A 144,179-nucleotide genomic window follows, 5' to 3' on the forward strand; every position below is an offset into this window, starting at 1 on the left:
ATGGAATGCCGCCGACGTAATGTTGTACGATCACTTCAATCGTTCTTTCTGGGGTAAAATTCGTGCTTACGGCCCTACATTTTCTGACGATCTCGCCCATCTACGGGCCATGTTGAAAAATGTGTCCGATATGTGCATAGACCCTGGTAAAAAATACTTAAAAGATAAAAGAGTAGAAGAATTTATGCTTAAACCAAACTCATCAAAATACTGTCAGGATTTGATACGTAACGACGTCCAATATACGAAGCTCATAAGAAACGGAATGGTAAAACGGGCACGGGCACTAATTTAGAAAGTTCTATCTTTGAAAAAAAAACAGCCTGAATATCTAAAAGATTTAGCCATGAAGCAAAAAATGATATATTATCTAATAGACATGTCAATATACGACAAAAAAATACCCTTACCCGGAACAAATTGCAAGAAATGATTTTTCAACGGTTTTTTGTACTATTTGACCTAAGGAATAACCAACTAAAAATCTACCAAAATCCGCATCCGGAAAAAATGTTATTTTTATGATGGTGTCCAAGATGGCCTCCATTCACTGAAAATGCATACAACTGACTCATTATCCACCCTAGAATTCTATTTCGATTCGTATTCCATGGTCTAGGGGGTAAAACAAATGTTGATACCGGCTAGAGTAAATTATAAGCCCTCCAGTGTACCTGGGAAATCCAATATGGCGCCCAAAATGGTTGCCGTAGGCTGAAAATCCACAATTCATCTAAGTGGCCTTGATTTGGCTTTATTCAATGATAAGGGTGAAGTAGTACATTAGAAAAGTGGTCTGGTGTATCAAAAAATCCAAGATGGTTTCCAAAAATGGAGTTTAAAATGGCTGTTGATGATTAAAATGGACATAGTTAATTTCATATCCACTTAGGACATAATAATTTTGGTGTCTCGACCATGTTTTCAATGGTCAAATAAGACACTGGGACAAATGATAAGGACAATCAGTGGTCCAGTATGTTCAAAAATTCAAGATGGCTTCCAAAATGGAGTGTACAATTTTTGTTGCTACTTAAAAAACCGACATAGTTTGCTCAATATCCGGAAATATGATTGTTATGTATATACCATGGCTAAATGGCTCAAATAATACATTGTCGCCAATAACAAGAAAAGTCATCGGTCTGGTATGTGCAAAATTCAGCGATGGATTCCAAAAATTTATTCTGAAATTGCTGCTAATACTTAAAAGCGGACATAGCTTATTTCATTTTGGCCTGGTAGATGTGATTTGATGCCTAAACCACTGGTTTCAAGGGTCAGATAATATATAAGGATAAGTTACAAGGACAGTCAGTGGTCTGGTATGTCAAAAAAAATCGAAGATGGCTTCAAAAAATTGATCTTAAAAATAGGCTGCTGATACTTAAAGCGGACACAGCTCATTTCATATCGGCCTGGGAGGTGTGTCTTTGGTGTCTAAATCACCAGTTCCAAGGGTCAATTAATACATAAGGGCAAGTTACAAGGACAGTCAGTGGCCTTGTATTTAAAAGAAATGTATGTTGGCTTAAAAAAAAAATTGATTCTAAATTGACTGCTGTCACTTTAAAAAGCGGACATAGTTTATTTCACATCAGCCTGCGAGATATGATTTCGGTGTATAGAATATGGTTTCAAGGGCCAAATGATATATTAGGACAAGTTACAATGACAGTCAGTGGTCTAGTATTTAAAGATGTTACTTATGACGTGAATTCAGAAAAATGGGGTGTAAATTGATTATTAGAAATATACCTTGGAGGCATGATTTTGGTGTAGATACAGGTACACTAGAGTATAAAGGGTCAAGTAATATATTGGGTTAAGTTGAAAGGACGGTCAGGTGTCGGGTATGTCCAAAACATCGAAGATGGTTTTAAAAATTTGGGTTTTAAATGACTGTTCTACTTGGGGATATTATTTTGGTGTGTACACTAGGGTTTCAAGGTTCAAAAAAATACTTTGGGACTGGTTACCACTATATGCAGTTATTTATTTTGCCTTAAAATCCAAGTTGGTTTCAAATTATGGGTTCCAAAGTGACTGATGTTACTTAAAAATGGACATAGTTCAAATAATAACCACTTGTGATAAAAAATCTTTGTGCCTACACTTAAATGGGCTACACTTCGTAATTCCGAAGATTCGTTATTCCGAAGTTTCGTAATTCCGAAACACGTAAATTGCCTATACCTCGATGTTCGTTAATCCGAACATTTGTGGCGTTATTCCGAAGGTTCGTCTGTCCGAAAACGAAATTAGGTTCGTTATTCCAAAGGTTCGACAATCCGAAAATGAAATAAGATTCGTTGTTCCGAAGGTTCGTCAATCCGAAACGAAATAAGGTTCGTTGTTCCGAAGGTTCGTTAATCCGAAAACGAAATAAGGTTCTTTAATCCGAAGGTTCGTTAATCCGAAAAATGAAATATTCGGTGGCAAAGCCGGGAAAACCGGAAGGTTAAGCGTGGTGGAGGGGGGGGGGGGGACTCCGTTGTTGTTCAATTTTTTATGAGAATGTGGAGGCAAAAAGGAGCAAAGTAAAGTAAAGTAGAGCAAATCATTTTTAATTTTACCTTACTAAACAATAACTGATAAAAAAAAATCCAAATGGAGATTTTATAATCTAAAATGTATATTTTAAAAAGGGTATTTCATTTCGAAAAACGGCACATTTAATTTCGAAAAAACAAGGGAATTTTCGATTTTGGGAAAAATGGTATTTCGTTCCTATGGGGATTTGTTTTTCTTTTTTTTATTAAGACCCCAAACAACCCTTTTTTTGCTGGGGCGGGGCAAAAATCCATACCAGCCATCGAAGCCAGCTTTTCTAAATGAGGGGGGGGGGGGGGGGGTGGGGACTTGTTTCACATAAAATAGTGTAAGTATATAATATACACATTTAATTATACAGATGTGGATCGAGCTTTCGCCATAAGGGGTGGGAATTTCATTCACTTTCCCCCAAAAGGCTGCTCAAAGCTGATTTTTTTTTTCTTATAGGGGGAGTCCGAACAGTGACTTCTTAGCTTTATTCTCATAAAGATAATTGTTAATAATCTCATAATCCCTGATTGGATATTGCGATCGCCAGAAGCGAGCTAAAGTTTATCGAAATTTCGGGAATTTTGTCGAAAAGAATTAGCATTCTGAGCAATGTTTGTGATTATGAACAAGACGCGCATGAAACTAACTAATTACTTTGAGCGCAAAGTGCGAGCTGAAATTTGTGATAAATTGTCATCAAGAGTAGTTTGTTAGAATTCATATACATATACATACTAATGAAAGTGCAAGCACACTGTGCCACCTGATACGTTTCGACGATCAGACCTGAAAAGGAATATTTTGAAAACGTCATGGATAACATGAATAGAATAAGTACTTCAAACGAACCTAATTTCATTTTCGGATTAACGAATTTTACTTCGTTTTCGGACTAACGAACCTTCGGACAAACGAACCCCATTTCGTTTTCGGACTAACGAAACTTTGGAATTACGAACCTTATTTAGTTTTGGACTAATGAACCTTCGGAATTACGAACATTCGGAATATTCGAAGATTCGGAACAACGAAGCATCGGAATTACAAAATGTATGCGCTTGAATGCATTGGGATAAGTTATCATATTGTTTCATAAGTTGTTAGCAGCACCTATTCTTATGAAATTTTAACATCCACCATGGTTTTTTTTAATGTAATACAATACCATCCATGTAACTTGTCCGAATGTACTATTTGACCCTTCATATTTCTTACAGATAGATATTGTAGAACTCTGACCCTTATGATATAAGTGGATTTAGATGCCTTTTTCGAAAACCCTCTTGGATTTTTTAGGCAAACTAGACAAGTGCATATCAATGTAATCAGTCCAAACGTATTATTTTAACCATGAAGCCATGGTGTGGACACCGAAATCACATCACCTTGGTGAAATGTAAATGAACTATGTGAATTTTTTAATTAACAGCAGTCATTTTGAACTCCGATTTTTATAAGCCACCTTGGATTTCGACATACTGACTCTCCTTGTTACTATTTTTTTCTGACTTGTAAAACCATATTATAGACATCAACATCATATGCCCTTGACGGATATTGCATGAACTATGTCCATTTGTAAATACCAGCGGCTTATTTTTACAATTTTTGTTGAGGCACCGTGGACTGTTGGACATTGTTGACCACCCATCGTCCTTGTAACTTATCCCAATTTATTATTTGACCCATTTAACCATGGCAGAGGCACAAAAGTGAATTGTGGATTTTTTAGCCTACGGCAGCCATTTTGGGCGCCATCTTGAATTTTCCTGGTACCATGGAGTGCTAATATTCACTCTAACTTGTATCAAAGAATTCGTTTACCCACTGGACCATGGAATATAAACGAAATAGGATTCTAGGGATAATGAGTGAGTTATATCAGTTTTCAGTGAATGGTGGCCATCATAGACGCCATCTTGAAAAATAACTATTTTCCCGTATGCGGATTTTGGTAGATTTTTAGTATGTTATGCTTGAGGTCAAATACTGCCAGAAACAGTTGAAAAATTTTTTGTTGCAATTTGTTCCGGTTCAAACCATATATTGACCCGTCTATAACCGCTACAGGGCGGAATGGTTAAAGAAGCCGGTGCCCCTTTTCAATACCCAACTACTTAGATTGAGAAGGAAAATACTGCGTCACCTTTAGCTCGTCCTGACCTTCTTCTTCCCCTTATGAAAATTCTGGCATCGCTTCTTTTTAGTAATACTCTCTAAATATAAACGAGGGAAAATCCACTAAAAAGGAATGAAACTCCACTCGGCCAGGTAGTTAAATGTCGGACAACCCCTTTTCGACTGAGAAAAAGAGTGAGCACTATATCATTTTTTTTTGGAAAGAGTGAAAGTATTCCTATCCTTTCAGAGTGATACCAAACCTAGCCTTTTAGAGTGGTACCAACCATTTATATTAAAGAGTGATGCCTTACTAATTTTGTCGCATTTTTCACACAAAGTAAATGATGTTGGCAAGGAATATTGACTGTTGCTAATTTGTAATTCAACCAAGTTTAATTTACGAGATTTTCAATTTAATTCAAGTCAATAAATTATTTATCAAATTCTAATAAAACATACATAATATTATGCAATTGTGTAAAAGATTCAGTAAGTTGAGCAATTAAAAATATTTGTAATAGTACAAAATATTACAAGATACAAAGAAAAACGATAAAGAAAAGCACAGTAATGGAATTGAGCAGTCATGAACCTAAGATTTGAATGTCGAGATGACCACCCTTGATGTAGTATATTGCATTATAATTAAATCCATTTTGAGTTAATTACTTTAAACATGAATTAAAGAATTCATGAATAAACTTGAATTTTAATTCGTCATGAGGACGAATTAGGTGATCTGTCTCTGATTTTCATGATCACGAATACAATCACGATATTTATCGAGATATATGGTCATCATAATGAAAACTGAACTTTTATTATGAAAAGAACATGTTGAATACTCTTGAAAAGAGGGAAATGAGAAGAATTGTGAAATAGGTGTAGGCGATACACATGGCACATGTTATATTAAAAGTAATTTTAATATATTTTAGTGTGCACAATTTTTTTTATATAAATTGTAATGGTCATAAAGGACCATCTGTGAAATGTTAAAAAAAAAGTTTGTTCATTACGTGGAGACCTGAATTTGTATTGTAATCATAGTTAGAGGTTACATGACGGGCCTTTGTTGGGGCAGTTGCCCCATACTGAAACACCGTAATCAAGACTTGGTTGTATAGACGATATATATAAAGTATTAAGTAAAGTTTTGTTTAAAAATTTTGCTAATTTGCCAAGGTAGTAAATCTTGTAAGCAGTTGATTTGCATAAGTGTCTTAAATAGTCATTCCACTTTAAATTTTATGTATAATAATGCCCAAATACCTGATAGAATGAACTTGCTCAATGAGTTCATTATCAATATAGATATTAAAACATTCTGTTGACTTTGTAGAAATTAACATTGTCTTCGTTTTACTAACATTTATCTTAAGACGATTTTTCTTATACCAGTTGTCTAGTGTGTTTACCGTATTTTGTAAATTTAGAGTAACATTATGTATATTATCGCCAGTAACATAGATAACTACATCATAAGCATAAATAGAACATACAGAATTGTTAAGGCCTTCTGATATATCGTTAATAAATAATAAAAATAGAACAGGAGCAAGTACACCGCCATGTGGTACACCTACTGGTAATTCTTTTATAGAGGAGTTTTTACCTTTTGAAGAAACATGTTGTTTTCTTTCAGTAATATAGTTAGAAAACCATTTTAATTGTTTGTCATAAATACCATATTTCTCTAGTTTAAGCAAGAGTAATTCATGATTAACACAGTCGAAACATTTAGAAATGTCAAGAAAGCATGAGCCAATTAATTCTTTATTGTTAAGAGCCTTGTGAAAATCATCAATTACCCTGTGAAGGCAGGTGATATTAGAATGGTGAGGGAGAAATGCATATTGATCGACTTTGATCATTTCGTTCTCTTTAAGATAGTTTGATAATTGCAATTGAACTTCTTTTTCTATCATTTTAGACACGTGGCATACTACAGATATAGGGCGATAGTTTGTAATACCATCTTTGTACCCCATGCCCTTGTATACAGGGATAGTGCGGGCAATCTTCCAATCACAGGGTATGTCACCTGTAAACAGACGAGCATTAAAAATAGAACATAGAGATTCATATATATATAGGGAGCAGCAAGTCTTAGTAACTTAGTATCGAAATCCAGTATGTCGAGATGACTGCTAGTATCAAGACAACTCAAATAGTTTAATATTGTTTAGATTTAATTTGTTCAATTTCAAAAGTTCGAATACAGTTGGGGTGTTTACAATCTAGAATATATGAACTATCAAAACTCTTAGATATTTCTTGCCTATATTAGTGAAATAATTATTTATAACATTGCAGTTAATATTACAACTCTCCGAGTTAACATTTTATTTGTAACTTTGTGCAATTTTATCCAAAGTGTTTTTGAGTCTGAGTTATATTTATGAGTGATATCATTAAAATGATTCTGTCTAGTTTTTTGTTCTAATGAGGTCAGTAATACGATTTCTCATTATACGATATTCTTTATTAATTTCATTAGAATATTGTAAATTAGATTTATTTTTTAAGTAATCTCTTTTATAAATCATCTTCACAATATCAGGTGTGATCCAAGGGCATGTTTTATTCTTTACGCGTATTGTCTTGATAGGAGCATACTCATTATAAATATTGATAAAGTCAACCTTCCATTCGTGCCATGCATCAGTTACAGATTGACTCTGATATTTCTTTTTACTAAGAACATCCGAATTTTGAATGGCTGAATATTTTTTTCTTCATCGAAGTGTTTATAATTACGAGAACGTTTGGTTTTGTGTTCATTAATGGTAGACTTAAAACTAATACAAGTAAATACAAGATAATGATCACTTACACTTATTTTGGCAACATCACTCATGACATGTTTTTCAGGCATGGATGATAAGATGTGATCGATACATTTGGATGATGAAGACGTCACCCGAGTAGGTTTGTCTATCATTTGAGTAAGAGCAAAAAGATCTTCAATGAGATTAATAGGGTTAACACTGTCATTGATATCATGTGTGGTAGGATAGTCAATATTTAGATCTCCAAGTATTAAAATTTCTTTCGATTCAGATGAAGCCTTTTCAATTGTATCGATCATACCTTTCAAAATAATCATTGTTTGCATCTGGAGGTCTGTATAAACAACATATAAGTATGTTTTCAGATGATGGTGCTTTTAAGTTCACCCAAACACTTTCAACAGTACTATCATTTAAATCATTTCGTTCGTCGATTGACGATGAGTTTTGGCGAAAATACACACACCCCCTCCACGGCGACCGTCAGCGCAGTCACGGTGGAATATGGAGTACCCATTTATCAAAATTGAACTGTTCGCAATAAACGGAGTTAACCAAGTTTCAGTTATACAAAATACATCAAGATTAAGTTTGTTGATTAAAAATTTCAGTTCATCCATTTGATCAAACAATCTGCAGGCATTTAGGTGGGCGATTCTCAATCCTTTAGTTTGATTTAAGAGAACAGCACAACGATCATACTCAGTTTTGTAAGAGTGAGATGAAATATTAAGTGTACTTGTCTCTTGGGAAGTCTACACTTTGATCGGCAATGTTATCTTGGCCGATGTTCTATGTGTTATACCATCTACAGAATTTAGCTTTATGTCCAAGTTTATGACAGTTAAAGCATTCGATTTCTTGATCGAATCGGCTATTTTCGTCCTGATGGTTTCTTTCACCGCAGAAGTAGCACCCAGAGTATTCGCCATTATGTTGCATAGAGCGTTATGTGCGTTGCCATGGTTCGGTGGATCGCTTGTCAAACTCGAGTGGGCGTGGCACATTAGGCAACGGTGGTATCCTGGAACGAATCCGATCGTTACTAGACAGAGGATTTCCGATCGCAGCAATATCAGCGTAATTAGGTTGATGACGAATGGTAGTAGTATTTGAGATAGGATTAGCAGTATAAGTTTTAACATAGGTGCTTTTAAGTGGTACTGTTATATCTGAAGATGAGATTCCATTGACATGCTGAGACAGATTTCCGGCAAATACAGAAGCACCTCTCACAATTAGATGCACTCCATCGATACTTAAATGATTTGACTCATCAATATTCTCATTGTTGATGTAATTCTAACCCTCATTTTCAGCTACTTTAAGTAGAAGACTATTCGCAAGGTTAACCTTTTTCCATAGTCTCACATTCATTTAGCCTTCTATTTATGATAGAGCTGATGGTAATTGTGGTAACCGTTGGGCATTTCGAAAGTATTTGTGAACCCAAAGATTCTACCTTCGTTGCAATGCACATAGCATCGTTGATAGGAATGTTATTACCGCCAATATGGAGGATTACATCTTTTACATTATGCTTGTTAGCAAGGGATTGTGTTGGATCAAAAATATCATCGATCTTAGTTCCACTAATAGTTTTACAGATGACCTTTATGGAACTGGACAAGTTTGATGGTTTAATTAGTGTGTTGGCTTTCATTCTCTCCTTGTTTTCTTCGATGTGCTTAAAAGGGATTATTTCACTTTGTGAGCAATTTAAAAAATATATCATATTGCTCTTTGAAAATGCTATGAACATTTGACTAACAGCTCAAAAATACCAATGTGAAAGTTGGGGATCATATCATATTCGGGAAGTGTTTTTAAAAACTGAAAATCTGAGGCAATGTTTGAAGAGAAAAATGCACTTCTCGACGGTTCATTCATGATTCTGTTTCCAATTTAAATTGATTTGCATGGTTTTTTTGTTGTAAGGGGTAGGAATCGTTTTTAATTTCATCAATGATTGGGGTCAATAATTCTTTCCATTTCTCTGCCATATAATCCGTTCATGACATCTTTCAAATCATATCACTTTTCTTGTTCAATTTTCATTTCTTTCCCGCTCTTTTCTTCTCTTCTTCTGCTTCCCCTCGCTCCATCCGTAAATTCTTTAAAGTAAAAACGCAGTCTGATTTTTTTTTTACACAACCCTGATTACTATATGAACCTTACCTGAAGATAGTGTTATGTGTTCTTTTCTGGCTCGTTTACCTGAAAACCTGTAAATTGGTTATTAATTTTCTTTATACATTTTTTTATGAACCCCTCATTAATTCAGCGTATATGAAGCATTCTTTACCTTCAATCTGGCATTGTTTATATCCTCATGATAACATGTTCATTTCGGGAAAATAATGAAAAATGAAATAGTGTAAACATTTAAATTTGATTCTGAATTTTAAACAAAATTAGGCACGTTATTAATCACGAAAGTTCCCTTTTCTGCTCGATCCAATCACTGAAACATTCAAATTCCATTGAATAATTAGTCATACATCATCACCACAACCATCACATAACAATACACTTGAATTCGTGTATTTTAAAACAAATACTTGTGAATGAGCATAATTGTATTTCCGTCGATATTGAAAGGCCATCTCTAACAGGGTAAGACCCCCCCCCCCCCTCCAACCACTCTGGATATTTTATCGTCGGTCAATATGCGCGACTGTCGGGAGAGAGGGAAAATAGAAGGGAAAAGGATGGGGAAGAAAAAAAAAATGAAAAGAAAAGAGGCTGTGGGACAGACGCCTACCGGAAAAATTATAAAACTGTTGGGTCACGAAGGAATGTTCCATTACTCCATGTATATAGGCTATACCGACAGTGATTATAATAAACTGTCACACAGGGCTGTTCTAATTAACTGCTTCATGTTCCGAGAGAGATTTGAATGTATAGGTTTTAGGTCTAATTTACGTACAGTGATTAAAATTGCCCGGCCGTATGTCCCAATCGCCAAAATTGTTAGATCGCGCTTCGCGCTCGCATCATATTCATTCAGAGTGTTCCATTATCATCTTCACAAGTTTCTTACGTGTTGGGCAGCGTTTTAAAAAAATTCCCTTTCAGGTCAGTAAATTTAGCTCGCGCTACAAACAGCTTGTTCTTTATTGTTTTACAACGTCCAGTCGTGATCAAGTATTTATCACAAAATATATTGTTGAGCATGATACACCCTTCGTATTCATTATTACAAGAAGTGCAAAAGGAATGTCCAGTTTTTATGTCTACACGTAAAAAAATAGCTTATTGTGCTTCGCGCTTGCACTGATTTGTTTATTGAGGTACATATAATTTGATATTTACATTAAAAAAAAAACCTGCTTAGAATGTAGTAGTCGGGTCATAATATAGAAAACTTCAGCTCGCGCTATTCGCTCGCATTGTTTTATTGAATATCCACCATGTCAAGAGTGGCGTATCTAGAACAAACGAGGCCCGGGCAAGTGCTAAAATCGCACCCCTTTCAAAATAAAGGTCTATTATATATATACTCTGCATTCGACCAGTCAAAATAAAACATAATATTCTAGTCCGGGTTTTTTTTTATCATGAAAATGATGCGTATCTAACGTGAACAATGTATGAGAGCTAAGCACGTGCCTATTATTTTCAGTATTAAGATCTTAAAAGATCTTAAGGAATATTCTGAGCACTTTTTGTAATAATTAACATGATGCAGATCCAGACAATGAACGCAAGCGCGAAGCGCGAGCCGAAAATTATTGATATTGAGACGTACAATCGGGACATTTTTAAAGTTATCTCACGATGCGTACCTAATTAAGCAATTCATGCAAGCACGAGGGGCGAGCTTAAAAAAAATTAATATTGAGGGGAAATTTTAATAATAATGATAATAATGATGATAATAATAATAATAATAATAATAATGGTGGCTACTTATATAGCACACAGGTCCACCTTTCGGTGCTAATGGCGCTTCAAGAAATATAAACACAACACCCAACAACAATAGAAAACGAAAAAGAATAGAATTTGAATTCTCCTGAATGTTAATGGCAGATCAAAATTTAGTTTTCAACTGGGACTTGAATGTTTATGTTGATGAAAATTTGGCGTAATTGGATAGGCAATTGATTCCATAGCTTTGGTCCTAGAACAGAGAATGTATGGTCCCCCCATTTGTGTTTTGTTCTGGGTGTCTGGAGCAATAGAGCATCAGATGATGAGCGGATACTACGTGAAGGCTGATATTTTGAGATAGAGCTGCGGAGATATGTGGGGAAAGAGAGAATAAATTGAATGATGTATTAGTAAAAGAATTTTAAAGGTGATTCTTTTATCAACAGGCAGCCAATGTAGGGACTGTAGGATTGGCGAGATGGAGTCATACTTTTTAGTGTATGTTAGGAGACAGGCAGCAGAGTTTTGTAGACGTTGAAGTTTTGTCAAATCTCTTTGTGGGAGGTTACAGAACGATGAGTTAGAAAAATCTAAACGGGAGGAAATCAAAGCATGGATAATTTTAGGGACTTTTTGTAGGAATTCATGAAAAGGAAAGGTATCTCATCGGGGTAGGCCCTAATGTGAGCGCGAAGCGCGAGCTGAATTTTTGTATATACATACATGTATATCCTCACCTAAAAATGTCTAATGGAGAATTTTTATCTCCTTTATCAAAATCAGAGCGTAGTTAGAAGCTTTGACAAACCAGAAAAATTATATTTCCGAACTGTTTGCAAGAATTAATGAAAAGTAAAACAAAAATAAAAAATAATGCAAACTCGTAACTATAGATAAAAAGTTATGACATTTGCGTTTGAAAAGGGATTTTTTTATAAAGAGTGTTTGTTGGAATTCATCGGGAGAATATAAGTATATCACTAATCAAAAGTTGCACGAATATTCATCCCTGGGTAAAGAAATGCAAGATTATTTGTTACGTCGGAAAGTGCATTAATGGTGCATAGAACGGGGGTATTAATCACCGTCAGCGGTATTCCTTTTTTCAGCGTCTTAATTCCTTTGGTTTTTCTCTTCATTGTTTGTTTTCCTTTTCTTTCTTTGCATCCCTCTTCCTTTTTTGCAACACTGAAAGTGACACCCGGGGCACGTGCCTCCCTTGCCGCCCCGGCTAGATACGCCATGCAAGAAAGTCCACTTTTCATGTCGGAAAAAAATATCAGCTTGCGCTCCGCGCTCTAATCGATTGTTGAGTTATATATATAGCCATTCTGTTCATGGTTCCATTGCTTTTAATGTCTTGTTTTAGGTCTTAATCTAGGGGAAAAAATCACCTCGCGTTTAATTCTCTAATACCACGTTTCTTCTTTAAATAAAAAACGGACTTGAACTGTCCAGTTTTTAGATCTGATTTTTTAAAAAATAATCAGCTCGCGCTTTGCGCTCACATTAATTGTTTGATTACATACTCATCCTTTATATGATTTCAAAACGTAATTAACATGTTCAGTTCTCAATAATACTCATATTGTACATGACAGAAAAAGTGCTTAGAATGTCCGAGTTTCGGGCGGAAAATTAGAATTTCAGTTAGCGCTTCATGCACGCTCGCATCATAAAGTTATGCTTATATATCCATCCAATTTATGGTTGAGAAATGTGATTCGAATATACATTTTTCAGTCCGAGATATTGAAAATATACAACTCGCTATCGCATTTTATTGATTGGTGAGATTTGTATTACATGTACATTCATGAGTCACTGCAAAACGAATACTTTTGTAGGTGTGTATATTAAAAAGTACTTCTGTGTTTCGCCCTCGCATGAATCATTTCGTTAGATACGCATCTTGTTCATGATTACAATAACTGCCCAGAATATTCAATTCTCAGTTCTAAATAAAAATACACAATGAATTTAGCTCGCATGTGATATATTTAGACCTTATGAGATAAGGTAAGATAAGACTGTATTAGAACTTCGATATTTAGTTTAATAGGTTAAGCCCTCCAATATATAAATGAATAAATACATAAATAATAAAGTGAATAATGCCCCCCAAAAAGAAGAAAATTTTATTTTGGCGGCCTATCGGGGAAAGTGTGAATGAAAATAATTCACACCCCTACCTTTAACTGATGAAAGCCTGTACTGCCCCTGGGCCCTCGGTATGGCAAAAGAAAATGTGACTGAGGAGAGTGTTGAACACTTCCAAGACTCATGGTCGTAGCTGACGTCGTTACACGTTACCGATATACTAGCTATTTTAGCTCTTGTCGATGCTCTGGCGGCTGCATCCCGAGCGAAGCGAGGAATTTCCTAATTCGCAAAGCGAATTAGGCCTTCGCTCTCTCCCTTGCTTAGCCATGTTCGCTCGGAAAGCAGCCGACAGGGCCTCGAAAAGAGGCAAGGGCTATACCGACAAACATTTTGAACATTTACGATGGAGTGAAGCTCGTGAGCAAAAAATAAAAATAAATAAAAAATAAAATAATCACTTTTGAAAATGAACACCACTTCTCCCCCCCCCCCTCTCTCTCTCTCTTGCATGGTTGTGGAAGTTCGTAGTGTTTTTTGTTTGCGCGGGGGAGGGGCTCAAATAAAGGATTATAGGTATGTTCGTTTTGATCACACGAATCAAGCAGTAATTATAATACATGGGTACCTTGAGCACCTAACAAGATGTGCTATATAAATCTTATATTATTTTATTACTATTATTATCATTATTTATAACAAATACGCTACTCGCCCCTTCCACTTCCCTCGTTTCCATTTTTTTTAGGGGGCCGCGGGTAGGCATAATTTGTAGCGTTCCCGCCCCCCTTTCAATAATTTTAACTCTTTTTCATCGTCCATTCTGGAGATATACGATTTCATCTCTCCGATCCGCCTCGTCAGTGTGTAAATGAAGAGAGGGGGTCGCTAGCAACCAACCTCCAACCTCTGACAAGACAAGAAACGGAAGAAGGAGAAAAAATAAAGGACCTTTTAATATTAGAAACGAAAATGTCTGCTATATGTTCTCGTTTGTCTTTTTTACCCTGTTTATATTTCATAATGATGTAATGATGTTCATTTCAAGATTTCAAAAATCACGACATGTTCAGCCCCCCCCCCCCCCCCCCGTGTCCAGGGTTGCACTTTGTAAATAAGAGAATTCAACCTGGTCACACGTCGTTTTCATATCCTTTCATTTTACTTCTCTCCCCCAATTGTCTTTCTTTCGTCATGTTTGTTGTGTTGTAGAACAATATAGTGGACTCTTTGACGTCGAAATAAGAAGATTTGCAGACTAACGAAGGGAATGGGAAAGGTAGCGATAAATGGAAGCAAGGGGGGGGGGGACGCCCTCCTAAATTTTAGATAAGTGGGGCAGTTACCCCTTAAAAAGGAAGAGGGAAAGAAAGAACGAAAAAATAGAAAAGAAAGGGAAAATGTGGAAATAAGAATAAGAAAAAGATGAATATTACGAATTTACTAAAACTAATAATACCAAAATAGCAGTTTCGACAAAGGAAAATACTTAAAATTTAAAGCAAAATAATCATACAATCAAAAATAAAAAGTGTTTTTTCCGCACCAAAATGAAGGTGTTTGAATCAAACCTGTACATTACCCCCATATAAATCTTGGAGTTGATTTAGCACCCCCGCTTCCCAGGGCCATGTGCATCGGTGTTTCCACATATCCAAAACAAACTTCTCTAAATTATATACATTTCCTAGAATTTTTTGTTTGATTTTAACAAAAATCTTACAAAAATGTAGCCAGCCGAAACTTGGTCAAAGTGACCAAAATTAAGGAATTAAAACCCTTTTATTCACGCCCTTTTTTTAAAGATCAACAAAATTACAAAATGCGAGCGCAGAGCGCGTGCAGAAAATTTTCAGCAAACAGTTATGTTTAATTATTGTTTACTTGTAATCTTCGAATTTCCCGAAATTTCCTGCATGGATTTGTTTCATTCGGAATCTTTCCTGGAGAAGGTCAAATTTCCCGGAATTTTGGGAGGAGTGGAAACACTGATGTGCATCACGGGAATATCTTTATATAACCCTTCATAATGCAATGTTACCGATATACTAGCTATTTTAGCTCTTGTCGATGCTCTGGCGGCTGCATCCCGAGCGAAGCGAGGAATTTCCTAATTCGCAAAGCGAATTAGGCCTTCGCTCTCTCCCTTGCTTAGCCATGTTCGCTCGGAAAGCAGCCGACAGGGCCTCGAAAAGAGGCAAGGGCTATACCGACAAACATTTTGAACATTTACGATGGAGTGAAGCTCGTGAGCAAAAAATAAAAATAAATAAAAAATAAAATAATCACTTTTGAAAATGAACACCACTTCTCCCCCCCCCCTCTCTCTCTCTCTTGCATGGTTGTGGAAGTTCGTAGTGTTTTTTGTTTGCGCGGGGGAGGGGCTCAAATAAAGGATTATAGGTATGTTCGTTTTGATCACACGAATCAAGCAGTAATTATAATACATGGGTACCTTGAGCACCTAACAAGATGTGCTATATAAATCTTATATTATTTTATTACTATTATTATCATTATTTATAACAAATACGCTACTCGCCCCTTCCACTTCCCTCGTTTCCATTTTTTTTAGGGGGCCGCGGGTAGGCATAATTTGTAGCGTTCCCGCCCCCCTTTCAATAATTTTAACTCTTTTTCATCGTCCATTCTGGAGATATACGATTTCATCTCTCCGATCCGCCTCGTCAGTGTGTAAATGAAGAGAGGGGGTCGCTAGCAACCAACCTCCAACCTCTGACAAGACAAGAAACGGAAGAAGGAGAAAAAATAAAGGACCTTTTAATATTAGAAACGAAAATGTCTGCTATATGTTCTCGTTTGTCTTTTTTACCCTGTTTATATTTCATAATGATGTAATGATGTTCATTTCAAGATTTCAAAAATCACGACATGTTCAGCCCCCCCCCCCCCCCCGTGTCCAGGGTTGCACTTTGTAAATAAGAGAATTCAACCTGGTCACACGTCGTTTTCATATCCTTTCATTTTACTTCTCTCCCCCAATTGTCTTTCTTTCGTCATGTTTGTTGTGTTGTAGAACAATATAGTGGACTCTTTGACGTCGAAATAAGAAGATTTGCAGACTAACGAAGGGAATGGGAAAGGTAGCGATAAATGGAAGCAAGGGGGGGGGGGAACGCCCTCCTAAATTTTAGATAAGTGGGGCAGTTACCCCTTAAAAAGGAAGAGGGAAAGAAAGAACGAAAAAATAGAAAAGAAAGGGAAAATGTGGAAATAAGAATAAGAAAAAGATGAATATTACGAATTTACTAAAACTAATAATACCAAAATAGCAGTTTCGACAAAGGAAAATTCTTAAAATTTAAAGCAAAATAATCATACAATCAAAAATAAAAAGTGTTTTTTCCGCACCAAAATGAAGGTGTTTGAATCAAACCTGTACATTACCCCCATATAAATCTTGGAGTTGATTTAGCACCCCCGCTTCCCAGGGCCATGTGCATCGGTGTTTCCACATATCCAAAACAAACTTCTCTAAATTATATACATTTCCTAGAATTTTTTGTTTGATTTTAACAAAAATCTTACAAAAATGTAGCCAGCCGAAACTTGGTCAAAGTGACCAAAATTAAGGAATTAAAACCCTTTTATTCACGCCCTTTTTTTAAAGATCAACAAAATTACAAAATGCGAGCGCAGAGCGCGTGCAGAAAATTTTCAGCAAACAGTTATGTTTAATTATTGTTTACTTGTAATCTTCGAATTTCCCGAAATTTCCTGCATGGATTTGTTTCATTCGGAATCTTTCCTGGAGAAGGTCAAATTTCCCGGAATTTTGGGAGGAGTGGAAACACTGATGTGCATCACGGGAATATCTTTATATAACCCTTCATAATGCAATGTTATAAGGAATATCACGAACATGCTATTGAAATAAAAATAAAGGATTGAATATAAAATCGAGAAACTTTTCAAACTCAACTCTCTGCGTTTACTCGCATTTCTTTATTTTATTCTTAAACTTTATATGCCCTGTCGCCGAACCCTGCATGTGTCTTTCCACATTTCTTAAAAATCGGATTAAAGTGACATTTTTAGATTGGTGACTTCATATTTTTTGTATACAAAATACCATTTGGACGTCTCAGGATTCTGGAGTTTCTTGGGGCTTTGCTATCTATGCCTAGAGAAATGGGAAATAGAGAGGAACAATAAGAAAGGATATAAGAAGAAGAAGAATAAAAGTGAATGAAATAAGGAAAGAGGAGCGATTTGAAAACAGAAAAAATTGAAATCATTATACAAAAAAAAATTCAATCGCGAATATATTATTAAAAAAATAAGCTTGCGTTTTACATGCGCTCTTATCATTATGCAGCAATGTTCCAGAACAGTGTTTATACAATGCTTCGTAAGGTCTTAATTTCAACAAATTTCAGCTCGTATAGCGTATAATCTTTATACTTACCATAAGACCGTATTTGGTTAGAATGACCCGATTCAGCTAGCTCTTCATGTCAAAATATTAACAATTTTCAAACTCGTGATTCGTTCTCCGCGCTCGCACCATTCTGTTGTATAATCAATGCAATTTAATAAGTTTGAATCTCGGGTTTTCAGTATTTTTTTTTTCCAAGCAATATGCTAGTTTATAATGACAATCCTCGATCCTGCTAATTGTTAATATCATAATAAGTTGGGTGTGGATCATTTGGTGTGTGTGGGTTGAATCATATTTTTACACTCTATGAATCATGCCAAAATTTTAAACGATATTTTATTTATTTTGTTATGAAAATGCTAACACGCATTTACGAGAACAATAAATACAATCAAATCAAATCAAATTGTTTAAGATAACCATACCCTGCGTGATTACCAAAGTGAGTAGAATGACCCGTTTAAGATGTTCATGTATATAAAAAAAAATTCGCGCTCCTATATTTCCTTTCAAGTTGAAATATAAAAATAAACATTACCTTGCGCTTCGCGCTCGCATCATTAATTTAGGCCATTGTAGGTCCATGATTTTAAGAATAAAGCTACGATGTACTTAGAAATTCAGACTTTAGTTGCATGTTACATCCCCCCTAAGTGATAATAATTATTTATCAGCCGATGTGGAAAAAATGTGGATGGAAATATTTCTTACCACCCCCCGAAGGACGTAAAAATATACATTTTGGATTGGTGGCGGAAGATTATGCTTCAACGCCGCCAATCCAGAATCTAATATTTTTATGCTTTCACCGCCGGCCACAGAATGCAATTATTTTTATGTCCTTTTTATCCCCAGCATATACCTTTATATCATACATATTTTATGCTGCACCAACTCTTTTTATTATAGATATGTTCTTTACATTGGTTGTTGGGCTGTGCAGTTATGTGTTGGAGGGGGGGTGGAGATAAACAGATTTACGTTGTGCAGGGGTGGATCCAGTTTTTTCTAAAGGGAGGGGGCACAATTTCCTGAGAAAATTTTGACAAGCAAAAAAAAAAAAAAAAAAAAAAGTTTTCATCTAAAAATTGAAGGTATTTCGCCAAAAATTTGTCAAGCAAAAAAAAAAGAAGAGAGGACATTGCGTTCAAAGGAGGAGGGAGGGGTGCACACGTGGGTAAAATATGGCATATTTACCTTACAAATTTTGATTACTGCTCTCAAAAAGGGGGGACGAGACGGATTTGCATCCCCCCCCCCCCCCTTCCTGGATCCGCCAGCGCAGTTGTGCTCGGCCCGTCAGAGAAAGCCTTAAATAAATTAAATATTATAACCATGTGACTGCACAATTAAAAATGAATGTCCTGCATTATGTTCATTTTTCGAGCGATATGGGAAGAGTCTTACGTAATACCAAGTAATTTGCATACCCACATAAACTATGAAACGTTCATGCATGGGATGAAGCCACCCTTCCCTCAGCCATGGTCCATGCCTCAGCTCACGACATACGCAGAGCTCGAGAGACCACATGTCCTTATTCTGATCTCAAGTACATGTATGATATGTTCTGGATAGCACATATTTTTTTCTAGTGCTACACTTTCGATTTATCTTCATGTAATAAGTACATCGACCCAAATTTGCCACGTTACTACCATCCCGGCGAGGAGTCGGTAACTCTGCATTTTTCTTATGTTAGATGGTCTGTACGTATCTTTTGTTGCGCTATCAGAATCTGTTTTTCTTCTTTTATAGTGAACTCTCTCTGCTTCGACCAGAACTGGCAAGGCACTACCGAAGCGAGAATTTACACAGACGGGCCAGCAGAACATGCGCTGCATGTAATGTTTACAATTCTCAATGCATGCCGGCCGGAGCGGCCCTGCCCCCAATTCACTGTTGGTTGATTGACAGTTCTCGCTTGCGTGTCCGTTAAAATGAGTACGATCTCATTTTATTTTCAAATCGGGAAGTCACAGTAATTTATCACAATTTCCCACCTACTAACAACTTTTCATCCCAAATAAGGATGATTTCCAGGGTTTCTTAGAACAAATACAAAAACTCATAAACATATTTCATCTCAATTTGAGAATTTTTAAAATCAGCTTCTCACAAAGTTAAACGATCCCTTTAATGCTTGGTGATTTTTTAAAGTCATTGGGCAGCGAATTCAAATACACTGGTCTAAAAAAGACGAAATAGTTTTTTGCTTATAGAGTACGGGTTGGGGGTAGGTGATAACAATTACGTTGTCTCGTCGGGTAATCATGTATGGAGTAGTTTTTACAGAACATATTTGAAAAAAAATGTGGGGATATCACCTTTACTTAGTTTATACATAAATTGGGCTAGATGGAAAAGATATAAATAATTCACTTTAAGAATATTATTTTGAAAAAAGGGACATCTGTGTATGATCTGAAATGAGTTTGAAAAATTATTCTAAGGGCCTTCTTCTGCAACAACAGTATCCTTTGTAATTGTGTTTGGATTGCACAACCCCATGCCAAAATGCCGTAATTAATGTATGGTAATATTAATGTATGATATAATGTAATTAAAGTGATAGATGGAAGAAAATATTAGAGTTTGTTAATAATTCCGATGTTTCTTTAAATCGTTTTGCATATATTATCAATGTGTGGTTTCCATATAGTTTATTGTCAATAACACCCAAGAATCTGATCTCTGATAACTCTGATTAATTCAGCGTATATGAAGCATTCTTTACCTTCAATCTGGCATCGTTTATATCCTCATGATAACATGTTCATTTGGGGAAAATAATGAAAAATGAAATAGTGTAAACATTTAAAATTGATTCTGAATTTTAAACAAAATTAGGCACGTTATTAATCACGAAACTTCCCTTTTCTGCTCGATCCAATCACTGAAACATTCAAATTCCATTGAATAATTAGTCATACATCATCACCACAACCATCACATAACAATACACTTGAATTCGTGTATTTTAAAACAAATACTTGTGAATGAGCATAATTGTATTTCCGTCGATATTGAAAGGCCATCTCTAACAGGGTAAGACCCCCCCCCCCCCTCCCACCACTCTGGATATTTTATCGTCGGTCAATATGCGGGACTGTCGGGAGAGAGGGAAAATAGAAGGGAAAAGGATGGGGAAGAAAAAAAAATGAAAAGAAAAGAGGCTGTGGGACTGACGCCTACCGGAAAAATTATAAAACCTTTGGGTCACGAAGGAATGTTCCATTACTCCATGTATATAGGCTATACCGACAGTGATTATAATACTAGTAAACTGTCACACAGGGCTGTTCTAATTAACTGCTTCATGTTCCGAGAGAGATTTGAATGTATAGGTTTTAGGTCTAATTTACGTACAGTGATTAAAATTGCCCGGCCGTAGGTCCCAGTCGCCAAAATTGTTAGATCGCGCTTCGCGCTCGCATCATATTCATTCAGAGTGTTCCATTATCATCTTCACAAGTTTCTTACGTGTTGGGCAGCGCTTTAAAAAAATTCCCTTTCAGGTCAGTAAATTTAGCTCGCGCTACAAACAGCTTGTTCTTTATTGTTTTACAACGTCCAGTCGTGATCAAGTATTTATCACAAAATATATTGTTGAGCATGATACACCCTTCGTATTCATTATTACAAGAAGTGCAAAGGGAATGTCCAGTTTTTATGTCTACATGTAAAAAAATAGCTTATTGTGCTTCGCGCTTGCACTGATTTGTTTATTGAGGTACATATAATTTGATATTTACATTAAAAAAAAAAACCTGCTTAGAATGTAGTAGTCGGGTCATAATATAGAAAACTTCAGCTCGCGCTATTCGCTCGCATTGTTTTATTGAATATCCACCATGTCAAGAGTGGCGTATCTAGAACAAACGAGGCCCGGGCAAGTGCTAAAATCGCACCCCTTTCAAAATAAAGGTCTATTATATATATACCCTGCACTCGACCAGTCAAAATAAAACATAATATTCTAGTCCGGGTTTTTTTTTATCATGAAAATGATGCGTATCTAACGTGAATAATGTATGAGAGCTAAGCACGTGCCTATTATTTTCAGTATTAAGATCTTAAAAGATCTTAAGGAATATTCTGAGCACTTTTTGTAATAATTAACATGATGCACATCCAGACAATGAACGCAAGCGCGAAGCGCGAGCCGAAAATTCTTGATATTGAGACGTACAATCGGGACATTTTTAAAGTTATCTCACGATGCGTATCTAATTAAGCAATTCATGCAAGCATGAGGGGCGAGCTTAAAAAAATTAATATTGAGGGGAAATTTTAATAATAATGATAATAATGATGATAATAATAATAATAATAATAATAATGGTGGCTACTTATATAGCACACAGGTCCACCTTTCGGTGCTAATGGCGCTTCAAGAAATATAAACACAACACCCAACAACAATAGAAAACGAAAAAAAATAGAATTTGAATTCTCCTGAATGTTAATGGCAGATCAAAATTTAGTTTTCAACTGGGACTTGAATGTTTATGTTGATGAAAATTTGGCGTAATTGGATAGGCAATTGATTCCATAGCTTTGGTCCTATAACAGAGAATGCATGGTCCCCCCATTTGTGTTTTGTTCTGGGTGTCTGGAGCAATAGAGCATCAGATGATGAGCGGATACTACGTGAAGGCTGATATTTTGAGATAGAGCTGCGGAGATATGTGGGGAAAGAGAGAATAAATTGAATGATGTATTAGTAAAAGAATTTTAAAGGTGATTATTTTATCAACAGGCAGCCAATGTAGGGACTGTAGGATTGGCGAGATGGAGTCATACTCTTTAGTGTATGTTAGGAGACAGGCAGCAGAGTTTTGTAGACGTTGAAATTTTGTCAAATCTCTTTGTGGGAGGTTACAGAACGATGAGTTAGAACAATCTAAACGGGAGGAAATCAAAGCATGGATAATTTTAGGGACTTTTTGTAGGAATTCATGAAAAGGAAAGGTATCTCATCGGGGTAGGCCCTAATGTGAGCGCGAAGCGCGAGCTGAATTTTTGTATATACATACATGTATATCCTCACCTAAAAATGTCTAATGGAGAATTTTTATCTCCTTTATCAAAATCAGAGCGTAGTTAGAAGCTTTGACAAACCAGAAAAATTATATTTCCGAACTGTTTGCAAGAATTGATGAAAAGTAAAAAAAAATAAAAAATAATGCAAACTCGTAACTATATATGAAAAGTTATGACATTTGCGTTTGAAAATGAATTTTTTTATAAGGAGTGTTTGTTGGAATTCATCGGGAGAATATAAGTATATCACCAATCAAAAGTTGAACGAATATTCATCCCTGGGTAAAGACATGCAAGATTATTTGTTATGTCGGAAAGTGCATTAATGGTGCATAGAACGGGGGTATTAATCACCGTCAGCGGTATTCCTTTTTTCAGCGTCTTAATTCCTTTGGTTTTTCTCTTCATTGTTTGTTTTCCTTTTCTTTCTTTGCATCCCTCTTCCTTTTTTGCAACACTGAAAGTGACACCCGGGGCACGTGCCTCCCTTGCCGCCCCGGCTAGTCCACTTTTCATGTCGGAAAAAAATATCAGCTTGCGCTCCGCGCTCTAATCGATTGTTGAGTTATATATATAGCCATTCTGTTCATGGTTCCATTGCTTTTAATGTCTTGTTTTAGGTCTTAATCTAGGGGAAAAAATCACCTCGCGTTTAAACGGACTTGAACTGTCCAGTTTTTAGATCTGATTTTTGTTTAAATAATCAGCTCGCGCTTTGCGCTCACATTAATTGTTTGATTACATACTCATCCTTTATATGATTTCAAAACGTAATCAACATGTTCAGTTCTCAATAATACTCATATTGTACATGACAGAAAAAGTGCTTAGAATGTCCGAGTTTCGGGCGGAAAATTAGAATTTCAGTTCGCGCTTCATGCACGCTCGCATCATAATGTTATGCTTATATATCCATCCAATTTATGGTTGAAAAATGTGATTCGAATATACATTTTTCAGTCCGAGATATTGAAAATATACAACTCGCTATCGCATTTTATTGATTGGTGAGATTTGTATTACATGTACATTCATGAGTCACTGCAAAACGAATACTTTTGTAGGTGAGTTTATTAAAAAGTACTTCTGTGTTTCGCCCTCGCATGAATCATTTCGTTAGATACGCATCTTGTTCATGATTACAATAACTGCCCAGAATATTCAATTCTCAGTTCTAAATAAAAATACACAATAAATTTAGCTCGCATGTGATATATTTAGACCTCATGAGATAAGGTAAGATAAGATCGTATTAGAACTTCGATCTTTAGTTTAATAGGTTAAGCCCTCCAATATATAAATGAATAAATACATAAATAATAACGTGAATAATGCCCCCCAAAAAGAAGAAAATTTTATTTTGGCGGCCTATCGGGGAAAGTGTGAATGAAAATAATTCCCACCCCTACCTTTAACTGATGAAAGCCTGTACTGCCCCTGGGCCCTCGGTATGGCGAAAGAAAATGTGACTGAGGAGAGTGTTGAACACTTCCAAGACTCATGGTCGTAGCTGACGTCGTTACACGTTACCGATATACTAGCTATTTTAGCTCTTGTCGATGCTCTGGCGGCTGCATCCCGAGCGAAGCGAGGAATTTCCTAATTCGCAAAGCGAATTAGGCCTTCGCTCTCTCCCTTGCTTAGCCATGTTCGCTCGGAAAGCAGCCGACAGGGCCTCGAAAAGAGGCAAGGGCTATACCGACAAACATTTTGAACATTTACGATGGAGTGAAGCTCGTGAGCAAAAAATAAAAATTAATAAAAAATAAAATAATCACTTTTGAAAATGAACACCACTTTCCCCCCCCCCCCTCTCTCTCTCTCTTGCATGGTTGTGGAAGTTCGTAGTGTTTTTTGTTTGCGCGGGGAGGGGCTCAAATAAAGGATTATAGGTATGTTCGTTTTGATCGCACGAATCAAGCAGTAATTATAATACATGGGTACCTTGAGCACCTAACAAGATGTGCTATATAAATCTTATATTATTTCATTACTATTATTATCATTATTTAGAACAAATACGCTACTCGCCCCTTCCACTTCCCTCGTTTCCATTTTTTTTAGGGGGCCGCGGGTAGGCATAATCTGTAGCGTTCCCGCCCCCCCCCTTTCAATAATTTTAACTCTTTTTCATCGTCCATTCTGGAGATATACGATTTCATCTCTCCGATCCGCCTCGTCAGTGTGTAAATGAAGAGAGAGGGTCGCTAGCAACCAACCTCCAACCTCTGACAAGACAAGAAACGGAAGAAGGAGAAAAAATAAAGGACCTTTTAATATTAGAAACGAAAATGTCTGCTATATGTTCTTGTTTGTCTTTTTACCCTGTTTATATTTCATAATGATGTTATGATGTTCATTTCAAGATTTCAAAAATCACGACATGTTCAGCCCCTCCCCCCCCCCCCCCCCGTGTCCAGGGTTGCACTTTGTGAATAAGAGAATTCAACCTGGTCACACGTCGTTTTCATATCCTTTCATTTTACTTCTCTCCCCCAATTGTCTTTCTTTCGTCATGTTTGTTGTGTTGTAGAACAATATAGTGGACTCTTTGACGTCGAAATAAGAAGATTTGCAGACTAACGAAGGGAATGGGAAACACTGATGTGCATCACGGGAATATCTTTATATAACCCTTCATAATGCAATGTTATAAGGAATATCACGAACATGCTATTGAAATAAAAATAAAGGATTGAATATAAAATCGAGAAACTTTTCAAACTCAACTCTCTGCGTTTACTCGCATTTCTTTATTTTATTCCTAAACTTTATATGCCCTGTCGCCGAACCCTGCATGTGTCTTTCCACATTTCTTAAAAATCGGATTAAAGTGACATTTTTAGATTGGTGACTTCATATTTTTTGTATACAAAATACCATCTGGACGTCTCAGGATTCTGGAGTTTCTTGGGGCTTTGCTATCTATGCCTAGAGAAATGGGAAATAGAGAGGAACAATAAGAAAGGATATAAGAAGAAGAAGAATAAAAGTGAATGAAATAAGGAAAGAGGAACGATTTGAAAACAGAAAAAATTGAAATCATTATACAAAAAAAATTTCATTCGCGAATATATTATAAAAAAAATAAGCTTGCGTTTTACATGCGCTCTTATCATTATGCAGCAATGTTCCAGAACAGTGTTTATACAATGCTTCGTAAGGTCTTAATTTCAACAAATTTCAGCTCGTATAGCGTATAATCTTTATACTTACCATAAGACCGTATTTGGTTAGAATGACCCGATTCAGCTAGCTCTTCATGTCAAAATATTAACAATTTTCAAACTCGTGATTCGTTCTCCGCGCTCGCACCATTCTGTTGTATAATCAATGCAATTTAATAAGTTTGAATCTCGGGTTTTCAGTAATTTTTTTTCCAAGCAATATGCTAGCTTATAATGACAATCCTCGATCCTGCTAATTGTTAATATCATAATAAGTTGGGTGTGGATCATTTGGTGTGTGTGGGTTGAATCATATTTTTACACTCTATGAATCATGCCAAAATTTTAAACGATATTTTATTTCTTTTGTTATGAAAATGCTAACACGCATTTACGAGAACAATAAATCAAATCAAATCAAATCAAATTGTTTAAGATAACCATACCCTGCGTGATTACCAAAGTGAGTAGAATGACCCGTTTAAGATGTTCATGTATATAAAAAAAAGTTAGCGCTCCTATATTTCCTTTCAAGTTGAAATATAAAAATAAACATTACTTGCGCTTCGCGCTCGCATCATTAATTTAGGCCATTGTAGGTCCATGATGCTAAGAATAAAGCTACGATGTACTTACAAATTCAGACTTTAGTTGCATGTTACATCCCCCCTAAATGATAATAATTATTTATCAGCCGATGTGGAAAAAATGTGGATGAAAATATGTCTTACCACCACCTGAAGGACGTAAAAATATACATTCTGGCATTGGTGGCGGAATATTATGCTTCAACGCCGCCAATCCAGAATCTAATATTTTCATGCTTTCACCGCCGGCCACAGAATGCAATTATTTTTATGTCCTTTTATCCCCAGCATATACCTTTATATTATACATATTTTATGCTGCACCAACTCTTTTTATTATAAAAATGTTCTTTACATTGGTTGTTGGGCTGTGCAGTTATGTGTTGAAGGGGGGGGGGGGGGGGTGGAGATAAACAGCTTTACGTTATGCAGGGGTGGATCCATTTTTTTTTTAAAGGGAGGGGGCACAATTTCCTGAGAAAATTTTGACAAGCAAAAAAAAAAGAAAAAAAAAGTTTTCATCTAAAAATTGAAGGTATTTCGCCAAAAATTTGTCAAGCAAAAAAAAAAGAAGAGAGGACCTTGCGTTCAAAGGAGGAGGGAGGGGTGCACACGTGGGTAAAATATGGCATATTTACCTTACAAATTTTGATTACTGCTCTCAAAAAGGGGGGACGAGACGGATTTGCACCCCCCCCCCCCTCCCCTTCCTGGATCCGCCAGCGCAGTTGTGCTCGGCCTATCAGAGAAAATCTTAAATAAATTAAATATTATAATCATGTGACTGCACAATTAAAAATGAATGTCCTGCATTATGTTCATTTTTCGAGCGATATGGGAAGAGTCTTACGTAATACCAAGTAATTTGCATACCCACATAGACTATGAAACGTTCATGCATGGGATGAAGCCACCCTTCCCTCAGACATGGTCCATGCCTCAGCTCACGACATACGCAGAGCTCGAGAGACCACATGTCCTTATTCTGATCTCAAGTACATGTATGATATGTTCTGGATAGCACATATTTTTTTCTAGTGCTACACTTTCGATTTATCTTCATGTAATAAGTACATCGACCCACATTTGCCACGTTACTACCATCCCGGCGAGGAGTCGGTAACTCTGCATTTTTCTTATGTTAGATGGTCTGTACGTATCTTTTGTTGCGCTATCAGAATCTGTTTTTCTTCTTTTATAGTGAACTCTCTCTGCTTCGACCAGAACTGGCAAGGCACTACCGAAGCGAGAATTTACACAGACGGGCCAGCAGAACATGCGCTGCATGTAATGTTTACAATTCTCAATGCATGCCGGCCGGAGCGGCCCTGCCCCCAATTCACTGTTGGTTGATTGACAGTTCTCGCTTGCGTGTCCGTTAAAATGAGTACGATCTCATTTTATTTTCAAATCGGGAAGTCACAGTAATTTATCACAATTTCCCACCTACTAACAACTTTTCATCCAAAATAAGGATGATTTCCAGGGTTTCTTAGAACAAATACAAAAACTCATAAACATATTTCATCTTAATTTGAGAATTTTTAAAATCAGCTTCTCACAAAGTTAAACGATCCCTTTAATGCTTGGTGATTCTTTAAAGTCATTGGGCAGCGAATTCAAATACACTGGTCCAAAAAAGACGAAAGAGTTTTTTGCTTATAGAGTACGGGTTGGGGGTAGGTGATAACAATTACGTTGTCTCGTCGGGTAATCATGTATGGAGTAGTTTTTACAGAACATATTTGAAAAAAAATGTGGGGATATCACCTTTACTTAGTTTATACATAAATTGGGCTAGTTGGAAAAGATATAAATAATTCACTTTAAGAATATTATTTTGAAAAAAGGGACATCTGTGTATGATCTGAAATGAGTTTGAAAAATTATTCTAAGGGCCTTCTTCTGCAACAACAGTATCCTTTGTAATTGTGTTTGGATTGCACAACCCCATGCCAAAATGCCGTAATTAATGTATGGTAATATTAATGTATGATATAATGTAATTAAAGTGATAGATGGAAGAAAATATTAGAGTTTGTTAATAATTCCGATGTTTCTTTAAATCGTTTTGCATATATTATCAATGTGTGGTTTCCATATAGTTTATTGTCAATAACACCCAAGAATCTGATCTCTGATACATTTTCAAGAACGGTGTTATAAAAAAGGAGATTGTCAGGTAATGTATGCGTTTTATTACTAAAAAGCATATAATTCGTCTTTTGCAGGTTAAGTGATAGTTTATTCGCCTTAATCCAATCAGTTACATGTATGCGTTCAGAGTTCAAAATTCTTACAAGTTGATTTGCGCTATCATGAAAAAAGAAAATATTCGAGTCGTCAGCAAACAGTATAAATAAGAGTAAATTTGAACTTCTTTAATGTCATTGATATAAGTAATAAAATGAAGAGGGCCAAGTAAGCTACCCTGAGGTACTCCGCATGTGATATGAAGAGTGGAAGAAATAACGTTGTTAACCGATACGAATTGAGAACTATCTGTTAGGTATCTCCTGAACCACTCCAAGGCCTTCCCCTTAATACCATAACAAGAAAGTGTATAAAGAAGTATTTCGATTTCGTGGTTGATGGCATCGAAGGCCTTGGAGAAGTCCAGGAAAATACCAACATTATAAAAGCCTTCATCTACGGAAGTAGTGATTTTATTGATAAAAGACAGAATTGCATGTGAGGTGCTTTGATTTTCGCGAAACCCAAATTGAGAGTTCGAAAAGATATTGTGTTTATTAAAGGACGTACTTTCAAGTATTTTAGATTACGAGGTGAGTAATAAAATAGGACGGTAGTTAGAAACAAGTTGATTATCGCCTTTTTTTGTAAAGAGGGATGACTTTGGTTATTTTCATGAGATTAGGTACTTTGCCTGTGTTCATAGAAATATTAAATATGTGCACCAAAGGATCGACGATAGTGAAAATAATTTTCTTCAGTAGGAAGTTAGGAATACTATCAAAATCTTGGCTCTTCTTAGTCTGCAGATTGTTAACAATATTAATAATTGATGCTGTGTTGATAGGATTGATAAATATAGAGTTAGGGTTTGGGTTGTCAAGAAAACTGTTGAATGATTTATGAGTTAATGGGACTGTGCTTGCCAGATTGTTTCCAATATTGGAAAAAATATGTATTAAACTATTTTGCAATAGGTTGTTGTCATCGATGATTGTATTGTGTGTTTTTATTGTTGATATAGTTGAATTCTTATTCTTTTTGTTTAATGCACCATTTATAATTTTCCAAGTGTTCCTCATATCATTTTTGTACAAATCGAGTTTGGAGGTATAGTATTCTTTTTTGCCAAAACGAAGTAAAGAAGTAATGTGTTTGTATATGATGTATATGTAGAGCGGGATTTGTCACTTGGTTTAGAGTGTATTTATAGTACAGGTTGTTCTTTGGTTGATTGATCTCAAAAGTGATTTAATAATCCAAGGGTGGAGTGGGACTTTTTTATAATTTGATTTTCTGTTAATAGTAAAGGAAACGTGAGTATCTACAAAAAAGATGTTAATTTGGAAATGAAGAAGTTGTAAGCGTCATCAACGTATGTGGATTAAAGTCTGGTGTATTTCAGTCATTAATTAGATCGTTTATAGTGTCATCAGTTATCTTTCTATCGAATGTTTCTTTTTTTGTAGTTTCATTTGTAAATAACTAAGCAAAAATTGGAAAGTGATCAGTGACGTCACTGAGGATAATGCCGGCTTTGGGGATTTGTTGAGTTATATTGCTAAAAAATGTTGTCAATTAAGGTGGCCGAGTTATTTGTAACTCTTGTCGGTTTAGTGATAAGCGGTAAAAAAAATGAAAGAAACAATTCAAGAAACTCTTGCGAGGTGCTGTTAGAATTGCAATTACTAGGTTGATATTAAAGTCACCCATGAAGAAACAATCTTTATTTTTCAAAACAGGATTTAATGAAATTTCATTGAGAGATTCTAAAAAAGCATTAACATTTGATTGAGGAGGTATATAAAATACACCCAGTATTAAGTTTTTACCTTTGGGGTTTGTGACTTCAACAAACAGGGTTTCTAAAACGTCGTTTGATATGGTCATATTAGCTATTAAAAGTATAATCGTATTGTTGGGGTATGTAAAGAGCGACACCACCCCAGGTCTTTAAGTTCAAATGAATTTTTGGTGGGGTTATTTTTCCTTTACTATTTGCATGGAATGTAGGGAATGCATAGCAATATTTACCATGAATGAAATTGTCTAAAAATATGGAAATCAGTAATTGGACGCATGTTCACTTTCGTTTCATCAAGGCCACTCCCTCGCATCCACCATGCTTACAGTCTTATAATGAAAACAATGAATTTTACGAAAACTGATTCAAATTAAAAAGAAATACTTTTTTGACATTGATAGATTTTGCCTATTTCATAAAACGAATATATGCTCATCCTCGTTGATGTGCAAATTACAGAACCGATTATCACACATACTCGAATTTCTTTCGTATTTTGTTGTTTGTTACATTGCACATGACATGTATACTGTGTATTAAAGTTTTCTCATCATTTTGTTTAACAAATCAATTACCCAATAACATTTGGAGTTGCCATAAATGTACACAATTGTGATTCGACGAAGAGTTTCCCTGTCATCAATTCTGCAAAATATTGATATAATGAAATGCAACTAAAATTAAAAAGGAATGTAATGTGAGTAAGAAAATAAAGTCTAAGTTGCAGACCCTTGTTTTGTTTGTTTCTATAACTGTTTTGAAAAAAAAAAGGAAATTACTCTATATATTCAATTACTTTTTTTTATGTGTACTTGACTTTTAACTTATCCTCTTTCCCTCCCACCCCTGCCCAAATAAGTGCTAACATTAACTTGAAAATAAAAGTAATAAATCAAGGAGATTTGATAAATACAGGCCTGAATATAATTTCACATGAAAATAAAAAGAGATTAAAGCTGTGTTCGGAACAGGGAAGGAATAGGATTTAAAGAAAAAGAAAGAAAGAAAATGAAAAAAATATACCCCCCCCCCTCCCAGAAAAAAAATAGTGGGTTCTAACCAGTGTCCTTGCACGCATCTAAAACGATACGCTGACGGCATTCGCCACAGGCCGATTTATTCCCACTTCTGGGTTTTTAATTGCATATAAAACGTTGGAAATCCGTGCACCGCTGTTGACCAATCAGAGCGCTTCGGCAATTTTACTGAAGTTCCAATTTTTTTGCTATGGACATGGTTTTTTGTGGTTCCTGAATTTGCTACCTCACAAAATTTCATGATTTTTGTTTAGTCGTGAAGAAGAATGTCTACACTTTATATTGGTTATTATATCAATTTGACGCAAGTGTGATTTCTATGCGAAAATATGCTCTGTTTGTTCACATATATTTCTTGAGAAAAATCATTTTTTTCTAAGCTATATCGATCACCAAAATACGTTAAATGTGCAATCTATTTGACTCTTAAGAAATTTCTAACTTTTATCTACAAAATCAGACAAATTTTAAAACGCCGATCGGAAAGATCGTCTTCACAGCTCATTGCGTATATGCATTAAACCACGGATGGCTATAAATACCGCTGAATAAAATACTTTCGGACGGGCTGCGCACTGACTGGCACTGTAACGTTGGATCTACCTCGGCTCGACTAACGTTAGCTTGATCCATGCTACCGATGCACGTTGTGTCCGACCGCTTTAAAAGGACGAAATTACACACCTTCATATATTTATTTAAGACGTACTGATGGAAGTACTTTAGTAATCCCCACCAGTTTTCTGTAATAATCTTAGTAAAACACCTCTGTGTATCTCTACCCAACTAAATATAGCAACTACTATCACCATGATCACATACCCTACAGTTGAAGAGTATAATAATTACGAACATTGGACGATTGATTGATTGATTCTTTATTTCCATGCAAAAAATAAATCATACAACAGAAAAATATATTGACAATATATCACGGTAAAATAACAATAAGCAATCATTGCATGGGAGGGAACAGTCATAAGCACAAAGGCTTGAAAAGGACGCCCCTCAAGAAAGACTACGGCCCTGATTAAAATCAATGTAAGTCATATTTAAAAATTACAGTAAAAGCAGGGCCAAAGGGAAAACACATCAAGCATGTCAAGAATAAATCAAATGATAATAACACACCAGCCGTGTATCGATTAATATTACTATGTTTAACATAGATACGTCGTATAAAATGATACAAAAAATAAAGTATGCAATATGATGAAACTGATGATAGAACAATATCTTAAATCAAATAAGTGCTAATAATGGAATGCTTAAACTCAAACTTAAATTTGTTCAATGTAGGAGCACCACGTATTGTTAAAGCTATACCATTCCAGGTATCTGGACCAGTATGTCTTATTGACCTATGGGCTATTAAAGGCAGTTAGTGGATTTGATAAATGTAAATTTATTGAGGTTCTCGTAGGATAATTATGAATAAATGAATTGAAAAGGAACATATGATCAAATGTTGTTGGTAATTGGCGACAGTGAAACTTAAACATAAACAAAGCAATTTGAAATTTATGTATATCATCAATTTTTAAAGTCTTGAAACGGTTAAAGAGGGGACCAGTATTCTCATAAAAACCAGCGTCGGCACACAAACGAATAGCTTTCTTTTGAAGTAAAAGGATATGGTGATTTTTTTATTTGAATGAGCCCCATACAATATTGCAACAAGTGATATGTGGAAGTAAAATAGAATTATAAATTGAGAGTAATGCTTGAGGAGGTAAATAGTGTTTAACTTTAAACATTATACCTATACATCTTGATACAGACGTCAATATTTTAGATACATGGTCATCCCATGTTAAAAACTCATCTAGAATGACACCTAAAAATCTCACATTATTTTTTTGTCCGATAGAAATCCCACTTATCTTTATTTCTTCTGTATAATGATCAGCTATTGTTTTGGAGTTCGTGAAATCAATATTATATGTTTTTTTGGAAATTTAAAGACAATTTATTACTTTGGAATCATGTGGATATTTTGGGCAATTCATTATTCAACATTTCAAAAAGCATTCTTTTATTCGAGTTTGAAGAAATAAACGAGAAAACGCCACCCTTTTTGTTTCTGTTAGATAATTCAGATTCAAGCCACTACCTCCTTGTAATATAGTAATCGTAAATACTGTTCGTTTCTTCATGATGATAATGGGCTATCAAACCTTGTTTTTTTCTTGGAGGTCGTTGCTTTTGAATGGAGTAATAAAAAGCGCCGTATCCTTTCAAGCTTCAGTGAACAAAAGAATGTTATCCATAGTTATAGATTCATCGCTTTATAAAAGGTAGACATTACACACTTTTATACATTTATTTAAGACGTGCTAATGGAAATGCTTTAGTTATCCCCTGTTTTTTGTATTAAGCTCAGTAAAAACACCTCTGTACATCTGTACCCGACTTAATATAGCAACTACTATCACCATGATCACATACCCTGCAGAGAAAACCCCACTCCTTCCCTTTTTTTAAGATTCAAGCCACTACCCCCTTGTAATAAAGTAATCTTAAATACTTTTCGTTTCTTAATGATAATAAAGGGTTATTCAACCTTGCTTTTTTTTTCTTGGAAGTTGTTGCTTTTGAATGGAGTAACGCCATCAATTATCCGATAGACGTTTGTAAGGCGCCATATCATTTCATGCTTTACTGAACAAATGAAAGGTTATATTATCCATGAGAATCGAATCATCGCTTTAAATATGTAGACGTTTCAGACTTTCATCTATTTCTTAAAGACGTGCTAAAGACGGAGTATACATAGACCTATAACGTTCAATACTTACCGTATAGAAATGGCGCGAAACGTATTTTCGCAGATAATGGTATTTGCGTGTCTGTGTCATCTTGTTCAATTAGGTAAGTAGCTGGGTCTCCATAGCATCATGCTATTTTTTTGTTATCGTATTACTTGTATTGGCTCATGATAACTGACATTTAACTAAAAAGATATTTTCATCAGGTATGATCTCAGTGCGAACCTGAATAGTTTGTCGGGTTCGAATAAGCCAGGTCGGAGTTCCATTTTGCCCATGATCAGAAGATTTTGCGCATGATCAGAAGGACATTTGTACTAAGGTGACATGGTAGTTTAATATTCAAGGACATAAGCACCATCTTTGACGTCATGATTATGTTGGGGAATTGTGTTTTTTATTAGATCCCCCAAAACAACAATGCGCCCACTAGCGACTGGTATATCACAACTGGCCAAGTGCATTGTTTTGACAACATGCTAATGCATCCAAAGTAGAAATGCAACGAATACATTCATAGAGTGTTCATTGGTATGCTATTGTCGTCTCCTCGGACCGGTTGCATAATTTTTTTCCAAAAAGAAAAACTCTACCAAAATAACCAAAAACTATGGCAAATAAACTTATTCTTTTTGGAAATTACACATTAAAAAAATCTGGCAAAAAAGTGGCCAGAGTTTTTTTTATGGCAAACTTTTATGCAGCGGGCCCTTGTTCTGTGCAATATTTGCATCCTGCTACGTAAGGCATGCTTACATAATACCTTGCCTATCAAAATGAAAGAAATAAAAGGTTATTTGACCAAAATTGCCCATTAAGTAATTCCGAACTGGTCTATTAAAGTCTGCAGGAAAATTCACAATTTACTGAGAAGTTAATATGAGGCTCCTTAAGTTGTGATAACTGCTCAGTGGGAGGGGGAGGGGTGGTGTCATGAAACAAGAATCAAGAGTACACATTAACGACAATAATCATAATAACTTAGTCTTATATAGCGCTTTCCATGAGATCAATATCAAAGCGTTTTCAATGAGAAAAATATGAACAAAAGTGAAAAAATACTATAAAAACAAATTTAAAATGACAAGGTCACCATGGTAACTGTAAATTAAGGTATTTTGAATATGCTGTTTTCATAAGATAAGACTTTGAATTGGATCTGAACAATGTGATATTGGGGATAGAATAAAAGGGAGCTGAAAAAGAATCCCAAAGACATGGGGCAGAGCTTGAAAACGCCCTATCACCACAAAATAGTTGTTTTACATGTATGTTTACTGTTAATAGATATTTTGATTTGCAGAACAAAGAGACCTGCTAAGATTCTATGCAGAGATTATTTCAGAAAGATATATTTACGATATTAACAATTATTTCTCTGATAATTTGGTTTTCAAAAATGTCAGCAGGTTACATGATAACTAACACTGTATATTTTGTATAACAGGCTTAGTGCGCCATTTAAAAACAAATTTAATACTGCACTGTATTGGTTATATAGTAGACCGGCAAAAACGATTTTTTTATACTTTGGACGGCAAAATTTGTTAATTCTTGCTAATGCTTGGCATCCCAGCTAATAGTCTTGCAAAAATACCTAGGAATAGCGTACAGCCGGATGCCAAACGCACTTTGGCGTGAAAGTGTCATTTTTAGCATAAAATCTGAAAGAATGTCGAAAATCACGCATTTTGATATTTTGACGGATTATCATCATACTGTTTATTATCTTTGATATGCAATTATTTTTATTTAAAGTTTCAAATTAAAAGTCTCATAAATATGCATTTCAAATTTGAATATTACACACAAACATATGGCGCAGTGAAACATAAAACCGCGATTTCCTCAAAATAAAAGTTTATGAAAACTATCAATAGTTTGAAGTTTTTTACGCAACTTAAATTCTTAGATTTAAATGCGTTTATCCCTCGAATGTATAACAAATGTCCTAATGCCACGATTATTAAAAGAATTTTCAATTAAGATGGAAGATATCTCATTTTATGTAATCCAAAAGGATACAATGTGCATTTAACCAGATGCGCATTTTGAAAGAAAAATTGAAAATACCGTACATTATGTACATAATTACATGTAAAGCGAGTTTTAATTACATGTATAAGTACACACTAAAGCGAGTTTTTAATTGAACAGCACAATTTGTCAATTCTTTGCATCCCAGCTAAAAGTCTTGCGGAAATACTGAGGAATAACGGGCTGATGCCAAGTGCACTTTGCGTAAAAGTATCATTTTTAGCGTAAAATCTGAAAGGCTGTCGAAAATCACGCATTTTGACCTTTTGACGGGATTTGTAAGAAATTTGGATTCCTTTGATATGCGATCATTATTTGGAGTTTCAAATTATAAGTCTACTAAATATGCATTTCAATTTGGAATATTACACACACATATATGGCAATATGACATTTAAAAAATCGTTTTTTACTAAAAATAAGTTTGTGAACACTATCAATAGTTCTAAGTTTTTTACAACTTAAATTCTTCGATTTAAATTGGTTCATTATCTAATGAATATCGACCGTTTCTAATGTCAAAAATATTAAAAGAATTTTCAAGTAAGATGAAAGATATATTTTCCGAAAGGGGACATGCAAAATTTATCGGGGAGGGGGGGGGGGCATTTTGAATGTAAAATTGAAGATACCGTACATTACAAATATAATTACATGAATAAGTACATACTTAAAACGAGTTCCAAAATTTATGGCCGCAACTGCCTTGGTGCCAGGTAAAAATGGCAGAGGTAATAATGGCAGAGGTAAAAATGGCAGAGGTAAAAATGGCGGAGGTAAAAATGGCATAGGTAAAAATGGCAGAGGTAAAAATGGCAGAGGTAAAAATGGCAGAGGTAATAATGGCAGAGGTAAAAATGACAGAGGTAAAAATAATCATAGGTGTTTCTTAGGTATCATTCTATCGACCTGTTTTGAAGGAGAAGTTCACCCTTACACAGGGTTTACTCCCGGGGTTTACTTCAAAATAGCAGAAAAAATATATCGGTGAACGTTTGAGAAAATCCCATCAAAGATTAAGAAAGTTCTTATGAATCTTATTTTTTTTATCTGTGACGTCATATTCTAGCAGCTGCCACGTATTTCATGCACCAAAATGTATACTTTTAAATTTTTTAATCAGTGGGTCAAGATTGCTAAAAAAATTATTTCAGGAGCGGATGTAAAATGATTTGTATGTTAATATACTTGAGGTACAATAAAAACATTTTCATTTTTAATGACATTTCATTGATATGTTTTATTACACCATATATGGGGAAGAACTGCTCGCAAATGACGTCATCATTAAAATATAAAATTCTAATAGCTTTTTAAATCTTTGATGGATTCCCTAAAACCCCCACAAATATTGTTTTAATTATGTTTTTCTATTTTTACAATAAACTTAAGTTTATGTCAGGGTGAATTTCCCATTTAATGAATTAAATACAATACTTGGGATCCAAAGTGTGCTTCAAATTTGAATATCAGAGGAGCGATTTGACGTGAGAAGGCCGTGCATGAAAGTCGAGGGAAAAAAGGAAATACCAACTCAAGTGTTATCAATTTGGTGCAGAAGAGTATGATTTTAAGATGTTACCCTTTCCATTAGTTCAACATTATAATTCTAATTTTCTTCTCAAAACATTTCTTATTTAATCTACTCTACATGGATAGGGTTTTTGATTTTTTGCATTGGGGTAAAAGACTGGTCATTACCGCTTTCATTTATACCTCTGCAATTTTTACCTCTGCCATTTTTCCCTCTGCCGTTTGTACCTCTGCCATTATTACCTCTGCCATTTTTACCTCTGTAATTTTTACCTCTGCCATTTTTACCTTTGCCATTTTTACATTTGCCATTTTTACCTCTGCCATTTTTACACCGAGCCACTGCCTCTGCCCCCCCCCCCCTCCTCCACTGCCTAAGGTCATGTGTAGTGTCCGAAAGGATTACATGGAGCTGAAAGTATCCCGTTTTCAAGTTAATATACCCAAAGCATTCTGCTCTTGATTCGAGTGTATACTTTATTTTGGTTTAGCGAGATAGGCACCCAACACGGGATTACAAAAAGATGCCAAATAAATTTTCAACTCGAGCTTCGCACTGGCAGTAATAAATTCTAAGCAAGCAACCAGAGGACCGATGGCTTAAGGTACTCTCCGAGGGACCTATAATGAGGATTGAAATGCCTTACTACCGTTACTAGTAAGGCATTTAAATGCCTTACTTGGCACTAGCGCACCAAGTGGGAATCGAACCCAAGCCACCGGAATCCGAAACCCCATCACTACCGATTGGGCTATCGCGCCTTAGAATGTTTCGTTTCTAATTAAAAAAGCCAGCTCGGCTTGTACTGGCTTTTTTTTAACAGATACATAACATTCTTTACTTCAAAATGTTATCAAAATGTCCAGTTTACGGATTGGAATATAAAAATCAGATTGCGTTTCGCGCTCGCGTCAATAGCCTATATATTATTTTTAAAAATATGTATGAAATGCCCCGTTTTCATGTCATAATATTAAGAATTTCTGATTTTTTTTTTACATTACAATTAGATACGAATCATGTTCATGATTACACTTTTCATGGCATATACAAAAACTGCTTGCGCTTCGCGCTCGCATTATTCAAATAGGCCTTGTCATATACTTAATCATGCTTGTGAGAATAAAGCTAATATGTACTTAATAATAAATACTTGATAAATGAATCTATTTTGGTACCCCCTGAAAAATACCAAGCCCCGCCCCCGTGCTCCTCTGCTGACAAAAGCCTAGCTACGCTGCTGGTGAGTGAGCTGACTGACCAAGTCTTTTGAACAAAAGCCTTAATTTAGGGAAGAATTTGTGTTTATCAAGAAAAATGTTTTAAATTACAATATTTTCATTCAATTGAGGTCATAATGAATATATATATATATATTTATATATACTGAAGTATAAAAAAAACTGAAGTAAAAAAATAAATAAATGAATGACCCCCTCCCAAACAAGCTTTCCATTATTTTGCTTAATCTGTTGTTTAATGATTTTTCTTGAATTATTTGGGGGCAAGTTTCCCCCTCCCCCTCACTTCCATGCATCTTTCATCAAAAGGCTTACGTCAGTGTCCGTAGCTCATTTTCTCAATTCTAGAATGTAGAAGGCATTGTTTTATGCAACTACGGTCTCTTTATCAGTTAATTAAACAGTTCATTAGATCCGAAATTAAAATAGATCGGTCAATAACCATTTGCATGAGCTAAGAGTTTTCATCTGTGGAGAATGGTGTTTGAAATACCAAAAAAGTAGGTTCTTAAAGTTCACATTTTAATTCTTAAAGCTCATTTCATCACATGTATTGCCATGTTGGGAAATGCATTCGTACGACCATTATGACAAACAAATCTAAAGGCTAATGACCAGCTTCCAGCGCAGATAGTGTAATATATAGATGGTCGTACAACTGCATTTCCCTAAATGGCTTTTGCAATACACACACGTATGACATGTATGTCCAGGGCTACCCAGGGTCGGGCTGTCCGGCCCCCGTCTTAGACTACGATATATAACAGCATGGACCTATGATAATAGGTATGGCCAAAGTTCAGTGACTCTAAATGACCTTTAACCTCTATCATGTGATCTAAAACTTGTGCAAGACGATCAGTAATACCTGAATACTCTTATAAGTGTCATTATTTTTTTATACGTTCAAACTTATAATGAAAAAAAAAAAAAAAAACGTAACCTCGGTTAAGATTTAAAGGTTGATATGAGGCTGTTATATCGAAACTACCGTCGCCTCCACTGGAAAAGTGGCCCCTTTAGTCCTGCTCTGCTATGCAGGCGAGATAAAAATTAGGTAAATTAGATAAATATCAGACCTATTTATGAATATCGCCACAGGTAGATTTACGTTCAGCACCAATTCAATCGCGGAAATAGCAAGAAGATCGAACTCTACAAAAGTAAACATAATCCTATATAAGATCATGACGAGTATCGCACTGATTAATATTAGGATATAATTTTTGTGCAATATAGATATAATATTGTGCGCTTTTTTAATTAGAAATGCGCATCCGATAAATGTACATGTACAATGTTATCTTTAGCATACATAACATAAAATGATATATCTTGCATCTTATTTCATTTTTTTTTTCACTATATGTTACATGACAAGCAATTATTATGTATTTATTCGGTTAGCGCTAAAATGGACGTAAATTGAGATGCGGAACACAAGCATTATACTATTGATAGTTTTCACAAACTATTATTTTTAGTAAATCACGCTTTTGTATTTCATAGTGCCATATATGTGTGTGTAATATTCCAAATTGAAATGCATATATTGTAGACTTATAATTTGAAACTCCAAATATAAATGATCGCATATCAAAGGGAATCAAAATTTCTTACAAATCCCGTCAAAAGGTCAAAATGCGTGACTTTCGACAGCCTTTCAGATTTTACGCCAAAAATGATACTTTCACGCATAAGTGCACTTGGCATCCGCCCGTACGTTATTCCTCAGTATTTCCGCAAGACTTTAGCTGGGATGCAAAGAATTGACAAATTGTGCTATCCAATCAAAAAGTCGCTTTAGTATGTACGTATACATGTAATTATATACTCGCTTCAGTACGTACTTATACATGTAATTATGTACATAATGTACGGTATTTTCAATTTTTCTTTCAAAATGCGCACCTGGTAAAATGCACATTGTCTCCTTTCGGATAACATAAAATGAGATATCTTCCATCTAAATTGAAAATTATTTTAATATTTGTGGCATTAGGATATTTACTATACATTCGATGGATAAAAACATTTAAATCGAAGAATTTAAGTTGCGTAAAAAAACTTCAAACTATTGATAGTTTTCACAAACTTTTATTTTGAGGAAATCGCGGTTTTATGTTTCACTGCGCCATATGTTTTTGTGTAATATTCAAATTTAAAATGCATATTTATGAGACTTATCATTTGAAACTCTGAATAAAAATAATTGCATTTCAGAGATAATGAACAATATGATGATAATCCGTCAAAATATCAAAATACGTGATTTTCGACATTCTTTCAGATTTTACGCTAAAAATGACACTTTTACGCAAAAATGCGCTTGGCATCCGGCCGTTCGCTACTCCTGGGTATTTTTGCAAAAACTTTAGCTGGGATGCCGGGCATTAACAAATTTTGCCGTCGAATCTTTATCTAGAGCACTTTTTGACGTTTGGCCGGTCTACTAATATGGTTGTAGACATCATATCCCATTTTTTCATGCAACTTGTATCTCAGTCTCCTTGATAGACTTGTTCGTTTAAAAACCTCCATGATTATGTCGTCTTGGATAACCAGTTGTGTTTTTTAATCCTATGAATAGTTTTTTGGAAACCACTTCATAATCATAGCTTGTATATTTTGTTTTGTCTACTTTATTTACCAAATCACCTATCTTTGTTTAGATAACACTGATATTAAGTCATCACTTTGCCACATTCCCTTTTTTTTTGGGGGGGGGGGGAGTTGGGGAGGATAAGTGTGTAGGTTTTTTTTTTATTATTATGGTTGTTAATTTGTTTTTTGTGTGTGTGTAACTTGTGTTTATGTGATTTGCATTCACCTAATAATCATTTTTAAATTTTGTGATTTATTTCAATTTACTATAATAAAAACAGAATAAAAACAGAATAAAAAAATAAATAAAATTATTTATCTTGTTCACGATATACAGGCAGTGCTCAGATACTTATTGCAGACGGAGGCACTATCCTGTTTGCCCCCATACCGCGGCCCGTCACAGAGAACACCATATTCGATGCCGAATTCAGACGCATAAGTCTTTTCAAATCTAGTGCTGTAACAGCTCTTGACTATGATCCCATCGATAGAATGGTGTACTATGTGGATGTGACTTACAAGGTCGTCGAACGTATCAACCTTAATGGCATGGCTCGGGAACAGATCCATTATTCCTACAGTAAGAATATATATATATATATATATATATATATATATATATATATATATATATATATATATATATATATATATAAATGAAGAGTAGAGTAGAATCAAAGTATACACTGTGTTGAAAAACTTTCGGCCTGGCCTTCTTCAGTTTTTATTTGCTAAAGAAAACAAATGAAATCATAGAATAAGCAACAGAACGTACATAATGGTAAATAATAGCAAATTAAAGACAAAGCAAACATTTGTTATTATTTACCATTATGTTCGGTCTGTTGCTAATTCTATTATTTGCTTTATTTTTTTTGTTTAGCAAATAAAAACTGAAGAAAGCCAGGGTCGATAGCATTAAAACTTAATCATGTTAGTGCATACTTTGATTCATCCTTGATTCTACTCTACTCTTCACACTTATATTAGTCCAGTAGATATGTGAAAAAGATGCTCAAATCTGGCAGAAAGTGTGAAATTTGGCAAATAGGGGTATTTTGAGGCACTGATTTCAAATATTGCCGGCCCCCAGCAATTTGACCATTTGGTCGGCGGCTAAATGGCTGCCATCTTGAAATCTAAGATGGCAGCCATGATATATTATTGCAATCATTTTCTCGAAGTTATGGTATTGAAATTTAGCATTTACAGTGTAGGTGTAGTTTAGGGCACTTATTTAATAGTCTTACCACCAGGTCAGCTGCCATCTTGAAATCTAAGATGGCCGCCATGAAAATCACTCAAAGTCATTTTCTTGAATTTTACATGTGCTCTGAACTTTGGCAAATAGAGTACCTATTTTGGGGTGCTGATTTCAAATATTGCCAGCCACAAGTGATCTGGCCATCAGTTCAGCGGCAAGATTTTTTTTTTTTTTTAAATCTTTTTCCCCTCCACAGGGATTTTATTGGCAATCAAAAATCAATAGGTACAGAGCACAATGAATAATACAATCACTGATATAAACAATGAACTGACAAGTATAACAAAATAATTTTACATGTTGAAGTCAAACAGTAAAAAGATTTTTCAACCGAAACCATCTTTTGTCAAATCTGCGTTGTTTGAAATTAAGTTGGGCAATGTATTTCTCATTTTGATAATAATTGATTATTGAGGATTTAATGATACTGAAAAGAGGAATTGTATTGTTTATTTTACAATCATATACAGTTTTTCTTACTATAATAAAAATACAATTAAGTGCACAATTGTTTTTTCCAATAAATCCGAATATTTTATTTTCATCTGAAAAGTGTAGAGTCTCACTGGTTTTGGTCCTAATCCAAACCTCTAACTCTTTCCAAATGTGATTAACATGCCTGCACTCCGAGTATAGATGCAAAACCGTTTCGATTTCTTTTCGGCAGAAGGTGCATTTGTTTACTGAAACTAATTTCAATTTGAAAAGCAAATCATTTGTAAATAATATACGTTGCACAACCTTATATTGAAACCAACGCAATGTTACATCAATGGTACACTGAAAACCCAATGAGCAATAGGATTCCCACCTTTTATCGTTCAGATCAAATATGCACTTCCATTTAAGAAAGCTTTTGTTTTCTGTTTTTCGTCGTTTCAATAGAATGGAATAAATATGCGAGCATCCTTTTTTATGTTTAGTAATAAATGATAGCACATCTGGAATTAATGGTTGGGGGATTCTATTGAAAGTGGACCTTTTGTAGGCTTCCTTGATAGCAGCACACAGTGAATGATAAAAAAGAAAATTTGACTGGACATCATAAAGATCCTGAAAATCTTTGAAAGATAAAAAATGCCCTCCTTCATCCAAAATATCATTAATGAAACGTATACCCCTTTCACTCCATTTCTTCATATATATTGGCAAATTGCCTATTTTTATGTTATTATTCCATAAAGGATGTGAAGGTATATTGACATGATTATTATAATAGATAGTTAAGAAATTACTATAAGCAAAAAACATTTCACTCCAGAAAGAGTTATAGGTCTGTTTTGATAATTCTCGAAAGTAGTGACTACCCATATATGTCATATACAAAAGAACATCTTGTAGTCTTGGCAAGGATAACGTAAGAAAGCTTAGAATGTAACTATCAATTGATCCGTTTACAATTCTCCTAATCCAAGAAATCTTTAATGATTGACAGTGTGAATATATGTCTATCATTTTAACCCCACCGTTTAAATATGTTTGGGACATTTGAATCCTACAAACTTTGTCCGGTTTTTCCTCCCATATGAATTTGTAAAATAATGAATTTAAATCCTTTAAAACTTCGTCACTAGGATTCGGAAGAGACATAATGAGGTAATTAAGCTTAGAAACCAACAAGGATTTAACCACAGTTACTCTTCCTAACACAGTTAGATATCTTTTTAACCATGATGTCATTTGACTCTTTATTTCTATAATTTTTTCGTTGTAATTATATTGTACCATCTTCTGCAAATCCGTACAAAAATCAACACCTAGATATCTAAAGAATTCATCAAATACCCATGTTAAATTACGATCAATAAGTATCTTGTCTTTTTTGTTTTTATTTAGCCCTATCCAAATCGCTCGTGTCTTATGAATATTTATTTTTAATCCAGATATTGCAGCATATTCATCTAAAATATTTAATGCGATATTCAATTCCGAAGCGGTACCGTTTAACGTGAGTAAAGTATCATCCGCATACTGAATCAATTTCAAATTTTGTTCAGATATCCTTATTCCATTAATACACCTTGTATTTCTAAATAAAATTCCAAGAATCTCTGCACACAAGAGGAAAATATAGGGAGATAATGGGTCCCCCTGGCGACAACCTCTTTCGATTCTAAATCTCGGAGTGAGGTGTCCATTTACCACAATACAAGATTGAATATTTTCATAGAAGACATTAAACCATTGTATAATCGATGGGCCAAAATTAAAGTATTTAAAAACTTTTATAATGAAGCTGTGAGAAATCGAATCGAAAGCCTTTTCGAAATCGATTAAAAGCAATAAACCGGGGATATCGTTCACATCTGTATACAAAAGCAAATCATATAACAGTCGAATATTTTCACCAATAAACCGGCCCTCCATGAAACCTTTTTGGTTCTCATGTATTAAAAAAGGAAGCACCTTTTTGAGTCTATTTGCGATACATGCCGAAGCTATTTTGTATGTAACATTCAATAAAGATATAGGTCTCCAATTTCGAAGATAAAGTCTTTCTTTTTTATTTTTTGGAATAAGAGATATCACACCAAGTTTCTGAATCTGTGACATGCTACCTGATTTAAAGGCAAAATTTAAGCATCTAAGCAAAAAAAAGTTAATATCTTTCCAGAAATGTTTGAAAAACTCGACTGTATACCCATCTAGTCCGGGAGATTTACAATTCTTCATATTTGACAATGATTGATATATCTCCTCTATAGTAAGCTCGCCTTCCAAAGATTGAGATAAACAGTCTGTTAACTTGGGTACATCAGCATAATTTAAAGAGGTGTTCAAATCAATATCAATGACCTCGTTCTTTCGATACAATTCTGAATAAAAACGTAAAATCTCTGATTGAAGATTTTCCTGAAGACAAATAGTTTTATTTTCGTTATCAATCAGTCTATTTATTTGTTTGTTCACTGCATTCCTTTTTTCTAAATTTAAGAAGTATTTTGAAGGTTTTTCACCAAATTCCATCCATTTGACTTTTGATCTCATCTTTAGACCATCTATCTTTTCTTTTCTTATCAAATATAACTGAACTTTCTTGTTTTCCAACATCTCAATATATTTATTTGTATCATGTCCATTTAACATACCAATTTCTAGGGCTACAATTTCTTTTTCTAAATCATTTTCTAAATCACGCATTCTTTTCTTTTTATTCACAGAATATGAAATCGTCTCACCCCTTATTAAAGTTAATAAGGTGTCAAAAAATAATTGGTCATTAACCATAAATTTACAATGCTCATAGTTATCGTGCGGGAAGTTTATATCACCGTCACGTTTTACAATATAAGTTTCAACAGTTTCTGCAATTAGCTGTCTTATTCTACATGTATAATCACCGTCTTTCAATAAGGAGTTGTTAAATTTCCAATAACCGGGACCGATTTTGTCACGATTCAAACATAATGTTAGGTTTACCCATGAGTGATCTGATCTGTAACCAGGTACTACCTCTGTACTGTCAATTACTGATATTAATTCTTTTGATATCAAAAAGAAATCTAATCTGGCAGCCTTGTAAGGTGTAGGCTGACGCCATGTAAATACTGTATCACTGCCATGCAATTCCCTCCATGGGTCAATCAATTCTAAGTTAATCTTCATCTCGTCAACCCTTTGTTTCGCTTTGGGATTATTTAGTCGGATATAATTGTGTGTATCTTTTTCAAAATCCTGAACCAAATTCCAGTCACCACATATGATTGTAAACGGGTTGTTGAAATCCAATATTAAGTTCTCAATGTGTGCATAAAAGCCGACATTATCCGTGTTAGGACCATACAGTGAAATCAAAGTAATACTGTAATCATATAACATCATATCTATAGCAACAAAATTTCCATCATTACATTTTTCAGTTCTTATTACTTTCACTGGTACATCATCACGAAATAAAATCACAACGCCTCTTGCGTTTGATGTTTTGTTACTAAAAAAACAATTGTTTCCCCAAAATCTTTTTATATCATCTTCTTTATCAGTGTTAAAATGTGTATCTTGTAAACAGCATATATGATAATTCTTTAATTTCAATAATTCAAAAACATCTCTTCTCTTCACTGAATTGCCTAAACCTCGGCAGTTCATTGAAACAATCTTTATACTACTCTTCATAAAACTGTTTTTTCTTTATATTATAAAAACCAACAAATCCTGTGGAGTTTATCCTTTCTTTAAAAACAGAACACGACGTTATTACTAAAATAATAAACAAGCTACAAATACAAAAGTGGTCTCCACTTCTCCTGAACAATGACAAAATACATATATAATAATTCAAGATAAGATAAGGTGGCCTGTTCAGTCGTGGTTTTAGCCTAGACTTATAGGCTCGAGGCAAATAACCAACAAATACAAATGAGACAAAACACATAGTGATCCTGGTGTAATTACACACAGTGTTCACAATTAAAAACATTCAGATAGAGGACTGATCTTTACTCCAAAAAAGAGAGCAGGAGGATTTATACTTTCTCTCTTTTTAAAAAGGTATGTAATAGCCATACTAATATCATAAGTATTGAAATAAAAACATTAACCGTCTTCTTGGTCATGAAAATATTCTGTTGATGTGTCGATGATGATCATAATCTGTCTTTACATTTATCTCACTCCATTTGGTTTCCTCGATTATTTTTTGACACATTTTACCTTTTGGAATGATTCTATTGTAAGTCTGTCACGCGGAGTGTTTTCAACGGTCCTGGACTATCTTTAGCACCTTCCTTGTACTTAATTACTCTGGGAATGGAGTTAGGTATGAACGCAAACTTTCCTTCTTCTCTTAGCTTCTTCACTCTTATCATCAGCTTTTTGTGCTCCTCGCGTGTATCCGGATGTACATCATCGCTAATTCCTATTTTCTTATCTTGTATGCGGACGTCCTTCAGCGCAGCACTCCTTTTCAGAATCTTTTCTCGGTCGTTGAATCTCAGTAGCTTCACGTGAATGGGACGGGGGCGTGCTGTTGCCATGGTTGCATCTCTTTGTCTAGATCTTCCACCCGGCGTTCTATGTGCTCTTTCGACCTCTACGTTGGAAACATTCATATGCGTATCGAAGAATTCCTTGACGAAATGCGAGCAGTCATGCGCGTCACCTTCGACTCCCTCCGGAATTCCATGGAGTACGACGTTATTCCTCTTGCTCCTATTCACGAGATCAACAACATTCCGCTTTAACTCATTTGCATATTTCACATCCGCTTTCATTTCCTTCATTTCTTCAGCGGCAAGATGGCTGCCATGAAAAACCATATCAAAATATTTTTCTTGGATTTTACATTATATATGACACCAAAATCTGGCATACAGAAATACGTGGCACTGATTTTTGCCGGCCACCAGCAATGTAACCACCGGGTTTCGGCAGAATGACCGCCATGAATTAAAAGCAATGATAGTTGTCTTAAGTTTTATATGAACTCTGGCCCTGAAAGTTGTCATATAGGCATATATTTAGGCACTGATTATTTTCAGACCCCTGCTTGGTTGCCATTTTGAAATACAAGATGGCCGCAATGAAAGATAATTTGCTCGAGTCTTACGTATGGCCTGTAACACTTTGAATTTTGAGAAAAACTTGATCTTTGCATCCTGGATCAATGAAAAAAACATAATAAATAGGTGCTATTTTGAATTCCAATATGGTTACCAAGTTTGAGTGATGTACAACATTATGATGGTGAGTAAAACCCGTTGTATTGGCACTGAAAACAAATCCAACACAACCACATTTTTGTCCGTTGCAAGGATTATAATACTTTGACACCCTTAATTGCTGATATAGATGTTACATAAGTATGAAGCACCATAAATACACAAACAAGCTAGCTTCTTCTGCAGTTACACATTTGAAGTGGCTTTGGTTGAGTAATAAACATCCGGAACAATCATTTTCTGTTGAGAGGCTGTATATTATTTCTTTGAGTTTTATATGATTCTTTTTTATTTGCAGTATTAAACTTTGACATATCGACGGAGTGCGGGGTGTTTATTTTAAATGTTGCTGGCCCTCAGCGATCTGATCCCCTGAGTCAGAAGCAAAATGTCAGCCATCTTCAAATCCAAGATGGCTGCCATAAAAAAGATCATTGAAAAAAAAAACATTTCATCTAGTATCACGTAACGTATTATTTCAAAATTTGGCATCTAGGGATATTGAAATTGCCCCCAGTAATCTGTCCAATAGATATGCTGCAAAATGGCAACCATCTTGAAATGTAGAGAGGATCGACTGTCATGAAAATGCATTAAAATCATTTTCTTGGTTTTAGATAATTTGAGGCACTGCATTTTTGACACACAGGCAGGTTTTTGGCCTTCTGGTTTTAGAATATTGCTCCAATAAGTGCAATATTCTATTACAAATCGACATGAAGAAAACTGCTCCAGACTTGAAGTACTGATGGTTATATAGTGGTATAATGATGATGATGATGAAATTGATATTAATGATGGATGATGATAATACATATTTTATTGTTCAAAACAGAATTCAGTAACAGAAATGCTCCAAAAATTTATTTTGCCCATATCCTGTAGATCGTGAGCCCGGCAGCAACTTAGCAGCGCAACATCGGACTTTGCTCTATCCCTTAAACAGGGAAGTTCACCCCGGAGAAAAGTTTGTTGTAAAAACACAAGAAAATATGATATAAATATATTGGTGGATCCATCAAAGATATTGGTATTTTAAGTTTTTTAATTTGTGACGTCATATACTGTACGAGCAGCTGTCCCATTATGTTGTGTGATATAAAGTGCATAAATGGTTTATCATGGGTATTTTTTTTTCTGGAGCGGGTGTGACATTATTTGTTTGTTGATATACTGAGGGTTCAATAAAAAAGTACCTTTTTTTTAGGACGCTACATTTCATTGACTTTTGTACTATAAGAAACATGGGGGGAACTGCTTGCATCTGACATCACAAATACACCGAAGGAAATTCCAATAGCTTTTTAAATATTTGATGGAATTTCCTCAAACCTTCAATATTTTTTCATTATTTATTCTGATATTGCTTCAATAAACTTTTTGTCAGGGTGAACTTCCCCTTTAATTCGTTGACCGCCAAACAGGGTAGAAGCAACTCCCCTCTTTTAACGTTTTTTGGTCTGATGCTGTCGGAGCTTGAACTCCCGATCTCCCGATTGTGAGGCGAACATGCTCCCATTGTCAGATTGTCGAAAACACGATGGTTATCAATTAAATCGTTCCAAAGTAACTCCTGGAGATCTGTAAGATTGACTGTCAACTGTCTAGCATATAAATGATTGATAGCAATAATAAATGGATTGCCATCAGTTATACCATACATGAATTTTGATTCGTGATATCATATTGTACTTATTTCCCCCCACAATAATCAAAATTTAGAACTAAGCTGGGTAATCATGTCCCATGGGTCATATGGGAATTAAAAATGGCAGATACAGTGTGTTATGTGCTATATGTTCATTATCTATCCATATTTGAAATTAACATATATTGCAAGTTTTTGCTTCAAAATACCAATTTACAGTGTCACAGGTAATGTAGAATTCAGGAAAACATTTTTGAAAGATATTTCGTAGTAGCCATCTTAGATTTCAAAGTGGCGGACATTTCCAGCTGACCCGGTAGATCAATCACTGGGGCAGCAATATTCTAAAACCAGCAAGCCAAAACCTACCTGTATGTCTAAAATGCAGTGCCTCAAATTATTTAACACTCAAGAAAATGATTTTAATGAATGTTCATGACAGTCGATCATATCTAGATTTCAAGATAGTGGCCATTTTGCAGCATATCTATGGGACAGATTACTGGGGGAAAATTTCAATACCCCAAAATTTGATGAAGAGGCGCATATGAAATGACGTCAAATGATAAGGATCTCGAAGAGATGAGAGCTAGTGGTTGAGATAGATAGAGGGAAAGGAGGAAGGGGTAGAAGATGACGAAAATTCAAGAGGAGTTCCAGCATTTCCGCGGCCGGCACTGTATAGATATCATAGGCGGATCCAGGGAGGGGAGCCGAGGGGCCCGGCCCCATTCCCCCCCCCCCCCCCCACCCTATTGGCGAAGCAAAAAAAAGGAAAAAAAGGACAGAAAGAAAAAAAAGAGGGAAAATGGAGGAGAAAAAAAAGAAGAGGAGGAAGACGAGAGCATAAAATAAGATATGGGGAAGACTTGTAGAATAAAAAGAATCTTTCATATCACTATATAAAATTTTCGCTCGCGCTTCGCGGTCGCATTCCCTGTAAGGCGATTTACATATCTTGTTCAATATGGAGCTTAAATATCAAGTTTGGAAGTCAATATACAATACATATTTCACATCGGAAATCGAACTTTCATTATTTTATAGTGCTTTGTATAGTGAAAGTTTTATTGTCTGAATATTAACATTTTCTACTCGCGCTATGCGCTCGCAAATTTGATTTAACAGGTACCTATTATTTTTAGTATTCCATTAGTTTTCAAAATATCAATTTTCAGGGTTGATTGTCAAAACGTATCAGATAGCGCCACACGCTCGCATTTTGATTGGCGAGTTGTGTATGTCTCAACAAACTACTTAAAATCCCCTTTACATGACAGTTTATCAAAAATGTTGGCTCACGATTTGCGCTCGTATTAATGGTCAAAAACATATTAACTGATGCACCCTATTTCTAATTACAAAATTAGTTGCTTGAAATGTCCAGTTCCCAGGCCATAATATCATCAGATTTCTCGCTCTCATTAGGCATTAATATATAAGATATGAATCTAATAATTAAATTGTCCCTTTTGTTTCTTCTCGCGCTTAGCAAAAGAAAAAGGAAGATAGTCATCAGTTGCATATTATGACCTAAGGATGTCATGGTCCTATGTCAAAACTCAGTCTCAAAGTATTATGAATAATGACAAATATCAGCTCTTAATTAAGTGCGATACATATCCACCTCACAATTTTCCTACAAAGTGCTAGAAATACAGAGCTGAAATATGAAATGGTTTAAGCTCACGCTTCGCGCTCGCTTTGATTTTCATGACAACAGATGTATTTAGAATGCCTAGATTCTAGGTCTAAATCTGAAACGCGCGCGCATGTTTATTCAGATACTCATCTTTTTTCTATATGTAAATCATTATCCAGTTTCAGATCAAATATTAAAAATTGTCTGCTCGCGCTTTGTGCTCGCATTATTAGTGCAGAAAGATCCCCTATTATTTATCCTTTTCATGATTTACAAAACATGAACAGAATGTCCCATTTTTAGGTCTAAATCTCGAATTTTTTTCGATCGCGCTTCGCGCTCGCAGCAATTATTTAGTAATATAATTATCCTGTTCATGATACAAAAATTGACCAAAATTTTCTATTCTTTATGTACAAATGTCAAAAATGTTCAGCTCGCGCTTCGCGCTCGCATTATCCGTATGTTGAAATATGTAACGTCTTCATAGTTAAGTGCAAGCAGTTAAAAACGTGTATAAAAAAATTCTGCCTGCGCTTCGCGCTTGCATTATTTGATTGTTGAAATATGTCATGTCATGGTTAAGTGCAAGCAATCCTTTGCAGGTATACCTTTCCAATCAAATCAAAACGTGTTTGGCAGGTACCTTTCCAATCAGTTCAAAACGTGTATAAAAAATTTCTGCCTGCACTTTGCGCTCGCATTATTAATGAAAGGAAGACCCCCAATTACTCATACTTTTCATGATTTACAAAACATGAATAGAGTGTCTCGTTTTTAGGTCTAAATCTCGAAATTTTCCGCTCGCACTTCGCGCTCGCATCAATTGTTTAGGTAAATACCTATTCCTTTAAGTTACAAAAGGTGCTTTAAAATTTCCATTGTTTAGGTCTAAATGTCAAAAAAATCAACCCGCGCTTCGCGCTCGCATTGTTTGTTTGTTGAAATATGTATCGTCTTCATGGCTAATTGCAAGCATTCTTTAACAGGTACCCTTTCCATCAGTTCATTTCTGCTCGCACTTCGCATTCCTGGTAATTATTTAGTTGCATTAATAAGGATAAATTATGTTGATCAATAAGGATAAAGCTTAGAAGTTACTTTGAGGACTACCCCTTCAAAGAGACAAACAAAAATCATCTTCGAGCGGCCGATCAGGGAAAATATGGCTGAAAAAATCCCGGGCCCCCCCCCCTATTGGCGAAGGCTGGATCAGCCCCTGTATATATATATATGTATATATATGTATATATATATATATGTATATATATGTATATATATGTATATATATATATATACATATATATATATATATATATATATATATATGTATATGTATATATATATATATATATATAAAGAGCTTACTTGCAAAAGGGGTTAGGTCCATTTTTCATCAAGTTTTTTTTTTGTCTGAATGTATAGATTTTTAGTAGCTGTATAAGATGATACCAAAGAAAAGTTGAAATTTCCATTAAAAAGTGATTTAAAATGGCAAAGAAAAATAACTTTTTTCCAAAAGGGGTTAGGTCCATTTCAGTCTGGTTGCAAAACGGGTTAGGTTCACACATACTTTTTTTGGAAAAGAATATTTTAAAAAATATGAAGATAGGTAGATTTCTTTTATACGCAATTTATGTTCTCATGGTAGGGTATCATGAAAATTTAGTTTCGCATAAGAATATTGCAATATGGGAGAATTAAAAAAAAACAATTCTTGAAGTGGACCTAACCCCTTTTGCAAATAAATTATGCTGAAGAGATAATTTGTCAAAAGGGGTTTAATAGGTCCATTGTTCATAAATGTTATTGCTTTCTGTCTCAAAACCTCAAAGTTTTTAGTCGTTCTGATGATAACAAGAAATTTTAAATTCACATGAAAACGTGAATAAAAGTGGCAAAGAAAAATCACTTTTATAATAAAAATAGATTGGATTCATTTTAGTTCACTTGCAAAAAGGGGTTAGGTCCACATTGATAATTTTTTTGAAGAATATATAGAAAAAAATTGACAGGCAGATTTCTTTTATGCCCAATTTTATGTTCACATGATTGGGTAGTACATCATGACAATTAAGTTTTTCATAAGAATATTGCAGTAAGTGAGAATAAAAAACATGGTTTTTATCGGAATGGAAAAAAGTGGACCAAACCCATTTTGCAACTAAACTCTTCATAAATAAATATATATATATATTTGGAAACCTCAACCAATCCCATACCAAGTGGATATATTATATATATATATATATATATATATATATATATATATATATATATATATATATATATATATACAGACTTTTATATCGATATCGGATCGGGGTCGCCCTAGCCACTAACCCGTCCCCGTGGTCTACGGGTTAAGGCACCGGCGTTCAAAGCTCGAGGCCCGGGTTCGATTTTCGGCATCTCCAATTTTTCGAAATGGCAGATAGCTCGGAGGAATCATGATTTAAGCTCCGCTTACCATTGTTCTCTCGATTCCTTTCTTTCTCATCGTATTTGAATACAAGAGTTGCCGAAACTGTTGTACCTGTATATTTTCTCACATTATAAATTTATATATACAGTACTTCTCCGAAAAAAGGGGAAACCGGAATTCAGTGTAATTTTTCGCCATCATTCTTATAAACTTCTTTCGTGAGATGTACATCAATGAAAAATGCACTTCCCCTCGTTCTTATTTTTCTCGGATGCACTGTACATATATATATATATATATATATGTGTGTGTGTGTGTGTGAAGAGTAGAGTAGAATCAAGGATGAAGCAAAGTATACACTATGTTGTAAAGCTTTCGGCCCTGGCCTTCTTCAGTTTTTATTTGCTAAACAAAACAAATAAAGCAAATCATAGAATAAGCAACAGAACAATGATCAAAGCGATTGGTACATATATCCACGCCTCTCTCGTTATATATATATATATATATATATATATATAAACCCCTAAAATGTTTGGGAAATCTGAGTTTGGCCGTTAATTTCTCTCAACTCCAAATTTTACACAATAAATATTTGATATCATTAAAAAGGTCATTTAATTCTCTTGATACCATGCTTGTTATGATCATGCCTTTACGAAAAGAGCAGGATTGAAAAGTGTTGGATGAGGTCTGAATTGAAAAGCTTCAAAACGAGCAGAAATAGTCATGAGGGGTCAATAAAGAACATGAATCCTTTGTCTGTGTCCATTCAAATCAAGCCCCTGCTCCTTCAATTTTTATGTTTTGTTGTGGTTTATATAGCAATGATTCTGTGAGATAATCCCGACCTTTCATTGGAGAACGCGAACGCTTATTTGCGACGGTAGTTGATTTTGGAAGAGACTTTTGGGCCCGTCGTCATGGTCGTAAAACTCTGTCCTGCAATGCAAATTGTGTGACATGAATTTTTTTTTCGTTTCGCATCTGGAACGGAAACATTCAATCTGCGTTTCGTGTGCAAAATTCTGGTTGCTACTATGGTAGCAGCGATATATCCGACTTTCCAAAGCCACATTTTGGTTCCTCCCAGAGCTCGAGAGGCCGCCCGGGGGGCCCACTTCCATTGAAGAGTGGATACCAGGCGCAACCACGCGTAAAAGGGGGAAGAGTGGGCAAGTACGTTACGTATAGGCCTATGTAACGTTATAAGGGTGTCAAAAACGATGTTTAAAATACTGAAAAAGGAGGATATGTGTTCAATACATGTAGGGTTTCACAAGCTAAATACTTGTTAAGAGATGCATTTTCATAATCTGGAAAAGCCTTGCTTCCCTTGTTTAGGGTGCTTTTCGAAACCACATGGTCGTGCCTGGTATCCACTCATCAATGGAAGTGGTCCCCCGGGAATTCGAATCTAATCCCATTTCTGGGGAAAGTAAAGCATAATGCCCATTACATTGTGTGCTAGAGGCATATCGTTTGTGTGGGAGTAAACAAAGGAAAGAAACCCGCACGTATACATGCTGTGTACATAATCAACGCATGCGAAATGGTTTCGGCTGGAGAGGTGATTTGACCCATGAAATCAATTGCAATTGCCAGAGATCCACCAATAATCCACATTAAATGCAATATTGATTCGATGGACTGTAATGATCTATATCTAAGCCTTAATTCAGTAACTTTTTCCTCACTCAATATGTACTCGATTTGTTTGAAAAACCACTTTCTTATCCATGTCATAATCTATTGTAGGTCCTGCATTTCGAATATCTCCAGCCATCAGTCGTAATGTACATGCATGTATGGTGCGGGTGTCGCGGGAAAGAATTTTGCACACGAATAGCAGATCTGTAGGGCCTGTTACCCCCCTGTAACACAAAGCTTAGCATTGATTGTAGAGCAGTTCTCTACGTTTGATTCTATTGACTATAATGTACAATCAATCTTAAAAATCAAGTGTATGATTAAGCGTTAACTTTTGTGTTAGGGGACCCTAATATTAGCGTCCGTGAGGATTGCGGAAGGTGGCAATTATCGCTTTAGTCGTGGTTTGTAATACCCATGCGTGATTATTATGTGTTTGCTTGTGCTGGTGCAGAGGTGTGTTTGATTCCATGTTAATGTTGATGTTAAGGTGCCTGAAAACAAAAGAAACCGCCGATAAACCATTTCATCACTACGGTAAAAAAAGAATAGTGACTTTCAATATTGAGTAATTTTGCATCTTTTGAATTTTGACCTTGCCCTACATTTCAAGGCACTGCATCTCCATGTGAACCATAATAATGTCATGTAGGGTATCATTTTAAAGAGAAATAAATGATCTATTTATTGGTATCACGTTAATATTTACTAAAACAGAGGAGGAATTACCGATCGATCAAAGTCAGATTTCTAAACTTTTTTTAGGAGTATATATATATATATATATATATTTGATTTGATTTGATTTGATTTTATTTCAGCATTTTTCCAACAGAAATAATTAACAAACATAATGTACAACATAAAGAAAAAGATAGTGATACATTTCTTTGTACAAAAAAAAATACAAATAATCATTCATTTGCAAAAATGTATATAGATAGTATTAGTTTGCAATATTATAAGTTGTACTTTGTTGAGTAGACAAAAAAAAAAATGCTGGAGACCGCTACCATAAGCAGTGCTTGACTAGGGTAGCGGCCTATATATATATATGTGAAAGAAACGAATGAAGAGATCAATGGTAGGCGTAGTTTAAACCAAGGTTCCTCAGAGCTACCTGCCCTTATGGGGGAACATTGGTGATGCCGAAAAATATCTCTGCCGGGAATCGAACCCTGGCCCCTAGCTTGGAGTGCCGGTGCCTTAACCACTAGACCGCAGAGACGGGTTAGTGGCTAGGGCGACCCCGATTCGACTGACCGTCAGACCGACAAAGGAAATTAAAATTGGTATAGTGTCGAAAATCTTTTTTTTTGTTTTGTTTATATATGATTGAAAGTACACAAACCAAGGTATATTCATTATCTAATCTAACTTAGACCTGCCTATATGCCTAACAGACTACGCGTTTGATCTCACGCTATCAACCTTAGTGTCAATTTGCACACTTGCTTTATTCGGAAAATGGGATTGTAATAGTATTTTAGCTTAATGCAATTTTTTGGACTTAGACTTAGCCTATGGCACATGGCCTTGTATAAAAACTAACCTAAGCTAACTCGTTCTGGATTTTCCGAGGTAGTCCAGGATAGGCCCCATAGAAAATGGACCAAACCTTGTTTTTCATATTATTTTCTATATGGTTTCTTGTCAATTCGAGGGTGCTGATTACGAACCTGAATGATGCCACTCGTGTAACCTTGAGAGCATTTTTCCACAAATTGGCAAAATCCAATATGGCCGCCAAAATATGCAAATTACCCATGAAAATCATAAAATTGCCAACACATTGGTTACCAAGTGTATGAATTTGTGTTGCAGGACTGAAATACTCTCTTAAAAACGATTTTTGACAAAAAAATATTTTCTAGATGTTCAAAATGGCCGCCATAGACCCCTGTATTCTCCATTATGTACAATATGAATGGGGAAAACTAAATTTCGCAAAAGTGAGCACTAAATGCAAGTAATTGTGATTTTTAGTGAAATAATGGATGAAAACATGATTGCTAACGAGATGTATCATTTTTTTTATGTCATGTATGTAATAAATGAAGTATTTTAATATTCAAAGAGCCACCAAATGCCCTGACAGTATTATATACAATGTTAATGGGACAGAGGAAAATCGCAAGAGTGAGTACTAAAATGCATATTACTAGTTTTAAGATAAGCGAGTGGAATACTTGCTAAAAACAAAAATTTTAACGAAATATAAATGCCTTTTATGTGATACATGCTGTATTTTGACATTCAAAGTGGCGGCCATAGGCCCATTATTCATTATGTATTATGTACAATGCGATTGGAGAAATTAATTTTCACAAGAGTAAGAACTATAAAATGCATGTAATTTTGATCACCGAGTAAAATAATGTTTGAAAACATGTTTTCTAGCGAAGCATATCATTTATTTTGTCATGCATGAGATAAATGCTGTATTGTGGAATTCAAAATGGCCCCTATAGGCCCTAGCACTGTTATCTACAATGTAAATGGGGACTTGTAATTTTGTAAGAATTTGGATTTACTTGACTATGAAATCCATAAAATCCTGTTGTATGATAAAACATTATTTGAAAACATGATTTTTATGAAATATAGCATTTCTTCTGCCATGTAAGTGATAAATACTGTATTTTGACATTCAAAATAGCTGATACAAGCCCTAACGAAATTATGTTGCAAGCGTATAGGGAATCTACTTTTTACAAGAGTGAGAATCATAAAATGCATGTAACTGATGTATGAGTAAAAATATTGTCTTCAACATGATTTCTGAATAAATACATCACATATGGGTCATGGATGTAATAAATGCTGTATAAGGAAATTCAAAATGGCTTCCATAGGTCCTAAAAGTATTATGTACTTTGTAATATGGGACATATAATTTTGACAGAATTTGGCTTTGCTTGTCTATAAGTATTGCATATAATTGTGATGTAAGAGTGAAATATTGTCTAAAACCATGGTTCCTAACGAGGTATATCATATCTGGTGCATTTGAGGTAATAAATGCTGCATTCTAAAATGGAAAATGGCCGCTATGGGCAATTGGGCCCTTATTGTATTATGTACAATTTGAATGAGGACAGATAATTTTCACAAAAGGGCATATGGCGGCCATTTTAAATTTCGAAATATAACATTTATCACCTAAATCTTAGATGATATGATATATCTTTTTTTTAAGTAATCATGTTTTCAGACAATATTTCACCCATACAACACCATTTAGTCAAGCAAAGCCAAAATCTGTTAAAATCATTTGTCCCCATTTACATTGTACATAATACTGTTGGGGCCTGTAGCGGCCATTTTGACTTTAAAAATACAGTATTTATCACCTACCTGGCAGAAGAACTGATATATCTTGTAAGAAATTATGCTTTCAGACAATATTTTACTCATAAAACGCAATGACGTGCATTTATGGTGCTCACTGGTGTGAAAATTTATTTCCTAGTTCGCATTGTACATACTACAATCAATGTCTATTGCAGCCATTTTGAAAGTCAAAATACAGTATTAAACACAAACTTTAAACCTGCATGATACATTTCGTTAAAAATTATGTTTTTTTATACAGTATCCCATTTATTCCTCACAAATAAATGCAATTCAGTGCTCACTCTTGTGATTTCTTTGGTCCTCTTTCTCATTGTACATAACACTGTTAGGGCCTTTTGGCGGCCATTTTGATCATCAAAATACAGCATTTATCACATACATGGCATATTAAATAATATATTTCGTTAGCAATTGTGTTTTTAGTCAGTATTCCACTCGTTTCTCTTATTAATATGCATTTAGTGCTCTCTCTTGCGATTTTTGTTGGCCCCTTTGCCATAAAAGGAATACTATTTGGGCCAGTGGCTCACTGCAAAAACTCTGGTGTTGATTTAACACCAGCCCGGAATCTATATATGCCCATACCAGAGAAGTGCTAAACAACACCGGTTTCGTTTTGGTCTAACACTAGATAGGTGTTTACACATCACCAATTAGTATTAAAACAGCATCGGTTTGATTTCAAACTGGTGTTGTTTCGATACTTCTCTGGTGTGGACATATATAGATTCCGGGCTGGTGTTAAATCAACACCTGAGTTTTTGCAGTGCAGCTATTTTGAATATTAAATAAAACAATTTTCCAATACATGACATAATAAATGATATATCATATTAGCATTGATGATTTTCATATATTACTTCGTCCATAGATCACAATTACTTGCAGTTTAGTGCTCATTTTTGTGAAAAATTAATTTTCCCTATTCAAATTGTACATATTAGGGCATACAGAGGTTTGTGGCGGTCATTTGGAATATCAAGAAATAAATATTTTGTAAAAAAAAAATGTTTTTTTTCAGAGAGTATTTCACTCCTGCAACACAATTTTATACATTGTATAGCCAATTTGCTGGCAATTTTATGATCTTCATGGGTAATATGCACATTTTGGCGGCCATATTGGATTTTGCCGATTTGCGGAAAATGCTCAAAGTTACACGAGTGGCATCATTCAGATTCGTAATCAGCACCCTCGAATTGACAAGAAACCGTCAAAAAATATTGTATATATGAAAAAAATAAGTTTATGCCTCTTCTATCCTGGACTAAAGGTGTCCCCGTTAGCGAAAGATAATATGAACACGATGTGTTTCTTTTTGCAAACTTTTTTTTTCTTTCTAAACCAGATCGGACTTTCCATTTCTTCAGTACATGAAACTCTTTAGCTCACACACTAAAAGCAGGAGGATTGAGATTATAAATGTTTATTGAAGCGGTGAAGTAAACATCAATTGTTCCAGTCATGGTTTGTTGAATGGATAGTGCTCAACTTTAAAAGGAAATGAAAAGAAAATCCCAGTCAGCTAAGCATTAAAAAATGTCTTCTATTGTGTTCTTTTTCGACAATATGCAGACGTTTACACAGGAGGCCTTCCTACTCCTACTCGGTTTCAAATTTATTACGTTAAGAAGTAAAATTCGAATTGCATTTCTACAATGTAATCTTCACCATGTTTTTTTTATATTACAAATAATCCGAGATCGTTAGCCCAAAAAAAACAACCCCCAAAAGAAAAAGAAAAAAAATGGAGGAGAGGGCAGCTCCCAAGCCCCACAGTAGGCACGAAGTGGCTGTTCTAATACGCGAACACCCTTCCCTAACGTAATCGCTTTGTACCAGTAGCGTACCTAGGATTTTTCAAAAGGGGGGCAAATTCGTCCGCCAAAAATTTGACAAGCCCCCCCCCCCCCCCCAAAAAAAAAAAAATATATTCAAGTTCAATTATGGGATCAGTTGTAACTCGTCAGGGGGGCAGGGATAGAAATAGAAATAGAATAGAAATGGTTTATTTGAACAAAAAATCATTCGCGGCCTGAAGGCCGAATTACAGATTTTCAGACATAAAAGCAAATACACAAATATACATAAAAATTACAGCATAATGAAAAACAGGAATTAGAAACACAATCAAATACGTGAAAAAAAAAATCACGTGCCTGAGGTAAATAATACATACATACGTTATTGCGAAATCAATCATCATTGTAATACAGTCATTCTATATCCATTTATTATTTGATGCATTATCATAATTAATCTAAGATTTTATTATCATATTTTTATCATTACTATTAATATCATATTACTATCCTTTTATTATTCACATTATCATCATAAGAAATTAAGTATTGCACATAGAGAAACATTGACGCTTTGTATTACACTCATTAAAAAAAGATGTTCGTTCATAGTCTACCAGTTTACATATTGTTACAATGTGAGTAGTTATAGGTCAAAGTAACTGGAAAATTAATGCTATAATTGTGTAGGAAGGCTAACAGATGTATTTAAATTCCGGAAGGCTTGACAATTAAAAAAAAAATTGTGAGAACTCATACATTATTAGATATATAAGAACGATTAGCAAACGTACGTTAATGCAGTTGTTATGAACATTAAAAAAGATTAAACCACAGAGAGAGAAAAAAATCTAAGCTCAGTTCGGTGTGGGAAAAGTAATTATCTAAAGGCAAAGTAATCAAAATCTTAACAAAAATTGCATGGGTTGTGACTCGTCAGGGGGGGGGCAGTCTGCCCCCTCTTTCCCCCGTAGGTACGCTAGTGCTTTGCACGATCAGATATACACTCTCCGAGGTCGAAAAATTATAAGTTCACGAACATGACTTCAGGTCAGGTGTAGTAACCTGAAGTGTCCTAACTTGAGGTCAGCTTTCAGGTGTGCATTTGCAATGCTGATTAATGCACGCGAAGCCTGCCAACACTTACAGAGCGCGTTTCCGCTCTTTATGGGCGAAGGTTCAGCGAAGTTTTTGATATATCATCAAATTCAAATCAAAAGAAGATGTCTCTTGCGTCTCTAGAAGAAAACTACCACTAGGCGAATTGTTAAATAAAGAGTGAGAACGAGAACAGGAGGAATATCTGATGACAAAGAGAAAGAGAGAGAGAGAGAGAGAGGGAAAGAGGGGGGTGGATAGGGGAGGGGGGGGGGGAGTTAACGAGGTCAGGCGCATATCCAGGATTCTGCACCCCGGGAGGCCCCACCAAATTTTGGCGCCCCTTTGAATTATTCGGAAAACGGCTCCCCCACCCCTCCGCCAAGCAATCATAGGTGCCTTAAATGTATGTTGAATTATCTTATTTCATAATTACGTGAAAAAAAAAACCATGGAAGACATATTCTTTAATATGTTCAAGAACAAAAATATCCATGTAATGTTGTAATACAACCTTTTGGAAAGAATAAAATGCGACCAGAAAGCATAGAATTTTAAGCACTTTTAGTTTCAGTTTAGTTTAACTTCTCATCAGAGTGGTAGGCCCTACTAAAATTATGTGTGCAGGAGCTATAATTTCTTTTCAAGAGGCGGTTCGAATGTTTGCCAATAGGAGGGGGGGTAATCTATTTGTTTCCCGATCGGACATTAAAAAACCTTTTTGCAACCACGGACATGATGGGTATATATACGTATATCTAAAAAAGTGATGCGAGTGCAAAACACGAGCTGAATAATGTTGATATTCTGACCTCAAATTTTGACATTGTAAGCACTAGTTGGTAATCATGAACAGGATGGGTATCTCACAAATAATTTTATGCGAGTGCAAAGCGCTAGCTTAAAATATTTGATATTCCGACCCTAAACCGGACATTCTTAGCACATTTTGTAACTATGACAAAGGTGGGCGTCTATATCTTAACAACGCGAGCTGGAAAATTTGATATTCTGACCTAAAATTTTGACATTCTAAGTACTTTTTGTCTCACCTGCATAGCAGAGTGAGACTATAGGCGCCGCTTTTCCGACGGCGACGGCGACGGCGGCGTCAACACCAAATCTTAACCTGAGGTTAAGTTTTTGAAATGACAGCATAACTTAGAAAGTATATGGACCTAGTTCATGAAACTTGGCCATAAGGTTAATCAAGTATTACTGAACATACTGCTTGAGTTTCATGTCACATGACCAAGGTCAAAGGTCATTTAGGGTCAATGAACTTAGACCATGTTGGGGGAATCAACATCAAAATCTTAACCTAAGGTTAAGTTTTTGAAATGTCACCATAACTTAGAAAATATATGGACCTAGTTCATGAAACTTATACATAACGTTAATCAAGTATCACTGAACATCCTGCATGAGTTTCACATCACATGACCAAGGTCAAAGGTCATTTAGGGTCAATGAACTTTGGCCGAATTGGGGGTATTTGTTGAATTACCATCATAACTTTGAAAGTTTATGGATCTGATTCATGAAACTTGGACATAATAGTAATCAAGTATCACTGAACATCCTGTCACATGACCAAGGTCAAAGGTCATTTAGGGTCAATGAACTTAGACCATGTTGGGGGAATCAACATCAAAATCTTAACCTAAGGTTAAGTTTTTGAAATGTCACCATAACTTAGAAAATATATGGACCTAGTTCATGAAACTTATACATAACGTTAATCAAGTATTACTGAACATCCTGTGCAAGTTTCAGGTCATATGATCAAGGTCAAAGGTCATTTAGGGTCAATGAACTTTGGCCAAATTGGGGTATTTGTTGAATTACAGCCATAAATTTGAAAGTGTGTTGGTCTAGTTCATAAAACTTGGACATAATAGTAATCAAGTATCACTGAACATCCTGTGCGAGTTTCAGGTCACATGATCAAGGTCAAAGGTCATGTAAGGTCAAAGAACTTTGGCCACGTTGGGGGTATTTGTTGAATTGCCATCATATCTCTATAAGTGTATTGGTCTAGTTCATAAAACGTGGAAATAAGAGTAACCAAGTATCACTGAACATCTTGTGCGAGTTATAGTAGTTTTCAAAATCAGCACTGCTGCTATATTGAATCGCGTGATGCAGGTGAGACGGCCAGAGGCATTCCACTTGTTTGTAATCATGAATAGGATGGTCATCTAAGTAAATATTTGATGCGAGCGCGAAGTGCGGGTTGAAAATGTTTGATATTCCGAGCATCTATAAGTACTTTAGGTAATCAAGAACAGGATGGATATAAATCAAAACATTCTATGTGAGTGCGAAGCCCAAGGTAACAATTTTTAAATTGAAAAATTTGATATTCTGACCTAAAATTTGGACATTCTAAGCACTTTTGGTAATCATGAATAGGATGGCCACCTTACTAAACAATTGATGTGAGCGCAAAGAGATTATTATTTTTTAATTCTGACCTAAAATTTGGACTTTCTAAGTACTTTTGGTAATCATGAACAGGATGGCATCTCACTAAGCATTTGATGCGAGCAAACATGAATTTGGCGCCCAAAGGTCGAATATGAATTTGGCGCACAATCCCTAGGTTGAACCTGAATTAGTCGCCCCAGGACAATCATTATTATGGCGCCCCAAAGGTCGAATATGAATTCGGTGTCCCCTCCCTAGGTTGCACATATATTTGGCGCACCACGACAAACATCAAATTCGCGCCCCTATGTCGAACATCGATTTAGCGACCATAGGTCGAACACCACTTCGGCGCCCCTGGGTCGAACATCAATTCACCCCCATATGTCGAACATCAATCCGGCGACCCTAGGTAGAACATCAATTCGGCGCCACTATGTCGAAAATTAATTTGGTGCCTCCCTATAGGTTGGATATCAATTCTTAGTCCCTCTGTCGAACATCAATTCGGATCCCCTTCCCTCTTTTTTTATCCTTCTCCCTTTCTACCCCCTTCTCTTTCTGTTCTTCTTTCCCTCCCCCTTTTCTGTTCCTCTCTTTCCTTCCTCTTTTTGGCCCCGCCCCCCTTTATTTTTTTGCCTACCCGGGGGCCGGGCCCCTTGGTCGCCTCAAAATACGCGCATGGAGGTGGATTGATCCTCGAGTAAGTAAGGAAGATAGTAAAAAGAGAGGTTGCAAATTCAAAATAGACGCAATAATTCATTATCCAATTCCTGATCAACTTTGACATTACCGCACACATGATAGGTCTCTGAATCGGAGCTTGAAATAATCTAGGCCTGAGCTGGCACGATGCTAGCGTCATGCACGATCCAACACAACATGCACACGAAATTGAAATCATGAATAGGGGTCGACGTCGAACTTATAATTATGAAGCTGCGTCTGAGGGGGGGGGGGGTGAAGGGGAAAAACAAAAGCAAAAAAAAAAGGGGGGAAGTAAGAAAGTACAGATCGAACACACAAAGAAAAAAATAATATAATTTATTTATTTATTTATTTTTTTTTTTTTTTGGGGGGGGGGTCCTACTGGGGACGCACCTGATGAAACAAAGACCAGGCTACGTCTCAATGCTTCATTGCTGTATTAGCATCACACAAGCAATGCAAACTCAACCCAACTGTCGAAACACATCGGGAACCTCACGGACAAGAATATCGATCATGACGTTAAATCCAATATAGTCACCCAAGCCACTCCGTAAAATAATTCTTCCAAGGAATGCAATTTTTCGTGTTTTGCCTTACTGGAAAGGTGCATACTGCATGTGCGAGCCTACTAACTTTACTGAATAACAAATCTGAACTGGTCTCAACATGTATACATACAGGCAAGTTTCAGCTCAGATATTTAAGCAACCGTCCTCAAAGGTAGTTCCTTTGCCTACAGATCCCGCACGTGCAGTATGCAACTTTGATAAGATATATCTTTTATGATTAATTGATCGAATCATTGTACTACCGATTCGCTTCAAACGTAACGTTAAACTTCTAATGATATACCGATTATTCACCTAAGCCGAATAAGCGTTTTACAGAAACTTGACGTAAGGGTTATTCCAAATTCCTCCCCAAGATGAAGTACACAACTATTGTACAAAAAACAGGTAAACCTACGTTACTCTCTGTCAGTAATAAAAACATGTATTAGATTGTCATTGTAATTATTTCTCCAGATTTCTTTTCCCTCTTGCTATGATGGTTCATTTGTGAAATACAAACCTCTTAGTAGTCACACTACTATATAGTCTGAAAACTTTTATTTCCCAAACTTCAAATACGATTTCTCATGAACTGCAAACGAATATGTTAGACACACTCTGTGGAATAGTTTCTACCTAATGAATCTTGCCCTTCACTAAACTCCTTTCAACGAAATATCTTATAAACTAGTGAATTACTTCGTGAAGCAGTTTTCTCCCCTTTCTTTTCTGCGTTGGTTCTGTTTTTAACGCTTTTCTGTTCACGAACCATTTGGGATTTGCTTTCGATACTCCGGTGCTATTTGTTATTGAATTCTCTGAAGCTTGTGTGTTCCTATGATGTTATACAGTTATGCATATTTTATCACTGATAATGTATGAATTGTCTTTTTAATGCAATTGATGTAAAATAATTTGAACTAATAAAATACCCCCCCCCCCCACACACACACACACCAACCCACCTTTGGGTTTGGACTTTATTGAAAGAACTATTGAGATACAATAATTATCCCTACAACCCGTGTTATTTATATTGACTGCGCATGAGGATGACTGTGTAAATTATCATTACCGAGATGCGTTTCATACCAGCCCATCTATCCCCCGAGGCCTTTGCGGGGGGGGGGGTGATAGAATGGCCGGTATGAGTAGTTATGGGTTAGACCTGGGCTCACTTGACCTTTGACCTTTGACCGCATGACCTTTGACCCCAACTTCCGGTCACTGTTGACCCCGTGACCCCACCTTCCGGTCAATCATGACCTTTGACCTTTGGGTACGCGGTAAACAGGAAATTGGATAATGAAGCGCGGGAAGCGATTTTAATTGGATAATGGAGCGCGGGACGCGATTTTAATTGGATAATGAAGCGCGGGGACGCCATCTTAATTGGATAATGAAGCGCGGGACGCGATTTTAATTGGATAATGACTCCGCGTGGGGACGCCATCTTAATTGGATAATGAAGCGCGGGACGCGATTTTAATTGGATAATGACTCCGCGTGGGGACGCCATCTTAATTGGATAATGGCCAGCCACAACGTCACCATGAATCGGTATTACGACACAGTTACGCAACCACGGCCGTGATGTCATCCCAGGGAATTACCCTTTACCCGGTATTGCACCACCGTGGCGCAATCGTCACGTATAGGATACGATGCACGAAACAGACGTATGATTTCTACACAGTTTCCTATTGAAAAAATTATCTTTCTCCGCCTACCAGCAGGTATGTCAAGTGCCTCGCGGTTCACGAATCGATCGCCCCATGCACGACCAACGCCCGTCATTGAACTTGGGATATCCTATTCAAGGTGAAAGCCGGCTCTCTCTGTCTCTTATTACAACAATTATTGGTAATCCAACATGTGATTATAATCATGACATCTCAAGCTCTACTCATTCCAGACTTTCCCCCATCAAAACTCTCTGACTTTTCCATACCGTTTTGTACATACTTTTCATTTAACTCACATGACCTGCACGGCTCTCTGACCCGCAAAAGTATGTATATTGAAACCCGTAGACGACTCCTTTCAATCAACTTCATCCATCCGCAGTACAGATGGTGATAACATGAAACACTATACAGTCAAGGATGATTCTTTATTATTACTATCATTTATTCTATTCCATTTCAATGTAGATAGGTTCAATTAGTGTATAAACAGCAGATTTTGATACAAAGGTAAAAATAATGTAAGATATGTTCTCAAATTACGTTGTCACAACAAAATAATTAACTGTTCATTGTTAATATTAAAGTGAAGTTCTCGTTTTTTTCTTTTCCTTCGCTTAACTTATTGGATTGTAACACATGTCTATGGATGGCATTCAGAAAATATGAACACAATGAAGTTCAAACTGTCATTTATGCCCGCATTTATGTTGACGGCGTTTTCTTGGATTATTCGACAAGCTGATGTTTGTGCCTTTAGTTGTAGGTTCCATCTTCACCCTCCGTTTCTTCTCCACCATCATCATTATCGTCATCGTCACCTTGATACTGGAATAAACCATCGAATTGTGAACCATGCCTGGCTAACACTCTCTGTACGGCTTTCCGGAATTCCATGCCATTCTCTAATCTTTCCGTGAGATCGGACACGATTTCACGATTGATGTCAGCGTCTTCGAGGTACACGTTCTGCTGCAAGAACTGAGAGTACAGATCGAAAAAGATGCGTTTGACTGCCCACATTAGTTTCACGTGAGCCTTTGCTTTAGCGTCTTCTTCTTCCATTCCTTCTGAGATGTATTTCTGATATTTTTCGTCTCTCAAGTCCTTGGTGGCCGTCATGGCTTGCTCTAACCATCCTCGATAAGCGAGGTTGTCTTCAGTTTCTTCCATGTTTGCTGTCATTGACGATTCGTGTCCATCGCTTTCTGATACGCTCGTTTCGGAATCACCGTTGGATTCTTCAACTCTTTGCATTTGAGAGGATGGGTCGGATTCTTCATCTTCACTCGTTTCTTCTCCAGTATCATGCTCAATTTGTTCATGCCTCTGCATGTTATATTTCCTACTAAAAGTTTTATCGCATCGTGAACAAGCGTAACGGTTGGACATATCCAATATATTCATGCTGACTCGATGATTATTTGTTGGGAAATGAAGAAAATTAACGTTCAAACTTGTAATTATACGTAATCATGAAACGCGCGCGAAGGTACTTTGATTCTTACGGATTTTTACGCATTCTTACGGATTCTTACTCATTCTTACTCATTCTTACGGATTTTTACGCATTCTTACGGATTCTTACTCATTCTTACTCATTCTTACGGATGTTTACTCATTCTTACTCATTCTTACTCATTCTTACGGATTTTTTACGGATTCTTACGGATGTTTACGGATTCTTACGGATTCTTACGGATTTTTTACGGATTCTTACGGATGTTTACGGATTCTTACGGATGTTTACGGATGTTTACGGATTCTTAGGGATGTTTACGGATCCTTACGGATCCACGTTGGAATGACCCAGTTGTGGCGTGCGCCTGTAATCCAAGCTGTGCGGGGAAGTTACAAATTGATGCAGAGGTTCGAGGTTCGAGCCCCGGTCACGTCTTTCGGATGGTGACGTTAAAGGTCGGTCCCAGACGTAAATAATCATATCTGATTGATACACGTCTGACAAAACTCAAATACACACACACACACACCTGGATCCACCTATGTATATTGACCTGAAAAGCAATAACATTTTAAAGGGATGGTCCGGACTGAAACTATTTATAGCTTAATAAATAGAGTAGAATTCACTGAGCAAAATGCCGAAAATTTCATCAAAATCGGTTAACAAATAATAAAGCTATTGAAGTTTAAAGTTTAGCAATATTTTGTGAAAACAGTCGTCATGAATATTCATTAGGTGGGCTGATGATGTCACATCCCTACTTTCCGTTTTCTTATGTTATGACATTAAAATCATATTTTGTTCATTATTTCATACTTGTGTGAATAATATGTCTCCCTTATAATGAAATAAGTTGCAGCAATAAATATCTAATGCACTAAATCAATTGTCAATCCAATTTTTCTAGTTCTTGGAGGAAAAAATTTGAATAAACCTAATTTCATATAATAAAATACAAAAGAACAAGTGGGGATGTGACATCATCAGCCCACCTAATGAATATTCATGACGACTGTTTTCACAAATATTGCTAAACTTTAAAATTCAATAACTTTGTTATTTGTTATCCGATTTTGATGAAATTTTCGGCATTTTGCTCAGTGAATTCTACTCTATTTATTAAGCTATAAATAGTTTCAGTCCGGACCATCCCTTTAAAATGTTATTGCTTTTCAGGTCAATATACATAGGTGGATCCAGGTGTGTGTGTGTGTGTATTTGAGTTTTGTCAGACGTGTATCAATCAGATATGATTATTTACGTCTGGGACCGACCTTTAACGTCACCATCCGAAAGACGTGACCGGGGCTCGAACCTCGAACCTCTGCATCAATTTGTAACTTCCCCGCACAGCTTGGATTACAGGCGCACGCCACAACTGGGTCATTCCAACGTGGATCCGTAAGGATCCGTAAACATCCCTAAGAATCCGTAAACATCCGTAAACATCCGTAAGAATCCGTAAACATCCGTAAGAATCCGTAAAAAATCCGTAAGAATCCGTAAGAATCCGTAAACATCCGTAAGAATCCGTAAAAAATCCGTAAGAATGAGTAAGAATGAGTAAGAATGAGTAAACATCCGTAAGAATGAGTAAGAATGAGTAAGAATCCGTAAGAATGCGTAAAAATCCGTAAGAATGAGTAAGAATGAGTAAGAATCCGTAAGAATGCGTAAAAATCCGTAAGAATCAAAGTACCTTCGCGCGCGTTTCATGATTACGTATAATTACAAGTTTGAACGTTAATTTTCTTCATTTCCCAACAAATAATCATCGAGTCAGCATGAATATATTGGATATGTCCAACCGTTACGCTTGTTCACGATGCGATAAAACTTTTAGTAGGAAATATAACATGCAGAGGCATGAACAAATTGAGCATGATACTGGAGAAGAAACGAGTGAAGATGAAGAATCCGACCCATCCTCTCAAATGCAAAGAGTTGAAGAATCCAACGGTGATTCCGAAACGAGCGTATCAGAAAGCGATGGACACGAATCGTCAATGACAGCAAACATGGAAGAAACTGAAGACAACCTCGCTTATCGAGGATGGTTAGAGCAAGCCATGACGGCCACCAAGGACTTGAGAGACGAAAAATATCAGAAATACATCTCAGAAGGAATGGAAGAAGAAGACGCTAAAGCAAAGGCTCACGTGAAACTAATGTGGGCAGTCAAACGCATCTTTTTCGATCTGTACTCTCAGTTCTTGCAGCAGAACGTGTACCTCGAAGACGCTGACATCAATCGTGAAATCGTGTCCGATCTCACGGAAAGATTAGAGAATGGCATGGAATTCCGGAAAGCCGTACAGAGAGTGTTAGCCAGGCATGGTTCACAATTCGATGGTTTATTCCAGTATCAAGGTGACGATGACGATAATGATGATGGTGGAGAAGAAACGGAGGGTGAAGATGGAACCTACAACTAAAGGCACAAACATCAGCTTGTCGAATAATCCAAGAAAACGCCGTCAACATAAATGCGGGCATAAATGACAGTTTGAACTTCATTGTGTTCATATTTTCTGAATGCCATCCATAGACATGTGTTACAATCCAATAAGTTAAGCGAAGGAAAAGAAAAAAACGAGAACTTCACTTTAATATTAACAATGAACAGTTAATTATTTTGTTGTGACAACGTAATTTGAGAACATATCTTACATTATTTTTACCTTTGTATCAAAATCTGCTGTTTATACACTAATTGAACCTATCTACATTGAAATGGAATAGAATAAATGATAGTAATAATAAAGAATCATCCTTGACTGTATAGTGTTTCATGTTATCACCATCTGTACTGCGGATGAATGAAGTTGATTGAAAGGAGTCGTCTACGGGTTTCAATATACATACTTTTGCGGGTCAGAGAGCCGTGCAGGTCATGTGAGTTAAATGAAAAGTATGTACAAAACGGTATGGAAAAGTCAGAGAGTTTTGATGGGGGAAAGTCTGGAATGAGTAGAGCTTGAGATGTCATGATTATAATCACATGTTGGATTACCAATAATTGTTGTAATAAGAGACAGAGAGAGCCGGCTTTCACCTTGAATAGGATATCCCAAGTTCAATGACGGGCGTTGGTCGTGCATGGGGCGATCGATTCGTGAACCGCGAGGCACTTGACATACCTGCTGGTAGGCGGAGAAAGATAATTTTTTCAATAGGAAACTGTGTAGAAATCATACGTCTGTTTCGTGCATCGTATCCTATACGTGACGATTGCGCCACGGTGGTGCAATACCGGGTAAAGGGTAATTCCCTGGGATGACATCACGGCCGTGGTTGCGTAACTGTGTCGTAATACCGATTCATGGTGACGTTGTGGCTGGCCATTATCCAATTAAGATGGCGTCCCCACGCGGAGTCATTATCCAATTAAAATCGCGTCCCGCGCTTCATTATCCAATTAAGATGGCGTCCCCACGCGGAGTCATTATCCAATTAAAATCGCGTCCCGCGCTTCATTATCCAATTAAGATGGCGTCCCCGCGCTTCATTATCCAATTAAAATCGCGTCCCGCGCTCCATTATCCAATTAAAATCGCTTCCCGCGCTTCATTATCCAATTTCCTGTTTACCGCGTACCCAAAGGTCAAAGGTCATGATTGACCGGAAGGTGGGGTCACGGGGTCAACAGTGACCGGAAGTTGGGGTCAAAGGTCATGCGGTCAAAGGTCAAAGGTCAAAGGTCAAGTGAGCCCAGGTCTAACCCATAACTACTGGTATGAAAAGCACCGAGGGAGTGATGATTTTTAATGTCGTCCGAATACAAAGCAGTCCATATTTGTCTTATATACCTCATCGATAATCACATAACTCTATCCCCAATCGATTATTTTTCAGGACCACTAGTGTAACTCTAATCTCAAGTTGTACTATAAACGAGCTGCACTCACGGAACTGCTCTGTTGCATGCTGCCCAGAACATCCGTTAAATGTATACCGTGTTTACACGTGATCAGCTTTGGCATCGGCTTTTTCATAGCGTGTAAACGCGATTAACTTGCATCGGCTCTCGGTTCAGAATCGGCAATTTTGCACTACCAAAGTAGTAGGTTCAGAACCGCGAGCCGATGAAAAATCGGCTTTTTTACTACGTGTAAACAGAACGCCGATTCTGCATCGGCAATTGGGGCGTATTTCATTTACTTTACCATTATGACGTACTTTTAAGCGCACGGATCCAGCGTTGTCTTTATTATGACTTATATTGTTGGTGCGCGGATCCTTTCAGGTTTTTGCCCCAAAAGCCGATTCTGAACCGCAAGCCGATACAGCGTGTAAACGCGGTGCAAGATTTTTTTTTTTTTTTTTAAAGGATGTTTTATTGTATTCTCTCAAATCAAAATAAACATTCACATTCCATAAGCAAGTTGTACAAACTATTTGAAACATGATTATAAATTATACAATAAATCCATAACAAATATAATTATACAAACTATACATCAAACTTCAAAGATACTAGAAATTAATACTAATGCAAGATAAACCCAAAAGCCGATTCTGCATCGACTCGCGGTTCTGAACCGATCACATGTAAACACGGTAATAGTTTGCCATATGCAGCCAGTGCGCCGTTGGTTGCGCGTACATGACTGAGCAGCAGAAGCAGCACAGCCAGTAACTCGAGCCAGCTAGATGCGCGCGTAGAAACACAACTTGTGGCCCCGTCCTTAGGGGTTATGAGTACTATCAGAGGGTTTGATAGAAGAAATGTACAGTAATACCCGTTTCAAACTGGCCTCTTCATTTTTCCCCGGCAAATTTCGCCGGCGAATTTCTCCGGCACGCATTCCTCACTTCCCCGACGAAGAAAAAAATTTCCCTTTCACCCTGACATATTTTCCCCGGCGAAGGTCGACGGGTGATTTGCTCGGGCGGAAGAATATGCAAATGAAAGCGCGCGTTTTTTTTTCGTACTCTTTCCTTATTAATTGCAGATACCTAATTGATTTTATCAGTGAAGTTTTGGAGATGACGGCTGGTAAACACATCTCTGCAGCTGCTGCTGATCAGCTCACTCGGCACGTCCATGCAGAATTAGAACGAACGAAAAGAAAAATGTTAACATTGCTTCTGAGCGATAACAAAAAGGTGTAACAAAAAATACAACATATTCTGAAAATATAAGAAGGAAAAAAGAATCAAAGTATTTTGATATTTAAGCACATTTTCAGCATGTAAAATAACGCTTTTATAATAAATATCGTTAGTGAACAAACAAACTGTATGTTTGAGGGTATTTATCTCAATGGAATGATCGGATCAATCGCCGTGGTCTAAGGCGCCTGGCTATATATGGAAAGTCCGGTTTCGATTCCCGGTCGCGGCACCTATGCCAGTGAGCATAGTGATCAGTGATCATGCTTTCAAATAAATGGAAATGCTTTCTGCATCATTGGTAACTAGGTGTGCACTTGTTTGTTTGTTTTTATTTAAAAAATTAGGCGTGGCCTTTTACATTTAGCCACGGAAATAATAGCTCGCTAGCTCGCGGAATCTCAGTTCAGGGGATCTCGGGGAGGGGAAACAATTACCTCTGTCCCTATTAAAGAGGAGAAGTTCTCCGGTTTGCTTTCATACTGGCTGTTTCACCGGCGCACTTCGCCGGGGAAACAGTTTCACCGGCGAAGTTCTCCACCTCTAGAGGTGGAGAAGTTCGCCGGCGAAGTTCTGCTGTGTACCTTTTATTATACTGGACACTTTCCCCTTCACTGGCAGAGTTCGCCGGGGGAAAAGCGCAATATGAACGACGATAGACGGAATAGCACCGCGTCACATGACACAGTTTTGACCAATCAGAGATAACAATCTCAGTATGAGGTATATACTTATTTCTATGGCATGGCCTCTCTTTATTTTTTTTTCAGTCGTACCAAATTCTGTCGCTGTTGACTCGGTGAGGAGGCGTGTCTACTACACAATTTCCTTGGATACCAAAGTTTACTATAGGGATTTGGGTAATATCACAGTCACTCACGAATTACCGGGAACTACTCTCCCAACATCTTCCACACATGCAAATATCGCAGTTGACGGTTTAGCAAGGTAAGTAGCGTACCGGGTTTTCAGCTTTCAACGATTTACTCACGTTATAACGTTTTGAATACTTTCGTAGAAATATCCCCCAAATATACGAAGTGTGGGGTTATTTGACCCAACAATTCGGTGAAACGCTATATGCCAAATACGAGTCATAGTAACGTTAACGAAATATATATTAATTGGCAATTGTTCAAAATTTGGTCGGAATGTTGTCCAAGACACCTAAATGTGCACCTTGCATTCCGTTTTCCAACAAACGCCCATGCGTGACCATCCAGGCACCATTCTGTTCATTTCAGACCCATTTCCATACAATTTCTAATTCTAGCGTATCTCCCTTATCAGTGGCGTACCTAGGATACCTTCAAGCTCGTCAGGGGGGGGGCAATAAAGGTCTTCAAGCTCGTCTCAGGGGGGGGGGGGTACGTCCTTTGCATGGGTTGTGGCTCGTCAGGGGGGGCAGGGATACGTCCTTTGCATGGGTTGTGGCTCGTCAGGGGGACAGACTGCCCCCTCTGCCCCCCCCCCCCCCGTAGGTACGCTAGTGTCCCTTATCCTGAATGCTACAGACTTCTCAACAAATTGCTGTAGATTGTACAAGAGCAATATTTTATCTGCGATGCATAACCTGCCTTCTTCATGAACTAAATTCAAGTCCAAAATAGTCTACTTTCAGCAACTTCAAATTTATGCAAACGCAAAGTCAGAAAATCGTAAAATTCCAATCATTTCCTTGTTTCATTCATTTCAGTCTCATGTTTTCAAGGTATGCCTATAGTATCATCCAAATGTGTTTTACGCATCAGTGACCATTACTTTTAGAAAAAACGCCCTCTAATGTTTTGAAAATGTTTATTTTTCATTGGCTGTCGTTGCGCCATGAAAACCCGTAACCTTTCTTGGATATATTTTAGGTTCTTCAAGATATGCCTTTTCCATACATAAACATAAATATATAAGCTACAACGGAAGAAATATCTCAAAAAGGCTCCTGAAAATCTCAAAATACGAAGAAACGTACACTAAATTCAAGGTAACTTCAACTCGCTCGTACTTCTTTATCATTTTAGCGAAACCTTTCCAACTTGGCAGATATCAGAATTGATATATACCACAACTTACTGTTTGTCAACCTTCACTGACAGTAGAAAAACTTCATTTTGAATGTAGGCCTATTACTTTATATCCAATTTACTTCCGGCCTGTTGCTTGTGCACAAATAGATGTGGTAGCAATATCACTGCCTTAAAATCTACAAAAATATTCCTTGAAATATACCAGATACGACAAAGGTTATAACATAAAGATTGAGAAAAATCAGATTTGATCACGTGGCATACTACAATGCAAACTTTATCAGCAACAGAATTGGACACAACTTATATGGCAAAAATGAGCGAAAACCTAAATTCACGTATGAATTTTTATGGAACTTGGTGCATATAAATCATCCTCTAAGGAAGGTCAATTCCGCTCGAATTTTGGGACCACTCCAAAAATAAGGTAGCCGTTTTTAAACTTTGTAGAGTTTATTTTTTTTATTTGTTATTACAATTTTTGTTATGATTTTTTTTATATCAGATGTTGTGGGAAAAAATATTTTAAATCTCATTTGCATTTTTGAAAACAATGTATTTAACTTAAATAACCACGATTTTATTATTTTGTTAGTTTTTTTATAATAAGCATATAACGAGAATACCTCTGATCTGTGCTTTTCTTCTGCTGAATTTCGCTGCACCACTAATCAATGCGTAGACAACCACCGTCAAAATCACGGTCGTTCTCCTGGCCTGGATGCACCGAGTCGGGCCCGGTCGCGTAGCTAGTGCTAGTGTCGTTAAAGCGCTGGCGCTCCAGGCGACTCGACATATATATTTTAGTAACATAGGAATTAGGAAATGACGTCTTATTTACCTGGCCTGATTTTAAGTGCAACTGCTACAAGGCTGATGTTAAACAACGATAATTGTTCAAAGTTTCAAATTTTAAATCTAATTTTACTTTTGAGTCTAAAAATCTGAAATGAACGCGCTGTATCCCCGAAATCTGGGTCGAAATTGCAACTCCGATTCCGAGACCATGAACGGCGAAAATTCATGCATCGGATGCAACACCACAGGATGCATTGGCTGCGCGCTGCTAGACTAGCATATTCAGGCCACGTCGAACGTCGATCGAGCAAACAAACTTTCAAAGACTATAAAAGGCCATTCTTGTCATAGAGTAGGCCTACACATTTCCCTGGTTTTCTTAAATAATTTCCTGTAAAATATGAGCTTATTGAGGCAAACTTTTGCAATTGTACATCGTTTAGCAGATAATGCCCATCACCGTTTGGCGTTAGAACCACAGTCATAGGACTTAGGCTAAAGGTCTGTTAAGGTCTTAGTTTCTAGGAACAATTATCATTTTTGAACTTGAATTGAAATCGGCATCCATATCGTAATTTGACCATTGTTTTTCTGCAATTGCAATGTCATAGTTAAATGTAGACTTCACTTTTTCAAAGTGTGATGTTGATTAGGAAGTTTTGGGGGAAATGCTAAAAAGAAATGAAAAAATGCATTATGAATTAAAGGGTTATTAAAGTTATAAGAGAAAGTTAATGATTTATTTTATTTGTTAATGTTAAGTTTTCAATATGATATACTATACTTTTCATCTAATAGATGAAAGCCATTTGAAACCAAATTTATTTGTATGCGTACATTGACCGATAAAATAATCTTGAATAACATGATATTCCATTGTCAGTTCTTATTTTTTTAAATAATAAATCAGTGAGTCATAGCTATGGGCTGCGGATGAATTCTGGCCGACAGGTTGGCCGTCCCGTCGTGACCAGCCTAGGACTAGTGCTAGAGGTTGGTAGCTAAGCAGACGACGTAGCTTAAAGCACACTTACACCTGACCGAATAAAGGCGGACGAAGTGTGACGAATGGGAAAAATGCACGAAATGCATGCGAATTCAACGAATTCAAATAAGATTTCCATCAAATCATACGATCAGTAACTACTGTCAATTTTTATCAAGGAACGGTAAGCGAATAAATATGACATACGAAGGATATCGATTTTTCGGTTCACCTCTCTGAGTAAATTGGAGCCGACATGGCCGAAGGCGAACGAAGGGTTGATATAACGCAACAAGACAAACAGTGAGCAATGGTTTGATATGGCATGCGATTAGAAACGAAGACGAGGGAATAGATCGGGCGTTCTTGTACGTTTTTAGCATCGTGTTGCTTCGTTAATGGTTCTTTCGAGATCGGTCCACTTTGGCAAAAGCGTGATGAAGGACTGATGAAGCAGCTGTTAGTGAAAAAGGTGTACGAACCCAAATACGAACAGTAAATAAGGTTTACTCTCATTTACCATTGAAAACGAAAAAAAAATGACTTGCCAGCCATCGCAAAGCATATTTCAGGCAATTTGGTTAGATTTGAGGGGGCCTTTACCGAATTGCCTGAAATATGGCTTGCGATGGCTGGCGAAAGGCTTTTTCGTACACCTTCTGAACTAACAGCTGCGATTAAGGCCCCTCACACCTAACCGAATTGCCTGAAATAATCGGTTTCAATGGTAACTGATAGTAAATCATATTTACCCTTCGTGTTTGGGTTCTTCGTTGATAACATTTGACAATACTTACTGATCGCATGATTTGACGGAAATTTTCTTTGAATTCGCGTGCATTTCGTTCATTTTTTCCATTCGTCACCCTTCGTCCGCCTACATTCGGTCAGGTGTGAGGTAGCCTCTTGTCGAGGCCCTGGCGGCTGCTTCCCGGGCGAAGCGAGGGATTCCTTAATTCGCGAAGCGAATTAGGCCTGGCGCGAGCCAGGGCCTCTTGACATCTGAACTGAATTATATATTCATGAGGAACGTCTTCCTAATGAATATACATGAGTCATGATATTACCGGTCACCGAGTAAACCAATGAAATGTCAGAGCTGTTTCATTTTGGGTTCGGAATACTATATAGTATAGTAGTCCATTATTCTGCAGGGGATTCATTTAATTGCGGGACACTAAAGGGGATATAACCAGCAAAATGCTACAAGTAGTGGTACTACTACTACTACTACTACTACTGGCCGTAACAGACCCATCACCGCCCCGAAACTTCCCGGGAGATACTGCTCAGCAGCTGGTCAGACTCGAGTCAACACCCAGCAACTCCACCCCAGCTTCCCTCACTGAGCGGAGATCGATAATCGACGCCCCGGTTCGACCGGTGGAATCGCATGAAATATTACATTTTTTCCATATCCTGTGGATAGATTTACAAAGACATCTCGTCCTTTCGGTGCAGAGTTAATTTCATCGACTTGCAAATCCTTAAATCGGTCAATATTCAGCATTTTAGAGTCATATTCAGCGCTCTTTGATATTTCGTCGTCACTCTTCGCCAAGAATCCAAGGGTCGCCATTCAAGATGAGCTCATGAATATTTAATATGACGTCATAGCAGCTCGCGCTCTCATTTGATGATTTTCACCGACCAGTTTTTGGTCGGTGAATTGGTAAAAACAATAAAAAACAAAAGAAAGTCGGTGAAATTCGGGTCAGATGTCAAGAGGCTCTGTCTCGCGGCGCTCTGCTTCGCTCTCTCCCTTGCTTTGCCATGTTCGCTCGGAAAGCAGCCGACAGGGCCTCGACAAGAGGCTAGGTGTGAGGGTGCTTTTTAGTCTGCCGTAATCTATCGTTTATCGTTCGTGTTTTATTGTCGCGTATATTCCCTTATCGCGGTTTTGCCAAAGTAGACCGATCTCGAAAGAATCCTCAACGAAGCAACACGATGACACAAACGTACAGGACGCCCGATCTATTCCCTCGTCTTGTTTCTATTCACATGCCATATCAAACAATTGCTCACTGTTCGTTCGTCTTATTAGCTTATATCAACCCTAGCTTCGCTCGCCTTCGGCTGTAATTTACTTAAAGAGGTGAACCGAAAAAATCGATATCCTTCGCTTGTCATAATTATCCTTCGCTTACCGTTCGTTGATAAAATTTGACAATAATTACTGATCGCATGATTTGACTGAAATTTTATTTGAATTTGTTGAATTCGCGTGCATTTCGTGCATTCTCCCCATTCATCACCCTTCGTCCGCCTACATTCGGTCAGATGTGAGGGGACTTTTAGGTGTGAGGGGGCCTTTAAGCATGCAGCGACGATGGGCACAGCGAAGAGCTCAGATAAAATAATCACCTAATACAGCCGTAAATGAAATCACTGATAAGATAACATATTTCCTCATTCAAATACTGTAGCCTAATCAGTGTGTTTGCATGTGTCCGTCAGTGTGTATGTAGGTGGGTAGGCTGGCGTATGTACTTATCTGAGTCAGGGTGTGCGCGCATGATGAAGATTCGAATTATATTGCAATTCAACCTTTTGTTTATGTAATCGATTTGCTTTATATATGTTGGATTAGGTATGCATGTGCGATGGTGTACGTTGTCCAATTAACAGTAAGTACTTTTCTTGTAAAGTTCACGCTGAAAACAGCTTTCTTCTTCTTCTTCTTCTTTACTACGAAGCTATCTTGTCTATACAGCAAGCGGGTATGATCAACTGATATCATATCCTTTAGGTAGCCAACCTGGGATAAGTAGAAGTTTGGTATCCTCCCGTACAAGTGCGTTTACGATTGAACAGTGCGTAACTACCGACGTTAATTCATCAGGTATGACGCTCTTCATTTTGTTTGTTTGAATTTTTTCACGATGCAAAACAAAATATGTGACAGAAAATGCTGTTTGCAGAAAACAATATAATAGAGTAAACTCAGCATAGCCATGATTTGTTTAAAGACGGTCTTCAGCCTTGATCATAAGAGTTAAATATAGTCGAGTTACATAACAAAAAAAAGTAGACGATTTTTTTTTTCTTTAAACCGGGTTCTTAGTGGACTATAGTTGACAAATATTCAAGTCAAAGATATATAATGACCTCTCTCGTTGATACCCCCCTCCTTTAAAAATCTATTTGAGTATTTAGTCAGGCAGCATATGAAGAGCTCTCTTGCAAAAGGGGTTAGGTCTATTTTTCATCAAATTTGATTTTTTTTTTTGTCTCAATGTATAGATTTTTAGTAGCTCTATAAGATGATACCAAAGAAAAGTTGAAATTCCCATTAAAAAGTGACTTAAAATGGCAAAGAAAAATCACCTTTTTTTCAAAAGGGGTTAGGTCCATTTCAGTTTAGTTGGAAAAGGGGTTAGGTCCACACAGATTTTTTTTTTTTTTTGAATATTTACAAAAATATCAAAACAGGTGGATTTATTTTATACCCAATTTTATGTTCTCATGGTAGGGTATCATGAAAATTTAGTTTCGCATAAGAATATTGCAATATGGGAGAATAAAAAAAAATGATTTTCTTGGAGTGGACCTAACCCCTTTTGCAAACAAACTATTCTAAAGTGCTCATTTGTCAAAAGGGGTTAGGTCCATTGTTCATAAATTTTTATTGTTTTCTGTCTCAAATCCTCTAATTTTTTAGTCGTTCTGGTGAAAACAACGAAGATTTAAAATTCACATGAAACCGAGAATAAAAGTGGCAAAGCAAAATCAATCATCAAAATAGATTGGATTCATTTTAGTATAGTTGCAAAAGGTGTTAGGTCAACAATGATAATTTTTAAAAGAATATATAGAAAAAAAATGAAGACGGGTAGATTTCTTTTATACCCAATTTTATGTTTACATGACAGGGTAGTACATGATGACAATTTAGTTTCTCATGAGAGTATTGCAGTAAGTGAGAATAAAAAAAAACATGGTTTTTCTCGGAATGGTAAAAAGTGGACCTAACCCCTTTTGCAACTAAACTCTTCATATGTCATATACTGGCTACTTCGTCAACATAATCTGATTTTTCACGTATATGACTGTGATCGGTGACATTGCAAGGAACAACTTTCAACTTTATGACAAATTTCAAATTTTCATCTTGACCATGTTAAGGGTCAGAATGGGGCCAATGTGGGTCAAATTTTGGAAAAGTCCTGATTGTGTCGAGTGACACGTCAAATAATTTGTCTTGTTATAATGAAAAAAAATTGTACAAAACCATATAACCGTGACCTCCTGTTAAAAAGTTAGGATCGGAAAGCTAAAAAAAGTCAACGAAGTTTTATTATATGGCAAATTACACTAAAAGTGTTATAACACTTGATACATTAAATAGAAAAAGTGTACAGAATTAAAACTCTATACACTTTTCTGTTCAGTATATCAAGACAAACAATTAAATGTAGCACTCGACACTATCTGAGGCCCGTTGCATAAAACCCCAACTTCAGAATACAGGCCTATGTAGCCGCCTGGTGAAAACCTGCGCACGTCTTGCAAATCACTCCAAAAAAAATATTTACTCAATATTGAGAGAATTCTACCCTTTACCTACGTAAAAATGAAACATGGTTGGCATTGGTGAAAGCGCGGATCTTGGGGGTATCAGTAGCTGATATCACCGAGTATAGGCTACATGCCGAACCACCTTATCAATTTGACCATTTATTTTATTTTCCTTTCTTACTAGCCCGTGTGTATTACTTCACCAACTCAAAGGAATTGGGTTACGCGAATACGTTCCAAACTTGGAATCGGACCATCCAACTATTGCCAGAGACAGCTGTGGTTAGCCAAGGCATGGCTAAATATGGAAACAAGCTCTTTTTCGGTGATGTGGTTAGCTATTCGATTCCAAGGTTGATCGAATATGACACAAAGGCCTCCTCTGCCAAGATACATTATCCCGTGACCGTAAAGCTGGATACTGGTGATAATTCAACTATCACCCCGAGAACTATTCGCATTCTCAACAGTAAGTTCCCGGGTTTGGCCGGGGTTGATGATATTTATACATCTGGAATGAAGTGATTTATGCTTTTTTCATGACTACCCAAAGTAACTGCCCCATTTGAAGGTCTGAATATCAAATATTTCACTCCGTGTTTTACGTTCGCATTAGTGGATTGGTAATACAGTGCGTATAAAAAAAAAACGGGACAGATTTGAAAAGCCTATAAAATTTTAGTTTCAAATTATTATGTCTATATTTTGGTGTTAATCGGTGCTCTAAGGTCTTGTCTTTCAAATGCTATTAAAAAAATTTAGTTTTGTTCATGCTTGAGCGAACACGGGTCGTTTTTGTTGGGGGTTCAAAAAGAGGCTTGCGCCAGAATTGCAGAATATGAGTAATATGATGATCGGACTTCTTGCTAATTAGCAGACTTCCTCTTAACCTTTTCATTATCTTTGCCATAATTTTCAAATCATGCGGTCAAAATTCATTTTCAGATCTATTTATTTGATTGAATTATTCTGTTATTTCTTTTTAATATGCTCTCTGTTAGCTTTGAATATTCCTTCTTCAAGCTAAAATTGTTTTTTTTTGGGAGAGCATGGATTTTTTATTCAAATCCTTTCATTACGTGCTACAAAGGTTATGGTGCCTTTTGAACAAAGCCACACAGATGGGCGGGCGCTCGGGGGTTGCTCCCCCCCCCCTCAATTAAAAAAATCATGACCAAGAAAAAAAGTGGACAGGAAATAAAAGGAAAGATAGAAAGTAAAATATGATATTATTTGCTGAATATTATGTCAAAATCTATCACAAAATTTGATATTGTAATTAAAAAAAGTGGGAATATTTGCGTGCTCACTTCGCTCGCTCACAACTTTTTAATACATTTTACCCGATCTGCCATATCTAGCTCCTTCAAAATTGACTCAATACACCATTGTCATTGAAAGACATGAATCCCTTCCTGTGTTTCCTGTCAAGCAATTAAACTTGGTCAACGAATTAATGACCCATTGAAAAATAGATTCATGTCTTTTAAAGGTACATAACATAATTTGTTTCACATAATAAAACGATTTGAATAATCACAAGTTTTCCCAATTAATAATATAAATCTTCTTGCTTGGGTTAACCAAAAAAATCTTCTTTTCTCAGTTACTTATGAAGGAAAATTAAAAGGTAAGAGAAGTTTAAATGAAAAAAACAAAATAATTCAATTAAATAAATAACTTTGTAAATGAAATTTGACAACATAATTCGAAAATTGTGGCACAGATAATGAAAAGGTCAAGAGGAAGTCTCCTGATTAGCAAGAAGTCTGATCATTGTATTACACATATTCTGCAATTCTGGCACAAGCCTCTTTTTGAACCCCCAACAAAAACGTCCCGTGTTCGGTCAAGCATGAATAAAATATATTTTTTTAAATTGCATTTCAAAGATAAGACCTTAGAGCATCTATTAACACCAAAATATAGACATCATTATTTGAAACTAAAATTTTATAGAGTTTTCAAATCTGTCCCGTTTTTTTTTATACGCACTGTATATGTCTGACCTTCATGAATTCCTAAAATCAATCCTTAAAATGTCCCTTTTGTGGGCTAAATATCAAACAAATTCAGCTCGCGCTTCGCGGTCGCATCAGTTGGTTATTGAAATACGCATGTCCTTAGTGAATTCCTACAGACAAGCCTTATAATGCCCTTTTCAAGTCTAAATTTCAAAATTGTTTAGCTTTTGCTTTTGATCAGTGAGATACGTATACCCAGTTGTTGTGTGTCCGGACGATCAATTTTAGAAAGTCATTTGAAAAAATTTACAAGCGAAGTTTTATAAATTTTTAGTACAAAATGTTAGGAAATATTATTAAGAACAAAATAGAGGTAATTACAAGCATTGAATTCCTAAAAATAGTCGAAAATTATTCGAAACATTGCAAATGTGTAGCTCGCGCTTCGCGCTCGCATTATTTATTTATTGATCAGTGAGATACATACCGTTTAATCTTTTATTGCACAAATCATAGGAATATTACCCAGAAAGTAGACTTTTGTCACAGTGCGACAAATTGAGGCCTGTTGAGGTGGTTATCAACGCCATTTCATTCATGAGACCACTGTTTTGAATTACAGAGTCCACTCTTTAAACAGTGGACTTATGAATAAAATAGAGTACCTGACCGTGACAACAATCGTCAATTTGGCGCACCGACAAAACGCGAATCAGCATTGGACATTTGTACCGTGTTTACACTTAATCGGCTTTTGGTTCAGAACCGCGAGCCGATGCAGAATCAGCTTTTGGTTTGCGTTTACACGTTGTTACAGCTCGCGGTTCAGAACCGCGAGCCGATGCAAAAACCTGAAATGATACGCACACCAACAATATACGTCATAATAAAAACAACGCTGGATCAGTGCGCTTACAATTACGTCACAATTGTAAAGTAAAGGAAATGCGCACAAATTGCCGGTGCAGAATCGGCTTTCTGTTTACACGTAGTAAAAAAGCCGATTCTGCATCGGCTCGCGGTTCAGAACCTACTACTTTGGTGGTGCAAATTGCCGGTTCTGAACCGCGAGCCGATGCAAGTTACTCGCGTTTACACGCTATGAAAAAGCCGATGCTGCATCGGCTCGCGGTTCAGAACTGCGAGCCGATTCAAAAGCCGATTAAGTGTAAACACGGTATAAGTGTAAACACGGTGAATTATACGCGGTAAATAAGCGTAATTGATACAGGAGATTAGTCCAGTTTGGACCTTGGCGTTTGAAAGTTTCCTCTCCCAAACCTAACATAGAGGGCACATGTCCCCCAATCTCTGATCAGAGCCAGACCACTCATTTGGGGAGGAGAGATGAGGAGATTGGCGCTGATTAGAGATTAGGAGACATGTTCCCTCTATGTTCGCTTTGGGAAAGGGAACTTCCAAACACCCAAGTCCAATCTGGACTCACAGGAGATCTGCATAAACCATGGATTCAATCGATGGTTTTAAAAACCACTTTTGTGAATTCGGGCCGTATGGTTCGTGGTTTGTGTTACACCCGGTTTCCCACAGTCAAACCACATTTTGTAGTCAAGACTTTAAATCCTAGTTCAGATACCAGGCCATTCATTAGAAATCCTTGAAACTCTTTCAGTTAATTATACAGAACCCGTTTCCATCGAGGATTGCCCGATGAACATCTATGTACAAATCAACAGTAGCTCCATCGACGACACGCAACAGATCTCCTGGACTGAACCTTCTTTGAACGCTTGGTCCAACTGTGCTACCTTGGAATTTCTGGGACCAGGAACCAATGGAGGCAATTTCAGCAAGGGGGCTTACAACATCTCCTACGAAGCCAGTGATTTGAATGGAAACACAGATACTTGTACTTTCACGGTAACAATCGAGGAGGTGCCCGACGGTCAGTATAATAATCAGTATCTTACTAGTATTCGAAGCAAAGATCATGATTTCGAGTTTGTTTTCTGCCACACTCGGTTATGTATATTCATTAAATAAAAATCATTAGAATGGTAGAAAGCTGGGTGCAACAGCTATGACTAATCTTATTAATGATTGCCCCCCCCCCCCCCCCCGGGTGTCTTCATAGTCACAATTAGCCCGAATCAGAGGACTCGCTAATAAAATAGCGTGCTGATCATTGCGTCATGTCACATGAAACAACAGTGTGTACATGTATATTGGACATTATATTTAGATACGAGGGAGATTAAGCGTAATGTGTATATCATTGTAAACCACGGGTTCATGTTATAATTTACCCCCCCCCCCCCTGGTGAATTCGCACTAAACTGGTTAATGATTGCCAATTTAATTTGACCAGAAATAAGCAGTATGAAAATCATAAACATGTACGTTCACTGCTACGCTTTTCATGCATTGAATTAAAAATCTGTTTATGAAATAGTCTTAAAAAGGGGTTAGCATTAAAAGATTACCGGCTATCTAAGGCCCGTTTAAACCGCATCCGGCAAAGTAACCCGGCACGGCAGTCCGTCACGAGATACGGCACGGCGTCCCGTTTTCCCGTTTTCACTGCCCCACGGCATGGCAAAAAAAGAATGACAAAGTCAAGTCCTCCTTCATCTCAATTCATTTTGTAATACACGTAATTTTAAACATCTACGTGTGTGCTACTTTGCATTTAACCCGTAAATTTCCATAGACCATCACGGCAGGCGAAGGTCTCCGGATCAGAAAATATATGCGGGCAATGACGTAATATATCTGGACTGTGATGGGCCAGGAGTGAAAATACCGTGTACCGTGCTCTGAAAATGGCTCGTTGATCGATCCCCAAATCCGGCAATGACGCTTTGCTTTAATTACCAGACGGCACGGCACTTCCGAAGTGGGAACAGATTCAAAGGCTTTAGTGGTGATCGATGTTTTTGGGCGTGCCGGATTGCTGGGGTGCCGTGCTGGATGCGGTGTAAACGAGCCTTTATTCAGGAATCGTCCCCCATTCACATGATTTACCTGTATCTTGCGGTTCCAGGAGATTGCTTCGATGACAATTCCATAAATTAACCCAATATTAATTAAGTTTAGTTCAAGCAAACCCGTCAATTGTTTTTTTTCATGCGTTCAGATTCATCTCGTTGATACCACAACTGGAATCTGTGCTTAAAATCATTCATTTTATTTTTTAGATGAACCTTCTACGGAGGCTTTGCCTAGCACTTCTCCATCTAGACCTTCTGACGATTCTTCCACGGATACTTCTGGACCTTCTCCATCTAGACCTTCTGACGATTCTTCCACGGATACTTCTGGACCTCCTGGTGGAGATGGCAATACACCGTGTTCGAACGAGAATCCCCCTTCTGGAGATGGCGCAAAAGTTTCGTGTAGTTTCATTCAATGGGTCTATTTAATTGCTCTTCTCGTAACCGTCTTCAAATAGGCCTTACCTTTGCGGCCTACAGGAAAACGCAGTAGCTGACTTTTTTTTTTTTCAATTTTCACTTTTTTTCAGAAAAGTAGTCAGGTAACCATTCTTTTTTATACACAACAAAAAAAGTAAGTCCCCCCTAAATCAAATTGCTGTAACTTTTGAACGGAGTTATTTTGAGATATGATATTTCGTAGGTGGTTTTTTACACTCATTAGGCAACTCCTGGGGAAAAATGAGATCGATCGGTTGAGTCATGCATGAGTAATTAAAGATTGTATTAAAAGTGACCATTTTTGAAAGTCACAAGAGTCGTTTTTCAGATTGTGCAAATACAAAGTTGGGCAAAAGTTGTTTTTAGGTGAATTTTATGGTGTTATGCTGTTTTACTATCCATCATTTATCCACTCCACACACAATTTTTATATCGTATGTTCATGGTTGAGTGAGCACAATATCGCAGGGGCCGCGGAAGCGGGGGTGCGGGGGGCCCACTCTTTTCCAAAATCATGTACAAAAATGTAAAAATGACCATAGATTGTGATTTTTTGCATGGTCAGCCTTTTGGCTCAGCCCCTTCCCCACACTTCAAAAACCGTTCCACGGCCCCTGTATTGTGACGTATCATCATAGGTTTTTTTTGGTAGTATCCTCTACAACTTGTTAGGTCATATTAAAATTTGAAAATGTTGGTGGCTCCCCCGATTATAGGCCCCTCCCCCATTTTTAAATTCTGGATCCACCACTGATTTGTCCATAAATTAAACTGATCATGAGAAATTGTTAGGAAAATAATGCATTTATGCAGTATAAAGAGTATTCATTCCTAAGTTCTCGAATGTGCTCGCTCAACCATGAAAATGTTAAGTTCGGTAAGTGTGTGGTGACAGAAATGATGGATGATAAAAACAACAGCAATTAAAGTCACATTTGAAACCGAATTTGCCCCCAATATTCACCTTATTACCCTTAAAATGAGTCTGTGACATTGAAAATACCAATTTTCTCACTTTGATGCGTGCTCACTCATCCGTAAATAAACAAATCGATTTCATTTTTGCACAGAATTATGCCCATAGGTTGATAAACATTACTGCCAAATGACATTGCTGTAGACAGCCTTGAAAAAAGGTTCCACCATATTGAATAAGGGGTTACTAATTCTTAAACATATGTACCCATAATGTACACAAGTCTATTAGAGAGGAAGTCAAAATTTAACAAATATGAAATAAGGGGTTTGTTTCATGGACGGTTTTTGTTACTTATGCCAACAGTTATTTCATGAAACTTCGCACATGGCTTCAGAGTAACACTATCCAAAAGGCGCACAAACCAAAATAACAATTCGATGCGGCACAGAGTGGGGCCAAGGCCTTGAACTTTCTTCTCATTTGCATAATTTTCAAATATTGTGTGCTCACTGATGCATTAAACATCGGGATTTTCATAAAGATCAAATCAAATGAACCATGCACGGAGGTTTGTGACAGATATCCATAGTTACAAATTGCTTTTTTTCCAATAACGTAAAAAAGAGCTAATCACATTCCACATGTTCATTCAAGCGTGAATGTTTAATTAAACGCATTTGAATCATTGGAGCATGTTAATTGGTCATGAACATAACGAAAAAATTATAAAAGAGCAGTTTCAGTTACCAAAATGAAACAATACTTGCCTATGATATTTGAAAATCGTATTTTTTGTTTTCAATAAATGTTCATTGAACCGTGAAACGATGAATATTGTTGAAGATACTCTTCCCAAAAATAACTGTCATCATATTCTATCATTTTTATTTATGAAAATGTGTAAAAAATCAAATTAAAGCAAATTTGGACTTGTGTTTATTCAACCGTGAAATTAAGCCCAAAAAATTGTATCGTCTTTTAGAAAGTACCTTTTACAAGCCTTTTGACTATTTTTCATGATGAGAATGTGGAATCAGTTCCAATAAAATGGAATCAAAGTCATGATTTTTGGCTTGTGACTTTTGAAAAGTGACATTTTTGCCTTCTGACGGTGCTCACTGAAGCATGACGTAAAATACGTCCATAACATTTACTCAGAGGGTAGCTTATAAAATTACCTACACACTCGTGTAAATATATATCAAAAATTCGCATTAGTTCGGAAATTATTGATGTTTGTTCAAGGGGGGACTTACTTTTTTTGTTGTGTATACATGACACATCCAGTTTTCAGAACTTCTCTTGAAAACGCCACTTTTTACTAATGGAAACGGAATACTTGAAGAATAAAATGTTTTCGAAGGCTTTAAAAGGGTAAAAAGTTAAATGCTTAATTTTCTCAACTATTTCAGGCTAAAACAAACCCTCAGGAATGTTGCTGCTGTTGTATTTTGAGATATTGAAGATTTGAAGCGAATGCTCAGTTTCTCCATGGAAAACGCATTATCCTCAGATGAAGAACATCATAAGTTACTCGGTCGATATTAACTCAACACCAAGAAATAATGTATGAATCTGTAATTCAAAGGAAAAAAAATAGCTTAGATACACGAATGGCGCCCTCTACCAACAAGGGCCCCTTTTGTGGTAAGGTCCCAATCTTGAATGAAAATTGTCTCACGAAGGTTGGAATTTTACTTAACATGGCACCACAGTTTGTAAAGAGTGCCCCAGTGTTTCATGGCATTGTAATTACAAACTCAAATAGTTAAAATAGATAAACACAGCAACTCAGGAGAGTTGTTGATTAATACTTTACAAGAATGTTTTGTGCAAATTTTTACCATCATGGTGAATCACAATAGAGGGCGCCCTTGGCGGTAGAGGGCGCCCTTTGTGTTCTAAGCTATTATCTTTCCCTTGACTTACACATTGATACATTATTTCATGGTAATGCAGCAATATAATAGAGTGATGATGAAACTGTTCTTTCGGTTCGGCTTATATATATATATCTCTCTCTCTTTTGGGGGCTTGAAATAGGAACATACAGTACATACTATTCAATTTCATGATAACAGATTACTGATTAACAAAATTTGTTTTTGAGTGGCTTTGGAAAAAACATAAAATGCTGGATATATCAACTCGTGCAAAATGTAGATACTGCATTATTTCCATGGGGGGGGGGCAGTACATAGGTCGATTTGATTGATTGGTCAATAGTTTGCTTTTGTTTTTTGCCATTGTTATAAAAAATAATGATAAATGCACATACACTCATGACTCTTAGTGGATTTAACATTGCAACACTCATATTTTCATGATCTTGATGTCAGATTGCTTGATATGCAGTGTTAATATAAATTCAAACCTATACGTATGAATGAATGGCGGTATGTATTACACCCGCATAAACAGAACAGGAGTGTTCAAATGATTTTGCAATGTTCTCAAAGCTACGTCCTCCCGATACCGCATTAAAACGAAAGCTCCACAATGAACGTCTGAATGTCTTGATAGGTGTCTTTAAAGCAGATACGAGCCGATAGCGCCATCTCGAGTCCTCAAATACTCATACCTGGTCAGTTTCCTTTCCCATAGACCCACTTGAATGATAACATGCTAATTAACTACTCAATACATTTATACCACAATTATTATGTTACCAAGTAGCAAAACAATTACTTTTCCTCTCAAAGCATTTTACTTTCCCTATACAAATGCAATTCTAAGTCAATTTATACTCTGCAGTATTAGTAGATATCTGAAAACGTATGTTTTAAGACTATGTAGGAGAGACCACACAGAGTTCACTTTCCCTTTAAAAGTTTTGACCATTCTGGCGCCAAGTGACAATGTTACTTTTTTTTTTTTTCTTGAAGGGTTTAAATTTTTTTTTTTACAATATCAATTTTAAAATTGAACCTCTCGTTGGTTGAAACCAGAGATGCTTATAATTTTGGGGTTGTTGTGGATTGCAACTCTTTCAAGAGCCAGTAACGCAAAGCTTACCAATCGTCGTTTTGATTACGATTGACTGCATTGACTACAATGTACGATCAATTATTGTAAAACTCACGCGTACGATTCATTAATCGCTAACCTATGAGCTACAGGTCCCGGGCGAGCAAAAACCTCGCGATACTCGGCATAATGTCTACTTAATTCAGTGTACCATGGTAATACTATAGCCATTTCGTGGTCTGCTTTGGTCTTGTACTATCCATATAAATATTTAATATAATCAAAGTATCATATATAATTATTTCAATATCGATTAAAACAACTTTTTTTTTTCTATTCGAATCGCAATCATTGCAATGGTTTGAAAATTTTAAGATTACGTATAATTGGTTCAGACTAAAACGAGGGCGGTAGTATTCTTTATTATTATTTTGATTAATCGATTGAAAGAGCTTGTTTTTCTTAGTTTACTACGATATAAGGAATTACTAACAAACTACAGATTACCTTTTATGATTTAATTAGGATGAGATAAGTTATAAAAGCCTTGCAAAAGCAAATATGTTGCCTACATTCAGCCGATCGGATTTTTTAGTCATTTGCTAGCCTTCGAAAATTATGACCGTTTTATCGAGGAAAACATTTATTCTGGAATATTACATTATTGAATTTAACATGTCAAACAATGTTCGAAGTTTTTATGCTAACAAGAATGATGAGCATTTTTTTAGCGAAGTACTTCCAAACAAATCGTTGATGAATATTTACCTTCGTTAATTTGTGTAGCAAGTAAACATGGCTAAAAGTATTTTTTTTTTCATCTAACCTTTTCTTTCTTTTTTTTGCGGGCAGCATCCAGTCAAAAAGAACTTCTAACTTGTATGTCATGCATTGTACCAAATCCTTACGCTAATTGAATTATTAATTTAGTTGCTCAAACTATTTTGCTTTATAAGTTGATTTTGCGTTCAAGCAAACTTTCTTCTTCTCGGCAAGTATCGCTGACTCATTCTGTTTGTTTTGGAGGCACTACATTTGGGCTATCTTTATCATGTTTATGGTCTTTATTTGATTTAGATTTTTTTTCAAACCAATGTGTGTCGAAACTATTAGCCAATTAGAAATGAAATAATTGAAATAAATATTCTTGATTGGGTAAGAAACCAAGAACCATTTTGATAGAACGTCATTCAAATAATATTTGAACATAGTACAATTTATTTTTATCCCCCAATTTTTTCTCGCCTGCTTGCAGGTGCAGCGTTCCGACGGTGGCGGCGACGGCCGCGCAGTAAAAAAAATGAAGTCCTAACCAATTTTAAGTATGAAAGGTCATCATCGACTGAGTTCATCAAACTTGGATATAATGATAATCACATATTCATGAAAATCCTGCCCGAGGTTAATGTCACATGACCATTATCAAATGTTATTGAGGATCATTGAACCTAGACCATGTACGGGGAATCAACATTGAAATCTTAACCTAGGTTAAGTTTTGAAATGTAGTCATACTTTTGAAAGTATATCGATTTAGTTCATGAAACTTGGACATGGGAATAATGTTTTATTACCACTGAACATGGTGCCGAATGTTCAGGTCACCTAAAAGTCAAGGGACATGTAGGGTCAACGAAGTTTGACCATGTCGGGGTATTTGTTGGATTGATATCATAAATTATGGATCTAGGTCATGAAACTTGGATATACGCGTAATCAACTATCACTGAACCTCCTGTGTAAATTCCAAGTCACATGACTAAGGTCATATAGGACCAATAAACTTTAGCTATGTTAGAGGGTTTTGTTGGACTGCCTTAGTGCCTTAATAACTTTAAAAGTTTATGGTTTCGTGAAACGTGGACATAAGGATAATCAAGTATCACTGATCGACTTGCACGAGCCTTGGGTCACATAATCACGGTCAAAGGTCATTTAGGGTCAATAAAATAGTATTTTTGTGAATAATTATTCTATATTTCCTTTTTTTCAAAGCCAGCACTGCTGCTGTATTGAATCACTTAATGAGGGCCAGACTGCCAGAGTCGTTCCCATTGTTCTTCAATACAGTAAGAGGCACGTCTGTATGAACTCAGATTTAATTTCGGCATAGTTGAGTATTTGTAATCTTATAGAGAGGTAAATATTATTCAAATCTTTGTTTTCGAGGTAGGTGCTAGGTTTGGTTCAGAGTATCGAGTTCTTAAAATGTTACTTTTTCATTGATTTTATTTTTTCTCGTAAATAGAGAGATAGTCTGCGTGGTGGCGTATATGAATAAGTTCATTGTTATTTAATATAACAAACTGTTTATCATTTTCACTCATTCAATGTATTTCTGTCACATAATTATGATGATTTTGTAGGAAAGGGATATTGAAAATAATAAATATATAGACCACAGAGAAAATACTAAAACTGTAATTGCAGGTCTATTGACCAGTTTGTTTGCCATGTTCTTTCTCCCTTTCTCTCTCTCTCTCTCTCTCTCTGTTACATCTATTACTTCCCCTTTTCAGTCACACACACACACACAAAAAAAGAATTATGTAAACATACCTAAACAGTTACTACAGGTTAATTGAATTAAAAAGAAAATACCGATTATAATCTTCACCTCAGAATTTCGAAAATACGTTGATACTTGAGTATATAAGAGGCGTGAGAGAGACAAAAAAAACGTTTTTGATCTGGGGAAAAATGTATATATATATTATTTTGAAATTAAAAATCAAACAAATGGAGCTGCAGTGAACACCGATTTAGTTAGAAATTATATATCAAAACCAAGCAGTTGTCACTCTATCATCATAGATCCTGATATAATAAAAATATTAATACTCAATATTTAACGCACTTTTCCCACATGGCCCAAAGCGCTCACAATTTCAGTTAAACTCAATTATACAAACAAAAAATCAGAAGGACATATCAAATGAAGGCAGTTGCCAAAAAAAAAAAATAAGGGACTTCTTAAATGATTCAAATGTTGGGGATTGTCTTAATGTGAGAGGGAGTTTGTTCCATTCAATTGAGTTTTCTTTTAGTTGGATGTGGTAATTTAAGTGGGTCCTCAGAGGATCTAGTTCTTCTACCAGGGACATAAATTTCTAAGCAATCAGAAAAGTATTTTGGGGCTAGGTTATTGAGTGATTTGTATACAAAAAGAAGTAACTTAAAAATAATCCGCTGTGCCCGGGGGGGGCCACTTCCCTTGACGAGTGAATACCATGCACGGCCATGGGGTCTCGAAAAGCACCCTAAACACGTATTTTCCATATTCTGAAAATGCACCCCTTAACAAGTATTGGCGTGTGAAACCCTAACCTTAACAAGTATTGGAAACAAAACGATACTCTTGCCATGATTCCCTGAATTGACCCCCTAAACAAGTACAGCGATATTTTAATTATGTCACGGACGTCGGTGGTCGGTTTTACCTTGATGATCATTTGGTTTAGTACAGCCCCACCTCCCACACCTCGCGCAAATCGTACTCTAAACACGTAGTGTTAACTGTTTGGGCAAAAAGTACATTCTTTATAAAATATTTTTTTTTATACCCTCCCAAGTGACCCTAAACACGTAGCTTTCCTAGCGAAAATAGATACCCTTTTTTCATTATTTTAGTGTTTTTGACACCCTTATTACGTTACGTACGTAACCTGCCCTATCTTGAAAAAAGACATCCTTTTTACGTGTTTTTTTCGGTCGCGCATGGTATACTCTCGTCAATGTAAGTGCCCCCCCCCCCCGGGCCGCTGTGTGATAGGGAGCCAGTGTAAATTATGTAACAGGGGTTCAGGAGGTGTGTCACGGCGGACTTCAAAAATAAGACTGGCAGCCCAATTCTGGAGGTGCTAGAGACGGATTGATGTGAGCCATTGGTATAGAAGATCATTACAGAGTCAAGACGAGAAAGTATAATGAAGCGTATGGCATGGTTAGCAGTTGACTCGGATCAACAGACCTACGAATTCTAGGTATGTTTCTCAAATGATATGCGACAGTACAAAAAAAAACTGTGGAAAATATGATCATTCATAGTCATATGTTTATCAAAATATACACCTATATAGGTTCTTATTTTTCTGAAGGATTAAAACGGAGATGACCAATTTCAAGTTGAATATCAGGCAATTTTTTTTCAAATTGTGTGGGGAGGTAGCTATGAAAAAATCAGCTTTTGTGTCGTTCAACTTTAATTTGTTTACAGTCATCCACTGTTTGATGTCAAGTATGTATCTGCGCAGTTTATCAAGGTCATTTTCGAGGTATCCTACACTTTAAGGTCAAAAGATATGCTAAGTTACACAAACTTAACTTCGTAAAATCGTCAGTAAGTTTGAAAACGACACCCAGAACATGCTAAAGAGCGCAAATGCTGATAAGGCACGTGGGGCAGTTTATAAATAGTATTGACTTTAACAAAGGGCGACATTTTACAGGAATCACATGTATATTTCGCTAGGTTCTAGGTAATCACAACATTTCTTCCAGAATCCCTTTTTATATACATGGGTGGTCATTTGAATGGATTCCACACGAACTCATTTTGACACAGTTGCCACAACTTACGTTTATCTTTGAGCCTATATGCATATGTTAGCATTAAAGGAGAATGAAACCCTTGAAACCAGCTGAATCCATATCAAAGAGAAAAATCAAAGAAACATATTGTTGAAAGTTTGAGGAAGATTGAATGAATAATAAGAAAGTTATGAGCATTTAAATATTGAGATCACTAATGCCATGTAGATCCTCCCTTTGGCAATGCGACCAAGATCTGTGATGTCACACACGTACAACTCCCTCATTACTTTAGTACTTATTTCACTTATATTCTCACTTTTATAGAGTCTATCACAAGGTGATGTGTTCTCTTTATGAGAGGACAAGTACAGAGGTTTCACAACATTATATCATTGATGAATCGTTTGTCATATGATTAGAATGAGCAAAAAGATATGTTTTGGGGTATATTTTCAGCGTCTAAAAGGGGAGAGTTGTTCATCTGTGACATCATAGATCTTGGTCGCATTGCCAATGGGAGGATCTCCATAGCATTAGTGATCTCGACATTCAAATGCTCATAACTCTTTTATTGCTAGTCCTATTTTACATAACTTTTGTTGATCTTATTCTTTGATTTTTCTGCTTTCACAAAAGCTAACTTGCTCCAAGAGTTTCATTCTCCTTTAACAAAAACAGTGTTTCAATCAAATTAGTTTTGAGGAAGTAAAGAGAATTAAAAAGGAACCATTCGGTAAAATTATAAGATCCCTAACAAAATACGAGAAATGATCAAATGAGAACTCCTTCACGGGACTGATCTAAGCAATATGCATGATATTCTCAATTAACATCCATGTAAAAAGAAAAATGTCGCGAATGTGCCTTCTTTATTTTGTATGATAAATTTTAGTCCATATTTGACGTCGATTGATTATATTATATTGAGGCATGATGGAGATGAACCTCGTAGAGATGAGTCCTCTCCGGATTACAATAGTCTTTTGTCGATATTTGACACAATGGTTTGTGAGCATTTGGTTGATTTTTTCACCAGACCCTAATTGGAAGATGACCCCCACCGTCGGTACACTCCTAGATCATCTCTTCACGAACCGCGGAACCGGCCAGACGCAATTACCTCTCTCTGTCATGTCTGTGGTCACACGGGCCTATTTACATCTGGATAGCAAAAGATATTCATATTCAGAGAGTCAGCCAACCCATTCTCAATTTTCAAAATTGATATTGCTGATTGACGAAAGTGAATGAATATGATTGACAATCTAACACTGATTATATAGAGGGTAACTACTGAACTTCCTTTTTTGCAAATTAGGAAGATATATCACCAATTTTTGAACTATTATTTAATGTCTTAAGTGATGAATTTGATCCTGTCAGGTGTAATCTTCATAAACGCCGATTTATTTTTTTAAATGAGCAGGTCAAGGAACCCTGGTCAGATATGGAATGTCAGACATGTATCCTATCCATTGGTAGTAAACATTCAACCCTCAAATTTCATCCTTATTTTTTTTTTTGGGGGGGCGAGGCACTTTAACACACGAGAATATGGGAAATGTTTTATGCCCGTGAAACCTAGTGCGAATCCTGTACCCAGCAACCATCATGGCATCTACTTAAGATTAAATCCTCTAATGGTTTTGCACACGTGAATCTTGAATCATCATTGTAGTGATAATTGCAATATGTCTTTTGAATCATCGGACCTTTCACACGTAAAATTCGTACCAAAATTTGAGTGAAACTTAACTGGAATTCACCTCCGGAGTAGAATTTGAATTCGTGATTGTGATTAGCGTTCGTGATTCTAGTTTGGATTCACACTTGCTAAAAATTTGTCATTATCCTCATTTTGCACTGGAATCATCGTTCAAATTACGATTTGTTTTGTACCGTGTGAAAGGGCAGTACATCAAGTGAACTAGTGTTGAGTGTCCACCGCAAGTTTATTAATTACAAAGGGGCATCTCAACCGAGATGGGTTCATTTTCTCTGCAAAACATTTTTCATATGAGTCTCCTGATTTCTTATAAATGGACATTCAAAGTAAATTTTTCACATGTGAACATATTATATAATTTGCAACATCTTTTTTTGTGTGTGTGTTATTTATGTGTTAAAGGGATGGTCCAGGCCAGCTCCAAATAATATTTAGCCTGTAGTAAATAATTACAAGAGTCATTTCAAAAAGTATTATCTCCTTACTCGACTTTGGAGATTTTAAGAGCATTTCTTGTAACGGTTATTTGGGGCAAAACGGATTAAATTTCGCGCACATGTAGCGAGATCGGTCACGTGACTGTGACGTACCATCTCCACTTTGGTTTCGCAATAATCCAGGGGCCCGTTTCTCAACACCTGGACAAGTTAGTCATATCTTTATCCACCAACCACGGAGATAGTTCCAATCTTACTAAACCTGTTTCTCGAAAGGCTTCCTAACTAGAATACCTTGATATCGATACTATCGGTATAAAGAGCAGACGAGACGTAGCCTTCAATTCAATTCAATTTATTTCACATTTGCATAAAAAGACAATACATACAATTAAAGTGATAAAAGGCATATAATACATGAGATCACACAAAATACAGAGAATACAAATGTGTGGAATTTAACAAAGGCCAAAGGCCTATCAAAGGCAAATCCCAAACGGTTGTAAGCAGGAAAAAAGTTTTATAGATAAAAACAAAACATTAAAAAAAAAGAACTAACCAAACACAAAAGGAAACGACAAAACGGCTTAAGGAACAATTCATGAGTTTACAAGAATTTTTTAATACTTTCTTTTAAAAGAGTTGAGTGTTGGACATAATTTAAGATCAATGGGTAAACTATTCCACAGAGTGGGTCCAACATATTCAATTGTAGTTCGTGAGAAATTATATTTGAAATTAGGCAAATAAAAGTTGTCAGACTGTCTAGTAATGTAATTACAGACATATTTGTTTTTCACAAATAAATCATCATAAAAAGAGGGAAGAGCATTGTGAAGAAACAAGTACATGAAATTTGCAATTTGATAGCTGTTTATATGACTGATAGTAAGTAATTTAAGTTTTTTGAACAAAGGTTGTGTACTGATTCTTGGGGAGGAATTGGTAATAACTCTTATTGCACGTTTTTGTAAAACAATTATTCGGCTTAAATGGACCATTGCACAATTACCCCAGTCCCCAGAGTATATTGCAATAATTAAAGTAGGGCAAGACAATCGATTGATATATCATTAGAAGTATGTTTAATGGAATTGAATTTTTTAATCTGTTGATTGCACCAATGGATTTAGAAACTTTACAAGATATATAATTTATGTGGTCTTTCCAAGTCAGTTTGTTGTCTATGACTACACCCAAAAATTTCGTAGAATTAACTACAGGAATTTTACTATTTTGAATAAAAATATCAAAGTTGTCAGATGAAATGTTTTTATTTTTAGGTTGAAATATTATACAACATGTCTTGTCAACATTCAATTGTAATTTATTGGCAAGAAACCACTCATTTATTTTTTTCAGTTCTAGATTTATTGTTGAGGTTAAATCATCTATATCATCCCCAGATAAAAACAAGTTTGTATCATCTGCAAAAAAAAATTATAGAGTGTAGGATATTACTAGCATGCTGTAAATCATTTATAAAAAAAAAAAAAAAAAAGTAACGGGCCTAACACAGAGCCTTGGGGCACTCCGATATTGACATGTTTCATCTCAGAAGAGACATTGTCAAAAGAAACATATTGTTTTCTGTCCTGAAGATAACTCTTAAACCAGTCAAGGGCTACTCCTCTTACACCATAATGTTGTAATTTTTTTTAATAATATTGAATGACTAATACAATCAAAGGCCTTTGATAAATCTAGGAATATACCAACTGTGAATTGTTTGTTTTCAAAGGCCTTTGCAATTGTGGAAGTGAATTCAAGTAATGCCATGTAAGAGGAGTAGCCCTGTCTAAAACCAAACTGTTTCGAATACAGAATGTTATTTTTACATAAAAAGGGCATGAAACGATTGTATATCAAACGTTCAAATATCTTAGAGAATGTTGTTAAAATGGATATCGGTCTATAATTTGAAAGCGACTGTTTACTTCCTCTTTTGTAAATAGGAAGAATTTTTGCTATTTTAAGACTACTAGGAAAACAACCAGTGTTCAATGACAGGTTAAAAATAAAACACAATGGTTTAACTATAAAGCATATACATTTTTTCAGAACCTTTGTACTTATATTATCGTATCCGACACTTTTGTTTATATTAAGTTTTGACACAATATCAAGAATTTCATATATTTGTACAGGTTTTAAAAACAGAGAGTTTACATAATTTCCTTGTAACAGATGACTGAAGTGGGTAGTACTATCAGGTAAATCGTTAGCAATGTCAGAACCTACTGATGAAAAATAGCTATTGAAAGAATCAACAATACTCTGCTTATCAGAAATCACTAGACCATTGCTTTCAATCATGTCACATTGTACTTTACCTCGGGTTCTATTGAACAATTCATTGATAACATTCCATGTTGATTTGACATCTCTTTTTACATCATCGAATTTGTTAAAATAATAATTACGTTTTCTAGTGCGTACTTCGTTTGTAACCTTGTTTCTATAATTTATATATACACTTCTTCTGTAAGGTGATGGGTTCTTGAGGTATTTACGATAAAATAAGTTTTTCTTATTGCACAATTTTCTTAATTCATTATCAAACCATGGTTTATCATTCTTTTTACGTTTGGCCTGATTTTCCATGTAAGGAAAAGATTCATTGTAAGTATCAATAAACAATTTCATAAATATATCGAAGCAAACATTTACATTGTCATTAACTAGGTTTCTCTCCCAGTTAATTTCACCAAGCTTATCACAAAAAGTAGAAAGATTCGCATCATTTATTCGTCTTTTCTTCTTTGAATTATTTTCATTGATAAATGAGATGTCAAAATTAAAATATGCATATAGTGTCAAATGATCACTTACATCAGTGACTATTATTCCAGAGCTCAAAATATTTTGTAAGTATGTTATATATTAATGTAGCTGAGAAACTGGTTATTCTTGTGGGTTTAAGTATCAGAGGTACAAAAGAGAAGGATGCCAATATATCTGTAAATTTGTTGACATCAGGAGAAATGGAGCAGTTGATCAAGTCAACATTGAAATCACCGGTAACTATACATTCTTTTAGTTCATTATTTATTCTAGACAGAGATAATTCAAAGTAATTGAGAAATTCCTGAGTAGACTGACCTGGCGGTCTATATACAATGGCAAGAATTATGGTTCGATGTCTACAATATATTTCAATAAATAAAGTTTCTATACAATTGTTAAAGATATCTAGTTCCATTCGTCGTCTGAATTTAATACCATCCTTAATAAAAAATGCAACACCTCCGCCACGTTTATCAGTCCTACCGGATTGTAAACATTATCGAGACATTCTATAGTGTTAAAAATATGCCGTTTACACAAAATACAAGTATCATTAGACATTACATACAATGTAAACAAGATAGTAAAAATACAAACAAGAAATAAGTATGTTAATACAGAGAATGTATGCACAATTCAGAAAATAGTATTAAAAAGTCAGTGTACAATTCGTAGAACTGTGGCAATTATCTTCCAGGATAAAACAATAATAATCCATCCGTGAATCATGTAAGATCATGTCAGAAGTATATCAATGGTTCAAAGAGATTTAAGGTCTTCTTCATCATGTATCACTTTGGTTACTTTGTTATTTCCTCTCAACAGTGCTATGATACGACCATCTACACTCCAAGCTGATGTGATCTTCTCATGTTCTCGCGCATGTTTCAATAGCTCCTGATTTTTAGAAGTCAGATCTTCCACAAGAATGATCTTTTTTACTTTGAGGTGACGTCTATTGGCGATGACCTTAGTCACAAACTAGCATAATTTTCAAAAAGAAAAATTATGAAAAAATTGCAAATATTGTGATGAATTGGGAAATACATCTTTTCAAAATAATAGCACATGTAAATTATGCATCATACATACTTAGACCATGAAGATTGGAGCATTCAATCGCTGAGAAAATTAAATTATGAATAAATCATTTCATGACTAGAAAATCACATGTGGACGTTGAGATGAGTACCCCCGGGACATCGAATTTTAATAGTTTGCGAAAGTAAACCATAACGGTTTTCTTTGTAAAATGATGACAATTATACGCCCTTCTACGATTCCAAACATCATCAAAATATAGTTTAACAAAAACAAAAATAAATCTTTGAAACTGAAACATACGATTTGACAAATTCTATGCATAAATTAGAGATAGAATTTATCCAAATGTTAATAGGGGTCTGAAAACGAAAAATACGAGTCCAGTTATGGATGGCCTGACGTGGTAGAATATTTATCGATTAAGTCATTTCACTATTTCAAACTGAATGGTTTTGTGGCGTTTTACCAACAGTTTTTAGTTTCTTTTTATTAGAATTATCATTGAATGCATTATCCCACTTGTTTTGTGATGTAATTTCAACCTGTATGATTGATTACGTAAGATTATTATTTTCAAATATCTAGGCACTTTTGCTTGTCATAGTCTACCCATGTGATGCCACTACGTCATTAAGAAAGAAGTTATGACAGGTTCGGAAGGGTCATAAATATTTAGTGAGGTTGTTGTACCCGATCTTGGTAAAGAGAGCTTCGTGAAACGGTTAGCGGACAAGTAGCTCACTATCTCCGAGTTAGTCAAGAAGTTAGACTTATGACGGTGTTGAGAAACGGGCCCCAGCGCGCGACATCACACAGCTACAATATGCCTATGTGTCAGGCATACGGCTGCTCGGTTCGGCCGGGAGAAAATAACAATTAAAGTGCGTTTTCTATCCCAAATCCGATCCGAGATCGAGAGAGATGTGCCCAGTGGCTTCACAATATTGGGACTGACAAGTTGGTAAGAGTTCCATATGCACCCCCCACTAAAATTGAAAATAAAAACATGGAGAAGGTTCAGAATAATATATCTAGCCCTAATATCGAACATATATGGTGGGGAAGTGGAAATACATACCAAAATATGGCTTTATTCCGTCAAATTTCGAGCGAGATCTTGTGCGTGTAATTGTCCATAGACATCGGTTTATTTAGTCAGTAAAGGGTCTGCGAGTCAAGACTAGTCAAACTATCGGGTAATAATCGTAAAAATACCCTTTCCGGTATCAGCGCTTCTCGCTAGCATAGCGGGAAAGGTCTTGACTGCATATCAAACGAGGTGAGTTCGAGTCCCAACTAAGGTAAGTAACAGGAAAAAAATGATAGAAAAATCTGAAGTGAACGAACCGAAAGTCTCAACAATCTTTTGTTATTTTTGGTGGGGGTGCATATGGAACTCTTTCCGACAAGTTTGACATCAAAACCTACAGATATAACGCGAGTAGAGTCGTTTGTGAGGACCACTTTGAACAGGATTGTTTCCTAGAAGACATCCGTGCGAAGATAATGGGGTACACTCCCCGAAAAAAATTGCTGAAGCCTGATACTATCCCTACGATCTTCGTTCATAGGAACCCCCCAATCGAAGAAAATCTAACGTTAGTGACAAAAGAAGAGAGAGGACAGATCGTGATAAGGTAAATATAAATAATCATTATTGTCGTTGTTTTTGTTGACGAAACAAAAAAAATCATCAAGTCTTGTAGTTGCACAATCAAAGCCAGTCGACGGAGACGGAGTGGGTATGCTGGCCGGCTGGGGTCGGCCAAATACATCAACAGCGCGCGTCGTACGTTGCACCACCGCAGCGCATGGCAGTGCACGTCCATGACCATGTATGTGTATACATTTAATGTAATTGTTCGCAGATTGTCATGAGGGGATTGTTTGTGGTACTTTTTTTACAATTCGTAACTATTTTGCATTCCTAATTTTCGCAGCCCCGAGTATAGCTTCGAAGTTCCCAGTCCCTTTTACCTCCCTCGGGTCAGCGAAATAAAAAATTCCGACCGTCGCCAGGGTATACTGTATTATATATCCCTTACTTAAGATTGTTGTATTGAGAGTACACAAGGATAACAAGAATAGTTTTACTACGAAAAACGTTTGCCGTGAAATAGTTCATTTTCTTTGCTGCACTAACCAGGTACGCTCGCTGAACAGACGATCTATACGGCAAGACCTATTATTTTCTCAACTTCTCAACGATTGTTCTATATCGACTTATTATAAACCGTTTCGCTGTAAAATGGTATGAGTGGAAGGGATATTAAACAAATATACAATGACCCATTCTCAGAACAGGCTAAAACTATTCGCACTCAGGAACATCACATGGTACTATTCTCCCTCGGGAGAAAAGTACTATGTGATGTTCCTTCAATGCAAATAGTTTTAGCCAGATCCTCGGAGTGTCATTGTATATTTGTATAGTATGGTACGGTCGTGCGTAACTGCGCTGGCTGCATGCATGCACCATATGCTGCAGAAACAAACGTTAAAGTATACATCCAAAGAATCAAAAGTATTTTATAATGACTTTATGTGGTCATCATTGTAAAGGGGAAGTATTACTAATCAGATATATAACTTCACTTTTCAAAATAGTGATCAGAGATTGCAGAAATCAGCTCTCAAAAATGATTTATTTTCATGCCATATTTCTGCCTTCCACCGGTCCTCTTGCGAGCTCCAGCTGAGTGACGTCACACAATGAGCAGTGAGCAGCTGAGCTGACAGCAGCCCATTGGAGACGATCTTTCCAATCAGCGTTTTTTGCTCTTAGAATTGTTTATTCCTCTTAAGATTGGTCTTGTTATATAGATAAAAGTTTGAATTTACTGAACAGTGAAAAAAAGTGCACATTTAACGTATTTTGGTGACCGATATTTAGCTTAGAATTTTTTTTTTTTTTTCAAGAAATATAGGTGAATAAACAAAGCATATTTTCACGTAGAAATCACACTTGCGTCACATTAATGTTATAGTCAATATAAAGCATAGACATTCTTCTTTATGACTGAACAAAAATTATGAAATTTCATTAAGTAGCAAAGTCAGGAATCACAAAAAAACACGGCAATATCCATCGCGAAATGACTGAAATTGCAGTTGAATTGCCGAAGCATCATTAGGAAACAGCGGCGAGCGGACTTTCTTTCATATATCTTAAAAATGCCTTCCTGTTAGGGCGATGGTCTGTGGCCAAATGCGTTGGCCATTGTTTTGTCATGTGCGAGGACCCTGGTTCGAAACTCGGATTTTTTTTTTCTGGGTATTTTTTTTTTATTCCTTCCCCGTCCCTACCCATCTTTTTTTTCTCTTTTTATTTTCTTGTGAAATTCTATTCAGACCTGTATTTATCAAATCTTGCTTCTTAATTGCTGCTTTTGATTTTCAAGTTCTTGATTAGATTATTTCTACTCTTATTTGGGATGGGAGGGGTAGAGTTAAAAGTCAAGTCCACATCAACTAAAAATTATTTGAATAGAGTGATTTCCCTTGTTGTTTTTACTCAAAACAGTCATATACACAAAACAATGATATGCAAATTAGAGTTGTCACTCACATCACATTCGTTTCTATTTTTTGTGGCATTTTGTTTTTTATTCTTTGCAGATTTGACGATAGGAAACTCTTCATCTGATCACAATAGGTTATATTTACGGAACTGTTAAAATAGTAATTATATAAATTTGAATCAAAGTTTTTATGAAATTTCCTGCAATATCTTGTTATTTTTCTTTAAATTCAAATGAATTTTTGATTGCGTGGACTTCTCCTTTACTCTTAATGTAGGGAATGCATAGCAAAATTTATCCAGAAACAAAATTGTCTTAGAATATGCAAATCAGTAATTGGACACATGTTCACTTTTCTTTCATCCAGGCCACTTCCTCACATCCACCAGGCTTTCAGTCTGATGATGAACCATCACACAACATTCACAGTGCTTCACAATAAATATTTCACTTCTGTTCATACATGCAATAAATATTGTGGAAAACAAATAAAAGGCGTACCCATATTCAAATACCGTTTAAAAGGACAAATATATTATACCTTTCGAGAAAAATCAGCACGTTAAATATCTGATAACAAAACATAATTATGGGGCACTGCAAGAAACTTATGTTCAATTGCAAATCAAGCGTAAGTCTTAAATTCAAATTCAAGCGTAATAAGGTCGAGTTGCAATCGCAATTCAACTACATGTTTAATCAAAGGACTTTCCCTTGATTTGGGACGTGTGATTGAGTATAACATTTCTCGCAAAATGCCCTAGTAACATTAAAATTGTTCTTTCGTTTTAAATTGTGTGTTATTATTTTTGACAAGCTGTATTCCTGTCTAAGTAAAATTTCTTAGTTCTCTCCAAAACTGTGCTCAAAATTGTTTCCAAGATTGATAAAGAAATTTTTTCTTTTGTATCATTATCATTCCACAACTTGCAAACCGTAGGTCCTGGAAAGAGTGAAGAAAAAAATGGCTATATCCAAATCATAGTAAAAGGACATGATGGAATCTCCCAGATTGAGGTAGCAAGCAGAGACCAGAAGTCACCAGAGTTAGCAATTGTGCAGATCTGTGTGTAGAAGAGAGAAAAAAAGAAATAGTTTAAATAATCAAATCAAAGTATGAATTTAATTATCGTGATGATTGACGTGCGGTGGCATGTAATTCCCGGTCAACAACAAATGATAGTAGGTTTAGACACCTGAAAAGATCCACTCAGAACACTGGTGCTCTACATCAAGTGATGTTTGTGTAGGCCCCACTCCACTTCACTACCGCTACACTACCGTACATGTACGCCACACCTACCCGGGTAAGTGTGTAGCGTAGTGTAGGCTGTAGCAGTACTCCAGTAGTGAAGTGGAGACTACACGAACATCACTTGAGGTACGGTGCTCTCTGAGTCTCTGTGTCATTACAAAGATTGCATTTATCTTCATTGTTGAAGGCATTACGCATACATATATGCAGCAACACTCTAATCAGAAAGAAACACCAGACTCTAATTTTGGCCCACCCAAGGGTTCATTACATGCCGCCGCGCACAGAAAATTCAAGCAATAGAAGTCGTGGACCCAAGAAGTGAGATCCCAGCACGCGCGACCCACTAGTTAGAAATCCACTGCCAAACGCGGTTCGTGGTTAGTATACTAATACTAACCTCGCAATACGTACTAGTAGTATACTAATACTAACCTCGCAATACGTGTGAGTGATTTTGGCCAGGAATCAGGGTAATCACTGCTGAAAATTTGTCTGGCTTCATGACATCGGCATCATGGTGATATAATTCTGTGTATAATAAAAACTTAAACATTCCTCTGAAACAGCAGATTTTCAGCCATGGTCCATACCACTCAGTGCTCCTAAATAATTTAATTGCCTGCCTGAGTCCTGACCAGTTTTAGAAATCTGAAGAAAAAATCTGCTGGAATTGTGCCACTCACACGTATTAAGTATACTAACCCCGCACCACGAACCGCGTTTGGCAGTGGATTTCTAACCAGTGGGTCGCGCGTGCTTAGCCTGGAGGCGTCTGGGATCTCACTTCTTGGGTCCACAACACACGACTTCTATGGCTTGATTTTTCTGTGCGTGGCGGCATGTAATGAACCCTTGCCTTGGGTGGAATTGTACAAAAACATTATTTCTAAAATAAAAACTTTTTAATTTTAATAGTAGTTATGCCAAAATGCATGATTCTAAACTTATATCAGATCTGTATCTGTCATCTGACCTGAATGCATCGTCAGAACAAGTACAGTTTCCAAACATGCTTACCTTGACTTTTGACTGGATCAAACAGCGTAGCCTGCAACATGCATCGGGAGCAAGTGAATGGGACCGTGCAGCTTGGAGTTTTTCAATAGTTAGTAGAGCAACACAACGAAGACTGTCGAGTGGACAAAATCGATCTTTCCAGTTCACAATTCAATAAAAAACGGGCAAAATAACACAGTTCTGGTTCCCTTATAGTCTGAAGTTGTCGAAAACAGAATTCGGATGTCACATTACATGAAGAAAACGGTAAATTCGGAAGATATTGAAGAGGTCAGTAAGGTGATTCAGTGTATTATGCACAGAGGGATGATGAGCTCGATTATTGTGTGACGTCATTATTCTCGACTGTTTTCACTGCGTGAACTGTCGGTCTGGGGGGCGGCTGGGGGGCTTAGAATGGTCTCTAATAATTTCATTTCTTGCATTTCCACGACATCGATAAGACTTTTTAGTGACATATTTGTGTATAAAAAGACAAGACCTTTCCATTCATATATAATTTGTCTATAATCATCACTTTCGTGAATTTTCTTTGTGTGTATACTTTAACAACGTACTGTAATCAGCCGATGTCCTCGGTGGTTACCAGTGAGCATGAGAACGGCTTTCTGACACCCGGGGGGGTCAAATATATTGTTGTACAAACGCGTGACCAGAAATACTAGTTTAAAGGGGTGTTTTTTTTTTTCAGTTTTGGAAGCGGTCCGCGCGTGGACACGTTAAGGGTATCAAAAACACCGGTTTTCAAGAAAAAGGGTGGTTTTGAAAGACTGGTCAATGCTGGTCAATCGCGGGGTCAAACGTATTAAAGGACAAGTCCACCCTAACAAAAAGTTTATTTGAATAAAAAGATAAAAATCAAACAAGCATAGCACTGAAAATTTTATCAAAATCGGATGTAAAATATATAAGCTGTGACATTTTAAAGTTTCGCTTAATTGCACAACACAGTTATATGCACATCCTTGCTGGTATGCAAATGAGGAGACTATGACGTCATCCACTCACTATTTCTTTTGTATTTTACTTATATGAAATATAAAATATTCTAATTTTCTCCTCACTGTCAAGTGATACAACAATCAATTCCTCCCTGAACATGTGGAATTAGGATTGTTTAATACTATATGGTTCAGTCAAGTTGGTCCTTATTGTCAAATCTGTAAAAAATGAAATAGTGTATAATTCAAACAATAAAAAGAAATAGTGAGTGGGTACATCATCGACTAGTCTGGTCTGTTAGCGGAATTATGTGGACACGGTGGACAAAAGCATGATTTTTTCTCCAGACCTTTGTTTATGTATGAGAATTAAAAATGGGGTATGCTCCAAAAAATCTGGCTGCAGGAACAGTGAAAAAATGGGTGAAAATGTCAGAATTTATGAGTTTAGATTGGTCTGATATATAGACTAGCGCTAGTGCAAAACTCAATAGCAGTGCATTATTTTGCATTGGTTTAGTTCTTGAATTCAGACCCTTTTTGAACAGATATTCTGTTTGTCCTCACATCTCAATGCACTAAATATCTGAATGCAGATGCTAAACAAGCCGAAGGGTGGTGATGGAGGGGGTTGAATGTTGGTGTGTATGTACATATTTTGGTCTTGGGGTAAAGATGTGCAAGACACATTTTTTTGCATGTGTTGGAAATTGTGTTGCCATGGTAACAGTGTATTATGGCAAAAATAAGGTACAAATCTTGCAGTTAGAACTACTTCCTCTGTTGTCACCCGATTCTCATGAAATTTGGCACATTCATTGGTCTTGAGGTGTAGATGTCTAAGACACATTTTGTGTGTCTTTCAAAAATCTTGTTACCATGGTAACAACATATTATTTGGTGAAAATTGGGGAAAAATTACAATTCAAACTGCTTCATCAGTTTTAAATCAATTCTCATGAAATTTGACACACACATTGGTATTAGAGTAAAGATGTACAAGGCACTTTTTGTATGTGTTTCATAAATTGTGTTGCCATGGTAACAACATATTATATGGCAAAATTTAGGTAAAAACCTTGCAATTTGAACAACTTCATCAGTTTTGAACCATTTCTCATGAAATTTGGCTCATACATTTGCTTTGAGGTAAAGATGTGCAAGAACCATTTTATGTGTGCATTTGTCAGAGTATATTGCCATGGTAACCACATATGATAGCCAGAAATGCAGGAAAACCCATTGTGGATCAAACAACTTCCCCTTTTTTTAGTCAGTGCTCATAAAAGTTGGAAGAAATATTCATCTTTGGGTAAAGATTCATATTACAGTGTAAATTCTAAACTGCATTAAAATATATGAGTGTGGGGGTATTAATCACCTTCAGTAATATTTCTAGGTTTTGGGGGAGGAGCGGGATTGGTCCTTAAAATCTTACCTCAAAATAAAGGTTAAAGGCGGTGTCAATTAACACTCTTGAAATAAGCATCCCCTCAAGGGCATAGGCTGGGGGTACACTGGGTGAATGTGACACCTTCCGCTCTGGCAAAGGAGTTCCAACACTGGCAAGCAAAACAAAATGTGTACCCCTTCTACTTTCAACGGCTGATTTTCCAAACCTTAGTTCCACCTTCCCAAGATGTGCACCCCTCCCCATACCACTTCTATCTCCCTATGCTCAACCAGTCTACGCCTTTGCCCCTCAGGGGTCTTTGTATTTTAAAGCGAGACATTACTCCCTTTTTTTTTTTGGGGGGGGTCTTTAGAAAATGACCTCATAAAAGTAAAAGTTAAAGGATTATGACTAAGAACTTAACCCCCCCCCCGCAAACAAATGGGGCTGATATATTTTTTGAGCAGAAAAATGCCCCCCCCCCCCATTAAAAGGTAAGAAGATTCATTTGCACTTCAGAGTTCAGACCATTCATTTGATGTTTAATGCATTCTGCTTTGGTAAAAAATTGTTTACAGTAGCCAATTAATCATTGTTTATTTATATTCTCATACTCTCACCATACCATCTTATGTTCCCTCTCTCCTTTTTTTACCCTCTCTTCTCTCCAAGTATATTTTTTCTGACATATTATAAAGTGAACCTTTAATCATGCAACTAATTATAGAAATATATATATATATATATACAACAATCTCTGCACTTGTTTTAGAAATTCACTTGCAAATCCATGACTCAATAGCATACCATATCAAAAATATGCATATGTGCACAATAATTTTTTGCCTTCAATTTTATTTCATTTAATTTTTTCAGTATAATTGTCAAAAAATGAATATTATGTTTCAGTAGCAAAATTGTTGGATGCAAGATCTGACTGTCACAAAAAATGCAAATAATTTTGCATTGGAGTAAGGACGAACGTATTCACTGTTCATTGAGCAAATGATGACTTTTATTTCTCTACATATATTCTAGTCATATCCCTTTCAGATGGTGGTAACTGCAGGAATGGGAAAACTCAGTGATATAACTAAAATTTTCACAGAGGATTTTCGGAAAACAACTAAATCCATTTTTTTTCAAGCAACAGTTATTCCATTCTGAATGCTGCAACTATGAATTTAATGCACCTTTACCGAAATATAATATCATGACAGCCATTTCTTCAATTCTTTAAACTAGACATTAAATATAGCTAATATTATTATTTAGGACAGAGTGTAGCCAAAATAGAGTTTAGAAGATTATGAAGAAAAGAATAAATGTCATGGTATAATATTTCAGTGTAGGTGTAAGCATTCAAAATGGAATAATTGTTGCTAGATAATAATGAATTAAAATAGCAAAAAAAAAAAAAAAGTACTTAGAGAGGGAGAAAAGAGGGGGGGGGGGAGGAAACAAAACAAGAAGGTATGGTAAAGCTCTAAAGTGCAAAAAGTGCAAAAAGTGATGTAAGAAAGTCAGAGTAAACACTGAAATGAACAAAGACTGAGTAGAAGGAGATAAATAAAACGTTGATTAATTTGGCACCGGAAATGATCTTTTATCAAACCAGAATGTTTTAGGCTTTAAATTAATACGCTGAAGTGTAAAGGATTTTTCTTCCCCCCTTTTTTTTTTTTGGGGGGGGGGGGGTCAGTTCCTAGTTGTAATTATTTCCTTTTACTCTTTATGTGGCAATTTTCTAAAGGCCCCCCCCCCCCCAAGAAAAAAGAAAAAAAAAATGGAAGGGGTGCTTTCTTTAAGAGTGTTTAAGTTCCTAATGGCCATGTCCTTTAACCTTCTATATTTTTATGTTGTCAGTTTTTAAGGACCTCCTCCGCCCCCCCAAAAAAAAGAACCTATAAATATTATTGAAGGTGATTAATACCATGAATACCCTGCACTATTTTATGATGTTAAAGGGGAATCCAAACCAAATAAACACTTGTTTTTTAATGAGGAAAAGAAAAAATCAGACAATAGGTCAAAGTTTGAACAATATCGGACAAACCATAAGAAAGTTGTGAATATATAAAAGTTGTAAACATTGGTAATCACTATATTCCCATGAAGACTTCAAATTGGCCGCACATGTGATGTCATAATGATGTAAGGGAAGGACCACTCTTCCATGTACAGAAATAATTAATTGACTAAAATGTCTTTTTCAAAAGTTTTACTTCAAATTGTATCTTTCTTTCATGAGGACATAAAGCATTATACTAACAGGTTTATATTACGGCCCCAATGAAATTTAGGAGAAAACCAAAAATCAAAGTACAAGGCCAATGGGAAAGTTGTCCTTGCGGCCTCACCCCTTGTCATAATTTACTTACCCATTATCAATTTGAAATCTACATACTAGTAGCCTTAGGGATCTTTATTTTAAAGCAGCCATAACTTTATTTTGCTTGTCCGATTGCTTTCAAACTTTCACCATTCTTATTTTTCTCCTTTTCCACACAACATTTTATGACCAAGGCTGGATTCCCCTTTAACACTGAATGTGAATCTTTACCCAAAATGAATATTTGTGTAAACTTTTCTGAGCACAGGCTGAAAACTGAGAAGTAGATTGATCCACAATTGATGAGTTTTCCCTGCATTTCTGGCTATATGTGGTTATCAAGGCAATGCACTCTCTGACAAATGAAAAAAAAAAAGGTTCTTGCACATCTTTATCTCAAGGCCAATGTGTGAGCCATATCATGCATGAGAATTGGTTTGAAACTGATGAAGTAGTTCAAATTGCAAGGTTTTTACCTAAATTTTGCCATATAATATGTTGTTACCATGGCAACACAATTTCTGAAACAATCACAAAAAGTGCCTTGTACATTTTTACTTTAATACCAATGTGTGTGCCAAATTTCATGAGAATTGATTTAAAACTGATGAAGCAGTTTGAATTGTAAGGTTTTTTCCCCAATTTTCACCAAATGTTATGTTGTTACCATGGCAACAAAATTTCCGAAAGACACACAAAATGTGTCTTAGACATCTACACCTCAAGACCAATGTGTGTGCCAAATTTCATGAGAATCGGATGAAGACAGAGGAAGAAGTTCTAACTGCAAGATTTGTAACCTTATTTTGCCATAATACACTGTTACCATGGCAACACATGCAAAAAATGTGTCTTGCACATCTTTACACCAAGACCAAAATATGAACATACAGACCAACATTCAACCCCCTCCACCGCCACCCTTCGGCTTGTTTAGCATCTGCATTCAGATATTTAGTGCATTGAGATGTGAGGACAAACAAAATATCTGTTCAAAAAGGGTCTGAATTCAAGAACTAAACCAATGCAAAATAATGCACTGCTATTGAGTTTTGCACTAGCGCTAGTCTATATATCAGACCAATCTAAACTCATAAATTCTGACATTTTCACCCATTTTTTCACTGTTCCTGCAGCCAGATTTTTTGGAGCATACCCCATTTTTTATTCTTATACATAAACAAAGGTCTGGAGAAAAAATCATGCTTTTGTCCACTGTGTCCACAAGTAGGGTGTTTTTGACGCTAACAGACCGGACTAGACTGACTCACCTCGTGCATATCACTGTTTTGTAAAAAATAAGCGACAACTTGTTAAGGGGCCAAAATGTGTTAATAAAGCCCGCGAAAAACTTGTCTAGGGGGTTATTTTGCACACAGAGAAAACCTCGTTTAGGGGGTGTTTTGAAACTCCTTGGTCACGCGTGTGTACAGCAATATATTTGACTGGCCCCCGGGTTCTGACAAACCTATTTATTTTATTGTGAATGATTATGCAGTGAAGCCCCATTCTGTAATTCTAACGAATGATAAATTTGTTTTGCTGATGTAGTACAGAGCACCGTACAAAACTTTTTTATGTATGGGGGGGGGGGGGGAGTTCAAATTCAGAATAGTTCTAACAGTTGACAGTTAGATCTAACTTTCATTATAGATCTAGCCTAGAGTGATACTCTAAGCCGAGAGAATTTAAAGGACAAGTCCACCAATCCAGAAGTCGATTTTAATTAAAGAGACAAATCCACGAAGCATCAAAATCGGATGTAAAATAAGAAAGTTATGACATTAAAAAGTTTGATTTCACACAACAGTCCTATGCACATCCTGGTGGGTATGTGTGACGAGATAATAATAGGTTTAAGTCTGGAGGACAGACTAGTGAAAATATATATCTCTATGTGAACAACGGACCTGTGAGTCGGAATCGTCATGTGTATATTTGTAAATAAACTGTGTTTTAAACGATTTGACACGGCGTGGCTTGTTTTCTAGTTCATGAGTGCCTGAATGGAGAACAGGATTCAGGAGGTTTACGTAGGAGTTTGTCCAGGACAGGTAACAGTAAGAGCTTGTCCGGACCAGCAAACGTAACAGTATGCAAATGAGGAGACTGATGATGCCATCCACTCACTATTTCTTTCGTATTTTATTAAATGAAATATTCTAATTTTATCCTCATTGTCAAGTGAAACAACGATTAATTTCTCCCTAAACATCTGGAATTAGCATTGTTTAATACTATTTAATAATATTGTTCAGTCAAATTGGTCCTCATTGTCAAATCTGTAAAAAATAGGTATTGTATAATTCTAACAAAAAAAAAAGAAATAGTGAGTGAGGGACATCATCGTCTGTCTCATTTGCATGTCAATGAGTTGTGCATATCACGGTTTTGTGACAAATAAGCGAAACTTTAAAGTGTGATAACTTTATTTTATATCTGTTTGATGAAATTTTTAGCGTTATGCTAGTTTGATTTTTCTCTATTTCTTCAAATTTTATTTTTCTGGTGGACTTGACCTTTAACGTTACTAAAAAAAACTCTAGATCTAGAAATGTATAGCCTAGGCCTATTGGCTACTTAAAACATTTAAAAAGCCCATGGAAGCCATACAAATCTTATCTTTTTGATCGAAAAACCTTTTCTCATCCCTCTCTCTCGCTCTTTTATATTCTCTCGCTCTCTTCCTTCATCTCTCTTTGATTTTCCCATTGTCTCTCACATTCATTTTCCCCACTGTCTCGTTTTTTCCACTTTAATTAATTTACCCACTTTCTAGGCTGTCTCCCTCTCTATCTCATTCATTTACCCCGTGTGGGTCTCTTTCATGTTTCCTTCCCTCTCTTTTCCCATTGTCTGACTCATTTTTCTACCACTGTTTCTGTCTCACTCATTTTATCACCATCCCCCCCCCCCCTTCAGGGCCGTAGCTAGAGGGGGGGTATGGGGGGGTGTGACACCCCCCCAACATTCGTGGCAGTCGGCAAAATCATGTACCAGTTGGCAAAATGGAGGATAGGGGAGAAAAAGAAAGAAAGAAAGAGAGAGAGAGGGGGAGAGAGAGAAAGAAAGAAAGAAAGAAAGAAAGAAAGAAAGAAAGAAAGAAAGAAAGAAAGAAAGAAAGAAAGAAAGAAAGAAAGAAAGAAAGAAAGAAAGAAAGAAAGAAAGAAAGAAAGAAAAGGAAAGAAAAATAGGGGTACTAACTTCGAAGAAGGTTACGACTTTTAGAGTAAAGACAACCAATTGGCAAATCCAAGTCCATGTAGCCAGGCTTAGAGCCCTACTAGTCAGCAAAATACTAAGTACAAAACAGATGGAGCTATAATAACACACAAAGTAAGCCCCCAGTCCTCCCCTAATATGAACAAGCTTGTTAGTTTGCAAATTATACCACAATTATTGACGATTTAACAAACACATTAGTTTTGTAAAATTAGAGGCAAGACTAAGTACATAAATATTGGGTGGGATGAATTTCCAAGGTTTAAGTTGAATAATCAAAGCCAGAGTATAGTTGGCAAATTATAAAGTGGGCCTATTAAAGTGGCAGAACACTATACGCTCTACCAGTCAGCAAAGTGATGTACAAGTACTGCCCCGTTTCAGATTTGAAAAGAACAGAACACAAGACTTACAAAACTGGTAACTCTGCAGTTGGCAAATTCATGAAGACAAGTCTACAACTTGTAGACTTGTCTACAAGTTTGCAGTTGGCAAAAAACACAAAAAATGTTCTAAGTTATTTTTACTAAACTTTTTTTTTTAATTTATGGTGCCAGAAGGTGCTTAGGGTGGGGATGGGGGCAGGTTGGGGTTGCATCATTCCTGGTGCTCGCATTGTCTGACTAATGAGATATATAGTCCTGTTGTATTTTAAGTCCACAAAGATTATGCACCAAACTATCTTCTCGCACTTCAAGTTATCATTGTTTTATGTAGTGACATATGCTTTTTTCATGACTATATACTTAAAGTGATTGCCCCCTTTTAAAACCTTACTAAAACATTTCCAGTATGTGCTTACGTTCGCATTGGTGTGGACCGATATAGATACCAGGCTGGTGTTAAATCAACACCGGCGTTTTTGCAGTGCACGAATTCCTAAAGACAGTCCTTAAAATGTCCCTTTTTCTGATCTAATTATAACAAATTTTCAGCTCGCGCTTCGCGCTCGCATCTTTTAATTAGTGAAATAGTAAATTCCTACAAACAAGCCATATAGAATGCCCCTCTTCAGGTCTAAATTTCAAAAATTGTCAGCTCGCGCTTCTCGCCCGCAATATTTCATTAGTGAAATACGTATCATGTTCATGATTACAATGACCACAAAAAGTGCTTCATGTGCCAGTGTAATTCTAACAAAATCAGCAAGCGCTTGGCGCTCGCATTAGATGACTATGATGAGATACGTACGCACTTCATAAATTCCAAAAGATAGTCCTGAATATGTCCCTTTTTAGGGTTAAGTTATACAAAAAATTTCAGCTCGCGCTTCGCGCTCGCATTGTTTGTTTTGTAAGACAGGTACGTATCATGATTACAAAACTTTGCTTATAATGTCCCTTTTTAGGACTGAATATCAAACATTTTCAGCTTGCGCTTCGCGCTCGCATTATTTGATCACTAAGATATATATCCGTTTAATGGCACAGTCCTTAAAATGTCTCTATCAGGTCATTATACCTGGCAATTGAGCACGCTTCGCGCCCCCACTTAATGACTCTAATTTTTTGCTGGTGCCCCCCCCCCAATGCCGTGACCCACGGTACGCCACTGTTAGCAGTAGCACTTGAAATTTTAGTTGAGACATCTTGCACAGAAGGTCAATTAAAAATTAACCAATCTTTGACTTTGATATTATTAATGCATAGGGTATATCATTATACTGCAAGTTAGCAACTATGGCACACTAGCCTTTCTATTTTGATCCAAAATGTTTATTTTAAAGTGCAAATATCTTTGTATATCTTTGTATAATTTACCTTAAAGTATTCACCAATTTGAAAACTACTATAAAATAATTCTTCACAAAAACACCATTCATATTGTGATACAAAACTAGTTCATTGACCCTCAAGGACATTTGACCCTGATCATGTGACCTAAGACATATCAGTGATGCTTTCATAAACTATATCCATAAACTTTCAAAGTTACGATGGTAATTCAACAAATTCAACTAAAGGTGTTACACGTCATAGTATTTCATTTTCTCTCAGCCTAATTTTTGAATGCCATAAATCTGTACCCGAGGGACTTTTGTCTACAGACTTTTACCAGGGCGAACTAACACAAATTTATCCAGAATTGAACATTGAAATATGTCGCATGTCGCCATTTTGTCATCACTTACGAATATGAACGTCCGACTCACTCAACTGCATCAATGTCTAACCATGAAGCTATAGCTTCATGGTCTAACGATGACGTCAATAGTTCTATTGCCAGCATTAACAATGATGAAAGCATTCCAACTGAAGATCGTAATCTCTCACGAAACTGCATGTTATGTAACTTGAAGTGTGACGTCACGGAGCACATTTGTATGAAATGCAAATGTATCAATCAGCGCATCGAGCGACTGACAATACATATGAAGCAGGTTAAGCACGCCATCGTCGCTATGCTTGACAACCCACAGTCAAAGGAGAAGTCATCGTCACCAACATCTCATCATCCGGGCCATCATCTAACAGTCTCACGTCATCATCCCAACGACCTCCATCCTCAAACACCCACCCAAATTCACAGCCGTCAACCCCAGGGACATTCATCCTCCAAGGCCACGTAAGGGACCATCATCATCTCAACCCCCAGGGCTACAATCTCAATCTTTTCCTCGGACACCCCCAGCTCCTGTACACTCGCAATCTTCCACATCAGAGCTCTACAAGTACGCCTTCCCTCCCTTACGCCCATCGATCACGAATTCTCCATATCCACCACAACCTCATCAGTACGCCTACGCGCCATCGCATCCTCTTCCACCTCCGATTTTCCAGAACACCCAGCCACCCCGCACTTTATTTCAACCATCAATGTACAACTTCACACCAAGACAACGATTGACTCCTCCCGCGACGCGCTTCGGTCCCCATGGAAACAGAGCCTACGCATCAGTAGTCTGCGGCACGCCCACCATGTACGGAAGATGTTGCGAATACTGCGGCGAACCGAATCATAGGGCTCACACATGTCGACACGGAATCCAGCTCCAATGTCGTCGATGTAATCAGCTGGGACGTAAAGAAAAGTATTGCACTTATTAAAAAATCGGCCAAGAAGAGAGTGCCAATGGTGGACACTCACCTGTGCATCTTGACGAACCAAATTCTTTAACAAGTACTCTACGTTTTGAACAAGATGATAATAATAATCAAAATAATTTGAAATGTATATTGTTAAATGCAAGGAGTGTTTCAAACAAAATCGATGAAATAAGAACAATTATTGAACGTGTTAAACCTAATGTTTTTTGTATCACTGAAACTCATTTATGCCCGGAAATTTCATCCTCTGAGATATTTCCCCAAAATTTTAAAGTGATACGAAAAGATAGAAATAGACATGGTGGAGGGATTCTCATCGAGTACCAAGATAGTTTGTCGATAATCCATAGAGAAGACCTCGAGACTCATTGTGAAATTATCTGGTGCGAAATATTATTTAAAGATACAAAATCTATTTTTCTCGGAGTTTATTATAGACCCCCAAACAGTAAAATAGAAATTGTATATAAACTTGATAAATCTGTGTCTTTAATAACACATACTGGTAAGAAAATATGCAATGTTATTTCAACAGGAGATTTTAATTTACCAAGTTTGAAGTGGGTTAACGGATATAACATCCGAAAACTCTGAGTTAATAAAATGTTTTATATCAATAATTGAAAATAATTTCCTTTATCAGCATGTGAACCATCCGACAAGGATTATGGATAAGACTTGTAACATACTTGATTTATTATTTACTTCTCATCCATCAGATGTGTCTAATGTTGATGTCATTCCTGGTATAAGTGACCATGAGGCTATATTTTTTTATATTTGTTGTATGAGGAAAGGCGAATTAAAAAAGAAACATATATATTTTCATTCTAAAGCTAATTTTGATAATTTCAGAAAAGATTTGACAAGCATACTATTTTCTGAGAAAAACAGAGATGTAAAGGAATATTGGCATTTATCAAATCCACTGTAAAAAACATCTGTGATGCAAATGTACCTCATGGTAATTTTAAAAGAAGATCTAATGTTCCATGGGTAGATAAAGACTTAAGGAAATTAATGAGAAAAAAATATATCCTTCAAGAAAGCCAAAAGGACAAATAAGAAAACCCATTGGGAAAAATATAGACTTTTGAGAAAGGAAGTAAAGAAGAAATTAAAAGTAAATTATGTAAATTATTTGCGAAATGATATATGTAGTAATCAAAAACATCCTAAACGTTTTTGGAACTTTGTTAAATCTAGAAAATGTGATCGTGGTACGATAGATTGTTTAAATGTAAACGGCACAATTATAACAGAAGACCAACAAAAAGCTGACGTTTTTAATGAACAATTTAATAAAATATTCAGTAATCGTTTAAGTCAACCCCAACTTAAATTAAAGAGTAACGTTCCTATTATGGATGATGTTCAGTGTACCGAATCAGAAGTTTTTAAGCTGTTAAAGAATTTAGATGTATCAAAAGCGCAAGGACCCGATGAATTAGCACCACGCTTGTTGAAAGAAGGTGCAGAACAAGATGATTGGCAAAGGGCTAATATATACCCACTGTATAAAAAGGGTAACAAACAGGACCCTGGTAATTATCGCCCGATATCCCTTACATCAGTTACATGCAAAGTCTTAGAACGTATTATTTGTAAACATCTTATTGAACACGTTAACGAAAATAACATATTATGTGACAATCAACATGGTTTCCGTCTAAAGAGAAGCAGTGAAACACAACTTATAGAAGCAATTAATGATTGGAGTTATAATATGGAGTCTGGTTCAAGCGTCCATATTGCTTTTCTTGATTTTGCAAAGGCGTTTGACAGTGTGCCTCACGATCTTTTAAGAACAAAACTTGAAATGTACGGTGTTACTTTTCACAATTTAGAATGGATTGGATCATGATTTTTTAGAGAATCGATATCAAAGAGTAGTTATAAATGGCGAATGTTCTTCATGGTACAAAATTAAATCAGGTGTTCCCCAAGGAACAATCTTAGGTCCGGTATTGTTTTTATGCTTTATAAATGATATGCCTAATAATATTTCATCAACTATTCGATTATATGCGGACGATTGTATATTATACCTCCCAATCTTTAACATAAATGATTGTAAGATGTTACAACACGATTTAGAAGTTTTAAGCAAATGGTCTGAAGCGTGGAAGCTCGATTTTAATGTATCTAAGTTTAAAATTATGAATATGTCACAAAAACATCACGATATAACATAATGTATTCTATTAATGGACATGAATTATCAAATGTAAAATGTGAAAAATATTTAGGTCTTGTAATAAACGGTTCGTTAAACTGGAACGACCATTGCATGGATTGATATACAAAATGTAACAGGATTATGGGAATCATCAGAAGGAATTTTGTTAATTGCCAAAAATCTATTTTGAAATGTCTTTTTGAAAAACTAATTCGTTCACGTTTAGAGTAGTGTTGTACGGCATGGGATCCTTATCAAGCCGCACACAAAGACATGATTGAACGTATTAAAAAACGCTACGTAAGGATAATGGGAAAAATTTGGTTTAAGAGCTATAACGTATTGTTAAAAAAAGGTTAAACTGAATTCATTATAAAAGACGAAAATACCATAGACTTGTTTTATACTATAAAATTTTAAATAAGATTGTTAATGTAGGAGAAATAAATATGTGCACACAAGCGAATAGAAAAGGAAGAAATGATAATACTTTTAAGATGAATGCTCCATATGCCAGAACAGACTATTATATGAAATCATTTTATCCTCAAACAATCAATGAGTGGAGTCAACTCCCTGAAATAGTAGTTAATAGCCCATCTCTCAATACATTTAAATCGTCCCTGTTGAAACATCTCCAATTAGACATTTGAGTTATTATTTCAAGCAATCTTAGTATTTTGAAGAATTATTTTTGTATCCCTGATGTTGTACTTAAACTATAATCTTTTATCTGCCTTTATATTATGTATTACTTGGTTAATGTCATCGATATGTTTTGTAGTTCGTTTTATATATCTGGGATGCCAACTTGTATGGGTTTTCCTAAACCTTGTTTTGCATCCCGAGACATGTAAATATTTTGTTTTTCTGTCTGAATAAATCAAATCAAATCAAATCAATCAAATACCCCCAACACGACCAAAGTTCATTGACCCTGAATGACCTTTGACCTTGTTCATGTGTCCCGAAACTCCGATAGAATATTTAGTAATACTTCATTAACCTTATGCCCAGGTTTCATGAACTAGGACCATATACTTTCTAAGTTATGATGTAATTTCCAAAACTTAACTTTAGATCAGTAGATTAGGACTTGATGTTGACGTCGCCGTAAGAAAAGCGGCGCCTAGTCTCGCTCTGCTATGCAGGCGAGACAAAAAAATGCAGAATTTGCCAGATAAAATAGAGAAAGAAAATTCTGTTGGAGGCATCTTTTCAGGCCTGAAATTCACTTAGTCATCAAAATATTTTATTGAAAAGAAATTACCAATATAAAAGAGGAATATTTACTGTTTCCTATTGTACAAAAATAATCAATTTTACTTGACAATTCAGTTTGTCATGACGGTACTATTCTAATCACCATTGCACTACAGTATATGCCATTATTTGCTTTATCCGCAGCAATAAGTCATTTTTTCTAATTAGTTATAATTTTTAACCTTGTATGTCCTATATACAGGAGCACCAATGACTTCCGTCCTGAATTAAAAAAGGTGAGAGATCTCGCCGCTTTGTCATGTTTGTTGGCGTGCAATACACTTGTGTGCACGGCAACGTGTACACGAGAGATACAAAAAGAGATTGTCGAAATCGTCGGAATCGACACGGAGAACATGTCAACAGTTGCAGAACTACCAGACAGGTATCAACATCATGGCCGGGATATGTTAAAAATATTTCTTGCTTTTATGCTGAATGTATATCGAGAAAGGAAACAATGTGCTATTGCTAAAGGCATTATATATCCATCCTTATTATTTCAATACCCGGAATCTATAAAATGTCTCTCTTTTTTGGTCGATTTCACAATTAGGAAGCTCTTTGTTAAATTATGTGTAGGTGCTTTAAATAGATAGATTGATAGATAGCTAACTGGTTCATTGATAAAACATTATTGCGACAAAGCCGAATTGCGATGAGTTTACAGAGGTACAGAGGCATTACATAAACGTCATAATACAAAACAAGTCGAACGTTTCTGGCAGTCTCACCTGCATCACGCGATTCAAGATAGCAGAAGTGCTGACTTTGAAAACTACTATAACGTAATTATTCACAAAAAAACACCATTTATATGATGATACAATACTACGTTCATTTACATGTGACCCAAAACTTGTTTGTGATACTTGATTATCCCTATATCCACATTTCATACACTATATTTATAAACTTTGAAAGTTATGACAGACAATAATTACCTCTAAAATGGGCAAAGTTCAATGACCTTAAATGACCTTTGACTTTGGTCATGTGACCTGACACTCGCATGAGATACTCTGTCCAAGTTTCATATAAAATCAGATCCATAAACTTTCAAAGTTGTGATGATAATTCAACAGATACAGAGAAAAGGTGAAAAGGGAAAAGATTACAAAAGAAAAATGATGGAAGATGAATCACACAGACTGAAATGTTGCCTGGTCCATATATGACATATGAACATCAATTTCTTAATGCGCTATCAATGTTGCATTATGATTAATATTTGGAGAAGCATTAAGTAATAGCATCATAAGATCGTAACCTCAAAAACAAAGTTTAAAAATATTTCTAACACTATGTTTACACTCAATTTCATTATCAACAGGCCTAACATCTATCTGGAAATGAGGAATGCGACATCGTTTTTTGAAGACTTTGTGCCACTGATTGAGGAAATAAACTATATAAAGGAGAAGAGAGATGCATGTCCAAAGACGATTATTTACTGTCGGTACGTTACGATATAAGAATATACGATATACGATGCTGTACCCCTATGTAGCGAATTTGGTCTCAAAAGTTGAGAGACCTGAAGGAAACAAGGCATAAGCGACGTTGTGTCTCGCCCTCTTGTGAAAATGACCATAAATATCGCGATTTGTAAGGGCACGCAAGAGAATTGTATCAAAGGTTCAGTGTGAAATAACTGGGATGAAAAAACATTTGCCGCAAGAGTCTTGCATGTAAACTTTAATGTTGACCTCAAAATGACCTCTGAATTTACCATGTGACCTCCGTCTGCAGCATAACATGCACGTCCCGAAGTACATCTACCATCTAAGTTTGGTTGAAAGTGACTTATGGTTGCAGAGTTATGTGTCATAAGAGAGTCTCGCATGTAAACTTTAACGTTGACCTGAAAATGACCTTTGACCTTACCATGTGACCTCAGACTGCAGCAAAACATACAGGTCCCCGAAGTACATCTACCATCTAAGTTTGGTTGAAAAGTGAATTACGGTTGCAGAGTTATGAGTCGTCGTGTTTGCGACGGACGATCGACATTTCGATCCTGAAATTTTAGGGTTAATAGAATATTTGGAAGAAGCTTAGGCTCTTACTCTATGAAAAAACAAAAATATATGAAATTTGACCATTTTGACCAAAATTATTATCTCCAATCGTAAATTACACAGAGTGATTATTTTAGTAGGTTTTATGGTGCTACTGTAGGTTCTCATGTTTGACATAAATTTCCTTCCATCTGTCTTTCAAATTACAAATTTTCCTTCTTTTTTATGAAGGCGGTGGTAGTGTTGCGATAAACACTGTTTCATTTTCCTCAATACAAAAAACCCTTTATGTATAATAATACATTTCTTGTGTATCATTTTCTTTCTTTCTTTCTTTTTTTTTCAGAAGTTTTAATACCTGCAGAGACCTGTAACTATACATACGTGCAAAGTTGGGAATATTCATGTACTCCGATGTGGATCAAACGGCTTTCAGCAATGCAAGAGTTGGCATATATCATGGCAAATTAACTACATACCAACAGGAGACGATCCTCAAATCGTTCAAAGAATCAAGTCTGAGATTACTTATAAGTACAGTGGCATTCGGCATGGGTGTCGACACTAAGGATGCGGATATGGTTATTCACTGGGGAGTGGCATACTGGCAAGAGGTTGGTCGCTGTGCACGTGATGGACGTCCAGGGTGTGCAAGTATGTACCTCACTGCCCAAATGCTCGGCACTAAAAACACCAATAAGACTAGAATGAAATCCTACATAAAAGGGGTACGTCAAGAAAGCAAATGTTTACGGTCATCTCCAATCGTAAATTACAGTGATTTTTTTTAGGTAGGTTTTGTGGTGCTACTGAGGTTCTCATCTTTGACATAAATTTCCTTCCATCTGTCTTTCAAATTACCAATTTTCCTTCTTTTCTTTATGAAGGCGGTGGTAGTGTTGCGATAAACACTGTTTCATGTTACTCAATACAAAAAAACCTTTATGTATAATAATACATTTCTTGTGTATCATTTTCTTTCTTTCTTTCTTTTTTTTTTACAGAAGTTTTAATACCTGCGGAGACCTGTACCTATACATACGTGCAAAGTTGGGAATATTCATGTACTCCGATATGGATCAACCGGCTGTCCGCAATGCAAGAGTTGGCATATATCATGGCAAATTAACTACATACCAACAGGAGACGATCCTCAAATCATTCAAAGAATCAAGTCTGAGATTTCTTATAAGTACAGTGGCATTCGGCATGGGTGTCGACATTAAGGATGTGGATAGGGCTATTCACTGGGGAGTAAGACTAAATCCATTGGCATACTGGCAAGAGGTTGGTCGCTGTGCACGTGATGGACGACCAGGGCGTGCAATAATGTACCTCACTGCCCAAATGCTCGGCTCTAAAAACACAAATAAGATAATGAAAACCTACCTAAAGGGGGTACGTCAAGAAAGCAATTACAGAAAGCTTTGCGTTCACCGGTCGTTATCCTGAAGATAGTGGACGCTGTCTACAAAAGGTGTATGAGAAGCTAGCAGGTGATCTACATTCCGCTTTCCAGCTGGACCTCGAATCCAAAACATCTAAACTTCAAGAATTAGACAGACAGATCCAGAAGTTACAGAGAAGTATTGGTGACATCAACGAAGCCCTTGATAACCAGGAACAATACAGTCGAAGAAGTTGTCTTCGTTTTCATGGAGTCAAGGAATCAGCAAATGAGAATACTGATGCTGTCATCTTAAACATCGTTAAGGAGAAGCTGGATGTTGTGCTCAATCCCAGTGACATTGACCGCTCTCATCGACTAGCATCGCGGAATCCAACAGAAGGTCCAAGAGTCATCATTATCAAATTTTCAAGATACAATGCCAGAGATCAAGTGTATCGATCACGATCAAAACTTTGAAACACGAGGATATACATCCACGAAGATCTTACCGCCAAGAGATCAAATCTCCTCTTCCAAGCAAGGAAACACGAAAACGTGAAAAAAACATGGACCTCAGATGGAAAGACCACAGCTCTTACCAAGGATGACCGGAAAGTGGTCATCCGAAGCAAACGTGACATTGAAACCCTTTAAACTTCATTAGTAAGAAAAATGACCTAGCTGATTTTTATAGTGGGTAAGAGATTTCCATGTATAAAATGCCTCAAGACATGAAAGACAGTTAATAACAATGAAAATACCTTACTGTGCATCAAATGTCTTAAATGGATTAATCTAAAGTGTTCCTCTGTTGACTTACCTTTCTTCCGATCAGACTCTGATTGGATTTGTGACATCTGTTTATTTAAAGAACTTCCTTTTTATGATAACTCACATGTCAGAAGTGAATTACTTACCTTCAATATTAACGATGACGTGAACAATGTAAATGAAAAAGCTCACAATACTTTATCTACTAAAATAAATTTTAACAGGAAAGGTATCACGATCTCTCACCTAAACATTTGCAGTATTAGGGGCAAATTTGATCACGTAAAATATTTCATTTTTGACAACCCTTTTGATGTTATAGGTCTGACGGAAACTTGGTTAGATCATTCTATTCTTGATTCTGAAATCCACTTAAACGGATTTAATCTTGAAAGAAATTCAACTGGTGGTGGTGTGGCTTGCTATATCACTTCAAATTTAACTTACAGTCGCGGGGGTAGTGTTGCGATAAACACTGTTTCATGTTCCTCAATACAAACAAACGCTTTAATAATACATTTATTGTGTATCATTGTCTTCCTTTCTTTCGTTTTTACAGAAGTTTTAATACCTGCGGAGACCTGTACCTATTGACACGTACAAAGTTGGGAATATTCATGTACTCCGATATGGATCAGCCGGCTTTCAGCAATGCAAGAGTTGGCATATATCATGGCAAATTAACTACATACCAACAGGAGACGATCCTCAAATCATTCAAAGAATCAAGTCTGAGATTTCTTATAAGTACAGTGGCATTCGGCATGGGTGTCAACATTAAGGATGTGGATAGGGCTATTCACTGGGGAGTAAGCCCAAATCCATTGGCATACTGGCAAGAGGTTGGTCGCTGTGCACGTGATGGACGTCGAGGGTGTGCAAGTATGTACCTCACTGCCCAATCGCTCGGCTCTAAAAACGCCAATAAGATAATGAAAACCTACATAAAGGGGTACGTCAAGAAAGCAATTACAGAAAGCTTTGCGTTCGCCGGTCGTTATCCAGGAGATAGTGGACGCTGTCTACAAAAGGTGTATGAGAAGCTAGCAGGTGATCTACATTCCGCTTTCCAGCTGGACCTCGAATCCAAAACATCTAAACTTCAAGAATTAGACAGACAGATCCAGAAGTTACAGAGAAGTATTGGTGACATCAACGAAGCCCTTGATAACCAGGAGCAATACAGTCGAAGAAGTTGTCTATGTTTTCATGGAGTCAAGGAATCAGCAAATGAGAATACTGATGCTGTCATCTTAAACATCGTTAAGAAGCTGGATGTTGTGCTCAATCCAGTGACATCGACCGCTCTCATCGACTAGCATCGCGGAATCCAACAGAAGGTCCAAGAGTCATCATTGTCAAATTTTCAAGATTCAATGCCAGAGATCAAGTGTATCGATCACGATCAAAACTTCAAAACGCGAGGATATACATCCACGAAGATCTTACCGCCAAGAGATCAAATCTCCTCTTCCAAGCAAGGAAACACGAAAACGTGAAAAAACATGGACCTCAGATGGAAAGATCACAGCTCTTACCAAGGATGACCGGAAAGTGGTCATCCGAAGCAAACGTTACATTGAAACCCTTTAAACTTCATTAGTAAGAAAAAGGACCTAGCTGATTGTTATAATGGGTAAGAAATTTCCATGTATAAAATGCCTAAAGACATGAAAGACAGTTAATAACAATGAAAATACCTTACTGTGCATCAAACGCTCGCATTATTTGAATGCTGATATATGTATCGTCTTAATGGGTAACTGCAAACAGTCCTTATAACACCTCCCTTTCGATCAGACCAGAGCGTATATAAAATATATCTGCTCGCACTGATCATGTTCGCAGTTATTATTTGTTACATACTCATCTTGTTCAGGACCACAAACATTGCTCAAAATGTTAAATTTTTCAGGACAAAATACATGAAATTCCCCCCAAAAAAAAAATTGCTCGCGCTTCGCGCTCTAATTATATATATATGTTCTTTTATAAAAAGAAAGCTAAGAAGTGACTGTTATATATATGTATATATATATGTGTGTGTGTGTGTAGGGGGTTGGTGGGTGTGTGTGTGGGGCCCTTAGAGGTGTGTGTGTGTGTGTAATTATGGAAAACTCAATTGTGTCCCCTCCTGCCCCCTCCACCTTTGAGGAGAGATTTCAGCAACCCCACTGAAAAAATCGTTCCCAGGTCCCTGCATGGAATCCTTATCGAGCCGCAAACAAAGACATGATTGAACGTATTCAAAAGCGCTACGTAAGGTGATGTGTAAAGATTGGTTTACGAGCTATAACGTATTGTTAAAAAAGGTTAAACTGAATTCATTAGAAAAAGACGAAAATACCATAGACTTGTTTTATACTATAAAATTGTAAATAAGATTGTTAACGTAGGAGAAATAAATAGGTGCACACAAGCGAATAGAATAGGAAGAAATGATAATACTTTTAAGATGAATGTTCCATATGCCAGAACAGACGATTATATGAAATCATTTTATCCTCAAACAATCAATGAGTGGAATTAACTCCCTGAAATAGTACTTAATAGCCCATCTCTCAATACATTTAAATCGTCCCTGTTGAAACATCTCCAATTTGTCCTTTGAGTTATTATTTCAAGCAATCTTAGTATATTGAAGAATTATTTCTTGTATCCCTGATGTTGTACTTAAACTATAATATTTTATCTGCCTTTATATTATGTATTACTTGGTTAATGTCATCGATATGATTTGTACTTCGTTTTATTAACTACGATGCCAACTTGTATGGGTTTTCCTAAACCTTGTTTTGCAACCCGAGACATGTAAATATTTTGTTTTTCTGTCTGAATAAATAAAATAAAATCAAATCAATCAAATACCCCCAACATGACCAAAGTTCATTGACCTTGAATGACCTTTGACCTTGTTCATGTGTCCCGAAACTCCGCCAGAATATTTAGTAATACTTCATTACCCTCATGTACAAGTTTCATGTATTAGGCTCATATACTTTGTAAGTTATGATGAAATTTCAAAAAAATTAACCTGAGGTTAAGATTTTGATGTTGATTCCCCCAACATGATCCAAGTTCATTGACTCTAAATGACCTTTGACCTAAGTCATGCTGTGCTTTGTGAACGGAAAATGAATAAAATAAAATAAAATCATGTGACCTGGAACACAAGCAGGGTGTTCAGTAATACTTGATTAACCTTATGCCCACGTTTCATGAACTAGGTCCATATACTTTCTAAGTTATGATGTAATTTCCAAAACTTAACCTTAGATTAGGATTTGATGTTGACGTCGCCGTAAGAAAAGCGGCGCCTAGTCTGCAGAATTTGCAAGAGAAAACAGAGGAAGAAAATTATGTTGGAGGCATCTTCTCAGACCTGAAATTCACTTAGTCATCAAAATATTTTATTAAAAAGAAATTACCAATATAAAAGAGGAATGTTTACTGTTTCCTATGGTACAAAAATAATCAATTTTACTTGACAATTCAGTTTGTCATGACTGTACTATTTTAATCACCATTGCACTACAGTATGCCATTATTTGCTTTATCCGCAGCAATAAGTCATTTTTTCTAATTAGTTATAATTTTTAACCCTGTGTGTCCTATATACAGGAGCGCCAATGACTTCCGTCCTGAATTAAAAAAGGTGAGAGATCTCGCCGCTTTGTTGGCGTGCAATACGCTTGTGTGCACGGCAACGTGCACACGAGAGATGCAAAAAGAAATTGTCGAAATCGTCGGAATCGGCACGGAGAACATGTCAACAGTTGCAGAACTACCAGACAGGTATCAACATCATGGCCGGGATATGTTAAAAATATTTCTTGCTTTTATGCTGAATGTATATCGAGAAAGGAAACAATGTGCTATTGCTAAATGCACTATATATCCATCCTTATTATTTTAATACCCGGAATATATAAAATGTCTCTCTTTTTTGGTCGATTTCACAATTAGGAAGCTCTTTGTTAAATTATGTGTAGGTGCTTTAAATAGATAGATTGATAGATAAATAACTGGTTCATTGATAAAACATCATTGCGACAAAGCAGAATTGCTATGAGTTTACAGAGGTACAGAGGCATTACATAAACATCATAATACAAAACAAGTCGAACGCCTCTGGCAGTCTCACCTGCATCACGCAATTCAAGATAGCAGCAGTGCTGACTTTTTCAAAACTACTATAAAATAATTATTCACAAAAAACACCATTTATATAATGATACAATCCTACGTTCATTGACATTTGACCTAAAACTTGTCTGTGATACTTGATTATCCCTATATCCACATTTCATACACTATATTTATAAACTTTGAAGGTTATGACAGACAATAATTACCTATAAAATGGGAAGAGTTCAATGACCTTAAATGACCTTTGACTTTGGTCATGTGACCTGACACTCGCATGAGATACTCTGTCCAAGTTTCATATAAAATCAGATCCATAAACTTTCAAAGTTGTGATGATAATTCAACAGATACAGAGAAAATGGAAAAGATTACAAAGAAAAAGGAAGGATGGAAGATGAATCACACAGACTGATATGTTGCCTGATCCATATATGACATATGAACATCAATTTCTTAATGCGCTATCAATGTTGCATTATGATTAATATTTGGAGAAGCATTAAGTAATAGCATCATGAGATCGTAACCTCAAAAACAAAGTTTAAAAACATTTCTAACACTATGTTTACACTCAATTTCACTATCAACAGGCCTAACATCTATCTGGAAATGAGGAATGCGACATCGCTTTATGAAGACTTTGTGCCACTGATTGAGGAAATAAAAGAGAAGAGAGATGCATGTCCATAGACGAATATTTACTGTCGGTACGTTACGATATAAGAATATACGATGCTATACCCCTATGTAGCGAAATTGGTCTCAAATGTTGAGAGACCTGAAAGAAACAAGGCATAAGCGACGTTGTGTCTCGCCCACTTGTGAAAATGACCAGAAATATCGCGATTTGCAAGGGCACAAAAGAGAATTGTATCAGAAGTTCAGTGTGAAATAACTGGGATGGAAAAACATTTGCCGTAAGAGTCTTGCATGTAAACTTTAATGTTGACCTCAAAATGACCTTTGACCTTACCATGTGACCTCTGTCTGCAGCATAACATGCACGTCCCGAAGTACATCTACCATCTAAGTTTGGTTGAAAGTGACTTATGGTTGCAGAGTTATGAGTCGTCGTGTTTGCGACGGACGATCGACATTTCGATCCTAAAGTCTCGCCTTCATCTCTGGTGGGCGAGACAAAAAGTCGTAAAATTTTGCGGCACTATCTTTTGCGTTAACGGAAGGCCATCACGGCGCCCCTCCCCCCGTCCTTTTAGGGTTAATATAATATTTGGAAGAAGCTTAGGCTCTTACTCTATGAGAAAACAATAAAATATGAAATTTGACCATTCTGACCAAAATTATCATCTCCAATCGTAAATTACACAGAGTGATTATTTTGGTAGGTTTTGTGGTGCTACTGTAGGTTCTCATGTTTGACATAAATTTCCTTCTATCTGTCTTTCAAATTACCAATTTTCCTTCTTTTTTATGAAGGCGGTGGTAGTGTTGCGATAAACACTGTTTCATGTTACTCAATACAAAAAACCCTTTATGTATAATAATACATTTCTTGTGTATCATTTTTTTTTTTTTTTTTTAACATAAGTTTTAATACCTGCGGAGACCTGTACCTATACATACGTGCAAAGTTGGGAATATTCATGTACTCCGATATGGATCAGCCGGCTGTCCGCAATGCAAGAGTTGGCACATATCATGGCAAATTAACTACATACCAACAGGAGACGATCCTCAAATAATTCAAAGAATCAAGTCTGAGATTTCTTATAAGTACAGTGACATTCGGCATGGGTGTCGACATTAAGGATGTGGATAAGACTATTCACTGGGGAGTAAGCCCAAATCCATTGGCATACTGACAAGAGATTGGTCGCTGTGCACGTGATGGACGTCCAGGGTGTGCAAGTATGTACCTCGCTGCCCAATCGCTCGGCTCTAAAAACACCAATAAGATAATGAAAACCTACATAAAAGGGGTACGTCAAGAAAGCAATTACAGAAAGCTTTGCGTTCACCGGTCGTTATCCAGGAGATAGTGGACGCTGTCTACAAAAGTGTGTATGAGAAGCTAGCAGGTGATCTACATTCCGCTTTTCAGCTGGACCTCGAATCCAAAACATCTAATCTTCAAGAATTAGACCGACAGATCCAGAAGTTACAGAGAAGTAGTGGTGACATCAACGAAGCCCTTGATAACCAGGAGCAATACAGTCGAAGAAGTTGTCTATGTTTTCATGGAGTCAAGGAATCAGCAAATGAGAATACTGATGCTGTCATTTTAAACATCGTTAAGGAGAAGCTGGATGTTGTGCTCAATCCAGTGACATCGACCGCTCTCATCGACTAGCATCGCGGAATCCAACAGAAGGTCCAAGAGTCATCATTGTCAAATTTTCAAGATACAATGCCAGAGATCAAGTGTATCGATCACGATCAAAACTTCGAAACACGAGGATATACATCCACGAAGATCTTACCGCCAAGAGATCAAATCTCCTCTTCCAAGCAAGGAAACACGAAAACGTGAAAAAACATGGACCTCAGATGGAAAGACCACAGCTCTTACCAAGGATGACCGGAAAGTGGTCATCCGAAGCAAACGTGACATTGAAACCATTTAAACTTCATTAGTAAGAAAAAGGACCTAGCTGATTGTTATAATGGGTAAGAGATTTCCATGTATAAAATGCCTAAAGACATGAAAGACAGTTAATAACAATCAAAATGCCTTACTGTGCATCAAATGTCATAAATGGATTCATCTAAAGTGTTCCTCTGTTGACTTACCTTTCTTCTGATCAGACTCTGATTGGATTTGTGACATTTCTTTATTTAAAGAACTTCCTTTTTATGATAACTCACATGTCACAAGTAAATTACTGACCTTCAATATTAACGATGATGTGAACAATGTAAATGAAAGAGCACACAATACTTTATCTACTAAAATAAATTCTAACAGGAAAGGTATCACGATCTCTCACCTAAATATTCGCAGTATTAGGAGCAAATTTGATCACGTAAAAGATTTCATTTTTGACAACCTTTTTAATGTTATATGCCTGACGGAAACTTGGTTAGATCATTCTATTCTTGATTCTGAAATCCACTTAAACGGATTTAATCTTGATAGAAATTCAACTGGTGGTGGTGTGGCTTGTTATATCACTTCAAATTTAACTTACAGTCGCAGATACGATTTAGAACTTGTGGATCTGGAAATACTATGGGTCGAAGTAAAGTGTAAACATTCACAACCTTATTTGATCGCTATTGTTTACCGTCCTCCAAACTCTCCAAATGATTTCTTTGATAAATCAGAAATTCAATTTGAAAAAGCTCTCTAAAACATACTTTGAATGTTATCCTTGGAGATTTTAATTGTAATATGCTCACCGAGAACTCATTGTCAACAAAACTGAAAAACATTTGTACGTATTTGCAATTAAAACAAATTGTGAATGAACCCACTGGAGTAATAAATAATAGCAGAACTTTTATTGATTTGATTTTAGTTCCAATTGAGAACAATTTTCATTGCGAAGTAGTATCAATTGGACTAAGTGATCATTCTCTTATCTTTCTTGATACCAAATCGAAAAAGGTACCCAAAACTCCAAAGATTAAACTATTTCGATCTTTTCGAAATTTCAATCGTGATGATTTTAGGGAAGGTGCACTAATAGACTGGCATAATGTCTTCGCAAATGGCGATATCGATGGAAAATGGAATGTATTTAAAAATATGTTCTTTCGTTTATGTGATAAACATGCACAACTCATATCCGTCAGGCAGCGACACAAACGTTCTCCATGGATTCCTGATGAATATTTGTGTCTTTCGAGAGAACGAGATTATTTGATAGAAAGATTCGATGGTAAACATGATATCATCGATAAAGGTAATATTTTAATATGGAAACAATACCAAACTATTAGAAACAAAGTTAATAACTGGAATAAAAAAATGAAAAAGACTATTATTTGAATAAATTTGAAAGCAACAAATCAAACTCTAGAAACACATGGAAAACTCTAAAGGAATTCGCACCTACTACTGAAACCAATCAACTTGGGATGCGCGATGTTATTAATGACAAACTAGAATGCTATCCTCTAAAAATTGCAAATGTATTCAATAATCACTTCACACCAAATTGCTGTAATAATCAGAATATAGACATACATGCAGATGCTGATCAATTCACCTCCGAATCTTTCAAGTTCGAGCCCATCACGGTTGACGACGGATTTAAGGAGCTAAATAAGTTTAAAGCACCAGGTTTAGATTCTTTACACCCACTTTGTGACGTAATCGCTCACATTTTTCAATACGTCTTTATGTACAGGTTGTATTCCGAAAGATTGGAAAAGGGCACGTGTAACTCCTATTTTTAAAAGCGGCAGTAAACAAGAGTTCGTTCACTACAGACCCATTTCCGTTCTCCCTCACATCCTTGAAAATCCTTGAAAAGGCAATACACTCTCAACTTTATAATTATTTCACAGACAACTCTCTACTCAGCCCCTTACAGTCGGGATTCCGTCCACTTCATTCAACAAGTACTGTTTTGGTTGATGTTAATGAATATTTATTACGCAATATTGAAGATGGTCTGGTGACTGGGGTTGTTTTTATTGATTTAAAGAGTGCCTTTGACTCAGTTTCACACAAACTTTTATTATCTAAGTTGTCGAACTACGGCGTTAAAGGAACATAGGCAATTTGGTTTTATAATTACTTGCATGGACGTGAACAGTGTGTTGAATTTAATAATATTTTGTCAGATTTTAGGGCTTTATTGAAAGGTGTGCCCCAGGGTAGTATGGTTTCTCCTTTATTATTTTCAATATTCATAAATGATGCTTGCAATATCAATTGTGTGTATATGCCGACGACACTGCTTTATTTTGTCAAAATAGAGATGTTTCAGTACTTCAAAACTACCTTCAATGTGCAATAAACAAATTACTTCAATGGATTGACAATAATATATTAAACATAAATGTAAAGAAAACCAAATGTATGTTAATTGGGACTAGATCAAAAGTAAAAAATAAAATGATAAATACTTATGTGAAAAATGATGCAATTGAACAGGTTAATGAATTTAAATATATTGGTTTGATAATAGACCCTTACCTGCGTGGGAGTTGTCATATCAATAATGTGTGCAATAAGTTGTCAAGAACTATTGGTTTTATACGACGGATTCGGTACCTCTTGTCCAAGCGAGTTTTATTAATGATGTATAATAACCTTGTTTAACCGCACATTGATTATTGTAATGTAATATGGGGGCAGAGTGCAATATGTTATGTAACAACAGTCCACCGATTACAAAACCGGTTTGCAAGGTTAATACTTAATGCAGATTTTTATACCCCTCACTTATCCACGTTATCTGAACTTTCCTGGCAAACACTTAAACAAAGAATTAAATATCAAACCGCCCTATTTAGGTACAAAATTCTAAATAATTTAATGCCATCATATTTGAAAAATATCATAATTCCAAAAAAAAAATTTATTTATACACGATATGCTGCTCAGTCCCCACTCTTTTTTACCAAACCAAAAACTGATTATTTTAAACGCTCGCTACATAATAATGGTTCGTTAACTTGGACCAACTTGCAGTCTGATATCCGTGCAATAACCTCAGCTCATGTATTTAAGAGGCATTGTAGGCTTTTTACTCTCAAACCAGCTTGATCTTTTCTGGTGTTTTCTGTTGTTCTTTTAATGTAATATATTTATCTTTAAGTAGGCGTGTGTGTGCGTGAGGGTGTGTGCACGTGTGTGTGGATGTTTATGCGTGAATGTGATTAATATCCGAAGTATGATACTATTTTGTTTTGTTTATTACTATCATGTATTATGTAAGGTTTTACTTTGTAATTTATTGTGTATATTTTTAATGTTTTATCTGTATAGACAGGGCCCCTTGGCAGAACAATACTCGATATTGAAAGGGCTACCCTGTATAAAGAAGACTTAATAAATAAATAAATAAAGCAAATGTTTACGGGCTGATCTCCTACAGCTTCTCACAGTTGAAAAAATAAACATGGACAAATTGTCAACACTACAGAATCGTCCAGAATGTCAAAAACACTGCCAGCCACCATCCTCCTGCTAGTGTGCATATTGCAAATGCTGTTGCAATTGCAAAAATAAATGTAAATGCATACTATATTTTCGTAGTCATAAAAGGAATTACCTGCGTAGGAAAAAAAAATTTTCACACGGCAACATGCAGATTGTGCCTCGCCCACCCATGATCAATAACTACGTAGTTAGATTCTAGTGGATGTTGATGTAGGTTGATTTTAGATCCGATCTTGCCTCGTAGATACGCGCTCTTGGTCCGTATGTTACAATGATAATTCGAAGGATTGGATGACCTGTCCTATCAACTCTTCCGCAGGCTCCTATTCTTTGTGATCGGTCAATGTTATCTGGGGTGATGTCGACATCGAGATTATCCATAGCAAGTCTGTTGATTGAACCACAAAATGTTAAAACAATGGTAATTCCACATGTTAAGGGGGAATAACAATTTATTTTACCTTGTAATGAAGAGAATATAGCCAAAATAATTAATATCTATTGTCATTAAACGTGCAGGTGCATGAGGGACTGGGGGGGGGGGGGGGAGATGCTTGGTCCTTAGCACGGAAATTTAGAAAATAACACGTTTTGTTGTTTGATTTTAATTCATACATGTTCTAGATAAAAGTCAATGTCTAATTAAAATAATGATAACAATGGTAATGATTTTCTTTTTTTAATTTGTTAGGTATTGGTTTAATTGCATTTCTTTTATAGTTCGTTTAAAGGAATAAAATGATCTTGTCAGCTTGAGTGAATCTGGCAATGCATTCCAAATATCAGGTCCATGATGTCTTAGTGTTTTATGTGCAAATAGTGTCCTGGGATTGTTTAAGTGAATATTATTGCATGTTCTTGTTGGATATGAGTGTAAATTGTTATTATATGAAAATAAATCCGTGAATACTGGAGGAAACATGTCGTAATTATATCTATACATAAACAGTGTTATTTGTAAAGTATTAATATCATTTATCTTAAATATTTTCAGACGATAAAAAAGAGGGTCTGTATGTGAAAGATATGCAGATTTTGAACAAATTCTAACCGCTTTCTTTTGCAATAAAAGTATATGATTAAGCCTTGTCTTGCAGCTATTCCCCCAAATGAGGTTACAGTAGTGAATATATGGTAAAATCAATGTATTATATATCATAACAAGAGATTTCTCTGGTAAGATTTTTTTAGTCTACATAGTATTCCAATTCCTTTAGCTACAGAGGAAGACACGTTGCTTATGTGCGGAGTCCATGATAAATGCTTGTCTATTGTGATACCAAGGAATTTTACGTATTCTTTTTTTATCTAAAGGCACATTATCAATTTTTGTATCTTGTGTAAAATTTTCATTTCTATGAGATGATTGAAAATGCATAATATGAGTTTTACTTATGTTAAGAGATAACTAATTACATTTAAACCATGATGAAACTTTATTTAATTCTAAATTTATTATATCTATTAATCTGGTAAGTTCTTGTGAGATAACAAAATATTAGTATCATCGGCGAATAAGATGAAAGAAAGAATGGAAGATGAATTTACTATATCATTAATGTATATTAAAAATAACAAAGGTCCCAGAATAGAACCCTGCGGGACGCCGCAATTGATAAACGATACAGGAGATTTAACATCATTGATAAAAACGTATTGTTGCCTATTGGAAAGATATCTCTTAATCCATGACCAAGCAATGCCCCTTATCCCGTAATTATACAACTTGTGAAGTAAAATACCATGGTCAATGGTATCGAAAGCTTTACTTAGGTCCATAAATAAAGCAATGGTGTGGTTTTTTTTTTAAGTGAGTTTACAACTTTGTCCAGCAATTTGGTTATTGCGAAATCGGTAGAGAATTTTTTTCTGAATCCAAACTGGGCTGGTGTAATAATCTTATTAAATGACAAAAAGGAATCCAATCTTTTGTAAACAATTCTTTCTAATATTTTTTATATGCATGGTAAGAGGGAAATAGGCCGATAATTTGTAACTTGAGTAGGATCATCTTTTTTATAAATCGGGATTACTTTGGCTATTTTCAATAGCTCAGGAAAGCATCCAGTTGAGAGTGATAAGTTAAAAATATGTTCCAATGGAGAAACAATACATGTTACAATTTGCTTTAACAGTTTTGTACTAATACCATCATAGCCTGTTGACTTCTTTGATGTTAAAGCTTGTACTATTTCAATTATTTCATATCGGTCTGTGGGAGTAAAAAACATTGTATTTTGATTTGGCTGGGAAAGATATTCTTTAAAATTCGTATTGTCACTAACTATCTTGGAAGCTAAATTGGGACCGATGTTTGTAAATAAACGGTTGAATGATTGTGCGATTTCAGCCGGTTGAGATATTTCTTCATTGTCTATCTTAAGACTGTCGCCGTTGCTATGTGGTTTGCTTTTGTTAATCAATTTGTTTATAACTTTCCACGTGGCATTTAAATTTCCTTCTGCATCTTTTAATTCCTTACAATAATAATCTTTTTTGCATGAGCGGATTACACTGTTAAGAGTATTGCGATATTGTTTATACTTCTTAAAACTTTGTTCAGACGGTTTAGAAATATACGATTTATAAAGTTTATTGCGTTTTTTAATTGAACGTATAATTCCTCGAGTGATCCATGGGTTCTTTTATAATTTTTGCGTTGTTTTCTTTGAACAAGTGGTATATTTTTATTATAATAATGAGTTAGTTTGTCAATAAAGTATTTGTAAGCTATATTAACATCATGCTGAACCATAATTTCATGCCATTCTTCTCTTTCTAAGTCTTCAATTAAGGCCGAAATAGTATTCAAATTTTCTTTTCTGTATTTTCTTTTATTCGGCTTTTTATTATCATTAAGCTTCAGAAGTGGAGAAACAAAAAATATTGGTAAGTGATCCGTAATATCATAAGTAAAAACACCACTATGATTATTATCATTAAAAGAATTTGAAAATATGTTATCAATTATTGTCGCTGACATTGGAGTTATCCTAGTAGGTATATTTATACATGGATAAAAATCATATGAAAATAGTGTATTCAAAAATGTATTTATGTTATTATCACTGGCATCATGATTTCCGATTAAATGTGACGTGCTTTCTATATATATGATTTGACAAGTCAATATTGAAATCGCCCATTATGTAAATATGTTTATTTTCTCGTGAAATTTCATCCAATTCACTATCTAAGTTTTCAAGAAAGTTGTTAATATTGCTACCTGGGGGTCTGTATAATGTTCCTATGACTACATTTTGTCCAACTTTAATATCTATTTCAATGAATAAACTTTATATATCTTCAAAATGAATTTATGTTTTAAGTTTATATTTGAATTAATATACATTGCCACCCCTCCTCCTCTTCTTTTCCTCCTATCAATGTGTATCATGTGATAATTTGGTAAATTATAGATATTTGGAGAATTTGACTTCAGCCAGGTTTCCGAAATACCAATGACTGAAAAAGAATAATTGTTTAGAGAAGTTTAAAAAGTTTCGACTTTCGACAGAGTCAAAGTTTTTGCAGATACTTCTGGAATTGAAATGTAATAAACTGAAGTTATTATTAACATCAACATTGCCATCGTTATTGTCGTTTGATTCAAAGGCTGATATAAATTCCTGTGAAGTATAATATTTGCAATTTTTTGCATCATTTCGACTATGAATAGTGTCAATTTCATCCAAATGTGAGGTCATTTAAATACCATAATATAAGAGAAAGGACCAAGCAGGAAAGTGACAAGGGAAAAAGGGAATGGGGAGTGCAGGACGAAGGGAAACATCTTTCGAAAAAAATATGCTAACTTTGCCATTAACATTACGTACGTACAATGTGGTCTCAATTATACATGAATATTTCCTATACATGGGACATGAAATATATTTCAACATAAGTAATTTAGCAGCTATGCATAACTTTTTGTTTTTCATTTGTAACAAAAACTATTCACCTTATTCGAATCTATCTATGGTGACAAGTATAATAAATTTGATATAACTTTACTAGTTATCAATTCACTTCTATTATAAACAAATATATAAAATAAGCAGGTTATACCCGTTGATAAGGCATAAGAAAACGTGGTATACCTGTACGACTATAATGTACACAATAGCAATAATTAAGTGTCTTAGATTTTTATGATAAACAAAGATAATAATCATGCAAATCCATAGTAAGAAACTGAAATTTATGATGGTTATTGCATTGTGTAAATGTAAGGTTGAAAACAAAGAAAGAATTATCTTTAAAAAATAAAACGGGGGAAAATGGAAAATGTAGTCAGACCAGCAATAATTATCCAACTACTGCAAACATCAAGTTACATCTGTGAAAATACATAATGATTGAGTATGACATCACATACGAAGGTAGAATGAGACACTATAAAAAGTTTTCATTGGAAAGCATTCAGATCAAGCGTGGGAAAAGGTAACGAGTTATAGTGAAATGCACCGATCATGCCTATCTGAATGAATGTCTAGTCATAAAGTTCTTTCTGCTGCACAGAATAATTACATCTGTAAAGTTTTGATGTGAGGTTCATAGAATGTGGATGGTACACTTTTTTCTAACTAGTACACTTATGCAGAAAAAAAGGTTGAGGTATGAACAAATGCATTGAGAATGTACATACAGCAGTGCATAGTAAAGGTTCACTCCGGGTTCAACTTAATAATTATTACATAATCCACGATAGGTGTGTCTGAATCACATCCGTGTTTGGCCGACCATGGACATGGGCATACACAGAGCACAAGAATGAAGCAGAAATATAAATAATGGAAGGCACAAAAAAGAATGAATAAAAGAAAGAAAAGGAGAAAGAAATAGAACGATTATCAATGACAAAGCGAGAAAAAAAAATGAAGGAAAGATCAAGAAAGAAAGAAAGAAAGAGAACGGGAAGGGATAAAAATTTAAAAAGTGAAGTAAGAGAGAACAAAGGAACAGTGGTAACAAGCGGGGGGCAAGCTGCCCCCCTGGCGGATTTCACAGGGAAAATAAAAAAAGGGGAAAAGAGAGAAAGGAAGAGAAAGAAAGAAAAAGAGGAAAGGGAAAGGGAAAAAGTGAAAAGAAAGGGAAAGAAACATAAATAGGGAAAATAGAAGGTTAGCGGGAAAAGGAATGAAAGAACATGTGAGGAAGTACAAATATCCTGAAATACTAATAAATTGGCATGATTTGCAAGAGAGGAATATAAAATCAAAAGATATGACTCAATGGCACGGGCAAAAAAATGGGAGAAAGAGGCAGAAAGAAACAGGAAATGAAGGTAGAATCAAAAGCTTAATTGGAAAATCAGAATATAGAGAAAAGGGACGAGAAAAAAGAAAAGAACTTAATAACACGACCGGGTTGCTGAGGATTAAAAAATATAAAGAACGGGAAAAAAGGTGGATGGCGTCTATCATAAGCTTGCTAAATTTTATGCAATAATGGTCGCAATCAGGACAAAAAATTGCAACACTGATTGTCTGGTATGCAAGGGATAAGAATATTTTGTTGTCCTTTAAAATCGGCATAGTTGGGAAATGGTTCTCAATACATTGAGAGTCTACGTCTGACTCTGTTTCTGAGAGTGAGACTGCGTGCAAGAATAAAGATGTATTGCTAACGTTAGAGATGTATTTTGCAATACCGAGATCATATAGGTATTGAATCGGAAACGACCATCCACGAACAACAACAAGAATAAGGCCTAGTAAATTTTACTAACTTGTTGTCTAGTGCTGGTGGCGCTTGGCCTCGAACCCTTGCCCGGCGTCCCCTTATGTCCCTTCTTGCGACAGAAAACACCCTCGGGACAACAGTGGCTTGAGGCAAACACTGATGAAATCAGGATCTGGATGATGCACCCATCTTCTTGCAGGTCGCATACATCGCCAATGTCCCGACAGCAAATGCTCTCTCTGGTCGTCGGAATCACCGGGCAGTTCCCGCACCGACACCAGTCACTTCTCCCCACTCGATCGGCCGCTGGCTGGAGCTGTGGTACGATCGGATCTTCCTCCACCTCTTCTTCTTCTATTCTTCGACGGTTCTCCAAACTCTTCCGCATTCCACCTTGGTTGGAATGCATATCCCGGAGGACCCGACTTATTAATTGTTCACATTATGAAATAAACGGCAAGAAAGAAACAAATTGTGAATTATAGGGTCGACGCTGGCCGTGATCAATGCAAGTCGAAAACTATCTAAACCGTAGATTCGCGTACGTACGCGGCGCGGATGTACATGATCTATACGCATACGTGCGGTGCATATGCAGCGATAGCTAGCTAGCTCGCTCGCGCTCGTAGCAGCAGCCAGCGAAGCCAAAGTGGAGATGCTACGTCACAGAAAAAGCTGCGCATTCCATTCTGGGATCGTACAGACTCGTGCCAGAAAATAATTTTGGCAAAATTGAAAATTCAATAAAAAATAACTGTGCCTCTTATTTCTTTAAAAAATATTCAGTATAGGAAAGAGTAGGTTTTTGTCTATCGAGTGGATATAAATTGAACCTGGCCTGGACCAACCATTTAAGTAGGTGCATGGAAATTAGGAAATGTGCATTCAAAATCAGATAATGCGTGGCGCGGCAGCTGTTTAACGAATTCTCGTATCCCAGGACCAAAATCCAATTGAAACCAGTTGGATTTCCAACTGGTTTCAATTGGTTTCAATTGGTTTCAACTGGTTTCAATTGGTTTTAACTGGAATTTAACAATTTCCAGTTGAAACCAATTGAAACCAGTTGGGCAACTGGAAATCCTAACTGGAACCAGTTGGGTAACTGGAAATGACTTCCAATTGGAAATGATTTCTAACTGGAACCAGTTGAGTAACTGGAAATCCCAACTGGAACCAGTTGGGCAACTGGAAATCCTAACTGGAACCAGTTGGGTAACTGGAAATGACTTCCAATTGGAAATGATTTCTTACTGGAACCAGTTGAGTAACTGGAAATCCCAACTGGAACCAGTTGGGCAACTGGAAATCCTAACTGGAACCAGTTGGGTAACTGGAAATGACTTCCAATTGGAAATGATTTCTAACTGGAACCAGTTGGGCAACTGGAAATCCTAACTGGAACCAGTTGGGTAACTGGAAATGACTTCCAACTGGAAATGATTTCTAACTGGA

General features: G+C 36.2%; 2 protein-coding genes and 1 long non-coding RNA gene across 4 annotated transcripts in view; 2 read left to right on the forward strand and 1 right to left on the reverse strand.

Moving 5' to 3' along the window:
- The window catches only part of LOC129266544 (galactosylceramide sulfotransferase-like), a 2,313-nt gene extending 2,018 nt beyond the window's left edge, over window positions 1-295 (forward strand). Inside the window, exon 2 of the mRNA XM_054904398.2 lies at window positions 1-295. This exon is cut by the window's left edge and continues 744 nt beyond it. Within this exon, the coding sequence (XP_054760373.2) occupies window positions 1-295 (295 nt within the window).
- Window positions 296-34,265: 33,970 nt separating this feature from the next.
- Window positions 34,266-94,356, forward strand: LOC129266138 (uncharacterized). Of its 2 annotated transcripts, XR_010294513.1 has the most exons (8): window positions 34,381-34,546; window positions 42,197-42,442; window positions 75,136-75,313; window positions 80,866-81,011; window positions 82,872-83,156; window positions 86,285-86,557; window positions 87,810-90,126; window positions 90,850-94,356. XR_010294513.1 is itself a non-coding variant. In XM_064104000.1 (7 exons), the coding sequence occupies exons 1-7, from the start codon at window positions 34,483-34,485 to the stop codon at window positions 88,061-88,063; spliced, it is 1,446 nt and encodes a 481-aa protein (XP_063960070.1). In that variant the 5' UTR covers window positions 34,266-34,482; the 3' UTR covers window positions 88,064-91,465. The 2 variants fall into 2 exon arrangements, 1 of the variants encoding a protein (XP_063960070.1); XM_064104000.1 differs by having other exon boundaries at window positions 34,266-34,546; window positions 87,810-91,465.
- A 40,461-nt stretch (window positions 94,357-134,817) lies between these two features.
- On the reverse strand, window positions 134,818-143,257 carry LOC135155169 (uncharacterized). Its single transcript, XR_010294514.1, has 2 exons — window positions 142,771-143,257; window positions 134,818-137,427 (listed from the first exon to the last, which is right to left on the reverse strand). It is a non-coding gene; the product is annotated as an uncharacterized LOC135155169 (long non-coding RNA).
- Window positions 143,258-144,179: the final 922 nt, after the last annotated feature.

Source organism: Lytechinus pictus, chromosome 8 (assembly GCF_037042905.1).
Source record: "Lytechinus pictus isolate F3 Inbred chromosome 8, Lp3.0, whole genome shotgun sequence".
In the NCBI taxonomy this organism is placed as follows: domain Eukaryota; kingdom Metazoa; phylum Echinodermata; class Echinoidea; order Temnopleuroida; family Toxopneustidae; genus Lytechinus; species Lytechinus pictus.

Coding starts and splice junctions, on each gene's coding strand:
- LOC129266138 (XM_064104000.1), top strand. CDS start 34,483: ATGGCGCGAAACGTATTTTCGCAGATAATGGTATTTGCGTGTCTGTGT. Junction 34,547..42,196: donor GTGTCATCTTGTTCAATTAG/GTAAGTAGCTGG, acceptor CACGATATACAG/GCAGTGCTCAGATACTTATT. Junction 83,157..86,284: donor AACTATTCGCATTCTCAACA/GTAAGTTCCCGG, acceptor AAACTCTTTCAG/TTAATTATACAGAACCCGTT.